Source organism: Scyliorhinus canicula, chromosome 5 (genome assembly GCF_902713615.1).
Source record: "Scyliorhinus canicula chromosome 5, sScyCan1.1, whole genome shotgun sequence".
Taxonomy (NCBI): Eukaryota; Metazoa; Chordata; class Chondrichthyes; order Carcharhiniformes; family Scyliorhinidae; genus Scyliorhinus; species Scyliorhinus canicula.
This window is the reverse complement of record NC_052150.1, coordinates 59,437,128-59,581,306: the sequence shown is the minus strand read 5'-3', so window position 1 is coordinate 59,581,306 and position 144,179 is coordinate 59,437,128. Positions and strand designations below refer to the sequence as shown.

At 48.9% G+C, this 144,179-nt stretch overlaps 1 protein-coding gene and 1 long non-coding RNA gene across 11 annotated transcripts; both read right to left on the bottom strand.

The window, feature by feature from the left end:
* Nucleotides 1-13,674: 13,674 nt before the first annotated feature.
* Nucleotides 13,675-27,905, bottom strand: LOC119965612. The gene is made up of 3 exons (XR_005460567.1): nucleotides 27,794-27,905; nucleotides 13,943-14,035; nucleotides 13,675-13,805 (listed from the first exon to the last, which is right to left on the bottom strand). It is a non-coding gene; the product is annotated as an uncharacterized LOC119965612 (long non-coding RNA).
* Nucleotides 27,906-71,259: 43,354 nt separating this feature from the next.
* On the bottom strand, nucleotides 71,260-141,013 carry tbc1d7 (TBC1 domain family, member 7). 10 transcript variants are annotated; one of them, XM_038797141.1, is made up of 9 exons: nucleotides 140,877-141,013; nucleotides 133,111-133,160; nucleotides 129,358-129,552; nucleotides 115,564-115,644; nucleotides 113,978-114,165; nucleotides 112,956-113,093; nucleotides 107,177-107,325; nucleotides 94,861-94,990; nucleotides 71,260-71,420 (listed from the first exon to the last, which is right to left on the bottom strand). In XM_038797141.1, the coding sequence occupies exons 3-9, from the start codon at nucleotides 129,467-129,469 to the stop codon at nucleotides 71,334-71,336; spliced, it is 885 nt and encodes a 294-aa protein (XP_038653069.1). In that variant the 5' UTR covers nucleotides 129,470-129,552; nucleotides 133,111-133,160; nucleotides 140,877-141,013; the 3' UTR covers nucleotides 71,260-71,333. The 10 variants fall into 10 exon arrangements, with proteins under 10 accessions (XP_038653069.1, XP_038653071.1, XP_038653066.1 ...); XM_038797143.1 differs by having other exon boundaries at nucleotides 129,358-129,549; XM_038797138.1 differs by having other exon boundaries at nucleotides 133,111-133,191; nucleotides 140,877-141,012.
* Nucleotides 141,014-144,179: the final 3,166 nt, after the last annotated feature.

The following is a 144,179-nucleotide window of genomic DNA, read 5'->3' as shown; positions in this document are numbered from 1 at the left end:
TAAATTGCCCGTAGTGTAAGGTTAATGGGGGGATTGTTGGGTTACGTGGGTTTAAGTGGGGTGATCATTGTTCGGCACAACATCGAGGGCCGAAGGGCCTGTTCTGTGCTGTACTGTTCTATCTATCTAACAGTTTCTTCCCTGCCGCCATCAGACTTTTAGAACATAGAACATAGAAAAATACAGCACAGAACAGGCCCTTCGGCCCACGATGTTGTGCCGAACCTTTGTCCTAGATTAATCATAGATTATCATAGAATTTACAGTGCAGAATGAGGCCATTCAGCCCATCGAATCTGCGCCGGCTCTTGGAAAGGGCAGCCTACCTAAGGTCAACACCTCCACCCTATCCCCATAACCCAGTAACCCCACCCAACACTAAGGGTAATTTTGGACACTAAGGGAAATTTATCATGGCCAATCCACCTAACCTGCACATCTTTGGACTGTGGGAGGAAACCGGAGCACCCGAAGGAAACCCACGCACACACGGGGAAGATGTGCAGACTCCGCACAGAGAGTGACCCAAGTCGGAATCGAACTTGGGACCCTGGAGCTGTGAAGCAATTGTGCTATCCACAATGCTACCATGCTGCGCTGAAGAACACATTAATCTACACTCCATCATTCTACCGTAATCCATGTACCTATCCAATAGACACTTGAAGGTCCATAATGTTTCTGACTCAACTACTTCCACAGGCAGTGCATTCCAATGCCACTACTCTCTGGGTAAAGAACCTACCTCTGACATCCCCCCTATATCTTCCACCATTCACCTTAAATTTATGTCCCCTTGTAATGGTTTGTCCCACCCGGGGAAAAAAGTCTCTGACTGTCTATCTATTCCCCTGATCATCTTACAAACGTCTCTCAAGTCGCCCCTCATCCTTCTCCGTTCTTTTTTTTTTACTAAATTTAGATTACCCAATTATTTTTTCCAATTAAGGGGCAATTTAGCGTGGCCAATCCACCTACTCTGCACATTTTTGGGTTGTGGGGGCGAAACCCACGCAGACACGGGGAGAATGTGCAAACTCCACACAGACAGTGACCCAGAGCCGGGATCGAACCTGGGACCTCAGCGCCGTGAGGCGGTTGTGCTAACCACTAGGCCACCGTGCTGCCCTATCCTTCTCCGTTCTAATGAGAAAAGGCCTAGCACCCTCAACCTTTCCTCGTAAGACCTACTCTCCATTCCAGGCAACATCCAGGTAAATCTCCTTTGCACCTTTTCCAAAGCTTCCACATCCTTCCTAAAATGAGGTGACCAGAACTGCACACAGTACTCCAAAGGTGGCCTAACCAAGGTTTTGTACAGCTGCATCAATCCCTCTGCTAATGAACGCTAGCACACCATAGACCTTCTTCACAGCTCTATCCACTTGAGTGGCATCTTTCAAAGATCTATGACATAGACACCAAGATCTCTCTGCTCCTCCACACTGCCAAGAACACTACCGTTGACCCTGTATTCCGCATTCATATTTGTCCTTCCAAAATGGACAACCTCACACTTGTCAGGGTTAAACTCCATCTGCCACTTCTCAGCCCAGCTCTGCATCCTATCTATGTCTCTTTGTAGCCGACAACAGCTCTCCTCACTATCCACAACTCCACAAAACTTCGTATCATCTTCAAATTTACTGACCCACCCTTCAACTACCTCATCCAAATCATTAATGAAAATCACAAACAGCAGAGGACCCAGAACTGATCCCTGCGGTACGCCACTGGTAACTGGGCTCCAGGCTGAATATTTGCCATCCACCACCACGCTCTGACTTCTATCGGTTAGCCAGTTCGTTATCCAACTGGCCAAATTTCCCACTATCTCATGCCTCCTTACTTTCTGCATAAGCTTACCATGGGGAATCTTATCAAATGCCTTACTAAAATCAATGTACACTACATCCACTGATTTACCTTCATCCACATGCTTGGTCACCTCCTCAAAGAATTCAATAAGACTTTGTAAGGCAAGACCTACCCCTCACAAATCCGTGCTGACTATCCCTAATCAAGCAGTGTCTTTCCAGATGCTCAGAAATCCTATTCCTCAGTACCCTTTCCATTACTTTGCCTACCACTGAAGTAAGACTAACTGACCTGCAATTCCCAGGGTTATCCCTATTCCCTTTTTTGAACAGGGGCACGACATTTGCCACTCTCCAATCCCCTGGTACCACCCCTGTTGACAGTGAGGACAAAAAGTTCATTACCAATGGCTCTGCAATTTCATCTCTTGCTTCCTATAGAATCCTTGGATATATCCCATCAGGCCCGGGGGACTTGTCTATCCTCAAGTTTTTCAAAATGCCCAACACATCTTCCTTCCTAACAAGTATCTCCTCGAGCTTATCAGTCTGTTTCACACTGTCCTCTCCAACAGTATGGCCCCTCTCATTTGTAAATACTGAAGAAAAGTACTCGTTCAAGATCTCTCCTATCTATTCAGACTCAATACACTATCTCCCGCTACTGTCCTTGATCGGACCTACCCTCGCTCTAGTCATTCTCATATTTCTCACATATGTGTAAAAGGCCTTGGGGTTTTCCTTGATCCTACCCGCCAAAGACTTTTCATGCCCTTTCTTAGCTCTCCTAATCCCTTTCTTCAGTTCCCTCCTGGCTATCTTGTATCCCTCCAGCGCCCTGTCTGAACCTTGTTTCCTCAGCCTTACATAAGTCTCCTTCTTCCTCTTAACAAGACATTCAATCTCTCTTGTCAACCATGGTTACCTCACTCGACCATCTCTTCCCTGCCTGACAGGGACATACATATCAAGGACACGTAGCACCTGTTCCTTGAACAAGTTCCACATTTCACTTGTGTCCTTCCCTGACAGCCTATGTTCCCTACTTATGCACTTCAATTCTTGTCTGACAGCATCATATTTACCCTTCCCCCAATTGTAAACCTTGCCCTGTTGCACACACCTATCCCTCTCTATTACTAAAGTAAAAGTCACAGAATTGTGGTCACTATCTCCAAAATGCTCCCTCACGAACAAATCTATCACTTGTCCTGGTTCATTACCAAGTACCAAATCAAATATGGCCTCCCCTCTGGTCGGACAATCTACATACTGTGTTAGAAAAGCTTCCTGGACACACTGCACAAACACCACCCCATCCAAACTATTTGATCGAAAGAGTTTCCACTCAATGTTTGAGAAATTGAAGTCACTCATGACTACTACCCTGTGACTTCTGCACCTTTCCAAAATCTGTTTCCCAATCTGTTCCTCCACATCTCTGCTGCTATTGGGGGGCCTATAGAAAACTCAGTGCCAGAGACCTGGCCGCTAGGAACAACATAGAACATAGAACATAGAACAGTACAGCACAGAACAGGCCCTTCGGCCCTCAATGTTGTGCCGAGCCATGATCACCCTACTCAAACCCACGTATCCACACTATACCCGTAACCCAACAACCCCCCACCTTAACCTTACTTTTATTAGGACACTACGGGCAATTAATCATGGCCAATCCACCTAACCTATTGAGGTGAATGAGAGCTTTGAATGGTACATTTTCCAGCAGAGGCTTCAGGGTAAGGATGAAACTTTTCAATCCTTTTTGACCCATCTCCGCATCCTTGCGCAGTCATGTAACTGTGACTCCACAACTGATTCCATGATCCGGGATCAGATCGTTTTCAGGGTCCACTCCGATTCCATTTCCCCAGCAGCTCCTGAAAGTCAAGCAGCTCACCCTCACCATTGCCATCGAAACGTGCGTTCTCCACGAATATGCGAACAATCGGTACTCCCACATCAGGGCGGCAGAAAATGCAAAGCAAACCTCCCACGAGGCGGAACGGGTACAGGCCATCGCACAAATGCAGGGCCTACAGATTGGTGAGAGTGGCCATTTTGCACGCTTTTTCCGGGCCCCTGCGCATGTGCGCCACGACTGAGGGGACGGCGAGGCAGAAGATCAGGCTACGCAGGCGCGTATGTCGTTCAACCGCACTGCGCCTGCGCATTGGCGCACGGAACACACTGATGATGGCGTCATGACGTGTCCGAATTGTGGCTCCGCCCATTTAAAGCGGCAATGTCCGGCAAAATCATGACAGTGTCTACAGTGTGGCAAGCTTGGCCACTATGCAGCCCTTTGCAGATCTGCTCCAATGCCCAGCATCCAGCGATCCCAGCCACGGCGCAGAAGCGTCCGTTCCATACAGCAGGCCCTGCCGGACTCCGACCCCGACAGCCCAACGGATCCTGAGGCGAGTGCCTCAAATCCCCATACCGGGTGGGCATCATTACGAAGCATGCGCTGCCTCTCTCCAAGATAGTGAAGCACCTCCTGATCCTCAGCGTGGGTCCCGACGATGAGCGGTGTGCTGTCCTCACAGTCAACAAGGCTCGCATCCGGTTCAAACTGGACACCGGCACATCGGCGAACCTCATCTCGTAATCTGATCTCGACACCATCCGCATCAAACCTAGCATTCTTCCACCATGTCTGCCAGCTCCTTGACCACAATGGCAATGCCATAGCTGCCAGTGGCTCATGCCAACTTGGAGTTTCCAATAAATCATTTAAAGCAACACTGCGATTTGAGATTGTAGGTCCTGACAGAGCTTCCCTGCTCGGTGCTCGGGCCTGCAAACTCCTGAACCTGGTTCAGCGAGTCAACACCATGTCATCCTCACAGGCGACATCCTCATTGATTACATCATAACGCAATACCACAGCGTGTTCAGCGGAATGGGCACATTCCCATGCCATTACAACATCCTGCTCAAACCAAACGCTACCCCTGTGGTTCACGCACCACGTCAGGTGCTGTCACCCCTCAAGGACCGCCTCAAGCAGCAGCTGCAGGACCTCCAGGACCAGGGCATCATATCGAAGGTCACAGAACCCACCGACTGGGTCAGCTCCATGGTCTGCGTCAAGAAACTGTCAGGGGAGCTTCGAATCTGCATTGACCCCAAAGATCTAAATCGCAACATCATGAGGGAACATTACCCGATATCAAAATGAGAAGAGTTGACCAACGAGATGACTCATGCCAAATTCTTTACGAAGCTGGACGCCTCCAACGGGTTCTGGCAAATACAGCTGGACGCATCCAGTCGCAAGCTGTGTACATTCAACACCCAGTTCGGTCGCTACCGCTACAACCGAATGCCTTTTGACATCATCTCTGCCTCAGAGGTATTTCACCGCATCATGTAACAGATGATGGAGGGTATCGAGGGGGTGCGAGTGTATGTTGATGATGTCATAATCTGGTCCACAACTCCTCAAGAACACATCCATCGCCTCAAGCAGGTGTTCCACAGAATCTACAAGCATGGCCTCCGACTCAACAGGGCCAAGTGCTTGTTCGGTCAATCAGAAATCAAATTCCTTCGTGACCACATCTCGCAGCAAGGCGTGCGGCCAGATGCTGACAAGATTTTGCCGATCAACGCCATGAAGACCCCAGAGGAGAAGAAGGCGGTCCTCCGCTTTCTAAGGATGGTCTACTTCCTCGGGAAGTTCAATCCAAACATGGCTTCTCACACCACAGCCCTCCGCCATCTCGTCAGAAAGTCGACGGAATTCCAATGGCTGCCCGCTCATGAGAAAGAGTGGCGTGAGCTGAGGGCAAAACTCACCACAGCCCCAGTTCTGGCATTTTTCAATCCTACCAAGGAGACCAAAATATCCACAGATGCGAGCTAGGATGGTATTGGGACGGTGCTCCTCCAATGGGATGACTCCTCCTCCTGTGCTCCAGTTGCGTATGCCTCCAGAGCCATGACGTCCACTGAGCAATGGTACGCTCAAATTGAGAAGGAATGCCTGGGCCTCCTAACGGGAATCGACAAGTTTCACGACTATGTGTATTGCCTCCCAAAATTCATGGTTGAGACGGACCACAGGCCATTAGTCCACATAATCTAGAAGGACTTAAACGACGTGACACCCCAGTTACAACAAATCCTTCTCAAGCTACACCGCTACGATTTTGAACTTGTCTACACGCCAGGCAAAGAACACATTGTTGCAGATGCCCTTTCCAGGTTTATCACCACACCGTGTGAGCAAACTGACTTTGTCTGCCAAATCGATGCGCAGGTGCAACTGTGTGCCTCCAACCTACCGGCCTCTGATGAGAGGGTCGTTCAAATTCGTGAGGAGACAGCCAAGGATCCTCTGCTACAGCGGGTGATACAGCACCTCACGAATGGACAACAAACGGACAGTGTCCCCAGTTTTACAACGTAAAGGACGACCTGACAATGGTGGACGGCATCCTTATGAGGCTTGATAGAATCGTGACTCCGCAGAGCATGCGAGCTATGGTGCTCAGCCAAATCCATGAGGGTCACCTGGGGGTCGAGAAATGTCGCCGCAGAGCTCGGGAGGCAGTTTACTGGCCGGGCATCAGCCAGGACGTTGCCAACACGGTCCTCAACTCCCCGACGTCAACATTTCAGCCAGCTCAACCCAAAGAAACTCTGCAGTAACATGAGATAGTAACGTCCCCATGGTCCAAAGTTGGTGTTGACCTTTTCCACACCAAGGGGCGTGACTATGTCCTCCTGGTCAACTACTTCTCCAATTACCCCGAAGTGGTGAAACTGTCCGAACTTGCGTCGAAGGTGGTGATTAAAGCATGCAAAGAAACATTAGCCAGACATGGGATACAGCTCAAGGTGATGAGTGACAACGATCCCTGTTTTTACAGCCAGGAGTGGTCTGAGATTGCCCGGCTATACAACTTTTGTCACGTCACCTCCAGCCCCCACTACCCGCAGTCAAACGGAAGGACAAGAAAGGGGTCCATATCGTCAAGAGATTACTATACAAGGCTGCAGACTCAGGCTCCGACTTCAACCTGGCACTGCTGGCATACAGGGCAACCCCACTGTCCACTGGGTTGTCTCCAGCGCAGATGCTCATGAATCGCACTCTGCGAACCACGGTTCCAGCCATCCATGTTCCAGACCTTGACCACCTCACGATCATACAAAAGATGCAGCAGTCTCGGGCCCAACAGAAATTAGCATACCACGCTCATGCCACGGATTTCCCCGAGCTGGTCCTGACTGATCATGTTCGTATACAGTTGCCTGACGGTGGCTGGTCAGACACAGCTGTGGTGGTCAAGCAAGTGGCCCTGAGATCATTCCTCATCCGCATGGCTGATGGCTCCTTCCTACGATGCAACTGACGGGCGCTGCGCAGAGTTCCACACCCGCCACCCAACCGTGATGTCCCGCCTCCCACAGTGCTTCCTCCGGACGTGCCCTACCACGAGGCCACCAATCCACCAGCAATCCTGCCGACCTCTGCGACCACCGCATTGGCGGCAATCCCGCCTATCCAAGTGCAGGTGGCCCCTGATCCACCCTTGAGGCGATCAACCGGAATTTGTCGCCCGCCACAAAGACTAAACTTATAGACTGAACTTTTGCACAATTTTGTTACCTCATCGTTTTGACCTCTGTAAATATAATTTCTACCGTTTCATCTGCCCTATATCTGCACTAGCGACACCTTCCTATGTATATAAGATCATTTTAACACATTCTGTATGTAGTCACACACACATACACGTACACACGCACATGCACCTTAATATTTATTATCTGAACACAAACACTGTAAACAAAAAGGGGGAGGAGATTTCATAATATACATCTATGTACATAATGGAGTGCAGACAGGTAGTGATTGACACAGAGGATGACCAGTAAGCACACAGAATAGAGCAGCCAATCACCAGACAGGACACGACCACTATAAAGCCATAAGGCACGAGTTTTCCCGTTCTCTCGGGACCAAGCCTCTGAGACAGTCAGAGTTCATGAGCTAGCCAGTGCAAACACCATGCCGTAGCTAGTAAGTCTGGTCAGGCTAGTGTCAGGTATCCATTCAAGTCAGTATAGTGTCAACCCACAGTTGAACATGTATTATAGCTTAGATGTTAAATAAAATCTCATTTTATTTAAATGTTTCATCTCATCAAGTGTTGGAAGTCTGTCTCTCGCTACACTGCATCAAGTGCAGTCCACATCAACCCAGCCTGCCCAACACATCAACCCCTATCTCTGGATCTGTAAAGACTTAATTGCCTGCAAATGCTCGCATTCTAAGTATTGTCTGGCATCTTTGAATTTGTCTATATATATGTTTCTGGAACATACCTCTTCATTCACCTGAGGAAGGTACTTTCCCAGAGCGGAGAAATTACGACATCTTCTTTGCAGCCTTCAACATGTCATCGATGAAGATGAACATCTTGCCAAGGTCATCCCCACACCCCCACTACTGGCCTTCAAACAACCGCGCAACCTCAAACAAACCATTGTTTGCAGCAAACTACCCAGCCTTCAGAACAGCGACCACGACACCACACAACCCTGCCATGACAACCTCTGCAAGACGTGCCAGATCATTGACATGGATACCACCATCACACGTGAGAACACAACACACGAGGTACGCGGTACATACTCATGCGACTCGGCCAACGTTGTCTACCACATACGTAGCAGGAAAGGATGTCCTGAAGCGTGGTACATTGGCGAGACCATGCAGACGTTGCGACAACGAATGAACGGACATCGCGCGACAATCACCAGGCAGGAATGTTCCCTTCCAGTCGGGGAACACTTCAGCAGTCAAGGCCATTCAGCCTCTGATCTCCGGGTAAGCGTTCTCCAAGGCGGCCTTCAGGACCCGGGACAACGCAGAATCGCAGAGCAGAAACTTATAGCCAAGTTCTGCACACATGAGTATGGCCTGAACCGGGACCTGGGATTCATGTCCCATTACATTCATCCCCCACCATCTGGCCTGGGCTTGCAAAATCCTACCAACTGTCCTGGTTTGAGACAATTCACATCACTTTAACCTGGGGTTACCCCTATCTCTGGATCTGTAAAGACTGAATTACCTGCAAATGCTCGCAATCTAAGCATTGTCTGGCATCTTTGAATTTGTCTATATATATGTTTCTGGAACATACCTCTTCATTCACCTGAGGAAGGAGCAGTGCTCCGAAAGCTAGTGTTTGAAACAAACATGTTGGATTTTAACCTGGTGTTGTAAGATGTCTTACTGTGCTCACCCCAGTCCAACGCCGGCATCTCCACATTATAACAGGTAAGGCAGATGAGCTTAGAGCTTGGATTAGTACTTGGAACTATGATGTTGTTGCCATTACAGAGACCTGGTTGAGGGAAGGACAGGATTGGCAGCTAAACATTCCAGGATTTATATGTTTCAGGTGGGATAGAGGGGGATATAAAAGGGGTGGCGGAGCTGCGCTACTGCTTAGGGAGACTATCACAGCTGTACTACGGGAGGACGCCTCAGAGGGCAGCGAGGCTATATGGGTAGAGATCAGGAATAAGAAGGGTGCAGTCACAATGTTGGGGGTTTACTACAGACCTCCCAACAGCTAGCGGGAGATAGAGGAGCAGATAGGTCGACGGATTTTGGAAACGAGTAAAAACAACAGGGTTGTTGTGATGGGAGACTTCAACTTCCCCAATATTGACTGGGACTCACTTAGTTCTAGGGGCTTGGACAGGGCAGAGTTTGTAAGGAGCACCCAGGAGGGCTTCTTAAAACAATATGTAGATAGTCCAACTAGGGAAGGGGCTGTACAGGACCTGGTATTGGGGAATGAGCCTGGCCAGGTGGTAGAAGTTTCAATAGGGGAGCATTTCGGGAACAGTGACCACAATTCAGTAAGTTTTGAAGTGCTGGTGGACAAGGATAAGAGTGGTCCTCGGGTGAATGTGCTAAATTGCGGGAAGGCTAATTATAACAATATTAGGCGGGAACTGAAGAACCTAGATTGGGGGCGGATGTTTGAGGGTAAATCAACATCTGACATGTGGGAGGCTTTCAAGTGTCGGTTGAAAGGAATTCAGGACCGGCATGTTCCTGTGAGGAAGGATAAATATGGCAAATTTTGCTCTCCTTGGATAACGAGAAAAGAAAAAGGAGGCATTTGTCAGGGCCAGAAGGCTGGAAACAGACAAAGCCTGTGTGGAATATAAGGAAAGTAGGAAGGAACTTAAGCAAGGAGTCAGGAGAGCTAAAAGAAGTCACGGAAAGTCATTGGCAAATAGGGTTAAGGAAAATCCCAAGGCTTTTTACACATACATAAAAAGCAAGAGGGTTGTCCCACTAAAGGATCGGCAAGGGAATCTATGTGTGGAGCCAAAGGAAATAGGCGAGGTACTAAATGAATACTTTGCATCAGTATTCACCTAAGAGAAGGAATTAGTGGATGTTGAGTCTGGAGAAGGGTGTGTAAATAGCCTGGATCACATTGAGATCCAAAAAGAAAAGGTGTTGGGTGTCTTGAAAAATATTAAGGTGGATAAGTCCCCAGGGCCTGATGGGATCTACCCCAGAATACTGAAAGAGTTAAGAGAGGAAATTGCTGAGGCCTTGACAGAAATCTTTGGATCCTCACTGTCTTCAGGTGATGTCCCAGAGGATTGGAGAATAGCCAATGTTGTTCCTTTGTTTAAGAAGGGTAGCAAGGATAATACAGGGAACTACAGGCCGGTGAGCCTTATGTCAGTGCTATGGAAATTACTGGAGAGAATTCATCGAGACAGGATCTACTCCCATTTGGAAGCAAGTGGATGTATTAGCGAGAGGCAACACGGTTTTGTGAAGGGGTGGTCATGTCTCACTAACTTGATAGAGTTTTTCAAGGAGGTCACAAAGATGATTGATGCAGGTAGGGCAGTGGATGTTGTCTATATGGACTTCAGTAAGGCCCTTGACAAGGTCCCTCATGGCAGACTGGTACAAAAGGTGAAGTCACATGGGATCAGAGGTGAGCTGGCAAGATGGATACAGAACTGGCTAGGTCATAGAAGGCAGAGAGTAGCAATGGAAGGGTGCTTTTCTGATCGGAGGGCTGTGACTAGTGGTGTTCCGCAGGGATCAGTGCTGGGGCCTTTGCTGGTTGTAGTACAGTAGTCCCCCTTTATAACACGGGTGTTGGGGTCCAAGACAGCCACCCGCGTTGCATCCGAGCCGCGGATATCCACGATGGGGGTTTTAAATTTATTTTAAAATCTATGCTAGCGCTTCCCCTTGTGAGTCTACGGGGGGCGGGGGAGAGGTCAGACCCCCATAGACTCACAATGGGAAGCGGTAGCATAGCTTTTTAAATAAATTTAAAACCCCCATCGTAGATCTAATTAAAACAGTGTCAATTTCAGCGGCCGGAGAGGGAAGCTGCTCTCTCACTGAAACAATCAGCCGGCCGCTGAAATTGACACTGCCGGCTGCTCTCTCCCTCCAATCAGTACCCCAGCAGCCACGGCCTGTACCCCAGCAGCCACAGCCTGAAGCCCAGCAGCCACAGCCTGTACCCCAGCAGCCACAGTACCCCAGCAGCCACAGCCTGAAGCCCAGCAGCCACAGCCTGTACCCCAGCAGCCACAGCCTGAACCCCAGCTACAGAGGGGAGGGGCGATGTGAGACCATGCTGGTCTTGCAGAGGCCCGTATGACCTCCTCCTGTGTTCTCTGCTCTCTCCCTCCAATCAGCCGGCAGTGTCAATTTCAGCGGCCGGCTCACTTTGATCCGGAGAGGGAAGCTGCTCTCTCACTGAAACAATCAGCCGGCCGCTGAAATTGACACTGCCGGCTGCTCTCTCCCTCCAATCAGAAACATTAAAACTTAAAAGTTGGATTGGAGGGAGAGAGCAGCGGGCAGTGTCAATTTCAGCGGCCGGCTGATTGTTTCAGTGAGAGAGCAGCTTCCCGCTCCGGATCAAAGTGAGCCGGCCGCTGAAATTGACACATTTGACAGTTGGGGTCCATAAGCCCCCATATATCGCGTGTATAACGGGGGACTACTGTATATATAAATGATTTGGAGGAAAATGTAACTGGTCTGATTAGTATGTTTGCGGACAACACAAATGTTGGTAGAATTGAGGATGGCGATGAGGATTTAGATCGTTTGGAGACTTGGGCGGCGAGATGGCAGATGGAGTTTAATCCGGTCAAATGTGAGGTAATGCATTTTGGAAGGTCTCATACAGGTAGAGAATATACAGTGAATGGTAGAACCCTCAAGAGCATTGACAGTCAGAGAGAGCTACGTGTACAGGTCCACAGGCTACTGAAAGGAGCGACACAGGTGTAGAAGGTCGTCAAGAAGGCATGCTTGCCTTCACACTACCAGAAGGGTGTGGAGGCTTTAGAGGGTGCAGAAGAGATTTATCAGGATGTTACCTGGTATGAAGGGCATTAGCTATGAGGAGAGGTTGAATAAACTTTGTTTGTTCTCACTGGAATGAAGAAGGTTGAGGGGCGACCTGATGGAGGTCTACAAAATTATGAGGGGCATAGACAGAGTGGATAGTCAGAGACTTTTTCCCAGGGTAGAGAGGTCAATTACTAGGTTTAAGGTGCAAGGGGCAAGCTTTAGAGGAGATGTACGAGGTAAGTTTTTACAAGGAGGGTAGTGGATGCCTGGAACTTGCTGCTGGAGGAGGCGGTGTAAGCAGGGATGATAGTGACGTTTAAGGGGCATCTTGACAAATACATGAATAGGATGGGAGTAGAGGGATACGGACCACGGAAGTGTGGAAGATTTTAGTTCAGATGGGCAGCATGGTCGGCGCAGGCTTGGAGGGCTTAAGGGCTTGTTCCTGTGTTGTACTTTTCTTTGTTCTTTGTTCTCCACCCAATCCCACTACCCGATTATAGCATTGGCCAACGGAGAATCCCGCCTACAATGTTTTGGCCTCAAACTGCTTTCTGTGGTCATGAATTCCACAGGCTCATCACTCTCTGGGTGAAGAAATTTCTCCTCATCTCAGTCCTAAATGGCCTACTCCATATCCTCAGCCTGTCAGCCCTGATTCTGAACTTCCCCACCATCAGGAACATCCTTCTTGCATCTACCCTGTCTAATCCTGTTAGAATTTGATAGGTTTCTATGAGATCCCCCCTCATTCTTCTGAACTGCAGAGAATATAATCATAACCAACTCGATCTCTCCTCATACATGTGTCCTGCCATTCCATGAATCAATCTGGTAAACCTTTGCAGCACTTCCTCCATAGCAAGAACACCCTTCCTCAGATTAGAAGGCCAATATTATTCCATGTGTGGTTTCACCAAGGCCCTGTATAATTGCAGCATGACAGTCCCCTGCTCCTGTTCTCAAATTGACTCCCTATGAAAGACAACATACTATTTGCCTTCTTCATCACCTACTGCACCTGCATGTTTAAATAGACATCCAGGTCTCATTTGTATATTCCGCTCTCCCAATCTATAGCCACTCAGATAATCCATAGAACCCCTACAGTGCAGAATGAGGCCATTCGGTCATCAAGACTGCACCGACCCTCCGAAAGAGCACCCGTGCCATAACCACGCCTAATCTACACATCGTTGGACTGTGGGAGGAAACTGGAGTACCCAGATAAAACCCAGGCAGACACGGGGAGAATGTGTTAACTCCACACAGCCATCCAAGGCTAGAATCAAACCTGGGCCCCTGGCACTGTGAGGCAGCAGAGCTAACCACCATCTACTTCATAGTGCCCATTGGGCAAGATGGGCTGAGAATTATCTGAGGATCACATTATCTTAGGATTTCACATCAAGAAAATAAAAGTGCAGCATGGATACAGAAAAAACAGCACAACTTCACCTGTCCTCCCCTCAGGGTGTGCACTTTCCTGCTCGGCTGGTTGTTACTCTCCTTCCACTTCTGGATGAATTGCTATCTCGCTTTCCATTGTGACCCATAGTTCAGTGCATTCTCAAATCACCTTTGTACACCACCACCTTCAACCGATATTTCCAAAGAGCGGTGGAGATGTAAGAAGAAAAGATTTAGAATGATGAAGCATGTTTGTTTGTTACATCATAGAAGCTCATACCCTCAACATGATTTAAACATTCAGCTGGTTGGTGACACTCACCTTTCCTCACTCCAATGTCTGCTTGGCCACCAGTCACGGAGGGATTAACGCTTCGCACCAGTCCCTGGCCCTCTCTTCATACTCATTAAAATCCTTCAGAAAGACCACAATGCACCCGGTGAATGAACAGTCCGGGCATTTCAAGCCATCTTAATCTAAACAGACTTGCAAAATAAATATAACTTTGTTGTTCTTTCTTGGCTTGGGTAAGACTTGAGGTTTGGAGACTAAAATAAATTTCTGGCAGAATTCTCCAGTCTCCGAAATCGCGTTTGGCGATCGGCCAGAGAATCCCCATTTGCGCCAGAATTGGAAGTGACGCTACATTTGCGATGCTCCACCCCTTCACTGCACGCCGAATGGATGGCCTCAGGACGTCACCTGAGACCCTCCCCCAATGCTCCACCCCGATGGGCCAAGTTTCCGAAGGCGTGGGTCACTCATGCTATTTATTTTCGTGACCCCGGCGTTGCGGCTGGGAACTGGGTCCAGCGCCGCCATAGTTGGGTCGGAGCCGTGCTGCGGGCAGGAGGGGCTTTGGTGGGGGTTGGGGGCATGGTGGGAGGTAGTCCGGGGGTGGCGAGCCTGGCCACAGAGGGGCATTATTTGGCATGCCGGGTCCAGGCGCGGCCGGCGCCATGTTGCACGTAGCTGCCGCTGCAGGCCGCCACATGTGCATGCACGGCCACAGACTCGGCAATTCACCGGCTTTATCCACAGCTAAAACTGGGGGCTTTACACTGCATGCCTGCTAGCCCTCCACCAGACAGAGGATTGGTGCAGCTTTTGCGCCATTCATTCGAGCGTAAAACGCCACTGTTCCTATGACGGCACCAGCACTTAGACTTCAAATCTCATGTCTCCACTCAGTGAGGTGTAAATGAGAGAACTTGATAATAATAATAAGCTTACATTAACACCACAATGAAGTTACTGTAAAAAGCCCCTAGTCGTCACATTCCGGCGCCTGTTCGGGTACACAGAGAGAGAATTCAGAATGTCCAAATTACCTAACAGCGCGTCTTTCGGTACTTGTGGGAGAAAACCGGAGCGCCCAGAGGAAACCCAAGCAGACATGGGGAGGACATGCAGACTCCGCACAGACTGTGACCCAAGCCGAATCAAACCTGGGACCCTGGAGCTGTGAAGCAACAGTGCTAACTACTGTGCTGCCATGCACTTAGTGAGCCCTGTTTCAAAGGCAACCGAATTTTGCAAACACTTGACTTCATATAATCCTGAACAACATTTCCAACAGTTCATATGCACCTAAGATGGATTTTTTCACCTCCTCATATTCCCAGGTATCTCCTCTGATAGTGATGCAAATACTTCACTAGCTCTACCTTAGAACTTTGTTTGAATCAGTAATACCCACATGTCCTGCAGTCATTTCATTTGTTTAGCTGCCTTCTCAAATGAAATGAAAAAGGCTTCTACATCCTTCTCATCAAACCTTGGCAATGCTTGGACATATTTATATCGATTCCCACCAAGTCTTCGACTATGGTAAGCTGAGCTTTTGATTTTTAACTTACTTTTTCGGAGCATGAAACCGGAAGTCGGCCGTGGGGAGACCTGGGAAGGTTTATATTTTCTTTAAAAAGGCACTTACCTCCGAGGTTTTGGCCTCATTCTTCCAGCGGAGCGGGAAGAGAGGGGAGCGATTTTTGGAGGGGAGATCTGGAAGGTAAGCTGAGTTTTTGATTTTTAACTTACTTTTTCAGAGCAGGGAACCAGCAGTCGGCCGTGGGGAGACCTGGGAAGATTGTATTACACAATAAATTTGAACGGTGAGGAAACCCGAGACACTACACATGTAGTGTCACCCACCCTCCCTCCTCCTCTAAACTAAAAAAAGACTCAGTGCTGTGAGCAGGTAAGCTATTTACCTTTTTTTCCCACTGGGAGACTAAGTAGAGGTGATGGCAGCTAGGGCAGTGGAATGTTCCTCCTGCAGAACATTTGAGGTAAGGGAGGCCACCGGTGTCCTTGCTGACTTCACCTGTGGGAAGTGCAGCCATCTCCAGCTCCCCATAGACCGTGTTAGGGAACTGGGGCTGGAGCTGGATGAACTGAGGATCATTCGGAAAGCTGAGGGGGTGATAGACAGAAGCTACAGGGAGATAGTTACAACTGAGAACAAAGGTAGCTGGGTAAAGTTCGAGGTGGGAAGAGGAGGAAGCAGTCAGTGCAGAGATCCGCTGTGCTCATTTCTCTCAACAATAAGACTACTGCTTTGGATACTGTTGGGGAGGATTACCCAGCAGGGGTAGGCTGCAGTGACTAGGTCTCTGGCACGAGGTCCGGCCCTGGGGCTCAGAAAGAAAGGGGGGAGATTAGGAGAGCTCTAGTTATATGGGACTCAATAGTTAGAGGTACAGACAGGCGGTTCTGTGGGCACGGGCGAGACTCTTGGATGGTTTGTTGCCTCCCGAGTGCCAGGGTCCATGACGTCTTGGATCGTGTCTTCAGGATCCTTAAGGGGGAGGGTGAGCAGACAGAAGTCGTAGTGCACATTGGTACTGACGACGTAGGCAGGAATGTAATAAACGGGTTTCGGGAGTTAGGCTGGAAGGTAAAAGCCAGCACAGACAGAGTTGTCATCTCTGGTTTGTTGCCGATGCCACATGATAGCGAGGCTAGGAATAGGGAGAGAGTGCAGTTGAACACGTGGCTGCAGGAATGGTGTAGGAGAGAGGGCTTCAGGTATTTGGATAATTGGGGCGCATTCTGGGGAAGGTGGGACCTGTACAGCAGATGGGTTGCATCCGAACCAGAGAGGCACCAAGATCCTGGGAGGGAGATTTTCTAGTACTCTTCAGGAGGGTTTAAACTAATTTGGCAGGGGAATGGGAACAGGACTTGTAGTCCAGCAACTAAGGTAGCCGATGTTCAGGACGCCAAAGCGTGTAGTGATGCAGTGGGGAAGGTAACACTGACAAAGGAGAGTACTTGCAGGCACGGAGATGGGTTCAAACGTGTATACTTCAACGCTAGAAGCATCAGGCATAAGATGGGTGAACTTAAGACATAGATCGGTACTTCGGACTATGATATGGTGGCCATCACGGAAACTTGGATAGAAGGGCGGCAGAAATGGTTGTTGGAGGTTCCTAGTTATAGATGTTTCAATACGATTAGGGAGGGTGGTAAAAGAGGAGGGGGTGGCATTGTTAATTAGAGATAGTATAACAGCTGCAGAAAGACAGTTCGAGGGGAATCTGCTTACTAAGGTAGTATGGGTTGAAGTCAGAAATAGGAAAGGAGCAGTCACCTTGTTGGGAGTTTTCTATAGGCCCCCCAATAGCAGCAGAGATGTGGAGGAACAGATTGGGAAACAGATTTTGGAAAGGTGCAGAAGTCACAGGGTAGTCGTCATGGGTGACTTCAACTTCCCAAATATTGAGTGGAAACTCTTTAGATCAAATAATGGGGTGGTGTTTGTGCAGTGTGTCCAGAAAGCTTTTCAAACACAGTATGTAGATTGTCCGACCAGAGGGGAGGCCATATTGGATTTGGTACTTGGTAATGAACCAGGGCAAGTGATAGATTTGTTAGTGGGAGAGCATTTTGGAGATAGTGATCACAATTCTGTGACTTTCATTTTAGTAATGGAGAGGGCTAGGTGCATCCAACAGGGCAAGGTTTACAATTGGGGGAAGGGTAAATACGATGCTGTCAGACAAGAACTGAAGTGCATAAGTTGGGAACATAGGCTGTCAGGGAAGGACACAATTGAAATGTGGAACTTGTTCAAGGAACAGATACTACGTGTCCTTGATATGTATGTCCCTGTCAGGCAGGGAAGGGATGGTCAAGTGAGGGAACCATGGTTGACAAGAGAGGTTGAATGTTTTCTAAAGAGGAAGAAGGTTACTTATGTAAGGCTGAGGAAACAAGGTTCAGACAGGGTGCTGGAGGGATACAAGATAGCCAGGAGGGAATTGAAGAAAGAACATAGAACATAGATCATTACAGCGCAGTACAGGCCCTTCGGCCCTCGATGTTGCGCCGAAGTGTGAAACCATCTGAAGCCTATCTGACCTACACTATTCCATTTTCATCCATATGTCTATCCAGTGACCACTTAAATGCCCTTAAAGTTGGCGAGTCTACTACTGTTGCAGGCAGGGCGTTCCACACCCCTACTACTCTCTGAGTAAAGAAACTGCCTCTGACATTTGTCCTATATCTCTCACCCCTCAATTTAAAGCTATGTCCCCTCGTGTTGGTCATCACCCTCTGAGGAAAGAGACTCTCACGGTCCACCCCATCTAACCCTCTGACTATCTTATATGTCTCTATTAAGTCACCTCTCAGCCTTCTCTCTAACGAAAACAACCTCAAGTCCCTGAGCCTTTCCTCGTAAGACCTTCCCTCCATACCAGGCAACATCCTAGTAAATCTCCTCTGAACCCTTTCTAAAGCTTCCACATCCTTCCTATAATGTGGTGACCAGAACTGCACGCAGTACTCCAGGAGCGGCCGCACCAGAGTTATGTACAGCTGTAGCATGACCTTGTGCCTCAATCCCCCTACTGATAAAGGCTAGCACACCATATGCCTTCTTAACAGCCCTATTAACCTGGGTGGCAACTTTCAGGGATTTATGTACCTGGATGTCGAGATCTCTCTGTTCATCTACACTACCAAGAATCTTGCCATTAGCCCAGTACTCTGCATTCCTATTACTCCTTCCAAAGTGAACCACCTCACACTTTTCCGCATTAAACTCCATCTGCCACCTCTCAGCCCAGCTCTGCAGCTTAGCTATGTCCCGCTGTATCCTATAACATCCTTCAGCACTATCCACAACTCCACCGACCTTCGTGTCATCTGCAAATTTACTAACCCATCCTTCTACACCCTCTTCCAGGTCATTTATAAAAATTACAAACAGCAGTGGCCCCAAAACAGATCCTTGCGGTACACCACTAGTAGCTGAACTCCAGGATGAACATTTGCCATCAACCACCACCCTCTGTCTTCTTTCAGTTAGCCAATTACTGATCCAAACCGCTAAATTACCTTCAATCCCATACTTCCTTATTTTCTGCAATAGCCTACCGTGTGGAACCTTATCAAACGCCTTACTGAAATCCATATACACCACATCAACCGCTTTACCCTCATCTACCTGTTTGGTCACCTTCTCAAAAAACTCAATAAGGTTTGTGAGGCATGACCTACCCTTCACTAAACCGTGTTGACTATCGCTAATCAACTTGTTCTTTTCAAGATGATTATAAACCCTATCTCTTATAACCTTTTCCAACATTTTACCCACAACCAAAGTAAGGCTCACAGGTCTATAATTACCAGGGCTGTCTCTACTCCCCTTCTTCAACAAGGGGACAACATTTGCTATCCTCCAGTCTTCCGGCACTATTCCTGTCGACAAAGACGACATAAAGATCAAGGACAAAGGTTCTGCAATCTCCTCCCTGGCTTCCCAGAGGATCCTAGGGTAAATCCCATCTGGCCCAGGGGACTTATCTATTACTACACTTTCCAAAATTGCTAACACCTCCTCCTTGTGAACCTCAATTCCATCTAGCCTGGTCGACTGAACCTGAGTATTCTCCTCGACAACATTGTCTTCCTCCAGTGTAAACACTGACGAAAAATATCCATTTAACGCTTCCCCTATCCCCTCTGATTCCTCACACAACTTTCCACTACTATCCTTGATTGGCCCTAATCTTACTCTAGTCATTCTTTTGTTCCTGATATACCTACAGAAAGCCTCAGGGTTTTCTTTGATCCTAGAGGGCAGCAGAGCAGAGCTACTGATCAGCTGTTCTGGGGAAATTTGCATACGTGCAGTGTGGTCAGCCTAATTTGAAGGGCCTGTCGTGAAGGTGAGTGAGTGCCTTTAAATTTGCTTACCTTTCAGCGGGAGCAGGGTTTGAGGGAATATCAGGTAAACTCTTCCTTTATTTTTATTTTTCTTGTTTTTTTTAAATCTAGAGGTGATGTCAGGGAAGGCAGTACAATGCTCCTCCTGCAGAATGTTTGAGGTGTGGGACGCCGTCAGTGTCCCTGCTGATTTCATCTGTGGGAAGGGCACCCAACTCCAGCTCCTCAAAAACCGTGTTAGGGACCTGGAGCTTGAGCTGGATGAACTTCGGATCATTCGGGAGGCAGAGGGGGTCATAGATAGGAGCTTCAGGGAAGTAGTTACACCAAAGACTGGAGATAGATGGGTAACTGTAAGAGGGACTGGGAAGAAGCAGTCAGTGCAGGGACCCCCTGCGGTCGTTCCCCTGAGTAACAAGTATACCGTTTTGGATACTTGTGGGGGGGACGACTTACCAGGGGTAAGCCATGGGGTACGGGCCTCTGGCACGGAGTCTGTCCCTGTTGCTCAGAAGGGAAGGGGGGAAAGGAGTAGAACATTAGTAATTGGGGACTCAATAGTCAGGGGCACAGATAGGAGATTTTGTGGGAGCGAGAGAGACTCACGTTTGGTATGTTGCCTCCCAGGTGCAAGGGTACATGATGTCTCGGATCGTGTTTTCCGGGTCCTTAAGGGGGAGGGGGAGCAGCCCCAAGTCGTAGTCCACATTGGCACTAACGACATAGGTAGGAAAGGGGACAAGGATGTCAGGCAGGCCTTTAGGGAGCTAGGATGGAAGCTCAGAGTGAGAACAAACAGAGTTGTTATCTCTGGGTTGTTGCCCGTGCCACGTGATAGTGAGATGAGGACTAGGGAGAGAGAGCAATTAAACACGTGGCTACAGGGATGGTGCAGGCGGGAGGGATTCAGATTTCTGGATAACTGGGGCTCTTTCTGGGGAAGGTGGGACCTCTATAGACAGGATGGTCTACATCTGAACCTGAGGGGCACCAATATCCTGGGGGGGAGATTTGTTAGTGCTCTTTGGGGGGGGGGGGTTTAAACTAATTCAGCAGGGGCATGGGAACATGGATTGTAGTTTTGGGGTACGGGAGATTGAGCGTATAGAGGTCAGGAGCATAGATTTGACTTCGCAGGAGGGTGCCAGTGTTCAGGTAGGTGGTTTGAAGTGTGTCTACTTCAATGCCAGGAGTATACGAAATAAGGTAGGGGAACTGGCAGCATGGGTTGGTACCTGGGACTTCGATGTTGTGGCCATTTCAGAGACATGGATAGAGCAGGGACAGGAATGGTTGTTGCAGGTTCCAGGGTTTAGGTGTTTTAGTAAGCTCAGAGAAGGGGGCAAAAGAGGGGGAGGTGTGGCGCTGCTAGTCAAGGACAGTATTACGGTGGTGGAAAGGATGCTAGATGGGGACTCTTCTTCCGAGGTAGTATGGGCTGAGGTTAGAAACAGGAAAGGAGAGGTCACCCTGTTGGGAGTTTTCTATAGGCCACCTAATAGTTCAAGGGATGTAGAGGAAAGGATGGCGAAGATGATTCTGGAAAAGAGCGAAAGTAACAGGGTAGTTGTTATGGGAGACTTTAACTTTCCAAATATTGACTGGAAAAGATATAGTTCGAGTACATTAGATGGGTCATTCTTTGTACAATGTGTGCAGGAGGGTTTCCTGACACAATATGTTGACAGGCCAACAAGAGGCGAGGCCACATTGGATTTGGTTTTGGGTAATGAACCAGGTCAGGTGTTAGATCTGGAGGTAGGTGAGCACTTTGGAAACAGTGACCACAATTCGGTGACCTTTACGTTAGTGATGGAAAGGGATCAGTATACCCCGCAGGGCAAGAGTTATAGCTGGGGGAAGGGCAATTATGATGCCATTAGACATGACTTAGGATGTGTAGGTTGGGGAAGTAGGCTGCAAGGGTTGGGCACACTGGATATGTGGAGCTTGTTCAAGGAACAGCTATTGCATGTTCTTGATAAGTACGTACCAGTCAGGCAGGGAGGAAGGGGTCGAGCGAGGGAACCGTGGTTTACCAAAGAAGTGGAATCTCTTGTTAAGAGGAAAAAGGAGGCCTATGTGAAGATGAGGCGTGAAGTTTCAGTTGGGGCGCTTGATAGTTACAAGGAAGCGAGGAAGGATCTAAAGAGAGAGCTAAGACGAGCAAGGAGGGGACATGAGAAGTCTTTGGCAGGTAGGATCAAGGAAAACCCAAAAGCTTTCTATAGGTATGTCAGGAATAAAAGAATGACTAGGGTAAGAGTAGGGCCAGTCAAGGACAGTTGTGGGAAGTTGTGTGTGGAGGCTGAGGAGATAAGCGAGATACTAAATGAATACTTTTCGTCAGTATTCACTCAGGAAAAAGATAATGATGTGGAGGAGAATGCTGAGACCCAGGCTATTAGAATAGATGGCATTGAGGTGCGTAGGGAAGAAGTCCCTGGGTCACTGTCTGTGTGGAGTCTGCACGTCCTCCCCCTGTGTGCGTGGGTTTCCTCCGGGTGCTCCGGTTTCCTCCCACAGTCCAAAGATGTGCGGGTTAGGTGGATTGGCCATGCTAAATTGCCCGTAGTGTCCTAATAAAAGTAAGGTTAAAGGGGGGGTTGTTGGGTTACAGGTATAGGGTGGATACGTGGGTTTGAGTAGGGTGATCATGGCTCGGCACAACATTGAGGGCTGAAGGGCCTGTTCTGTGCTGTACTGTTCTATGTTCTATGTTCTATGTTCTAAGTGTTGGCAATTCTGGACAAGGTGAAAATAGATAAGTCCCCGGGGCCTGATGAGATTTATCCTAGGATTCTCTGGGAAGCCAGGGAAGAGATTGCTGAGCCTTTGGCTTTGATTTTTATGTCATCATTGGCTACAGGAATAGTGCCAGAGGACTGGAGGATAGCAAATGTGGTCCCTTTGTTCAAGAAGGGGAGTAGAGATAACCCCGGTAACTATAGGCCGGTGAGCCTTACGTCTGTTGTGGGTAAAGTCTTGGAGAGGATTATAAGAGATACGATTTATAATCATCTAGATAGGAATAATATGATTAGGGATAGTCAGCATGGTTTTGTGAAGGGTAGGTCATGCCTCACAAACCTTATCGAGTTCTTTGAGAAGGTGACTGAACAGGTAGACGAGGGTAGAGCAGTTGATGTGGTGTATATGGATTTCAGTAAAGCGTTTGATAAGGTTCCCCACGGTCGGCTATTGCAGAAAATATGGAGGCTGGGGATTGAGGGTGATTTAGAGATGTGGATCAGAAATTGGCTAGTTGAAAGAAGACAGAGGGTGGTGGTTGATGGCAAACGTTCAGAATGGAGTTCAGTTACGCGTGGCATACCACAAGGATCTGTTCTGGGGCCGTTGCTGTTTGTCATTTTTATAAATGACCTAGAGGAGGGCACAGAAGGATGGGTGAGTAAATTTGCAGACGACACTAAAGTCGGTGGAGTTGTAGACAGTGTGGAAGGATGTTGCAGGTTACAGAGGGACATAGATAAGCTGCAGAGCTGGGCTGAGAGGTGGCAAATGGAGTTTAATGTAGAGAAGTGTGAGGTGATTCACTTTGGAAAGAATAACAGGAATGCGGAATATTTGGCTAATGGTAAAATTCTTAGCAGTGTGGATGAGCAGAGGGATCTCGGTGTCCATGTACATAGATCCCTAAAAGTTGCCACCCAGGTTGATAGGGTTGTGAAGAAGGCTTATGGTGTGTTGGCCTTTATTGATAGAGGGATTGAGTTCCGGAACCATGAGGCCATGTTGCAGCTGTACAAAACTCTGGTACGGCCGCATTTGGAGTATTGCGTACAGTTCTGGTCGCCTCATTATAGGAAGGACGTGGAAGCTTTGGAACGGATGCAGAGGAGATTTACCAGCATGTTGCCTGGTATGGAGGGAAAATCTTATGAGGAAAAGCTGATGGACTTGAGGTTGTTTTCGTTAGAGAGAAGAAGTTTAAGAGGTGACTTAATAGAGGCATACAAAATGATCAGAGGGTTAGATAGGGTGGACAGTGAGAGCCTTCTCCCGCGGATGGAGGTGGCTAGCACGAGGGGACATAGCCTTAAATTGAGGGGTAATAGATATAGGACAGAGGTCAGAGGTGGGTTTTTTACGCAAAGAGTGGTGAGGCAGTGGAATGCCCTACCTGCAACAGTAGTGAACTCGCCAACATTGAGGGCATTTAAAAGTTTATTGGATAAGCATATGGATGATAATGGGATAGTGTAGGTTAGATGGCCTTTAGTATTTGGACTTCCCATGTCGGTGCAACATCGAGGGCCGAAGGGCCTGTACTGCGCTGTATCGTTCTATGTTCTATGTTCAATGTTGCCTGGAATGGAGTGTAGGTCTTACAAGGAAAGTTTGTGTGTGCTGGGACTTTTCTCATTAGAACGGAGAAGGATGAGGGACGACTTGATAGAGGTTCATAAGATGATCAGAGGAATGGATAGAGTAGACAGTCAGAGACTTTTTCCTTGGAGGGAACAAACCATTACAAGGGGACATAAATTTAAGGTGAATGGTGGAAGATATGGGGGGGATGTCAGAGGAAGGTTTTTTATCCAGAGAGTAGTGGGGGCATGGAATGCACTGCCTGTGGAAGTAGTTGAGTGGGAAACGTTAGGGACCTTCAAGCGGCTATTGGTTAGGTACATGGATTACGGTAGAATGCTGCGGTGTAGATTGATTTGTTCTTAATCTAGGACAAAGGTTCGGCACAACATCATGGGCTGAAGGGCCTGTTCTGTGCATTATTTTCTATGTTCTATGTTCTATGACGCTCTTTCTCACCATCCTCATCACTATCCTTAGACTGTAGGTTTCTCTTAACTTCTGCCAATTTTAAGGAACTTTCACATTTCATGGCCAGTTTCTGAAATTCAAAGTCTCTCTCTTTTTCTTTTTCCTCTCTCTCTTGTTCTTTTTGTTATGCTGGGGCTATTCATTCTTTATCCCTTTCCTCTCTCTCCTTTTCTTTTTGTTCTGCTCGGGCTATTCTTTCTTTCTCCCTCATTTTGTATTCAAGCTGCTTTAATTCTTTTTCATGTTCAAGCTGCTTGATCTGTAATTGAATCCCTGCCATTTCCAATGATTCTGATTGTGTCTCAGACAATTTTAAACACTCAGCTCCGCTGCAATTACCTCATGCTTGAGTAGGTCTTACGAGGAAAGGCTCAGGGAATTGAGATTGTTTTCGTTAGAGAGGAGAAGGCTGAGAGGTGACTTAATAGAGACATATAGGATAGTCAGAGGGTTAGATAGGGTGGACAGTGAGAGTCTTTTTCCTCGGATGGTGATGACCAACACGAGGGGACATAGCTTTAAATTGAGGGGTGATAGATATAGGACAGATGTCAGAGGCAGTTTCTTTACTCAGAGAGTAGTAGGGGTGTGGAACGCCCTGCCTGCAACAGTAGTAGACTCGCCAACTTTAAGGGCATTTAAGTGGTCACTGGATAGACATATGGATGAAAATGGAATAGTGTAGGTCAGATAGGCTTCAGATGGTTTCACAGGTCGGCGCAACATCGAGGGCCGAAGGGCCCGTACTGCGCTGTAGTGTTCTATGTTCTATAGATGATTTGGAGTTGGGGACAAAGTGCAATGTGTCCAAGTTTGCAGACGATACTAAGATGAGTGGTAAAGCAAAAAGTACAGAGGATACCGGAAGTCTGCAGAGGGATTTGGATAGGTTAAGTGAACGGGCTAGGGTCTGGCAGATGGAATACAATGTTAAAAAATGTGAGGTTATCCATTTTGGTAGGAATAACAGCAAAAGGGATTATTACTTAAATGATGAAATATCTGCTGTGCAGAGAGACCTGGCTGTGCTAATGCATGAGTTGCAAAAAGTTGATTTACAGGTGCAACGGTGATTAAGAAGGCAAATGGAGTTTTGGGCTTCATTGCTGGAGGAATGGAGTTTGAGACTAGGGAGGTTATGCTGCAATTGTATAAGGTGTTAGTGAGACCCCACCTGGAGTATTGTGTTCAGTTTTATCCTCCTTACCTGAGAAAGGACGTACTGGCGCTGGAGGGTGTGCAGAGGAGATTCACGAGGTTAATCCCAGAGCTGAAGGGGTTGGATTCCGAGGAGAGGTTGAGTAGACTGGGACTGTACTTGTTGGAATGTAGAAGGATGCGGGGGGAGGATCTTATAGAAACATATAAAATTATGTAGGGAATAGATAGGATAGATGTGGACAGGTTTTTTCCACTGGCGGGTGAAAGCAGAACTAGGGGGCATAGCCTCAAAATAAGGGGAAGTCGATTTAGGACTGAGTTTAGGAGGAACTTCTTCACCCAAAGGGTTGTGAGTCTATGGAATTCCTTGCCCAGTGAAGCAGTTGAGGCTCCTTCATTAAATGTTTTTAAGATAAAGATAGATAGTTTTTTGAAGAATAAAGGGATTAAGGGTTATGGTGTTCGGGCCAGAAAGTGGAGCTGAGTCCACAAAAGATTAACCATGATCTCATTGAATGGCAGAGCAGGCTTGAGGGACCAAATGGTCGACTCCTGCTCCTAGTTCTTATGTTCTTAATGTTAACTGCAATGTTTTTGCCAAATCTAAAAGCCTTTTTTGAGTCTCTGTTTGTAAGGTAAGGTGACCGTCTCCACCCCGCAAAAACCTCTGAGCCTCAGTTGTGCACAACACACTCCCTATTTTTGTCCTCCTTACCTGAGAAAGGACATACTAAACTTGAAGACAACACCTGAAAAGCAAACACAAATATGCTCACACCTCATTGTCTTTAAGTTCACTAAGACAAAACAATCACGAAAGATAGACTTTTATCCCACGAGCCCCCAATTGTTATACATAGAACATACAGTGCAGAAGGGGGCCATTCGGCCCATTGAGTCTGCACCAACCCACTTAAACCCTCACTTCCACCCTATCCCCGTAACCCAATAACCCCTCTTAAGCTTTTTTGGGCACTTAGGGCAATTTATCATGACCAATCCACCTAACCTGCATATCTTTGGAGTGTGAGAGGAAAATGGAGCACCCGGAGGAATCCCACGCAGATACAGGGAGGACGTGCAGACTCCGCACAGACAGTGACCCAGCAGGGAATCGTACCTGAGACCCTGGAGCTGTGAAGCCACAGTGCTAATCACTTGTGCTACCGTGTTACCATGGGCCAGGGTTTAGAATACCCCAAAGTATCTCATGGAATTCACCTGGCCTACAACTGTTTATTGATTTTGGTTATGATGAGCACAAGAGCCTGCCTTTCAGGTGTTATTAAACAGAGTTCTTGGGCGCTTTTAATCAAAAAATAAGCTTTTTCTATGAATTTAGTTAACATCTGCATAAACACACACCTAAAAATTATTATCAACTACAAACATAAAGACTCCACACAGCTACAGTAATCTATGTATAACCCTCAATAAATTCCCCCTTTAACTGTTCCAATTCAATAACAAGATCCCATAAACCAAAAACTCCTTTTTACCAAAACAGTAGGTAACTATTATAATTTGGTTTCTTCCTTGGAATAACTCTTTGAAATTGAAAATAGTGAGGCAGGCCAAGATACTGCTCTGTCTGCGTACAGCAGCTAAATGTGAAAACGAAAGTAAAAACACAGAACCACAGCCCAGTTCCACCCACACAATGACATCACTGAAGCCATGTGATAAGACAAAAACATTTCTTAGAGGGGCACTCACATGACACTAGAAAAAGACGGAAGTACAAATAGTGTAAGTGAGAGCAGATTATAGTTTATATCAGTATTAAGATTAGCTGTAGATGAATGTAGTTTAAATGTTAATAATCAACTGTGTATTATTAAGGAGTACGTGTGAAATCCAAATTAATACATTTATAGTTTTGTTTAAGTTCAAGCTATTTTTTGGTATTTGTGAACACTACGCCAACCATCCTGAATTAAACAACACAAAGAACACCACAAACTTCAAATTCTTGTCTGCCCCTCACTGCCTTTGTCTCCCTTGCCGATCACAAATCTGTCTTACCTCTGGCTTTAGTAAACTCCATGACCCAGTCTCCAGTACTTTCTGGGGAAGAGAATTCCACACACCAACAATCCTCAGAGTAAAATAATTTTTCCTCCTCTATCTTAAAAGGGCTGGATTTTCTGTTGGCTGACACTGAAATAGAGAAAAGTAATTAGGTTGAGAATAGGTTAAAAATCACAGCAGGTGCCGATGTGATGCCAAATCACAATTCTCTGTCACTTAGACAGCGGTGTCAATGCGGCCCGGAACGCACGTACAGTAAACACAGTTGGCATATCATTAGGGGGCCTCACTCAATATTCTCCGGGGCTTTCACGAACTCCGCCTCTGCTGGGCCGAGTTCCCGATGGCACGATTCACTTGGGCTTTTAAAAATTGTGAAACCGGTGTTTTGGCTGATGAGGGAGAGAGAGAGGAGGTAGGACACAGAGACGTGCTACTGTAGGCTGCCGGGACGGACACTGGCTGGGTTGGTTGGGGCGTGGGGGGCCCAGCCAGGACTGCGGAAGGGGAGTGACGGCAGAGCAGGCTGAGTGGCCAGGGTGACTCCCCATGGGACTGGGACATTGTCTAGTCATTGACACCCATTATCACGGCCTGCAAGACAGCCATCTCACGCACCCCACTGTACACCTACCTTGGTGCCTGGTTCTGCAAAGTGACACCGGCCATATGTGTGCTCCCGCCCCCTCATCTAACCCTTCATCATACCCTCCCCCTCCCAACCTGGCGCCACGCACCGGCGGCCCGCAGGGAAACTCCCACTGCAGCCCCTACGGGGATGTAGGGCAGGGACCGTGGAGCGTACTGCTGGCAAGGGCAGTGCCATCCGACAGTACCCCTGCCATCAGGCACAGGCGCCAGTGTTCTTGGCATTTTGTGGTGCCTGGCACTGACAGGGCCAGGGCTGCGGAGATGGGGGGGTGGAGGGGGGGTGACATGCGGGAGCAGAGCCCGCAGTGCCAACCAGGGCCACCATGTAGCCCACTGGAGCTGGTTGGGCACGGTGGTATGCACCATGCTAACGGGTTTGCCTTTCACCCCCTGCAGACAATGGATATTGGAATTCAGCCAGCAATGGTGGCCTCATCCTAGTCACTGCAGCCCTGGGGGATGCCCTGCAGCTATACGAATTGGCGCTGCTCGAGGAGGAGGAAGCTGCAGCTGGGGAGCGTGCCGCAGTGGAACGTGCCGCAGTGGAACGTGCCGCAGAAGAACATCAGGCCTCGTATGTACCGGCAGTGCCTATCATTCGCAGACCTGCCGGTCATGGCATGCCATTGAAGAGTCCGGCTGAGCAGAGACATTGCAACATGTCTGCCAGTTCATGGTGCACCTGGCACTGCGAGAATATACGCGGGCGGCATGGTAACACAGTGGATAGCACTGTTGCTTCACAGCGCCTGGGCCCCAGGTTCAATTCCCCGCTGGGTCACTGTCTGTGCGGAGTCTGCACGTTCTCCCCGTTTCTGCGTGGGTTTCCTCCGGGTGCTCCGGTTACCTCCCACAGTCCAAAGACGTGCAGGTTAGGTGGATTGGCCGTGATAAATTGCCCCTCAGTGATCAAAAAGGATAGGTGGGGTTACGGAGATAAAGGGGATGGGGGGAGGAGTGGGGCATAGGTAAGGTGCTCTTTCCAAGGGCCGGTGCAGACTCGATGGGCTGAATGGCCTCCTTCTACACTGTAAATTCTATGATTCTATGAAACCCACACAGACACGGGGAGAACGTGCAGACTCCGCACAGACAGTGACCCAAGCCGGGTTATTGGGTTACGGGGATGGGGTGGAAGTGAGGGCTTAAGTAGGTTGGTGCAGACTCGATGGGCTGAATGGCCTCCTTCTGCACTGTAGGTTCTATGTTCTATGTTCATAGGGGAGGACACCCATTCCCGGTGACTGTCAAGGTTACGGTCACCCTCAACCTTTACACCCTGCTCGTATGCAAGGGTCACCCAGGTGGATGGTGGAAAGTGCTACCGGCGGCAGGAGTCAGACATTGGCATACGATGAAGAGAGCCAGAGCTCATTGCAGAGTGGGTTGTCGTCATCCTCCAACCCAAATTCAACATAAAGGTTGTAGGTCAGGTGGACTTCATCATATACTTTGGGGTTTCTAAACCCTGACCCATAACACCACACATGACGACTGCCGATTTCACCCCCCCCCCCATGTCGGCCCATGAACCCCCACTTCTCTGGCCAGCCCAGACCAGTCCACCCCTCACACCCATCTGACAGAACACTGAGACAGGTTGTAACAGTGTGAACAGGTGTAAAAGTGACAACATATATACAGATTTGTGCCCAAGCCCCTATAACTAAATGTACCATGCACCTATGCCAACCTAACCAGTGTCTAACATTTTGGCCTATCGCTATGTCTTGGTGATTCTCCAGACGGTACATCAGGAGTGGATGCGGCCTGCTGTGATTCACGCCTTGTGACCTGGATCCTCAATTGATGTCATCTTCTGGGGCGCCCGCGACGGCTGCTCGGGCGTCCCAGGCCCCAAGTGGCATGGTGCCGCCCTGTGCTGCCTGCTCCCCACCAGATGCATCAGGGACAGGAGCAGACTCCCGCTGTGGGAGTCACCAGCAAGGGCCCCATCACCTCCTCCTCCCTTGGAGGAGAGAATAACCCCTGGGCTACTCCATGAGATGGGGGTGCGAGCAGAGCTAACCCCTGAAGCTCCCCCGCCACTTGGCGCTGCCAGTCTGGAGGCCCGCTCTGAACTCGACCAGGGTCTGTATGCTCATGGCCATGGAGGACAGGGAGTGGAACACCTCCGTCTGGGACTGCCCCACATCACGCTGTGGATGTGCCACCACCTTTTCGGTTTGTGTCACAGCAGCCAGTGACTGTGCCATCTCCCTCTGGGACTGGGCCATCTCCCTCTGTGTCTGTGCCACATCGGCCAGCGCCTATGCAATACTGGCGACGTTCCCATGGCCTACTGTGACTGGGCCATGATCAGGTGACCGTGGCGATATCAGGTGGCTCTGGCACACTACTCCTGCTCCTGCTCCTAGTTCTTATGTTCTTATGTTCTTATGACAGCATTTACTTACTTGTATATATTTGAAACTACAACCCCGTTATCAAGTTATCTACAGACAAGTGGTTTAGATATGTTTACTGCATGGAGTTTGGTAGATTCAGCTACAACAAAGTTGAAGGAACAGACAAGAACATTTGATAACGTTCACAGCAAGGCTTTGGAATTTGTAAATAAATGTAATGACAGGATTTCACAGATGAATATGGATGAAAATCAAACATTTGAAATTGATGCGTTGGAAACAGCATTGCCAGTTAAGAGGCAGAGGAAGAAGAAAAGAATGGCAGATGAGCTTATTGATGATGAAAGAAATTCCTCAGATTCTCTAGCTGATTTTCGAGTAAATGTGTCTAACCTAATAATGGATCGCATTGTCCAGTCACTAGAATCACGCTTTGTACAACACAAACAGTTGTATAAAGATTTGTCCTGCTTGGACCCAGCAAAGTTTAAAAGTATTGCAGAGAAGGGCCTTGAAGATGAAGCATTGGAAGGTATTATTATGCTGTTTCCACAAATCAGCAAAGATCAAGTAATATTGGAATTTTTTCTTTTGCTTCAAACTTTGATGTATTAAAGCTATTGCTTAATGATGGTGAGAATATGGATTCCAGTTGCAACAATTGTAAAATTTGCAGCACTTGCCCATCGTGTGTACTAAAAATTCTGGCATCCAACAGACTTCATGACAAGGCATATGATAACCTTTATGAACTTTATAAAGTCATCTGCACACTATCAGTTACTCAAGACCAATGTGAGAGGACATTTTCAAAGCTAAAGATCATAAAGACAAGGTTAAGAAATTCGCTGTCTGAGGAGAATTTGGAATCATACATGTTGCTATCCATTGAAAAGGAATTGTTAGATGAATTGGATGCAGAAGCAATTATTGGCAGATTCGCACAATCATCTGGCGAACACAAACGATTGCTCTTAATATAGTGGACTGCATGCAATGCTCTATTGTGCTTTTGAACTATCTGTTAATGTGTAAATTGTGCAGTAAACTATTTAAAAATATCAACCAATTACTTAAAATTAAACATTATTTACATTTAGTATCTACTGCCAGTAATATGTACAGTACATGTACACTGTAATTACTAAGAAATACACATTTTTTCCACAAAAATTTTAATTGTACCCTTTTTTCCATATGTATTTTTTGAAAATTTTATTTATTCGTTATGAAAATTAAATGATAGCATTGTAGTTGTGGGTGGGCCCCCTTTGTCTCCTGGCAACCAATATTTTTAGACCCAGTCCGCCACTGGTTGTAGGCTGCAAAGAGACATTGATAGGATGCAGAGCCTGGCCGAAAAATGGCAGATGGAGTTTAACCCTGAAAAGTGCGAGGTGATTCATTTTGGTAGAAAAAATTTGAATGCGGATTACAGGGTCAACAGCAGGGTTCTGAGGAATGTGGAGGAACAGAGAGATCTTGGGGTTCATGTCCACAGATCTCTGAAGGTTGCCACTCAAGTGGATAGAGCCGTGAAGAAGGCCTATTGTGTGTTAGCGCTTATTAACAGGGGGTTTGAGTTTAAGAGCCAAGGGGTTATGCTGCAACTATACAGGACCCTGGTGAGACCACATTTGGAGTATTGTGTGCAGTTCTGTTCACCTCATTATAGGAAGGATATGGAAGCATTGGAAAGGGTACAAAGGAGATTTACCAGGATGCTGCCTGGTTTGCAGGATTGGTCTTATGAGGAAAGGTTGAGGGAGCTAGGGCTTTTCTCTTTGGAGCGGAGGAGGATGAGAGGCAACTTAATAGAGGTTTATAAGATGATGAGTGGGATAGATAGAGTGTACATTCAGAGACTATTTCCTCGGGTGGATGTAGCTGTTACAAGGGGCCATAACTATAAGGTTCAGGGTGGGAGATATAGGAGGGATGTCCGAGGTAGGTTCTTTACTCAGAAAGTGGTTAGGGTGTGGAATGGACTGCCTGCTGTGATAGTGGAGACGGACACTTTAGGGACTTTCAAGCGGTTATTGGATAGGCACATGGAGCACACCAGAATGACAGGGAGTGGGATAGCTTGATCTTGGTTTCGGATAATGCTCGGCACAACATCGAGGACCGAAGGGCCTGTTCTGTGCTGTACTGTTCTATGTTCTAAACAAGCGCTTTATGTGCGAATATATGGCAAGTAGAGATGAACGTTGTGTGAGGATTGTGAGTTCACTGGAAAGATATGAGAGGGAGAACAAAATAACTTATGAAATAGGAGAAGGGTGGCCTGGGTGACCACCCCCCTCCCCCAGGTGCCGATAGGCCTAGCCCACATTTGAGGAAACCAGCACTAAACGGTGCACTGGCGAGGTCTCCCAGATGCGGCTGTTAGGTCCTTAGCCTGGGGAACCTGTGAACGTATATTTAAATCAGCCTCATGGCTCATTATATGTGCTGATCTGGATCAAGGCCAGTGAGGGTGAGATCCAGTCTGTGACGTCTCGCGAGGTTTGGTAGAATCTTGCGAGGTGACTCGAGTGTCATGAATCTCACGAGAGGCCTCTCGTGAGATTCAATGAACTCGCCACAACACCAAGCCATGCACAGCAAGGCTATTAAATAGCACCCAAAATATTTAGCTTCCTGCATACAAACATTACACTCTACTCCCCTGCCTCACTGCTACTTCATTGCTGCCTTTAGTTCCAGAATGCATATCATAAATCCATTCGAACCTTTTCTATTGCCAGCACCTACATGGTCGCCTGGCTAAACCTTAAAGGCATAGTACCATTTTCAGCTAAGGAATCAAGAATTATGATTATACTCTTGGTTGAGAAAACTACACGAATAAAGGTGAGGAGCAGAAGAATCCCAGCCACATTTCTGCCTCTGAGAGTGTCAGAGAAACATCTCTGCAATTTAGAGCGTTGTCTGTGACTATGACTCAACCATTGATTGGCAGAACAGGTTCATGGAGCTAAATTGCCTCTTCTGCACCTACACTTTAATGAAGAGGCAAAAGATGGGGAAATAGGAGAAATGGGGCTGGATTCTCCAATTTTCAGACTAAGCCGGCGTGGGAACTGCACTGATACAGCTACTTTAAATGGGCTAGCACCATCGCCACGTGGAACGCAATCAATTCCATGGAAAACTATGCCGGATTCGCCGGGCCTGTGATTGGCGCATGAGGCTCACACGCACAGCCGCACTTAAATGGTCCATTACCCACACACACACACCGTCCCAGTCAACAAGGTGGCTGCTTCAGGGACACTGAGCTGAACACCCTCCTGGACGCCGTGGAGGAGAGGCGGATAACCCTGTACTGCGGGAGGAAGGCTGTCAGGCGCCACCGTTCGCTGTATCTGGGCACAGGTGGGAGAGGCGGTCAGCGCTGTGGGCAACACCGCCCGGACTGCCATGCAGGGCAGGAAGAAACTCTGCAATCTCCTCAGGGCGGCCAGGGTGAGTTGGTTGCTCCGTGCCCCTGGTACTAACCCCGCTCCCCTCCAACACCTGTAACCTGACCCCTCCCCCGGGTGATGGCCCAGCCCCCCACCCTGCCCCACATACCAGCACCCATGCCAGCCACAATGGCCGGGTGCCCTAGCCACTGAGGCCACCATCTACCTATCCCCTAGGTTGCATGCGTCGGACCGTCTAACGGTATTGTTGTATGTGTTTCCACCCCTCCCAGGGGAAGGCCGTGAACACTCCGTGAACACTCGCCGGGAGCAGGAGAAGACAGGAGGGGGACCATCAGACCCGCCTCACCGTGCCTAAGCAGAGGTTACTGGACGTGGCTGGCGGCCTGGAGGAAAGGGAGGTCACCGAGGTGAAGTTTGGCAGCGGGCAACTGCTTAGTTGTGGATCCCCATAACACCCCCCATCACACCCCGCTCACCCCCTGCAACCTGCACCCCCTCAGCCCTCATCCCCTTCCCCCCTCAATCCCGCTTCAATGTTCATTGAGTGGAACCCCTTCGGTTAGTGCAGCGCAGCTTGTTATCCGCAGTTGCCGTAGGGCGACATGCATTCCGTCTATTGCCCCCTGGACCCGGGGCTTCCCGGCAATGGCAGTGACTCTTGCTGCCCGAGCATCTTGGTGGGCTCGGTCCACATGCAAATGGATGTAATGATCCACCTGGACATACAAGGCCTCCGTGACGGCGTAGTTGCACATGTGCACCTAGGTCTGTGAGATCCGGACAGGTCCCCACTTGGCAACAGGAAGGACACCATCGCATCGTTCAGGGCGACCGTCACCTTGACGGTCACCAAAGCGGGTGTCCTCCCCCATACTCCTGTAGTGCCAGGTGTTCCATCATCTGGCAGATATGTCGCACTGTCTCTCTGCGCAGCCTGAGTCTGCGGCGACATGCCCGGTCTGGCAGGTCTTCGAATGACAGGTGGAGCCAGTGCACACAGGGCCTCATGCGGCGCCTCCTTGGCAGCTCCTCCTCCATGCCTGCGGCCGCCACCTACCCCTCTGCAGCCCAGTCCTCTGCAGCCTGGTCCTCTGCTGGCCGCTCTGCTGTTGCCCACTCCGCATCTGCAGCTTCCCCCTCCTTTCTGAGTGGCCCCGCTCATGCGGCAGCAGGGCACCTCGTAGGGCTGCGACCATCACCATGGCGATCAGCATTGCTGGTTGAATGTCAAACTCCATTATCTGCAGGAGGTTAGCATGGCACATCCTCCCATGACAGGTTCCATGGGCTACATGGTGGCCTCAGTTGGCGCTGCGGGCTCTGCCCACACATATCCCCCTCCCCCACCCTTGCACCCCTGCCCCGTCGGTATCCGACGCCGTCGGTACCCCCGGTCCTGGCACCCGTCCCTGCTGCCAGGGGACCGTTGACCCTTACTTGGGGCTGCCTTGGGTGTGGCCCTGGGTGGTCCCCTGGTGGGTGGCGGCCGGTTGGGCGGAGTGTTTGGGGGTGGGGGCGGCGCGCTGTGGCAGGGGTTGGGGTGCAGGAGTGGGCAAACCCATACGGCCGGTGTCACTGTGTAGAACCAGGGGCCGAGGTGGGTGGTCAGTGGGTGCACAGCCCAGTCCTGTCGGGGGGGGGGGGGGGGGTCATCCCGGCTGTTCGGCCTTTCCCCCCACCTCCCAGCTCTGGCAGGGAACCCCTGCTGCAGCCAGCATGGCCAGTGTCAGGGCCAGCAGCCCGCAGTCACTCCATGCCATTCCCTAATTCCTTATCTCCTCTCTATCGCTCAGCAGCCACAACGCCAGGTTCACGATTTTTGAAACCACAAGTGAACGACACCGTAGGGAACTCAGCCCATTGGAGGCGGTGAATTGCAGAGGCCCCGGAGCATAGGGTGAAAGGCCTGCTGATGATATGCCTGTACTTTCACCCCACACGGCGAGCGACACATTTACGCCACTTTTGGGGTGCCGGAGCATCACGATTTGGCATCAAACCAGCGGTGACACGATTTTGCCGTTGGAGGCTATTCTCCGCCTAATCGCGTTCCGCAATTTCGACGTCGGCCAATGGGGAATCCCGCCCATGGTTTCAGTTCTAGTTTCATGGAAGAATTCATAAGCTTTTTCTATAGGTGCTTATTGTAACTTAATATTAATTAACTGCACAAGACCAGCATTTTGGTGAATATTTGAGTTCAAATGCAGATAAACAATGAGGGTAAATTTCAGTTCAGCTGCTCACTGAATCCTGGTTTGACAAATAGCAGCCCAAAAACATTCAATTAAATGGATTTCACCTCTAAAACGCATAAATTATGAATATGACAACTTTCTCTCTCAAAATTTTGAATGGAGATAAATGAAAGCGTTTGAGCAACTGGTAAAGCAAACAGTGTAGATGCTGAGGGAGCAGTTATTTGAAGGTGCATATTGACAGCACCATGCCCATCCCCCTCCCAAAGGTTGATGAGTGCAGCAGAGATTCTGACCTCCAGGGAATAACCTTTAGAAATCAAGTACTTCAGGAGCATGATAGATTAGTCTCCTAACAACTCAAATAATCTAAGAGGTTTTACCACATGATGGCGAGTGTGGAGCCAGCCATTATCCAAATGTGTTGATTTCTGATGCTTAGCATTAAATCTGTGCAGCTGTCTCAAATGCAAGGTATGTGCTACTCAGCCAGCACAATTGGAAAGGCTAATGCAGTCCTTTCATATTTCATGAATGCTCAAATTGTTCTGTTCAGCTCCACCAAATAGGAGCTTTTCATTGGGTGTAATGAAAGTTTAGCTGTTTTGAGTGCCGCGAAACATTTTGTAAAAATGTGTTCTTGGGATGTGGGCAAGGCCAGCATTTGTTGGCCACCCCTAATGGCCCCTGAGAAGGTAGTGGTGAGCCATATTTTTGATTCTTTGCAGTTAATGTGGTGTAGGCACACCCAGAGGGCTGTTAGGGTGGGAGTTTCAGTGTTTTGACCCAGCAACAGTAAAGGAAGGCAATATAGTTTCAAGTCAGGTGATGTGCCACTTGGAGGGGAACGTGTAAGGTTCCTAGCCGTCAGCTGTCTTTGTCCTTCTGCATAGAACCATGAACTCTCATTGAATCCCTACAGTGCAGAAGGACACCATTCGGCCCATTGCGTCTGACCGACCCTCTAAAAGAGCATCCCACCAGGCCCACACCCCCACCCTATCCCCATAACCCAACCTAATGTGCACATTTTTGGGTGCTAAGGGGACAATTTAGCACAGCCAAACCACCTAACTTGTGCATCTTTGGACAAAGTGGCAGAGGTTATGGGTTTGAAAGAGAGCCAAGAAGAAGGAGAAAGTTTGAAATACTGACAATTTTTTCTCACAGTGACACATACCTACGGTATCTTTAGTAGATCAGCAAAAACTTAAGAAATTATGTAACTAGTTGTTTTCACAATTTCTCTCAACATTCCACCAACAGTAATTCCAGTTATAGACCCTAGAAATTAAAATACTAATAACTAATAACTAAATAGCAGTTTCAAATTCCTAGGGATACATATCTCCAAAAATCTGTCCTGGTCCACCCATGTCGACGCTACCACCAAGAACATAGAACATAGAACATTACAGCGCAGTACAGGCCCTTCGGCCCACGATGTTGCGCCGTCCTGTGAAACCCCTCGAAAGTCCCTCTACACTATTCCCTTCTCGTCCATATGCCTATCCAATGAGCATTTGATTGCGTTTAGTGTTGACGAGTCCACTACTGTTGCAGGCAGGGGCATTCCACGCCCTTATTACTCTCTGAGTAAAGAACCTACCTCTGACATCTGTCCTGTAACTATCTCCCCTCAATTTAAAGCTATGTCCCCTCGTGCTGGACATCACCATCCGAGGAAAGAGACTCTCACTGTCCACCCTATCTAATCCTCTGATCATAGAACATAGAACATAGAACAGTACAGCACAGAACAGGCCCTTCAGCCCTCAATGTTGTGCCGAGCCATGATCACCCTACTCAAACCCACGTATCCACCCTATAACCGTAACCCAACAACCCCCCCTTAACCTTACTTTTATTAGGACACTACGGGCAATTTAGCATGGCCAATCCACCTAACCCGCACATCTTTGGACTGTGGGAGGAAACCGGAGCACCCGGAGGAAACCCACGCACACAGGGGGAGGACGTGCAGACTCCACACAGACAGTGACCCAGCCGGGAATCGAACCTGGGACCCTGGAGCTGTGAAGCATTTATGCTAACCACCATGCTACCCTGCTGCCCTGATCTTGTATGCCTCTTGTATGCATCTTGTATGCCTCAATTAAGTCACCTCTTAACCTTCTTCTCTCTAACGAAAACAGCCTCAAGTCCTTCAGCCTTTCCTCATATGATCTTCCCTCCATACCAGGCAACATTCTTGTAACTCTCCTCTGTACCCTTTCCAATGCTTCCACATCCTTCCTATAATGTGGCGACCAGAACTGCACACAATACTCCAAATGCGGCCGCACCAGAGTTTTGTACAACTGCAACATGACCTCATGGCTCCGAAACTCAATTCCTCTAGCAATAAAAGCTAACACACCGTACGCCTTCTTAACAACCCTCTCAACCTGGGTGGCAACTTTCAGGGATCTATGGACATGGACACCGAGATCTCTCTGCTCGTCCACACTACCAAGAATCTTACCATTAGCCCAGTACTCTGCCTTTCTGTTATTCCTTCCAAAATGAATCACCTCACACTTTTCTGCATTAAACTCCATTTGCCACCTATCAGCCCAGCTCTGCAGCTTATCTATGTCCCTCTGTAACTTGTAACATCCTTCTGCACTGTCCACAACTCCACCGACTTTAGTGTCATCTGCAAATTTACTCACCCATCCTTCTACGCCCTCCTCCAGGTCATTTATAAAAATGACAAACAGCAACGGCCCCAAAACAGATCCTTGTGGCACACCACTAGTAACTGGACACCAGTCAGAGCATTTCCCATCAACCACCACTCTTTGTCGTCTATCAGCTAGCCAACTTCTGATCCAAACTGCTAAATCACCCTGAATCCCATGCCTCTGCAATAGCCTACCGTGGGGAACCTTATCAAACGCTTTACTGAAATCCATATACACCACATCAACTGTTTTACCCTCATCCACCTGTTTGGTCACCTTCTCGAAGAACTCAATGAGGTTTGTGAGGCATGACCTACCCTTCACAAAACCATGTTGACTATCTCTAATCAAATTATTCCTTTCCAGATGATGATACATCCTATCTCTTATAAACCTTTCCAAGATTTTCCCCACAACAGAAGTAAGGCTCACTCGCTTATAGTTACCGGGGTTATCTCTACTCTCCTTCTTGTGCAAGGGGACAACATTTGCTATTCTCCAGTCCTCTGGCACTATTCCTGTAGACAAAGATGACTTAAAGATCAAAGCCAAAGGCTCAGCAATCTCCTCCCTAGCTTCCCAGAGAATCCTCGGATAAATCCCATCCGGCCCAGGGGACTTATCTATTTTCACACTTTCCAGAATCGCTAACACCTCCTCCTTATGAACTTCAAGCCCTTCTAGTCTAGTAGCCTGTATCTCAGTATTCTCCTCGACAACTTTGTCTTTTTCCTGTGTGAATACTGACAAAAAATACTCATTTAGCACCTCTCCTATCTCCTCGGACTCTACACACAACTTCCCACTACTGTCCTTGACTGGCCCTACTCTTACCTTAGTCATTCTTTTATTCCTGACATACCTATAGAAAGCTTTAGGGTTATCCTTGATCCTACCTGCCAAAAACTTCTCATGTCCTCGCTTGGCTCTTCTTAGCTCTCTCTTTAGAGCCTTCCTAGCTAACTTGTAACTCTCAAGCGACCCAACAGAACCATCACGTCTCATCTTCACATAAGCCTCCTTCTTCCTCTTGACAAGTGATTCAACTGCTTTAGTAACCCATGGTTCCCTCACTCGACCATTTCCTCCCTGCCTAACAGGTACATACTTATCAAGGACACGCAGTAGCTGTTCCTTGAACAAGCTCCACATTTCCATTGTGTCCATCCCCTGCAGTTTTCCTCTCCAGGCGATGCATCCTAAGTCTTGCCTCATCGCATCATAATTGCCTTTCCCCCAGCAATAACTCTTGCCCTGCGGTTTATACCTATCCCTTTCCATCGCTAAAGTAAACGTAATCGAATTGTGGTCACTGTCACCAAAATGCTCACCTACCTCCAAATCTAACACCTGTCCTGGTACAACAGCGCCTATATTTCCACAGGAAACTAAGGAAATTCAGCATGTCCACATTAACCCTTTGTTAGCGGAAGAAATTACTATATGTGTCAGGATTGGTATCATAAAGTATTGTAATAGCACAGGTCAAGGGCAAACCAGCAGGCAAGAGGTTAAACATCTACCAAGGGAAAACCAGCAAGCAAGGAGTTAAAGTCACCCACATTGGAAATGATTTAATCATCTCACAGAGCATTTGAATATGAAAAGGGAAACACAGGAAGCCCCAGTAAATCTAAGGGATCCATTGTTCAACACATTCGCACCTCTTCGAGAAATTAAATATGTTGAGCACAAACCCATGAGATTGTAAGGAAACATTGTATTCTTTAATCGTTTTCCCATTACGGGTACCAGAAAATATGCATACTGATCACTTTGTATTGTTCCGAATGATTCAGTGACGTCAATACCTGCTTGTGACTCCGAAGGACTTTAAATATATATGCATGTAATTCTGAGGACAGGTAGAGCTGACTTTTGCAAGCTAAAGCTAGCAGCAGAACTTGCCTCTCCTGTGTGCACACAGTTTTTCCGAATTAAACAAAGTTTTACAAACACCACACGGTCGAGAACAGGCTTTGAGATTTTTCTTCCCTCCAACAGTTGACGTAGTCAGGGCAGGAGATCAACACAGGACAACCGGTGACTATGTGGCTTCAAATCGGGTGTCTTTTAATCTACCACCCATAGTTGGGGAGCAATACCACGTTAGTCGCTGACCGGCCGTAAGTTGCGATCTTAAAGAACAAAATGGAGGAAGAGTCTGACGGCATGAGGTGAAGTAAAAATTGTTGGGGGAAACCGGGGTGTGGGTTTGGGTTATTAAGTTAAGGAAAACTTGCTAAGGAACTTGCTTTGGAGATTGAAGTGCCTGGTCAAAAGTAAAAACCTGTCGGACGAAATACCACGGGAGAAAGAGTTAGAAGGACCTCACCTAGTGTGAGAAAGGAATAGCCGCAAAAGAGTAGAGCCGCGGAGGAGGAACCCCGCAGGAGTGTGTGTGTGTGTGTGGGAGTGAACGGCAGAGATGGCCGGATCAGATGAAACAGGCAGCAAGAGCAAGGTAGAGCAAGATAGATGGGAGCCCGAGCGATCGATCGTGCAGATCATTGTAACCCACAATAGTAAATTAATTACAAAGGTGAGGGAGAAAGGATACAACCCAGATGCATCCGGTGCTGAACAGAAAGACTGGTGGGAAGGCCAAACTAAAAATAAGTATGAGAAGGGGGTAATAATTGCAACTGCAATTTTAAGGAACATAGGGAGCAAAGAATTGCAGGAGGCAAGAGTAGCAGCTGTAAGACGCGCGCAGGAAACGGACAGGAGAAAACCGCAGGGCAGATTTGTGGGGACTGTGACCCCGACCGCACCACGTGTCATGGAGGACAGTGACTACTGGGATGACTGGGACAGTGACAATGAGGGAATGCACGGGATTATTGCCTGTAGCCCCAGTGCGTGTAGTGAGTAAAACGGTGGAGGGGCAAACCACTGAGCAGCATATTCAATCGTCCTTCACAGCTGGGGAAAAACAAATGATCTTGAACAAATTGCCCTCTCTAAAACGACAGGATGATAATGACCTTCTTTGGGATAAACTGGACGAATTATGGGAGGCTCATGGGATAACCAATGATGATATCCATTTATTGTTAAAGGCAAAGATTCCCGCACCGGTATGGGCAAGCCTGCCACAACCATATAGGGATCGCACGTGGGTCACGCAGAGGGGTGGGGGAAACAAAGACGCCCGCTTTGCAACCTTTTGAATGGCGGTGCAAACTGCCCGAGGGAGAGGTAAACCAAATTGGACATTGATCACCTTACTTAAACAGGGACCAAAGAAAAGGGTCGAGGATTATGCAGAGAAGAAATTTGAGGCATTTAAGCATCATTCCGGGACAGTAGCCCCCAGTAGAGATGACAAAATCGTTTTTTAAATGTTAACGGATGGAATGGGTCCACACATAACTAGGATCGTAGATATGGGACTTCCGGTAAGGAACAACTTTAATCAGGTCTTATTGAAGACAGTGGCAAACATAGGAAAAAACATAGAACATAGAAAAATACAGCACAGAACAGGCCCTTCAGCCCACGATGTTGTGGCAAACTTTTGTCCCAGATTAAGAACAAATTAATCTACACCCGATCATTCTACCGTAATCCATGTACCTATTCAATAGCCGCTTGAAGGTCCTTAATGTTTCTGACTCAACTACTTCCACAGGCAGTGCATTCAATGCCCCCACTACTCTCTGGGTAAAGAACCTACCTCTGATATCCCCCTTATATCTTCCACCATTCACCTTAAATCTATGTCCCCTTGTAATAGAACAAAGAACAAAGAACAAAGAAAATTACAGCACAGGAACAGGCCCTTCGGCCCTCCCAGCCTGCGCCGATCCAGATCCTATGTCTAAACCTGTCTCCTATTTTCCAAGGTCTACTTCCCTCTGTTCCCGCCCATTCATATACCTGTCTAGATGCTTCTTAAATGATGCTATCGTGCCCGCCTCTACCACCTCCGCTGGTAAAGCGTTCCAGGCACCCACCACCCTCTGCGTGAAAAACTTTCCACGCACATCTCCCTTAAACTTTTCCCCTCTCACCTTGAAATCGTGACCCCTTGTAATTGACACCCCCACTCTTTGGAAAAGCTTGTTGCTATCCACCCTGTCCATACCTCTCATAATTTTGTAGACCTCAATCAGGTCCCCCCTCAACCTCCGTCTTTCCAACGAAAACAATCCTAATCTACTCAATCTTTCTTTATAGCTAGCACCCTCCATACCAGGCAACATCCTGGTGAACCTCCTCTGCACCCTCTCCAAGGCATCTACAGCCTTCTGGTAATGTGGCGACCAGAACTGCACGCAGTATTCCAAATGTGGCCGAACCAAAGTCCTATACAACTGTAACATGACCTGCCAACTCTTGTACTCAATACCCCGTCCGATGAAGGCAAGCATGCTGTATGCCTTCTTGACCACTCTATCAACCTGCGTTGCTACCTTCAGGGTACAATGGACCTGAACTCCCAGATCTCTCTGCACATCAATTTTCCCCAAGACCCTTCCATTGCCCATATAGTCCGCTCTTGAATTTGAAACAAATGGTTTGTTCCACCCGGGGAAAAAGTCTCTGACTGTCTACTCTATCTATTCCCCTGATCATCTTATAAACCTCTATCAAGTCACCCCTCATCCTTCTCCGTTCTAATGAGAAAAGGCCTAGCACCCTCAACCTTTCCTTGTAAGATCTACTCTCCATTCCAGGCAACATCCTGGTAAATCTCCTTTGCACCTTTTCCAAAGCTTCCACATCCTTCCTAAAATGAGGTGACGAGAACTGCACACAGTACTCCAAATGTGCCTTGACCAAGGTTTTGTACAGCTGCATCATCACCTCACGGCTCTGAAATTCAATCCCTTTGATAATGAACGCTAGCACACCATAGGCCTTCTTCACTGCTCTATGTACTTGAGTGGCAACTATCAAAGATCTATGAACACAGACCCCAAGATCCCTCTGCTCCTCCACATTGCCAAGAACCCTACCGTTAACCCTGTATTCCGCATTCATATTTGTCCTTCCAAAATTGACAACCTCACACTTTTCAGGGTTAAACTCCATCTGCCACTTCTCAGCCCAGCTCTGCATTCTATCTATGTTTCTTTGCAGCCGACAACAGCCCTCCTCACTATCCACAACACCACCAATCTTCGTATCGTCTGCAAATTTACTGACCCACCCTTCAACTCCCTCATCCAAGTCATTAATGAAAATCACAAACAGCAGAGGACCCAGAACTGATCCCTGCAGTATGCCACTGGTAACTGGGCTCCAGGCTGAATATGTGCCATCCACCACCACTCTGACTTCCATCGGTTAGCCAGTTCGTTATCCAACTGGCCAAATTTCCCACTATCCCATGCCTCCTTACTTTCTGCATAAGCCTACCATGGGGAACCTTATCAAATGCCTTATTAAAATCCATGTACACTACATCCACTGCTTTACCTTCATCCACGTGCTTGGTCCCCTCCTCAAAGAATTCAATAAGACTTGTGAGGCAAGACCTACCCCTCACAAATCCGTGCTGACTATCCCTAATCAAGCAATGTCTTTCCAGATGCTCAGAAATCCTATCCGTCAGTACCCTTTCCATTACTTTGCCTACCACTGAAGTAAGACTAACTGGCCTGTAATTCCCAGGGTTATCCCAATTCCCTTTTTTGATCAGGGGCACGACATTCGCCACTCTCCAATCCCCTGGTACCACCCCTGTTGACAGTGAGGACAAAAAGATCATTGCCAACGGCTCTGCAATTTCATTTCTTGCTTCCCACAGAATCCTTGGATATATCCCGTCAGGCCCGGGGGACTTGTCTATCCTTAAGTTTTTCAAAATGCCCAACACATCTTCCTTCCGAACAAGTATCTCCTCGAGCTTACCAGTCTGCTTCACACTGTCCTCTCTAACAATATGGCCCTTTTCATTCGTAAATACTGAAGAAAAGTACTCGTTCAAGACCTCTCCTGTCTCTTCAGACTCAATGCACAATCTCTCGCTACTGTCCTTGATCGGACCTACCCTCGCTCTAGTCATTCTCATATTTCTCACATGTGTAAAAGGCCTTGGGTTTTTCCTTGAGCCTACCAGCCAAAGATTTTTCATGCCCTCTCTTAACTCACCTAATCCCTTTCTTCAGTTCCCCCCTGGCTATCTTGTATCCCTCCAGCGCCCTGTCTGAACCTTGTTTCCTCAGCCTTACATAAGTCTCCTTCTTCCTCTTAACAAGACATTCAACCTCTCTTGTCAACCATGGTTCCCTCACTCGACCATCTCTTCCCTGCCTGACAGGGACATACATATCAAGGACACGTAGTATCTGTTCCTTGAACAAGTTCCACATTTCAATTGTGTCCTTCCCTGACAGCTTATGTTCCCAACTTATGCACTTCAGTTCTTGTCTGACAGCATCGTATTTACCCTTCCCCCAATTGTACACCTAGCCCTGTTGCATGCACCTATCTCTCTCCATTAATAAAGTGAAAGTCACAAAATTGTGGTCACTATCTCCAAAATGCTACCCCATGAACAAATCTATCACTTGCCCTGGTTCATTACCAAGTACCAAATCTAATATGGTCTCCCCTCTGGTCGGACAATCTACATACTGTCTTAGAAAAGCTTCCTGGACACACTGCACAAACACCACCCCATCCAAACTATTTGATCTAAAGAGTTTCCACTCAATATTTGGGAAGTTGAAGTCATCCATGACTACTACCCTGTGACTTCTGCACCTTTCCAAAATCTGTTTCCCAATCTGTTCCTCCACATCTCTGCTGCTATTTGGAGGCCTATAGAAAACTCCCAACAAGTTGACTGCTCCTTTCCTATTTCTGACTTCAACCCATACTACCTCAGTTGGCAGATCCTCCTCAAACTACCTTTCTACAGCTGTTATACTATCTCTAACTAACAATCCATGTCTTTTACCACTTTCCCTAATTTTATTGAAACATCTATAACCAGAAACCTCCAACAACCATTTCTGCCCCTCTTCTATCCAAGTTTCCGTGATGGCCACCACATCGTAGTCTCAAGTACCGATCCATGACTTAAGTTCACCCACCTTATTCCTGATGCTTCTAGCGTTGAAGTATGCAAACTTCAACCCATCTCCGTGCCTGCAAGTACTCTCCTTTGTCAGTGTTACCTTCCCCACTGCCTCACTACATGCTTTGGCATTCTGAATATTGGCTACCTTAGTTGCTGGACTACAAACCCGGTTCCCATTCATCTCCCAAATAGTTTAAACCCTCCCGAAGAGTACTAGAAAACCTCCCTCCCAGGATATTGGTGCCCCTCTGGTTCAGATGTAATCCGTCCTGCTTGTACAGGTCCCACCTTCCCCAGAATGCTCTCCAATTATCCAAATACCTGAAGCCCTCCCTCCTACACCATTCCTGCAGCCACGTGTTGAATTGCACTCTCTCGCTATTCCTAGCCTCGCTATCATGTGGCACCGGCAACAAACTAGAGATGACAACTCTGTCAAATAGAGATGACAACTCTGAATATAGCTGCCCTGTGGACCAACTGGAACTCCGCCCTCCGACTCTGCTCCTAGTCAGTTGCAATCTCTGTAAACTCCTGGCTCCCTTCACGCTCTTTGAGGAAATGTAGGAAATGAAATGAAAGGAGTACCTTACTCCCTCCTCACCTAACTCCCTCAGTCACCAAACTCTCACTATTGCACTCAAATGCACCCAAATTCAGCACTCCCTCAGTCACCAAACTCTCACTATAGCACTCAAATGCACCCAAATTCAGCACTCCGTCAGTCACCAAACTCTCACTGTAGCACTCAAATTCACCACTCCCTCAGTCACCAAACTCTCACTTTTGCACTCAAATACACCCAAATTCAGCACTCAGTGCAAATAAAGTCAACACTGTAGCTGGATCACTTTTATACTGGCAACCTAGCCTCTGAAAACTGGCCTGATCCAATGAACTAATTAACAAGCTCCAGCTGCAAGTAGCTACAAGTAGAACCTTTATTTAAAGCTGATTGAAACTTCACCTTCTTCTGAACCAAACAGCTTGGAGGTGAATGCTCCACAGTCCCCTTTCCCAATCCCCGACCTTTACCTACCCCACCTTCTGTCCTCCCAGCCCTGTGTCTGTAGTGGGAGTGGGACTACCTGAGGCCTGGTGCTCTAGGCCCCCTCCTGAGGTGAAGGCTCTGCTGCCTGCCTCTGTCCTCCCACCACTCTGCCTGAGGTGGGAGTGGGACTACCTGGGTCCCAGTGCTGCAGGCCCCCTCCTGGGGTGAAGGCCCTTCTACCTGCATCTGTCCTCTCACCCCTCTGCCCGAGGTGGGAGTGGGACCACCTGGGGTCTGGTGCTCTAGGCCCCCTCCTGGGGTGAAGACACTGCTGCCTGCCTCTGTCCTCTCACCTCTCTAGCTGGGTGGGAGTGGACCATCTAGGGCTGCAGGCCCAGCCTTCTGTCCTCCCACCCCTCTTCCTGAGGTGGGAGTGGGACCATCCAGGGCTGCAGGCCCAGCCTTCTGTCCTCCCACCGCTCTGCCTGAGGTGGGAGTAGAACCATCCAGGGCTGCAGGCCCAGCCTTCTGTCCTCCCACCCCTCTGCCTGAGGTGGGAGTGGGACCACCTGGGGCTGTGGCAAAGGACTTTGTTTTGGGCCCCTGCAGGGCTGAAGAGCCCACCTTTCTACCACCTGTGGCGGGAGTGGGGCAGCTTTGGACATTACCTTGGGCCCCTCCAGGGCTGAAGAACGCTGCCCCACTGGTCTGCAGCGCCTTCCCTTGTGGCATCTGTGCCTAAGGTGTCACGTCCCTACCTCCTTCCCCTTTCATTGTTTTACGCACGGCCAGGTCGCACCAGGGGTGGACATGGCCAGCATCTCTGCGGCATCCTCCACTCTGCCAGGGGCAGGGCGGCCAAGCACTTGTGTGGGGGCGGCAGCCTCTCTACCTTCCGCTGCCTCCGCAACCCCCACGCCCTTCCGCCTACTAACGCGACAGCTGGGGGTGAAGTGCCATGCCCACCCCACCATGACCATCGAGGCATGCACCCGTACGATGGCCGGCATTGTCGGCCCCTCGGCCATCGTAGCCGCCTCCCGGATGTACGGTAAGGCAGTGTTTTTCCTGTAGGCCGAGCAGGTGGTCCACCGGGCCCTGGACAGGGGGCTCACGGTAGGCGGGACACACATGGCGGTGGACCCGCTGGAGGCCACCGCTGAGCGTGTCGTCCTCTCCAACGACCCGCCCTACCTCCCCACCGAGCTCATCCTCACCCATCTCAACCCAATGGGGGATCCCGGAGCTGTTCCCAGGGGTTTTCCCGGGTCTCTCCGAGGGCCCAGCATCGATGGTGGAGGTGGGGCTGGTGTTATGGGAGTGGTGTTGGATCATGGAGTTCAACCAACCTCATCCTTTAATGGATTGTTAGCTTTTGAAGCACACGGCTTGGTCTCCAGGTGTGGTATTACAATTATGGACACGTGGGTTTTTAAACACAAAACAATGTTTATTCCATGAATTCAACTTAACCTTTTAAATAAACATTGGATCACTCAACACCCCTTACTTCAAAGATAACACCAAAAATAATACAACACTAAACAATCCCTCAAAATGTTCCTTCAAACTTCCAAAAGACTTCACCTTTAAAAACAGAAACACATCAGGTTAAAGACATTACTATTGTGAGTTTAAATCACAATAGTGTTTCATGGCAGAGATCACAGCAGATACAGCTCACTGCAAACACAGACACACCCAAGCTCTTTTCCTCAAAACCAGCTTTCTCCTTTCAATCAGCTCACAGCAAACCAGCCAGGCACTTTTCAGCTGCTCTCTCAAACTGAAACTAAAAGCAGAAGTAAACTCAGCTCCCCCCACCCTCTGACATTACTTCAGTAATATGAGCTGCCTCATTTCTTAAAGGTACATTGCTTAAACATCTATTTCTTAAAGGTACTCTCACATGGCAGTCGGTGCCCACGGACCCTGAATCACGGGGGGAGCCTGCGAAGGACCCGCCTGAGGACGATCCTGGGAGTGGGATCGACTTGGGCCTAGGGCTAGCCGGTGGGCCTGTGTTGCCTGCCACACTCCATGTGGCAGGGGACTCGGGCTCAGGTGGTGACCGCTTGGAGGAGGAAGGCTGCTCGGTGACTGGTGAGGAGGAGGACTTAGACGCCCTCTGCAGTGAGGCAGAGGGCGCCCTCACACCCGGCACCGAGTCTCTCCTCATCTCCTCGGGAGAACTCCGAGCATTTTTGAATAAACATCATGATCACCAGGACCATGTGCGGCTGGCCCTGGACAGCTGGGGAAATCTGGGGCTGCTCCTCGGGTCCGCCCGTGTCTATGCCAGAGAGGCGTGGGATTTCGATCAGGACCAGGGGGTGCAACACCGAGCTGTTCTGTTACTTGCGGGGCTCCTGAGGGAGTGGAGGGGGCATTGAACCTCCACTCCCGAGGTGATTGGTGACGGATATACACTACTACTGACATGGAGGTAACCACAGCCAGCCTCAACATCAACGGCAGCAAGGACGCACATCGCCGTTTCCAGTTCTTCTCTATCCTTCAGGACGGAAAGTATGGGGTGTACTTCCTGCAGGAAACCCACGCCATTCCGGGTGACGAAGCTCAGTAGACACTTGAGTGGCAAGGAGGAGTCTTCATGAGTCACTTGGCCCCACAATTGGGCGGGGTGGCTATCGTGTTGGCTCCACATTTTCAGCCGGAGATCTTGGGGGGTCAAGGAGCCAGTGCCAGGCTGTCTGTTGCACTTAACAGTCCGCAACGGGGATGTGGTGCTTCACTTTGTGAATGCCTACGCACTTCTGGTCAGGCCGCAGCAGGCAACGTTCTCTGATAAAGTGTCCACTCTTCTAGGCACCATCCCGGTGCATCGTCCTGGGAGGGGATTTTAATTTCACCCTCCAGGACAAGGACCGTCGTGGAGTCCAGCGCAGCTCGGCGGCGGTGGTGAAGTTGAGGGACCTGGTTAGGTCCTTTGACTTGGTGACGTCTAGCGGACTCGCCATCCTGAATCGCGGGTGTACACCTTTGTGCGCCCTCCGTTCAGAGCGTCCAGAATCGACCGTCTTTATATTTCCAAGATGTACTTGCCGAGCGTTCCGACATCCTCTGTGGAGCAGGTGCCATGCTTGGCTCACCACCTGGTGTGGGCGGGGCTCGCCCCGTCCCATGCTCAGACACGGTCCGCGTACTGACACTTTAACAACCTGCTACTGGAGATGGGCGGTTCCTGGACTCGTTTCGCCATTTCTGGGCCGGCTGGAGAAGAAAGCGGGGTGGCTTCCCCTCCTTGAGGCTATGGTGGGATGTGGGCAAGACTCACGTCCACGCCTTCGTCCACGAAGGGGTCTATGGCAGGGCGGAACTGCACGATCGCCAAATTGGCTGAGGAACTCTTCAATCTGGAGTCACGTCTTGCTCAGTCTGTTATGGGAGAGGCATTTTCAGAACTCCAAAATGTATCATGGAGTTCAACCAACCCTTTAATGTATGCTTTTGAAGCACACGGCTTGTTCTCCAGGTGTGGTATTATAATTATGGACACGTGGGTTTTTAAACACAAAACAATATTTATTCCATGAACTCAACTTAACCTTTTAAATAAACATTGGATCTCTTAACACCCCTTACTTCAAAGATAACCCCGAAAATAATACAACACTAAATAATCCCTCAAAATGTTCCTTCAAACCTCCAAAAGATTTAACACCTTTAAACAGAAAGACATCAGGTTAAAGACATTACTATTATGAGTTTAAATCACCCAAATAATTCAGAGATAGTCTTTCATGGCAGAGATCACAGCAGATCCAGCTCACTGCAAACACAGACACACCCAAGCTCTTTTTCTCAAAACTGAAAACAAAAGCAGAAGTAAGCTCAACTCAATTCCCCCCACCCTCTGACATCACTTCAGTAATATGAGCTGCTCTATTTCTTAAAGGTACATTGCTTAAACATCCAATTCTCAAAGGTTCTCTCACATGACAAGCCCATGAGGACGCGGCCCTGGGGCGGGTGTACAGAGGGAAGAAGGGCGCGCTGCGGGACCTGTAACTTGCCGGGTCCCACGGCGCGTACGTGTGGTCGCATATCCATCTCCTGACGGACATTGACCGAGCTCCCCCTTCTTCTACTCGCTGGAAAGAGGGCGCGGGGCCCGTCGGCAGATTTCCACACTGCTGGCCGACGACAGGTCCCTCGTCTCAGATCCGGAGGGGGTCAGGTCCCTGATTAGGGACTTTTATACCGTCCTCTTCTCTCGGATCCGTCCAGCGAGGATGCTTGCAGTGTTTTGTGGGAGGACCTGCCGCAGGTTGGCCGAAGGGCGCCGGGAGGCCTGATCAAATCATCAACCTGCAAGAGCTGACCGGCGCGGGGCAAAACCCCAGGGCTGGACGGACTGACCGTGGAGTTCTTCAGGGCGTTCTGGGACTTCCTGGGGAGCGACTATGCGGGGGTCCTTGGGGAATGTATTGTGACCGGGGAGATGCCCCTTTCGTGGTGCAGGGCTGTCATTGCCCTGCTGCCCAAGAAGGGGGATCTCCACCTGCTTAAAAACTGGTGACCGGTCTCGCTCCTCAGCACGGACTACAAAATCTTTGCCAAGGTGATGTCCTTATGCCTTGGCCCTGTGCTGGACCACATGATTCACCCTGACCAGTCCCGGACCCAACCATTTATGATAACGTGCATTTGGTCCGGGACATTATTCATTTTACCCAGAGGACAGGTATGTCGACGCCTTCCTGTCTCTGGACCAGGCGAACGCGTTTGACAGGGTGGGGCACGAGTATTTACTCAGGACTCTGCGAGCTTTCGGGTTCGGGACGCACTTCGTCGCCCGGATCCGATTATTGTACGCTGCCTCAGACTGTCTGATTAAGGTTAACGGGTCCCTGACGGCGCCCCTTCGCTTTGGGAGAGGGGTGCGTCAGGGCTGCCCCTTGTCCGGCCAACTTTATTCTGTATGCGTGGAGCCTTTCCTGCACCTCCTGCGGAGGAGGTTGTCGAGGCTGGTTCTGCGCGAGCCGGATGTGGGGGTGGTCCCCTCTGCTTACGCTGGTGACGTGCTCCTCATGTTCACTGACCCCGGTGCCATGCGGAGGATGCGCGAGTGGCAGGCTGTGTACTCTGCCGTGTCCTCTGCTAGGATCAACTGGGCTAAATGTTCCAGACTCCTGGTCGGTCAGTGGCAGATGGACCCCCTCCCGGAGGAACTCAGGCCCTTTAGCTGGAGTCAGACCAACATCCTCTACTTGGGAGTCTATCTTTGCCTGGGGGAGGAAGCCTGGCCGGCGAACTGGCAGGAGCTGGAGACCAAGGTCACCACTCGCCTGTGACGCTGGACAGGACTGCTCCGAGTGCGGTCCCACAGGGGTTGAGTTCTCGTCATAAACCAGCTGATTGCCTCTATGCTGTGGTACCGGCTGGTCACTTCACTCCTCCCCCTGACTTTGTCACAGACATCCAGAGAACCCTGCTTCGGTTCTTCTGGGACAAAGGATTGCACTGGATCGCTGCGGAGGTCTTGAGTCTCCCGATTGCGGAGGGTGGTTTGACACTGGTGTGCCTTCGCACCCAGATTGCGACTTTCCGCTTCAGACTCTGCAGCGATACCTGTACGTTGAGCCTCCTCCAAGATGGAGTGCCCTGGCGACATATTTCTTCCGCCAGGTGCATGGCCTGAACTATGACGTGCAGCACTTGTTCGTTGACCGGAATGGTCTTCGGAACTCTTTGTTGGCGCTGCCCGTCTTGTACCAGGAGCTTCTCAAAGTCTGGAACACGGTCGCCACGGGCCGCAGCTCTCCCCCGTCAGGAGTAGTGGCTGTCGTAAGGGAGCCGCTGCTCAGGAATCCACACCTCCGCCAATATCCATTCAGATGGCTGGCGGAGCGGAGGGCTGTGGATGCCGGGGTGACCAGGATTGGGAACGAGCTGGGTGGCGGAGGGGCAGGCTGGATGACGCCCTATGAGCTTGCCAGGCACGGTGCGGTGTCTGTCCGGTGCTATCTAAGGCCTCAAAACAGTTGTGCTCAGCCCCGTGGGCATACTTGGACTCGAGACGGCGCGGTTGTGCGGCGGCATCCCGTGTGAGTGGACCCCTGCTCGGACAGAATTCCACATTTGGTCCCAAACCCTGGAACCATCCACGGGTACTTGTGCCCCACAGTCCCAGCCGCCTCGCGGAAATACTCTTCATGGCCTTTCACATTGCGCGGAGGGGTTTCCTGTACGACCTTCTGTTGCACACTTTCCATCTCCTTGCCCTCGCCCGCCGCCCGGACACGCCTTGGCATGCCTCGTTGCCGTCCGACAGCAGAGGTCCCCACTGGAGGTCCCTCTATGGAGGTGTCCTTCCCATAAAAGTAGGGGACCTGGGGTGGAGGGTGCTGTGCATGGCCATACCGTGCAACTATCGTTTGAATCACTTCATGGCTCTGCCAGCGACCTGCCACTTTTACAGCCTAGTGGAGACCGTGGAGCATGTTTATGTTGTCTGTCCGAGGCTGCACCCACTTTTTGGTTTCTTGACAACGTTGTTGTTGAGGTTTTCTTTGCACTTCAGCCCCACGCTCCTGATCTACGGACATCCGGGGGAGGGGGGGGGGCGGGGAAGGCGGAGGACCTCCTCGTGAACCTGGGCCTGGCCAAACTTGCCATTTATAGGTCCAGGCTGCGGGCGACCGAGGGGGTCGTCCAGCCTGACTGTCTACCCATCTTTCGCAGCTGGGTGTCCCTGGAAAGGGAGCATGCGGTGTCCACGGGCACACTCAAGGCTTTCCGTGCTCGGTGGGCACCGCAGGGGTTGGATTTCCGTATCGACCCCGATTCTCACACTTTAATTTGACGGGTTTGTGATAAGTTTTTGTTTCCTTTCTCATTCCTTTTGGGCTGTGCTCCACTCGTTGTTTTGGGGCACTCCCCTCTTTTTTGTCTTATCCATCAGTTACTTTATGTTCTTTTGCTTGGTTTTCACACCCAGCATCACGTCAGTGTCAGTGACGGATGCTGGCCTAATCCTGCACGTGTAGATAAACGTGCAGGTCACAGATTCAAAAAACAAAAAAAAAAACACAAACAAAAATTCGAGTTGTGAGACCCTATAAAAGGTCTAAACCAAATAACTTGTTAGTCTCCTGCCTAATCCCCGACCTTACCTGCCCCACCTTTTGTCCTCCCAGCCCTGATCAGGGTCCTGACCCCCTCCGGATCCGAGACGAGGCACCCGTCGGCGGTCGGCGGCCAGCAGCGTAGAAATCTGCCGACGGGCCCTGCATCCTCTTTCCTGCGAGTAGAAGAAGGGGGAGCCGCGGTCCATGTCCGTCAGGAGACGTATCCGTGACCTCACGTATGTGCCGTGGGACCCGGCAAGTTGCAGGTCCCGTAGCTCGCCCTTCTTCTCTCTGTACACCCACCCTAGGGCCGGGTCCTCATCGGGCTGAGCAGGACGTAACTCCAGATCGAAGAGTTCCTTAGCCAATTTGGCGATCCTGGAGTTCCGCCCCGCCGTAGACCCCTTCGTGTACCCCTGACAGAAGGCGCGGACGTGAGTCTTGTCCACATCCCACCATTGCCTCAAGGAGGGGAAGCCACCCCGCTTCCTTCTCCAGCTGGCCCAGAAACGGCGAAACGAGTCCAGGAACCATTTGTCCTCCAGCAGCAGGTTGTTAAAGTGCCAGTACGCAGACCGTGTCTGAGCGCAGGACGGAGCGAGCCCCACCCACTGTGGTAGGCTATATTAGGGGTATCGCGATACCTAGGGGCTTGTTTAGCACAGGGCTAAAGAGCTGGCTTTTAAAGCAGACCAAGGCAGGCCAACAGCACGGTTCAATTCCCATACCAGCCTCCCCGAACAGGCGCCGGAATGTGGTGACTAGGGGCTTTTCACAGTAACTTCATTTGAAGCCTACTTGTGACAATAAGCGATTTTTATTTCATTCCCCTGCATCTGTGGGACGGTACCACAGACCACCGAGCTGTGGCCATGAGACCCTATAAAAGGTCTAAACTAAACAACAACTTTTAAGTTAATTAACTAAATAAAAGAAAGACTAGACTTCAGATAAAAATGAACCCTTATTATCCCTCAGTCACCAAACTCTCACTATAGCACTCAAATGCACCCGAATTCAGCACTCGATGCAAACAAAAGGTGTTCAATGCTAGCTCCGCAGGAACATTAGAAGGAGGAAGGCAGTGCTATACCTGCGGGAAAGATGGGCATTTCGCAATGGAGTGTAAAAGCAAGAAACAACCCAAACAGGGACTCCTGAGGTGTCTGAATTGCAGGAGACCCGGACACGAGCAGGAAAATTATTGGGCAAAGGGAGGGGGCAAGGAAGGTCAGGGTCCCACAGCCCTAAACGGCAGTGGGAGGTCGGGTGCCCCAGGATCAGTAATACAGCTTTCAGCGAAGGATTTAGCGAAGATGTTCAGTGCCCTAAAGAAATGACATGTTTCAGCCCTCACTGGTAAAGGAAGGGGCTCCCGGATATTTGTTGATGCGCTGTTCGGCAGCCAGCCATGCACATTGTTAATAGATACCAGGGCCGCAATATCCATCACTGATATCGATTTACCCTTAACTGGTCACACAACCCAGATCAGGGGGTTGGGGGATGGGGTTTGTGTAGCCACATTAAGCGAACCCAGCCTTTTAGAAATCAGGGATTTTACGGTTAGAATCCCAATCTGGGTATGCAAGACTGCTGAGGGGACTATATTAGAAATAGACTGGCTGGAGCGATTGGGAGCTGTAATAAACACTAAAACACAGGCCATTGAGTGGAAAGGGCCATACAATGTAGGTCGGTGGGGAAGGAAGGCCTGACATCGCATCCACAGCATGGCTTCAGTCACCACTGACTGGGGGCAGCAGGGGATGTGGGGAATAATATCACAAGCATATCCAGCAGTATGGGCCAGAAACAAGCAAGATTGTGGGAGCCTGCAGGTGACTCCAGTCACCATCACCGGAGAGCCATACCCACCACATAAGCAATATCAAATAAAGCGGGAAGTGACCGAGGCAGGGAGGGAGATAGTAAAAGAATTAGAAGCTCAGGGGATAGTAAAAGAGACCCAATCATCCACTAACTCCCTAATTTGGCGATGGAGGAAGCCAGATGGCTCGTACCGACTGACGGTAGATTACACACAAACAGAATGTGTTCTCAGTCTTAGATACAGCCAACGGCTTCTGGTCTATTCCAGTGGGGGGGAAGCATCAGGACAAATTAGCTTTTACCGTCGGGGAAAAACATTATACGAGGACTAGATTACCCCAAGGCTTTCACAATAGTCCAGCCATTTTTTATAGACACATGGCCAAGGTGGTTGCCCAAGAGAAGCTTAGCGGGACACAGAGTACCATACTCCAGTATGTAGGTGACATCCTAATAGCTTCAGTAGGGGATCAAGACCACATCATCGCCCTCACCTGGACCTTAGCAACCAGACAGCGAGTTGGCCTCAGATCAACCCCAGGAATGTGCAGTTAGGGTGGGGAGAGGTGATGTACTTGGGATACCACATTAAACAAGGGGAAAGAAAGATTCCAGGGGATCGGAAGAAAGCTATTTTAGAAATGCAAAAATCGCAGACCATAAGAGGAGTTAGGCAGCCATTGGGGCTATTCAACTACTGTAGGAACTTTATCGAGAATTACTCCAAACTTGTGGAGCCATTGCAAGGATTGACCAGGGAGGGAGACAGTCCCGGGAGCGAGTCGAGTGGGGCCCAGAACAAGACAGCCTTTAACAAATTAAAGCAGACTCTCACTTTAGCCCCAGCCCTAGGTTTGCCAGATTCAACTAAACCTTTTCACCTCTACTATGACAATCAGGGGGGACATTATACAGCGGTGGTAGGTCAGAAACACGGGGACAAGATGCGGCCAGTAGCCTATTACTCATGTAGATGGGGTCCCGTGATGGCAGGCTTACATCGATGTGCGCAGGCCCTGGATTGTGCCACGTGGGCGATAGAGGCAGCAGAAGCAGTGACTCTCTTAGAATCTGTTATCCTTCACTACCCTCATAGAATATAGAACTGTACACACAGTACAGGCCCTTCGGCCCATGATGTTGTGCTGAACTAGTCTGAATCTAAGATCAAATCAACCTACCCCCAATCATTCTAGTGCACTCCATATGCCTATCCAATAACCGCTTGAAAGTTCCTAAATTGTTCAACTCCACTACCATAGCTGGGAGTGCGTGCCACGCCCCAACCACTCTCTGAGTAAAGAACCTACCTCTGACATCCCTCATATATCTTTCACCATGAACCTTATAGTTATGCCCCCTTGTAACAGCTACATCCACCCGAGGAAAAAAATCGCTGAACGTCCACTCTATCTATCCCTCTCATCATCTTATACACCTCAATTAAGTCGCCTCTCATCCTCCTCCACTCCAAAGAGAACAGCCCTAGCTCCATCAACCTTTCCTCATAAGACCTACTCTCCAATCCAGGCAGCATCCTGATAAATCTCCTTTGCACCCTTTCCAATGCTTCCACATCCTTCCTATAATGAGGTGACCAGAACTGCACACAATACTCCAAATGTGATCTAACCAAGGTCTTGTACAGTTGCAGCATAACCTCACGGCTCTTAAACTCAATCCCCCTGTTAACACACTATAGGCTTTTATAGACCCAGCACTGATCCCTGTGGTACACCGCTAGTGACTGGGCTCCAGGATGAAAATTTACCATCTACACCACCCTCTGTCTTCTATGTGATAGCCAGTTACTGATCCAATCAGCCAAATTTCCCTCTATGCCATGCCTCCTTACTTTCTGCATGAGCCGACCATGGGGCACCTTATCAAACGCCTTACTAAAATCCATGTATACAATATCAACTGCTCTATCTTCATCTATGTACTTAGTTACCTCCTCAAAGAATGCAATCAAACTTGTGAGGCAAGACTTACCCCTCACAAATCTGTGCTGACTATCCTGGATTAAGCTGTATCTTTCCAAATGATCATAAGTCCTATCCCTCAGGACCCTTTCCAATAATTTATCTATGACCCAAGTGAGACTAACCGGCCTATAACTCCCAGGGTTATACCTAGTCCCTTTCTTGAACAAGGGGACAACATTCACCTCTATCCAGTCTTCTGGCACTATTCCTGTAGACAGTGAGGACATGATCAAAGCCAAAGGCTCTGCAATCTCATCCCTCGCCTCCCAAAGAATGCTAGGATATATCCCATCAGGCCCAGGGGACTTATCTATCCTCAGGCTTCTCAAAATTTCTAACACATCTTCCTTCCGAATATCTACCTCCTCAGCCTACCAGCCTGTATCGCACTATCCTCCTCAACAACATGGCCCCTCATTCCATAGTACAGCTATTAGAAGCAGGGAAATTAAGGGCAGTTTCAGATCATCGCCGAGCTAAATGGAAAAGCATTTCACTCCCGGCAGACAAAAGAATCCAGATAGTTAAAGATTCAACCCTTAACCCTGCGTTCATGATGGTTAAAGAAGGTACGGAGCATAATTGTGTGGAGGAAGTCGATGAGAGCGAGGGTGACAGGATCCCTGGGAGGGGAAGATGTATGGGAATTATTTGTGGACGGGTCCCGGAAATATCATGAGGGGGGTGCCCCAAACCGCATGGGGCAGTAGTGAATAAAACAGGCATGGTACTAAGGGGAAGCCAGATTCCGGGGACATGGTCAGCTCAGGTAGCAGAATTAATTGCCCTCACAGAAGCCATAAGATTAGAAGCAGGAAAGAGGGTGAACATATATACAGACAGCCGGTATGCTTTCGGAGTCATTCATGACTCCTAGCTTGGGCTAGGCGAGGTTACATAACTTCATCAGGGGGGCACGTGCAACATGAACAGCACAAACGTGACCTGGTAGAAACAGCCAGAGCTGTAGTGATATGCATCACTGTAGGGGTTAATGTAAGTACACATAGACTAGCTAGACACTGGAGGGAGCACCTGAGACATGACACACAGACACTCAACCAATAGGTCAGTAAAATAGCATACGACCAATGGGCATTCACGATACACACAGAGGTGACACTACCACAGGGGGGCATTACACCAAGCCATATATAAAGGACACAGCACACACGATCTTCCTCTTTTTCCAGTGGAGACACTCTGTGAGTACAGACACAGGGTTGATTCAACATCACACACACCACCTGGATTGTAGCAGACTGGTTTGTCAGTCTGAGTAGCTATAGAAGGATTAACAGTAGTGGCGAATCCAAGTAGGAAAATTATAAATAGTTTAATAAATGTGTTGAAGTTATCTCCACGTCTGAACCTTCCTTTGTCGGATTGACCATCAAGGAAGCAGCTTATGCTACGCCAAGAGCATAACAAGACATGGTACACAGGAGTGACTGTTAAATCCATATAGTTACAACTCAGCGAACAGTGACAACCAGCAACGGCACCCAGGCAAGACGATGTTCGGGATTCCGGTTCCGCAGCAGCTCAGGTACCAAGGCAATCTCAGTGAAAACTGGCGTTGGTTCCGGAAGAGATTCGAGATCTACTTGGTAGCATCCGACCTGGATGGCATGGCGGATGCAGAGAAAATAAAGCTTCTACTTACCATCGCGGGTCCAGATTCAGCTGGTTCAGCAAAGCCTCAACCTCCTTGGTTGCTAGTAAAGATGGAGAATGGTCGAAGAAAGCATCCGCCCACTCTAGCATCAACCTCACAAGCTGTGAGACACTTGAATACTTGAATGGAGTAGTACCTCTCCAAATTTTTTTTAAAAACAAAGTGGGTGAGTCACACATGGTTACAATCATAAAAGGAAATTGGAACTAAGAGAGAGAGATGAACACACAGATATTAACCAATGATACTGACATGATACTATGCTTGATTCCCTAGGATTACACGGAAACCAGACACCGCAGGATGAACCCAGAACCCATGATCTTCGTCTGGATAATTGCCGCACTTACTGGACTCCAATCACTAGATACCCAGGACTTTCCACAGCTCGGCGGTCTGTGGTACCGTCCCACAGATGCAGGGGAATGCAAGAGTGGCACCCTATGGGTGCGCAAGCTTCATATTTGGGTGCAATAATCAATGGGCAATTTACAGAAAGGCCAATGGGTCCACATCAGAATGTTACATTAGCACAACCGGAACAGAAGATTGGTGGGAATTTATTAATGAAGGATGCCCCTAAATTGGATGTTTAAATAAAATTGCAGGGAACACAATAAGAATCGGAAAAAATTGCCCCGGGACACCTGCTCAAGGTAATTTGGCAATAGGCACAATTAGAGTTGGACCTAAGCCATTCCCGAGCTCCAGCACCCCACAGACCGCCTCCAGTCAGGAAACCACACAACAGCTGTTACAGATACAGACTGAAACCCCCACCTGGTGGGAAGGCATTGCAAAATGGAACCCACTCTCATACATAGTAAAGACCCTCCTCCTGATTGCAGTAATCTATAGTGTAGTCCTCACATTCACACTCTGCAAACGGAAGGCAAAAGCCTCCCAGCCCCCTATATACACAGTTCGAGCCCCCCTCTTTGGAATCCAATAGAACTCTACTAAGAATGTACAATTTACAAAAACTGTGATAACAGCTGCTAAATGGACCCTTTATACCTCTGTACCAATGAAATGTGATAAGCCAAAAGAATGTGGTGCTGCTGTTTAAGTTTGTAGATTTTGTGTTATACACAAGTTCTTTAGGCAAAACCAGCAGCATGAGTGTAGTTTAGAAAGTTTAGTTAGAAACCAACTGTTTTATATTTAATTTAAGTTAAAATATTTTATATGGATCCGGTTTTTGGAATGAAATAGCTATTAGTAGTGAAGTGTTTAATGAATGTATATCATATTAATGAATTAGGTAAAATTGTACAATGAATTTAGGACAGAGTAGAATAGGACCTGAACTGACTGACCAGTGCCGGTTTGATAAGGTAGACTACAGGATCAAGACTGTGATCTACCACGCTTCGCGTTCAGGATCAAGAGGACGGAATGTAGCCATGTAAAATGGCACCTGCAAAGGACCTTGGGAATTGTGGTCAATTTGCGACACAGACAGGTACACAGCCTCTGTGTATTGCGCAAAGAAACCAGACTTGGCTGAAACTTGTATTCATTAGGAGTCGATCACCATTTCCCCCGGACAATAGTGTTTGAATCAAGGAGTTACAACAGTAGCAGACTAACCGACTCCAGCCCCCCACCCCCCGTTATTTGGAAAGGCCTACGTGCCTGGGACACTGATAGCTAGGACCCGCACAGCTATCGCGGTATCCACCCCCTAATTGGCTGAGATCAATGAGGGTGATCGAAAACCCTATCGATCCATTGGACCTGGAGTAAGAACCGCCCAAAAGGATGCGAAAGAGATGAAGGATAAGAAGCCCTGTGCACTAGAGATCGATCTCTTTTGGGACCCGCCTGTGTACGACCAATTGCAGCAGAACAACCGAGTTCAAGGACCCATGACCATTCCTGAAGGACGAGCTCAGCTGAGACGAACCCAACAGCTTCCAAACCGACCACGTGGACCCGGATAAAGGTCTTATCTCGCACAGTCCCGGTCACTCGAAGTTAAGTGAAGGTCATCTTAGTCAGTTAAGTATGGAGCTGCGTGTGTTATTGCATAGAGATACAAGTCTTGTGTTATTAATAAACTGTGTTTTTGAGCTAACATATTGGTTGTGTAGTCATTTGGTTGATATAAGAAACAGCTTGTGGTTCACCCCAAAGTAAAGAAGGTAACAGTGAGTAGCTAAAGGGGAAGTAAATTAGTTTACCATTATTCAATTACATTTACTGCATGTTTCATCTTTAATCTTGTTATCAATAAACAGTAACAGTGACTTTGATTATTGGGCAGCCAAAGGCCAAAGAGTTCAGGAATTTTATTTAGAATTATTGGTTAATTCACTGGTTGTGACTCCGGGGCATGTGGGGCTGGAATTGACTATGTACTTGCCCAGGGTGGCATAATAAGGTACCCTTTTCTTGCCTGTGACCAGCTCACACAGTGAAAGCTGCCTGCCTGGTCGTTTGGAACACTCCTGCCCCTGGTTAACACCTTGCGGCAGCAGGATGAAATCCTTAAGTGGCCATTAATTGACCACTTTTTAAAAAACATTATATTAAGGCATTTATGGTTTAATAACAATAAACGATACAAATACAAATCTTCACATAGTTCAGTGCGTAACCCATTCCTCCATCTCCCTCTGTCCCCACCTTCTCTAAACACAAAATAGCCTAACTCACCCCTACTCCCCCTTACCACCCCACCCCCCCCCCCCCTTACTGAATCTGCTGACAGCTTATTTTTCTCCAAAGTAGTTGATAAACGGCTGCCACCCCCGAACGAACCCTAACGTTGATCCTCTCAGGGCGAACTTGAATTTCTCAAGCCTAAGAAACCAGGCCATGTCGCTAACCCAAGCCCTTGATTTTGTAGGCTTTGATTCCCTCCACGCTAGCAAATCCATCTCCATACTACCAAGGAGGCAAAGGCCAAAACTTCAACCTCTCTCGCCCCCTATACTCCCGAATCTTCCGACATTCCAAAAATCGCCACCTCTGCACTCTCCGCCACCCTAGTTTTTAGCAGCGTGGACATGACATCCGCAAATTCCTGCCAGTATCTCCTAAGCTCCAACCCAAAGAACTTCCTCATCCAGGCCACCGTCATGTGTTCCCGGTGAACCACCTTAAATTGTATCAGGTTGAGTCTGGCACAAGATGAGGACGTGTTAGGGGCAGTACAGTGGCACTACAGCCTCACGGCGCTGAGGTCCCAGGTTCAATCCCGGCTCTGGATCACTGTCTGTGTGGAGTTTGCACATTCTCCCCGTGTTTGCGTGGGTTTCGCCCCATAACCCAAAGATCTACAGGGTAGGTGGATTGGCCATGCTAAATTGCCCCTTAATTGGGAAAATTAATTGGGTACTCTAAATTTAAAGAAAGATGAGGATGTGTTGATTCTACTCAGAGCATCCTCCCATAGACCCGACTCTTCCTCCCCTCCCAACTCATCTTCCCACTTACGCTTAAGCTCAGCTATCTGCCACTCCATAAGTTCTTTATAGACGTCCGATACCTTCCCCTCCCCCACTCCCATTCTAAAAACTACCTTGTCTTGTATCCCCTGTGGCGGTAGAAGCGGAAAGGTCGAAACCTGCCTTCATACAAAATCCCTTATCTGCAGATGTCGAAACCCATTTCTTCCCGGAAATTCAAACTCCTCCTCCAAATCCTCTAAACAGGGAAAGCTCCCATCAATAAATAGATCCCCCACCTCTCAATCCTTTCTCTCTGCTGCCTCCAAAACCCCCCATCCAGCCTTCCCGGGACAAACAGATGGTTGCTACAAATTGGAACCACCAATGCTCCCTCTACTGCCATATGCTCCCGCCACTACCCCCCAAACTCTCAATGCCACCACTACCACTGGGCTTGTGGAGTACCGGGCCAGCGAGAACGGCAGAGGAGCCATTACCAATGCCCCCAAACTTGTGCCCTTACATGAGGCCGCCTCAGCCCGCTCCTACACCGACCCCGACCCCCCACAACCCCACTATAATCATGGTTCACCATGACCCAATATAATCTTGGTTATATTTGCCGCCCAGTAATAGTTAATTAATTGACCACTTAAGGACCTCAATTGACCAACAAGTAGGCAGACAAGTAGATATCTCTTTAGCTGCTGGTAAATCTGTTGCGGGTTGGGGTGGTGGGGGTGTCCAACAGCAGCAGGCATGGCACACATGGCATTTTATGGACCCCCACCTGCCAATCCATCAGAGTTATAATGGCTACTTTGGATCTATGTGGAGGAACCATTTTGTCTCAAGTATTCTCAGAAAAGCCTTTGAACTTCTGGTGCAAGCAGGGAGGTTTCAATTATTCATGTAGGTTCCCTAGATTAAAGAAACTAAATGCAACTTTCAGACACTGATTTCTTTAAGGAACAAACCAGTAAGTGTAGGAGTAAAAGGCCCTCATCTCCATTAGCGATTTTGAAAATTCTTTTACAGGATGTGGGTTTTGCTGGCTTGGCCAGCATTTAGCACTAATTGCCCTTGAAAAGGTGGTGGTGAGCCATCTTCTTGAACTACTGCAGTCTATAAGATGAAGGTGTACTCACAGTATTGGTAGAAAGGGAGTTGCAGGATTTTGACCCAGTGACAGTGAAGGAACGGTGATAAATTTTCCATTCAGGACGGTGGGTGGTTTAGAATGATGACATCCCCGTTAATCTGCTGACCTTGTCCTTCTGATGGTAGAGGTGGTGAGTTTTAAAGGTGCTGTCGGAGGAGCCTTGGTGAATTGCTGCAATGCGTCTTGTAGATGGTACTCACTGCGCCACTGTGCATCGGTGGTGAAAGGAATATTTGTTGTGGTGCATGAGATGCCAGCCAAGTTGGCTGCTTTGTCCTGGATGGCATTGGGCTTCTTGAGTGTTGTTGGAACTGCACTCATCCAGACAAGTGGAGAGCATTCCATCACACTCCTGCCTTGTAGATGGTAGACAGGATTTGGGGAGTCAGGAGATGAGCTAAACACTGCAGGAATCCTAGCCTCTGACCTGCTCTTCTAGCCGCAGTATTTATATGGCTCATCAATGGTAATCTCCAGAATGCTGACAGCAGGGGGCATTCCAAGATGGTGGTGCCATTGTATGTCAAGGGGAGATGGTTGGATTCTTCTTTGCTAGAGATGGCCATTTACTGGCACTTAGTGGTATGAATGTAACATAGTACTCATCAGCTCAAGCCTGAATGTTGTCTAGGTCTTGCTGAGTATGGATATGGACTACTTAATATCTGAGGAGCCACAAATGGTGCTGAATATTATTCAATTATCAGTGAACATCCCTGCCTCTGACCTTTATAATAGAGGGAAGGAAGTTCATTTTTGATGTGAGAGTACCTTTAAGAAATGGATGTTTAAGCAATGTACCTTTAAGAAATGAGGCAGCTCATATTACTGAAGTGATGTCAGAGTGTGGGTGGAGCCATTTTGCAGTGTTTAGTTTCAGTTTTGAGAGAGAGCAGCTGAAAAGTGGTTCTCCATCGGAAGGCGGTGAAGTTCGGGATGCTGAAGCCAGCACGACTGTGGGTCACATTTCAGGATCAACACCACTACTTTGAAACGCATGTTGGGTCAGGTTCCGGATCTGGAGTTAGGAAGCTTGATAATGGGGGAGGGGGGGGGGCTTCAACACGGTGCCGAACCCAGCACAGGACCGTTCTAGGTCCAGGACTGGTAGGAGGCCGGCTGCGGCCAAGGTGTTTGGGGGGCTTATGGACCAGTTGGGGGGAGTGCTAGGCCGGTGGCCAGAGAATTTTCTTTTTTTTCCCACGTTCATAAAGCCTACTCCCGGATAGATTTTTTCATCATGAGTAGGGTGCGAATCCCGAAAGTGGAGGGAACGGAATATTCGGCCATAGCCATCTCGGATCATGCCCCGCATTGGGTGGAGCTGGAGCTGTGGGAGGAGAGGGACCAGCGGCCGTTGTGGCACCTCGATGTGGGACTGTTGGCGGATGAGGAGGTATGTGGGCGGATTCGGGGGTGTATCGAAAGATACTTAGAGGCCAATGACAATGGGGAGGTGCGGGTGGGGGTAGTCTGGGAGGCGTTGAAGGCGGTGGTTAGGGGAGAGTTAATTTCCATTAGGGCCCATAGGGAGAAGAGAGAGAGGAGGGAGAAGGAGAGACTGGTGGGGGAAATATTAAGGGTGGACAGGAGCTATGCAGAGGCCCCTGAGGGGGGGGCTACTTAGGGAGTGACGGAATCTCCAACCGGAATTCGACTTACTGACTACGGGGAAAGCAGAAGCGCAGTGGAGAAAAGCGCAAGGGGCAGCATATGAGTATGGGGAGAAGGTGAGTCAGATGCTGGCACATCAGCTTCGTAAGAGGGAGGCGGCGAGGGAGATTGGTGGAGTCAGGGATAAAGGGGGGAACACGGTGCGGAGTGCGGTGAAAATAAATGAGGTAGTTAGGGACTTCTATGGGGATCTGTATAGGTCTGAGGTGTGGGAGGAGGAGATGCAACGATTCCTAGATCAGCTGAGGTTCCCAAGGGTGGAGGAGGAGCATGTGGCTGGTTTGGGGGCACCGCTTGGGCTGGAGGAGCTGGTTAAGGGATTGGGGAGCATGCAGGCGGGGAAGGCCCCGGGGCCGGATGGGTTCCTGGTTGTATTTTACAGGAAGTACGTGGACCTGCTGGGCCCATTGCTAGTGAGAACTTTTAATGAGGCAAGGGAAGAGGGGACCTTGCCCCCGACAATGTCCAGGGCGCTGATTTCTTTGATTTTGAAGCGGGACAAGGACCCATTGCAATGTGGGTGGTATAGACCCATCTCGCTCCTCAAAAGAACATAGAACATAACAGCTAAGTTGCTGGCGGTTTTGGCCACGGGAATTGAGGACTCTGTCCCGAGGGTGATTCATGAGTACCAGACGGGATTTGTGAAGGGTAGGCAGCTGAATACTAATGTGCAGAGGCTTCTCAATGTGATCACGATGCCCTCGGTGGAGGGGGAAGCGGAGTTAGTGGCGGCTATGGACGTGGAGAAGGCCTTTGATCGGGTGGAGTGGGAGTATCTTTGGGAAGTGCTGCGGAGGTTTGGGTTCAGGGAAGGGTTCATAAGTTGGGTCAGGCTACTATACAAAGCCCCTGTGGCGAGTGTGGCTACGAACCGGTGGAGGTCGGAGTACTATCGGTTGTACCGGGGGACAGGGCAGGGGTGTCCCTTGTTTGCACTGGCAATTGAGGGAGGCCATGGCACTGAGGGAGTCCAGGAACTGGAGGGGATTGGTTCGGGGGGGGGGGGGGGGGGGGGGGGGGGGGGGGGAAGAGGAACATCGGGTGTCGTTGTATGCCGATGACCTGTTGTTATATGTTGCGGACCCAATGGAGGAGATGGCAGAGGTCATGCGGATCCTTAGGGAGTTTGGGGACTTGCGGGGTATAAACTCAACGTGGGGAAGAGTGAGCTCTTTGTGGTGCATCCAGGGGACCAGGAAAGGGGGATAGACGAGTGTCCGCTGAAGAGGGCGGAAAGGAGCTTTTGGTACCTGGGGATCCAGGTAGCTAGGAGTTGGGGGGTCCTGCATAAGCTTAATTTGATGCGGCTAGTGGAGCAGATGGAGGAGGATTTTAAAAGACGGGATATGCTGCCATTCTCACGGGCGGGTAGGGTGCAGTTGATTAAAATGACAGTCCTTCCGAGGTTTCTCTTTGTGTTCCAGTGCCTTCCCATTTTGATCCCCAAGGCCTTTTCCAAAAGGGCATCATGGGATTCGTGTGGGCGAATAAGACCCCGAATGTGTTTTTGGAGCGTAGCAGGGACGGAGGGGGGCTGACGTTGCCAAAGCTATGTGGCTATTATTGGGCAGCCAACGTGGCGATGATTCGTAAGTGGGTAATGGAGGGAGAGGGGGTGGCGTGGAAGAGGCTAGAGATGGGGTCCTGTCTGGGCACGAGTCTGAGGGCGCTGGTGACGGCACCGCAGCCACTCCCGCCGACAAGGTACACCACGAGTCCAGTGGTGGCGGCGACTCTGAAGATCTGGGGGAAGTGGAGGCGGCACAGGGGCGAGATGGGAGCCTCGATTTGGTCCCCGATTCGAGAGAACCATCGGTTCGTTCCGGGAAGGATGGATGGGGGGTTTCTGAGCTGGCATCGGGCAGGGATCAAAAGAATAGGGGACCTGTTCATTGATGGGGCGTTTGCGAGCCTAGGGGTGCTGGAGGAGAAATCTGGGCTACACCCGGGGAACGCTTTCAGGTATATGCAGGTAAGGGCGTTTGTGAAACGACAGGTGAGGGAATTACCGCACCATTTCAAAATCCTCCTGGTCTGCTTCAGTGATCCTGACCTGCTTCACACTCCTCCTGGTCAGGTTCAGTGATCCTGACCTGCTTCACACTCCTCCTGGTCAGCTTCAGTGATCCTGGCTTGCTTCACACTCCTCCTGGTCAGGTTTAGTGATCCTGGCTTGCTTCACACTCCTCCTGGTCAGCTTCAGTGATCCTGGCTTGCTTCACACTCCTCCTGGTCAGCCTCAGTGATCCTGGCTTGCTTCACACTCCTCCTGGTCAGCTTCAGTGATCCTGACCTGCTTCACACTCCTCCTGGTCAGCTTCAGTGATCCTGGCTTGCTTCACACTCCTCCTGGTCAGCTTCAGTGATCCTGACCTGCTTCACACTTCTCACCGTCTAAGAACAAAGAACAATACAGCACAGGACGAGGCCCTTCACCCCTCCAAGCCTGCACCGCCCATGGTGTACCTGCCTAAACCGTCTGCACTTACGGAGTCTGTATCCTTCCATTCCCACCTTATTCATATATTTATGAATTCACAGTGCATCACAAGCTTCTTCACACTCCTCCCGGTCAGCTTCACTAACCACTTTTTAAATAAATTTAGAGCACTCAATTCATTTTTCCAATTAAGGGGCAATTTTGCGTGGCCAATCCACCTACCCCTGCATCTTTGGGTTGCGGGGGTGAAACCCACGCAAACCCGGGGAGAATGTGCAAATTCCACACGGACAGCGACCCAAGGCCGTGATTGAACCGAAGACCTTGGCGCCGTGAGGCAGTAGTGCTAACCACTGTGCTGCCCAGCTTCAGTGATCCTGACCTGCTTCAAACTCCTCCCTGTCTGTTTTACTGTGATGGTCCACAGCATTCTATGGGTTCCAGTTTTGAGTTGGTAGAATAGGTTGAAATCAATCCCATTTAACACGGCAATCGTGCCACACAACACAAAGGCGGATGTCCTCAAATGTGTCCCCAAAAGGACACGTGTGATCATTCCAACCAATACTGTCATGGACAAATGCATCTGTGATAGGTAGATTGGTGAGGATGAGATCAGTAGGTTTTTTTACGTCTTGGTTCCCTCACCTGCTGCCGCAGAAGCTAACTAGCAGCTATATCCTTTAGGACTAGGCCAGTACATGCAGTTGTGGTGTAACCCAGCCATTCTTGGTGCTGTACATTGAAGTGCCCCACCCAGAGGACATTCTGTGACCTTGTCACCGGCAAGTGCTTCCTGCACGTGGTGTTCAACTTGGAGGAGTACTGATTCATTAGCTGAGAGGATGGTAGGTGGTAACCAGATTTCCATGCCAATGTTTGACCTGATACTGAGAGACTTCATAGGGTCCTGAGGGCTTCCAGGGGAACTCCCTCCTGACTGTATGCCACTGTGCCCCCAACTCTGCTGCATCTGTACCAAGGGATGATGATAGTGGTGGTGTCATTAGGCATGAATCATTATTGTTATTGATTATTTAAGTCAGACTATTAATTTTGTCCTCAATTATTGTTTCTGGACTTTTTTCTCCACCACCAACTTTAAACAGATCAACTTGCAGTCTTGAGCTTTTCTTTAAACTCTTGTTTGAACAGGGGTGCAATCCTTCAGCCTCTGGCACCATTTCTGAACTTCTGGAAGTCTGCAAAAAAATGCCATTCAACAAATACTTAGCAGAAACAGGGCAGCACAGTGGCACAGTAGTTAACATTGCTGCCTACGGCGCTGAGGACCCGGGTTCGAATCCCGGCCCTGGGTAACTGTCCGTGTGGAGTTTGCACATTCTCCCCGTGTCTGTGTGGGTTTCACCCCCATAACCCAAAGATGTGCAGGGTAGGTGGATTGGCAACACTAAATTACCCCTTAATTGGAAAAAATAATTGGGTACTCTAAAAATACTTAGCAGAATCAGACAGGTCAAATTGAACAGCTGCAGTTTCTGCTGCATGTTTCATCGAAGTGCAATTCTCTTTGCGAATTATGCATGGTTTTGAAAATAGGGTTGTGAGTTGAACCTGGTTAATCTGGTCTCAGCCACCATTGATAATGTATCTGCATAGGGGTGAAGGGGAAACCCTTCTGCAGGATTGATTTTGAGCACATTTGTAGACTTTCCATCCATGTGGCCTCATCTTTGGTCATTGAGTATCTGGTTCCAATAGCACCCTGCAATAGCATGCCAGGCTCAATATTTGACAAGGACCACTCCAGCAGTAAACTACCAAGGCCACTGTAAATTGGCCCCTAAGTGGCCAGCTGACCAGGTAATGCCCATTCTGGAGAGATTCTCCGATCCCCTGCCGGGTCAGAGAATCGCTGGAGGGGTGGTGTGAAACCCGCCCCGTTGCTCCGATGCCGGCTACCAAATTCTCCAACGGCGGTTTTTTGGCAGGGGCCGTTGTCAGTGAGCCCCCCCCGGCGATTCTCCGAGCCCTGATGAGCCGAAGAGCCACCCATTTTTGGCCTGTCCCACCGGTGTGAATTACACAAGGTCCTTACCGGCGGCCCTGGCTCTGAGGGTGGCCTGCGGAGCCCTCAGGAGGGGGCGCGGGGGGATCCGGCCCCGGGGGGAGGGGGGGGGGGGGCTGGCCCGCGATCGGAACCCACCAATCTGCTGGGGGGCCTGTACCGTGGGGGACACACTTTCCCTCCGCGCCGGCCTGTGTAAAGGCATTGGAGAACTTCCCTCACGCAGCTCACCCCTATTTTCCCCCACCATTATGTGGTCCACCACCTCAAATGTCACTTCCATGGAACAAAAATTCAGCCTTGTAACTCTGTTTCGATAGAACAGAATTCCTACAGTGCGGAACAGGGTGGTTTGCTGGAGGTGCTAAAAATCCATAGAATCCACACAGTGCAGGAGGCCATTCGGCCCATCGAGTCTGCATCGACCCTCTGAAAGAGCACCCTACCCTCATCCCTGTAACCCACCTAACCTGCACACCCCTGGAGACGAAGGGGCAATTTAGCATGGCCAATCTACCAACATGCACATCTTTGGACTGTGGGAGGAAACCTACGCAGACACAGGGAGAATGTGCAAACCTCACACAGCCAGTCACCCAAGGCTGAAATTGAACCCAGGTCCTTGGTGCTGTGAAGCAGCAATGTCACCGTGCTGCCATGTTTCACTCCCCACAGATGCTGTAAAACCTGCTTGGTATTTTAAGCAATTTGTGCTTTTATTTCAGATGTCCAACATCTGTAGTATTTTGCTTTTGCCAAAGCATTGCCCAGTTCACTGAAAATAAAATACGCAAATTTTGTGCAAAATTATTTAATAAATTATTAAATAGAAGACATTCATCAGTACATCAATTTCATTCAATATTTAATTACACAGAGTGCACAGGCGTTCCAACATGCTTGTGCCATAAGTCAATGGCTTTGCTGATTATGGCATCTGTATTTTCCTGTGGAATCTAAAGGAACAGACAAATAATGTAATGTCACAATGAGGCAACAAAACAATATTAATTAGCTTAGTAATTTGCAATTATTTCTTTGATATTACAACTTCAATGATTTTTTTTTAAAAAGCACACATTTTTCTAATTCATTCATGGATGATTGGGATTGCTAGTTAGGCCAGCATTTATTGCCCATCTCTAATTGCCTTCAAGGTAATGGTGAACTGCCTTTTTGTACCGCTGCAGTCTATATGGTACAGGTACACCCAAAGAGGGTTCCAAGATTTTGACCCAGTGACAGTAAGTGAATAGCAATGTATTTCCAATTCAGAATAGTGCATGCCTTGGAAGAGAACTCGCCAGTGGTGGTATTCCTATCCATCTGCTTCACTTGTCCTTCCAGATCGAAGGAGCCTTTGGTAGCACTGTACCTTACAGATGATATACACTACTGCCACTGTGTATCAATAGTGGAGGGAGTGAACGATTAAGGTGGTGGAGGATATCGATCAAGTGTGCTGCTTTGTCCTGGATGGTGTCAAGCGACTTGATGCGTTTCTGCAGCTGCACTCACCCAAGTGGGTAGAAGGTATTCCATCACACTCATTTGTGTCATGTAGATAGATGGTGGTCGGACTTCTGGGAGTCAGGAGGTGAGCTACTCATCGTAGAATTCCCAGGCTCCAACTTACCTTTGTAGCTATTGGATAGAAATTTCCCCAAAATAGGTAGAGTGGCACAGTGAGAAAAACAATGATGAAACCATCTGCCGCAAAGGAGGCTTTGCCCGGCATAGCATTCGGCTCAGAGCTGGAAAAAATAAAGGGGCGGGTCCCACATCACATCAGCAGGACGGGCTCTGACTGAACGCAAGCGACTTAAAAGATCAATTTTAAAAATACAAGAAATTAAATATATAATGCCCCCCCATCCAAAGAATAGTCCTCCCTTGGCGGTGCCAGGGGGCAGTGCCTGGGCATGGCCCTCTCCCGTGAATGATGCACTCGCCTAAACTATTCTGGCAGGTTCTGCTCACCAGGTGTACGCCCTGGGAGACCTATGACGGACAATAATTGGTCTGGGTGGGGGGGTAATTGTCAGATAAAAAGGCCCGACTATAACATTTAAATGAATTGAAATAGGGATCCTGCGTTGAATATCAGGATTCGTGTTACATCATTGGCAGGGGATGGGGACAATCGCAATAGGAAATCCACTGGCTTAACACACTTTGGTACTCCCATAAGATTTCCTGCTCCTACCGCTGATCCCGCCCCGTGAAAACAGGAGTGGAAAATCCTCCCCACTGTACGATATGGCTGATTAACGTTCTGTCAAGAGCAAGCCCAAGATGTTGATAGTAGAAACTTTAGCGATGGAATGCCTTTGAACGTCAAGACAACCATCCTTTTGACAATGGTCAGCGTTTGGCACTTAAGGGAGAGGGCAGCAGAGCAGAGCTTCTGATTGGCTGTTCCGGGGAGATTTGCATACGTGCAGTGCGGTCAGCGTAAGTTGAAGGTGCACCTGCATCAGTGACCCGAGGAGTTCGACGGAAGGTGAGCATCCAGCAGAGGGCAGCAGAGCAGAGCTTCTGATTGGCTGTTCCGGGGAGATTTGCATACGTGCAGTGCGGTCAGCGTAAGTTGAAGGTGCACCTGCATCAGTGACCCGAGGAGTTCGACGGAAGGTGAGCATCCAGCAGAGGGCAGCAGAGCAGAGCTTCTGATTGGCTGTTCCGGGGAGATTTGCATACGTGCAGTGCGGTCAGCGTAAGTTGAAGGTGGTTTGTGAAGGGGCTGTTCTCGAGTGACAGCTTTACCCGAAACACTACTTACGTAGTGTCTCCCACCCATCCTCCTCCTCTAACCAAAAAAAAAGCTCTGTCCGTTGGATTGCTAAACTAACAAGCTTTTTATTTTTCAGTTGTTGGGAAGTTAGTCCAGTGGGAATGGAGGCTAGGGCAGTTGAATGTTCCTCCTGCAGAATGTGGGAGGAAAGGGTCACCTCTAGTGTCCCTTCTGACTACATCTGCGGGAAGTGCACCCAACTCCAGCTCCTCGAGAGCCGCATTAGGGACCTGGAGCTGGAGCTGGATGAACTTCGGATCATTCGGGAGGCGGAGGAGGTTATTGAGAGGAGTTATAGGGAGGTAGTCACACCTCAGGTAAAAGAAGAAAGTAGATGGGTTACCGTCAGGGGAGGGAGAGGGAACCGGCAGGCAGTGCAGGGATCCCCTGTGGTCGTTCCCCTCTATAACAAGTATACCGTTTTGGATACTGTTGCGGGGGACGACTTACCAGGGGTAAGCAATAGGGCGCAGGTCTCTGGCACAGAGTCTGTCCCTGTTGCTCAGACGGGAAGGAAGAGGAACAGAGCACTTGTCATTGGGGACTCCATAGTTAGAGGAACAGACAGGAGGTTCTGTGGGAACGAAAGAGACTCACGGTTGGTATGTTGCCTCCCAGGTGCCAGGGTTCGTGATGTCTCTGATCGTGTTTTTGGGATCCTTAAGGGGGAGGGGGAGCAGCCCCAAGTCGTGGTCCACATAGGTACCAACGACATAGGTAGAAAGAGAGATGGGGATTTGAGACAGAAATTCAGGGAGCTAGGGTGGAAGCTGAGAGCTAGAACAAACAGAGTTGTTATCTCTGGGTTGTTACCCGTGCCACGTGCTAGCGAAGTGAGAAATAAGGAGAGAGAGGAGTTGAACACGTGGCTACAGGGATGGTGCAGGAGGGAGGGTTTTGGTTTCCTGGATAATTGGGGCTCATTCTGGGGTAGGTGGGACCTCTACAAACAGGATGGTCTTCACCTGAACCAGAGGGGTACCAATATCCTGGGGGGGAGATTTGCTAGTGCTCTTCGGGGGGGTTTAAACTAATTCAGCAGGGGGATGGGAACCTAAATTGTAGTCCCAGTGTACAGGATGTTGAGAGTAGTGAGGTCAGGGATAGGGTTAAAAGTTCGAAAGAGGGCACCGGCAAGCAGGACGCTGGTTTGAAGTGTGTCTACTTCAACGCCAGGAGCATCCGGAATAAGGTGGGTGAGCTTGCAGCATGGGTTGGTACCTGGGATCTCGATGTTGTGGCGATTTCGGAGACATGGGTAGAGCAGGGACAGGAATGGTTGTTGCAGGTTCCAGGATTTAGATGTTTCTGTAAGAACAGAGAAGATGGTAAAAGAGGGGGGGGGTGTGGCATTGTTAATCAAGGAAAGTATTACGGCGGTAGAAAGGACGCTTGAGGACTCGTCTACTGAGGCAGTATGGGCCGAGGTTAGGAACAGTAGAGGAGAGGTCACCCTGTTGGGAGTTGTCTATAGACCTCCGAATAGTCCCAGAGATGTCGAGGAAAGGATTGCAAAGATGATTCTTGACAGGAGCGAGAGTAACAGGGTAGTTGTTATGGGGGACTTTAACTTTCCAAATATTGACTGGAAATACTATAGTTCGAGTACTATAGATGGGTCAGTTTTTGTGCAGTGTGTGCAGGAGGGTTTTCTGACACAGTATGTAGACAGACCAACAAGGGGCGAGGCCACATTGGATTTGGTACTGGGTAATGAACCCGGCCAGGTGTTAGATTTAGATGTAGGTGAGCACTTTGGTGATAGTGATCACAACTCGGTTATGTTTACTTTAGCAATGGGCAGGGATAGGTATATACCGCAAGGCAAGAATTATAGCTGGGGGAAAGGCAATTATGATGCTATTCGGCAAGATTTAGGAGGTATAGGATGGGGGAGGAAACTGCAGGGGATGGGTACAATCGAAATGTGGAGCTTTTTCAAGGAACAGCTACTGCGTGTCCTTGATAAGTATGTACCTGTCAGGCAGGGAGGAAGTTGTCGAGCAAGGGAGCCGTGGTTTACTAAGGAAGTTGAAGCACTTGTCAAGAGGAAGAAGGCGGCTTATGTTAGGATGAGACATGAAGGCTCAGTTAGGGCACTTGAGAGTTACAAGTTAGCCAGGAAGGACCTAAAGGGAGAGTTAAGAAGAGCGAGGAGAGGACACGAAAAGACGTTGGCGGATAGGATCAAGGAAAACCCTAAGGCTTTCTATAGGTATATCAGGAACAAAAGAATGACTCGAGTAAGATTAGGGCCAATCAAGGATAGTAGTGGAAAGATGTGTGTGGAATCAGAGGAGATAGGGGAAGCATTAAATGGATATTTTTCGTCAGTGTTTACACTGGAGAAAGACAATGTTGTCGAGGAGAACACTCAGGTTCAGTCGACCAGGCTAGATGGAATTGAGGTTCAAAAGGAGGAGGTGTTAGCAATTTTGAAAATGTAAAAATAGATAAGTCCCCTGGGCCAGATGGGATTTATCCTAGGATTCTCTGGGACGCCAGGGAGGAGATTGCAGAGCCTTTGTCCTTGATATTTATGTCGTCTTTGTCGACGGGAATAGTGCCGGAAGACTGGAGGATAGCAAATGTTGTCCCCTTGTTCAAGAAGGGGAGTAGAGACAACCCTGGTAATTATAGACCTGTGAGCCTTACTTCGGTTGTGGGTAAAATGTTGGAAAAGGTTATAAGAGATAGGGTTTATAATCATCTTGAAAAGAACAAGTTGATTAGCGATACTCAACACGGTTTTGTGAAGGGTAGGTCATGTCTCACAAACCTTATTGAGTTTTTTGAGAAGGTGACCAAACAGGTGGATCAGGGTAAAGCTGTTGATGTGGTGTATATGGATTTCAGTAAGGCGTTTGATAAGGTTCCCCACGGTAGGCTATTGCAGAAAATAAGGAAGTATGGAATTGAAGGTGATTTAGCGGTTTGGATCAGTAATTGGCTAGCTGAAAGAAGACAGAGGGTGGTGGTTGATGGCAAATGTTCATCCTGGAGTTCAGTTACTAGTGGTGTACCGCAAGGATCTGTTTTGGGGCCACTGCTGTTTGTCATTTTTATAAATGACCTGGAAGAGGGTGTAGAAGGATGGGTTAGTAATTTGCAGATGACACGAAGGTCGGTGGAGTTGTGGATAGTGCTGAAGGATGTTATAGGATACAGAGGGACATAGATAAGCTGCAGAGCTGGGCTGAGAGGTGGCAGATGGAGTTTAATGCGGAAAAGTGTGAGGTGGTTCACTTTGGAAGGAGTAACAGGAATGCAGAGTACTGGGCTAATGGCAAGATTCTTGGTAGTGTAGATGAACAGAGAGATCTCGGCATCCAGATACATAAATCCTTGAAAGTTGCCACCCAGGTTAATAGGGCTGTTAAGAAGGCATATGGTGTGCTAGCCTTTATAAGCAGGGGGATTGAGTTTCGGAACCACAGGGTCATGCTGCAGCTGTACACAACTCTGGTGCGGCCACACCTGGAGTACTGCGTGCAGTTCTGGTCACCACATTATAGGAAGGATGTGGAAGCTTTGGAAAGGGTTCAGAGGAGATTTACTAGGATGTTGCCTGGTATGGAGGGAAGGTCTTACGAGGAAAGGCTCAGGGAATTGAGGTTGTTTTCGTTAGAGAGGAGAAGGCTGAGAGGTGACTTAATAGAGACATATAAGATAGTCAGAGGGTTAGATAGGGTGGACAGTGAGAGTCTTTTTCCTCGGATGGTGATGACCAACACGAGGGGACATAGCTTTAAATTGAGGGGTGAGAGATATAGGACAGATGTCAGAGGCAGTTTCTTTACTCAGAGAGTAGTAGGGGTGTGGAACGCCCTGCCTGCAACAGTAGTAGACTCGCCAACTTTAAGGGCATTTAAGTGGTCACTGGATAGACATATGGATGAAAATGGAATAGTGTAGGTCAGATAGGCTTCAGATGGTTTCACAGGTCGGCGCAACATCGAGGGCCGAAGGGCCCGTACTGCGCTGTAGTGTTCTATGTTCTAAGGGTGCTGAAGGGTATGCAGAGGAGATTAACTAGGTTAATCCCAGAGTTGAAGGGGTTGGATTATGAGGAGAGGTTGAGTAGACTGGGACTGTACTCGTTGGAATTTAAAAGGATGAGGGGGGAATCTTATAGAAACATATAAAATTATGAAGGGAATAGATAGGATAGATGCGGGCAGGTTGTTTCCACTGGCGGGTGAAAGCAGAACTAGGGGGCATAGCCTCAAAATAAGGGGAAGTAGATTTAGGACTGAGCTTAGGAGGAACTTCTTCATGCAAAGGGTTGTGAATCTATGGAATTCCTTGCCCAGTGAAGCAGTTGAGGCTCCTTCATTAAATGTTTTTAAGGTAAAGATAGATAGTTTTTTGAAGAATAAAGGGATTAAGGGTTATAGTGTTCGGGCCGGAAAGTGGAGCTGAGTCCACAAAAGATCAGCCATGATCTCATTGAATGGCGGAGCAGGCTCGAGGGGCCAGATGGCCTACTCCTGCTCCTAGTTCTTATGTTCTAAGTGACAAGCAACGTTCATACCACACATTAGCTCAAGCCTGAAGGTTGGCCATATTTTACTGCAGGCAGGCATGAATTGCCTCGAATTGAGAGTTGTGAATGGTACTGAACACTGTGCAATCATTAGTGTACATGCCCAATTCTGACCTTATGATAGCAAGAAGGTGATTAATAAAGCAGCTGAAGATGGTTGGGCCTATAATATTGCCTTGAGGAACCGCAGCAATATCCTGGGGCTGAAATAATGGATCCCCACAACAACAGACATTTTCCTTTTTGCTCGGCGTCACTCCTGCCATTAAAACCTATTCAGCGATTCGACTTCCGGGCACGCTAAAAGGGGCTCCCGCAGAGTGAAGAGGCCGGGGCCTTTATCTCAGCAGCGGGAAGAGCAGGGCAGAGAAGGGGACACCCCCTCAATGAAACGGCCGGCGGAGGATCCTCGGCGGCGGCAGGTCCACCCTCTCTCCCCCCCTCCCCCCCCTCCCCCCCAAGGGCACCAGAGCGTAGGCCAGGAGCGGAGCGGCAGCAGCCCGGTCGGAAGCGGGGCCTAGCCTGCGGCAAGGAGGAGCAGCGACCTAACCACCCCCACCGGGAGAGCGCGGGGTGCAACGAGCGGCGATCCGGACGGAGCAGCGGGGACCGACCCAATCCCCTCCCTCCAACCGGCAGCGACCACCACGAGGCAGGAACAAAGAGACTCCGAACCAGAAGCCTCTCTCTCTACCCTGAGTGAGGGGAAAGGATGAAAAAGAGAAGAACTTTTACAAGTACAAAGTATCGCCGCATCGAAAAGAGCTGGATCGACAGGTGCCCTCTCCCCTGGGGCCATGGGGGAGCGGGAACTGGAAGGCAGCCTTTACCGAGGTGCTGAGGGACCATTTGCAGGTACTCAAGGCAGAGGTGAAGGCAGAAATAGAGGCCACAGTGCAGGCAGCAGTGGCCAGGGCCATGTCAGGGGTGCAGCAGGCCCTGACCAGACTAAAGTAGAAATTGGATACCCAAGGGGAGAAACTGGAAGCCCAGGAGCCGACCATTAAGGAGCTGCAGAAAGCAGCGACTACCGTGAGCGACCGGGTCACGGCCCTGGAGAAGGAGGTGGCGAGACTGGGCGCAACACAGGGGAGCCTGAAGGGCAGAGTAGACGACCAGAAAAATCGCTCCAAGAAGGCAAAATGTCAGGATAGTGGGCCTGCCAGAGGGTAGAAACAGCATACGTGGCTGAGATGCTGGGCAACTTAATGGGGAGGAAAACCTTCCCCAACCCACCGGAAATGGACAGAGCACATCGGTCGCTGCGCCCGAAACCCAAGGCAGGGGAACAACCGAGAGCAGTCATAGCTAAACTGCACCGGTACCGGGATAGGGAGACAATCCTGCACTGGGCCAGGGAAAATAGAGCTTGCAAATGGGAAGGGCACGCCATTCGAATCTATGAGGATCTTGGGGCAGATATAACTAGGAGACAGGCTGAGTTCAACAGAGCGAAAGCAGCTCTCCACAGGAGCAGAGTGCATTTTGGTATGCTTTACAGAGCAAAACTCTGGGTCACATACCGAAACAGGGAATACTTGTTTACAGCCCCCACTGAGGCCAATAGGTTTGTCGAGGAGCACGGGCTGGAAAACAACCAGCGGGGGTTGCGACAAGGGGGGGGGGGGACACGAGGCAATGCCAGCCCCCCTCCCTCGGCAAGAACAAAGAACAAACCATTGCCCGAGGGACCGCTCCAGGTGGAGGCCAGGCCCCAGCACGAGGGAACAAGAGTAATGGAGAAGGGAGAGCAGGCGAGAGGGGTGCAGGGTAGGATGGGGGAAGAGCGGGCAGAAAACCGTAGAGGCCAGGCAGGGGAGAAGCGAAACATTAACCCCCGAGAGGGGGGCCACCGTACTAGCAGGAAAGCTAGCGCCGGGGGCATGCAACAAAGCAGGGCCGCAGCGAACCCCCAACAGGGGGGAAGGTGCCAGGCAGGGGATTGGGGGGGGGTGGGGGAGGGGGAAACACTCGTCAAAGTCGGGAGAGGAATAGGGGAGGAAGGGGGCAAAGGAGGGGTATACGGGGGAGGAGGGAAAAGGGAGAGACCGGGAGGGGGCGCACACACGAAGCGAGAGACCGGGGAGGGGAGTTGCAGGGAAGGAGGGACAAAAGAGGCCAGAAAAGGAACAGGGGTACAAAGTGTCACAACCAAGGGCTCGTAACAAGGAACCGCTGCAAGCACCCACCCAGTACGGTCTGTGGGAGAAGGGAGACCCCAGAGTGCAGGGGACTACCCGCGTGGCAGACACACAGTGGACGGCCATGGCGGGTACCCCCCCGGACAAGGGGAAACCACGGAGCGCAGAGACCCGACCGCATGGGGAGAGCAGTGTTAGCGGCCATCCTGGACGGCCCCCTAACAAAGGGAAACCCCGAAGGGCAGGAGCGCGTCCACCAGATAAGTATGGTTAATCCCACAGGAGCGAGGGGGCAGAAGTCCCCCACCAGGATAATCACCTGGAACATAAGGGGACTTAACGGCCCAGTGAAGAGATCCAGAGTCCTCACCCACCTCAGAAATATGAGGGCCGACATAGTCTTCTTCCAAGAGACGCACCTGAGGGAGCAGGACCGACTGCGGGTAAGAAAGGGTTGGGTGGGACAAACCTACCATACCTGCTATGGGACAAGGGCCAGGGGGGCGGTGATCCTGATCGGCAAGAGGACGATGTTTAGGGCGACAAAGACGGTTACAGCCCCAGGGGGGCGGTATGTCATGGTCAGCGGGGCCCTGGATGGGGCACCGCTAGTTCTAGTCAACGTGTACGCACCCAACTGGGACGACACGAGTTTCATCAAAAAGACAATGGTAGAAATCCCGCACATAGCGACGCATCGACTAATCATGGGGGGGGGGGACTTCAACTGTGTACAGGATCCAAAGACAGCCAGATCAAACCCCAAAACGGGGAAAACCTCAAGCATGGCAAGGGAAACTCAGTCACTTTATGGAGCAGATGGGAGCAGTGGACCCCTGGAGGTTCGCCCACCCGGGGGAGAAAGAATTCTCCTTCTTCTCCCCAGTACACAACATGTACACCAGAATTGACTTCTTTGTGGTGGGGAAAACGGTGCTTCCAGGGATAGACAAAGTGGAATACTCCGCAATTGTGATAGCAGACCACGCTCCACATTACATGGACGTGCGGTTAGAGACGGGAAGGGCCCAGCGCCCCACATGGAGGTTGGACGGTGCCTTACTAGCTGACAAGGCCTTCAGCGAAAGGATAGTGCGGGCCATAGCAGAGTACAAGGAGAACAACCAAAACGGGGAGGTCTCACCCTCCACGTTCTGGGAAGCGCTAAAGGCTGTACTGAGAGGGGAAATCATTGCCTTCAAAGCACAAAGAGATAGGGAGGACAGGGTGGCTAGGCAGAAGCTGGTCGACTCCATACTGGAGGTAGACCGTAAATACTCCGAGGCCGCGACCGTAGAGATCCTAACGGAGAGGAAAGAACTACAAAGGAACTTTGACCTGCTCTCCACCAGGAAAGCAGTGCACCAACTCAGCCAGGCGTGCCCTTTACGAACACGGAGACAAAGCCAGCCGCCTGTTGGCACACCAGCTGAGAAAGCAGGCAGCCACCAGAGAAATTGTGCAAATCAGGGGTACTGGAGGCACGTTGCAAACAGAACCAGAGAGGTTTAACAAAACCTTTAAGGCCTTCTACCAAGAGCTGTACACCCCAGAGCCACCAACGGGGAAGGCTGGGATGAACCGGTTCCTTGATGGACTGGACATACCACTCCTGGGAGAGGGCAGGAACCGGGACCTGGAAGCACCACTAGCACTGGGAGAGATCATGGACAGCATTAGCTCCATGCAGATGGGGAAGGCGCCGGGATTGGACGGATTCCCGGCGGACTTCTACAAAACATTTGCGACAGCGCTGGCCCAGCACCTGCGGGAGATGTTCACAGACTCGCTAGCTAGGGGCACACTGCCACCCATGTTAGCACAGGCCTCAATCTCGCTGATACCGAAGAAAGACAAAGACCCAACGGAATGTGGGTCATACAGACCCATCTCACTGCTGAACGCAGACGCCAAAATACTGGCCAAAATCCTAGCCAAAAGTACACGAGACTGTGTACCCAAGGTGGTCACAGAGGACCAGACGGGCTTCGTCAAAGGTAGACAGCTTACCTCGAATATCAGGCGCCTGCTGAACGTGATAATGGCCCCCTCCGGGGAGAGAACACAAGAGGTGATCGTCTCCCTGGACGCAGAAAAGGCCTTCGACAGAGTCAAATGGAAATACCTCAGAGGTACTGGAATAGTTCAAGCTTGGAACAGGGTTCACCGCTTGGGTAAAGCCCTTATACAACGCTCCCATGGCGAGCGTACGGACCAACAATACCAAATCCCAATACTTCCAGCTGCACAGGGGCACCAGACAAGGATGCCCACTGTCCCAGCTGCTGTTCGCACTAGCAATCGAACCGCTAGCAATCGCGCTCAGGGCAGCAAAAAATTGGAGGGTAGGCAGAGAGCACAGAGTCTCACTCTATGCAGATGACCTGCTCCTCTACATCTCGGACCCACAGAGCAGCATGGACAGAATCATTGCACTCCTGAAAGAGTTTGGAGTCTTCTCGGGCTACAAACTCAACATGAGCAAAAGCGAGATCTTCCCAATACACCCACAAGGGGGGGTGGCAGCACTAAAGAGGCTGCCGTTCAAACAAGCCCGACACAAATTCCGCTACCTGGGGATCCAAATAGCCCATGACTGGAAAGGGATCTACAAATGGAACCTCACCAGTCTGACGGAGGAAGTAAAATAGGACTTGCAAAGATGGAACACACTCCCGCTCTCCCTCGCGGGGAGAGTCCAGACGATCAAAATGAACGTACTGCCCAGGTTCCTCTTCCTGTTTAGATCCATTCCAATCTACATCCTCAAGGCCGTTTTCAAAGCATTGGACAAACTAATCATGGCGTTCGTATTGGGGGGGGTAAAAATGCTAGGTTCCCAAAGAAGGTCCTACAAAAAACAAAATCGGGGGGGGGGGGGGGGGGGGGTCCCCAAACCTACAATTCAACCACTGGGCGGCAACAGCCAAGCGAGTAAGGGGATGGATCCAGGAGCCAGAGGCCGAGTGGGTGCGCGCGGAGGGAGCCTCCTGAGTGGGGACCTCCCTCCGGGCCCTCGCCACGGCAGCACTCCCATCCCCACCCAAAAAACACTCCAGCAGCCCAGTGGTGACAGCCACCCTCCAATCCTGGAACCAACTGCGGCAGCAATTTGGCCTGACCAAAATGTCGGACAAGGCTCCCATCTGCAACAACCACAGGTTCACACCAGCACTGACTGACGCCACCTTCAAAAGGTGGAGGCAGGACGGAGGGACACTGACAGTCAGGGACCTATACACGGACGGTAGGATCGCTACACTGGACGAACTGACCGAGAAATTTCGGCTAGCCAGGGGGAACGAGCTACGGTCTCTGCAGCTCAAACACTTCTTACGAAAGGAGACAAGGACGTACCCACAACAGACACTACTGGAAGACCTACTGGACGCAAGCATCCTAGATAAAGGGAACTGTAGCGACATGCATGACCGACTGGTTGAAAGGGCCGACACCGTACTGGACGCAACAAGAAAGAAATGGGAGGACGACCTGGGGATTGAGATAGGGTGGGGACTCTGGAGCGAGGCACTGCATAGGGTCAACTCCACCGCCACGTGCGTAAGGCTCAGCCTGACGCAACTAAAAGCGGTACATAGAGCCCACTTAACCCGTATGAGTAGATTCTTACCGGAAGTGGAGGACAGATGTGAACGATGCCAAAGAGGCCCGGCCAACCACGCCCACATGTTCTGGTCTTGCCCCAGACTTGTGGAGGACTGGACAGCCTTCTTCGAGGCTATGTCCAAAGTGGTGGGGGTGAGGGTGGAACCATGCCCGATAGTGGCGGTCTTCGGGGTTTCAGACCAGCCAGATCTATTCCTGGGGAGGAGGGCGGACGCCTTTGCCTTTGCGTCCCTGATCGCCCGCCGTAGAATACTATTTGGCTGACGGTCAGCAGCACCACCCAGAGTTGCAGACTGGCTGTCCGACCTGTCGGAATCTCTCAAAATGGAGAAAATCAAATTCGCCATCCGAGGGTCAGACGACGGCTTCCACAGAACGTGGGCGCCATTCATGCAACTGTTTGTGGCCAACGAACAAGAGGAAGAATAGCCGGGTGGCCAAGAATCAGGGGAAAATGGTCGGGAGAAGGTAGCCGGGGCATTGAGGGAGAGATGGACTGGGAGGGAGGGAGGAGGGGGGAACGGCTAAACCCGAGGAGAGAGGGGCGAACCACGAGGGGGGGGGGGGGGGGGGAGGGCGCAGGGAAGTGGAGGAAGGACACGGGATGCCAAAACGTGCATGACATCTCCAGGAGCGGGGAACGAGGAAACTGGAGGTGGAGGACAGGAGGAGCGGCAGAAGCGGGGGCGAGCGTGGGACGGCAGAGATTTCCGTCCGGGAAGGGCGGGCGACAGCAACACACAGCACAGCCAAATATCGCACAGTGATGTTTCATCACCCAAAGGTGTGTTCCCCCCCAGTCCCCGCCCCCCCCCCCCCCCCCCCCCCCCCCCCGCAGGCAGTCGCCTACTTATGTTTAGGTCCAGGGCAACCATCTTCTTTGCACCACTGGAATTCAGCATTTTTGTCCATGTTTGGACCAAGGATGAAATAAAGGCTCAAGATGAATGCTTGTGGAGAAACCCAAACTGAACATCAGTGAGTAGGTTATTGCTGAGTAAGTGCCACTTGATCGCACTATCGAAGACACTTTTCTGATGGAAGTGGAGAGATGGGGCTGAATATGGAGGAGGAGGCTCCACAAATATCCTCATCCTTAATGATAGGGGAGCTCAGCACATCAGCGTCAAAAATAAGGATGAAGCATTTGTAACAATCTTTAGATAATACAACGCAGCTTCCTTCTGAGGTCCCAGCATCACAGATACCAGTCTTTAGCCAATTACATTTGTTCCACAAGATAGCAAGAAACAGCTGAAGGCACTAGATACTGCAAAGGCTTTGGGCTCAGATAATATTCCGGCAATAGCACTAAAGATTTGTGCCTCAGAGATCTCAGCCAAGCCGTTCTAAGCACAGCTATATCAGTGCCATCTGTCCGGCAATGTCGTATTGCCTGTTCACAGAAAGTAGGACAAATCCAACCTGGCCGAATACTATCCCATCAGTCTACTCCCCATCATCAGCAAAATAATGTAAGAGGTCATTAACAGTACTATCAAGCGGCAATTGCTCAGCAACACCCTGCTCACTGAAGCTCAGTTTGGGTTATGCAAGGGTCACTCAGCTCCTGACATCATTACAGCTTTGGCTCAAGCATGAACAGAAGAGCTGAACTCCAAAGGTGAGCTGAGAGTGACTGCCTTTGACATCAAGACAGCATTTGACTGAGCAAGGCGCCCTCGCAAAACTGGAGTCAGTGGGAATCGGGAGTTTGGGGGGGGGGGGGGGGGGGGGGGGGGGTACTACTCAGTAGAGAAGATGCATGGAGAAGATATCTCCACTGGTTGGAGTTATACCTAATACAAACAAAGAAAGATGGTTGTGGTTATTTGAGGTTATTTTAGCTTTTTTTAAAAAATATTTTATGAAGGTCTTTGAAAGTTTTTATAATAATAAGAACATGGTATAATAAACATTTCCACCCCATCCCAATCTTCACACAGTCTAACCATAAAACAACAATCCAGGCCTCTCTTCCCCCCCACCCCGCTTTGGAATTCTGCTTCTACTGACATTTTAATTTTCCCGAGAAAGTCGACGAACAGCTGCCACTCCGGTTGAACCCGACCACTGGCCCTCTTAAGGCAAACTCGTTCTTCTCGAGACTGAGATACCCAGCCATGTCACTAACCCAGGTCTCTTCACTCGGGGGCTTAGAGTCCCTCCAAATTAACAAGATCAGTCTCTGGGGTACAAGGAAGGCAAAGGCCAAGACGTCGGCCTCTTTCACCCCCCTGAACTCCCGGCTCTTCCACACTGGAAAGATCACTACCTCCGGACTCGGCACCATCCGTGTTTTTAGTACCATGGACACTGCCTTAGCGAAACCCTGCCAAAACGATCCAAGCTTCGGGCATGCCCAAAACATGTGGACATGATTTGCTGGGCTTCCCACGCACCTAGCACACCTGTCCTCTACCCCGAAAAACGTGCTCATCCTAGCCGCTGTCATGTGTGCCTGGTGGACGACCTTGAATTGTATCAGGCGAAGCCTGGCACATGATGATGATGTATTAACCCTGTTTCGGGCATCCGCTCATACCCTGCCTCTATCTCTCCTCCTAGCCCGTCCTCCCACTTGCCCTTAAGCTCCTCCACCGGAGTTTCCTCTGCCGCCAAAAGCTCCTGGTAAATGTCCGATACCTTCTCCTCTCCCACCCAGGTACTGGAGACTAATCTATCCTGTATCCCCTGTGGCGGCAGCAGCGGAAAGGCCGGCACCTGCTTTCTCAGGAAATCTCGCACCCATTCCCTGCTGGCAATTCAAATTTATCCTCCGAGGCTTTCAAGCTGGGGAAGCTCCCGTCTATAAATAGATTCCCAATCCTTCTAATTCCTGCCCTTTGCCATCTCCAGAACCCACCATCCAGCCTACCCAGGACAAACCGATGATTATTATAAATTGGGGTACAAACCGATGCTTCCTCCACTCTTATATCTCCTCCTCCATTGCCCCAGATCCTCAGAGCTGCCGCCGCCACCGGACTTGTGGAGTATCGGGCCGGCGAGAACGGAAGAGGTGCCGTTATCAATGCTCCCAAACTTGTGTCTTTGCATGACCCCGTCTCCATCCGCTCCCACACCGACCCCAACCCCCACCCCCCCCCCCCCCCCCCCCCTGCCCCCCCCAACACGACCCACTTACTAATCATGGCTATATTAGCCGCCCAGTAGTAATTGCAGAGGTTCGGCAGCGCCAACCCACTCTCCCCCCAACTGCGCTCCAGCAACACTTGCGAGGTTTTACCTGCCCACACAAAGCCTGAAATAACCTTATTCACCCGCTTGAAAAAGGTACATGTTCCATCTCTGAAAGTCCCCTTCCAGTTTTTCTACCAGCCGGGATAGGTTTAACTTGTGCAGTGCCTCCCACTCCCGGGCCACTGGATTCCCAGATACTGAAAGCTCTTTCCTACCATTCTAAGCGGCAGCTCTCCCAGTCTCTTCTCCTGTCCTCTTGCCTGGATCACGAACATCTCGCTTTTGCCCATGTTCAATTTATACCCCGAAAACTTGCCAAATTCCCCCAGGATTCGCATTACTTCCCCCATCCCCTCCAACGGGTCTGAAATATAGAAGAGCAGGTCATCTGTGTAAAGCGAGACCCAGTGCTCCACCCCCCCCGGAACCAACCCTTTCCAGTTCCTAGAGGCTCTTAACGCCATGGCCAATGGTTCTGTGGCCAGAGCAAACAATAACAGGGAGAGGGGGCACCCGTGCCTCATCCCTCGGTGTAGTTTAAAGCACCTTGACCTCAGCCGGTTCGTAGGCACACTCGCTACTGGTGCCTGATAGAGCAACTGCACCCAGTCAATAAATCCCTCACCAAACCCAAACCTTCTCAGCGCCTCCCACAGGTACTGATAGAGCAACTGCACCGAGTCAATAAATCCCTCACCAAACCCAAACCTTCCCAGCGCCTCCCACAGGTAATCCACTCCACCCGATCAAAAGCTTTCTCTGCATCCATCGATACCACCGCCTCCGCCTCCACCTCCTCTCCCCCTGAGGGCATCATAATAACATTTAAAAGCCTTCGAACATTGGCCTTGAGTTGCCTGCCCTTTTACAAATCCCGTCTGGTCTTCCCCTATCACCCCCGGGACACAGTCCTCTATCCTTGTGTCCAGTATCTGAGCCAACAGTTTGGCGTCCATATTCAGTAAAGAAATTGGCATGTATGACCCGCATTGCTCCGGATCCTTCTCCCGTTTCAGGATCAATGAAATCGAGGCCTGCGACATTGTTGGGGGAGGAGTCCCTTCTCTCTTGCTTCATTAAATGTCCTCACCAGCAGTGGGCTCAATGACCAGGATTCTCCGGTATCCAGCTCCAAGGAGTGGCGTGAACCACTCCGGCATCAGGCCGTCCGGAAGGTGTGGAATCCTCCGCACCTTCGGGGGCTAGGCCAGCACTGGAGTGGTTGGCGCCACGCTAACCGGCGCCGGTGCGCGTTGGCACATGCGCGGGAGCACAGCGTGCTCTGGCACATGCACAGAACCACTGGCGTGATCCCTGCGCATGCACAGGGGGTTTCATCTCCGCGCCGGTCATGGCAGACCTTTACTCAGGCCGGCGCGGAGGGAAAGAGTGCCCCCACGGTACAGGCCGGCGGGACAGGCCGGAAACGGGGGCCCCTCGGCCCATCGGGGCCCGGAGAATCGCCGGGGGGGGGGGGGGGGGCTCACAGACAACGGCCGCCGGCTGACGCGACGTGATCCCTGCCCTCGCCAAAAAAACGGCGTCAGAGAATTTGGCAGCCGACATCGGAGCAACGGGGTGGGATTCACCCGGCAGGGGGTCGGAGAATCCCTCCCAATATTTCTGAAAACGTCTCATAGAATTCCACCGGATAGCCGTCAGGCCCCGGGGCCTTGCCCGACTGTATGCCCTGCAGCCCCTCGATTATTTCCTCAATCTCAATTGGGGCTCCCAGCCCTTCCACCAGATCCTCATCTAACCTCGGAAACCTCAAGTGATCCAAAAACTGCCTCATCCCCTCCACCCCAGCCGGGGGTTCCGACTCTCATAATTTACTATTAAAGTCCTGAAACACCTCATCCACCCCCATTGGGCCCAGGACAGTATTCCCGCCTCTACTCTTTACTTTACCTATCTCCCTGGCCGCCTCCCTTTTCCTGAGCTGGTGCGCTAACATTCTGCTTACCTTTTCCCCGTACTCATAAATCGCCCCCCCTTGCCTTCCTTTTTTTTATATAAATGTTTTTATTCAGTTTTCATATTTTATATTGAACAAATTACAAATTGTTAGGAGAGAGAGAAAAAAAAAAACAAACACGCAAAAATTAACATACATATTTACAGGTAAGCATCTTCGTAGTAGTAACTGCGCCCTCCCCCCCCCCCCCCTCAACATGTTTATTTAGTTTGGTTTTGGGCCTTAGCTAGCCATCGAACCCCCGTAACGAACCTGTAGCCCTCCCGCTACCTTCCCCCGACTATTCTTCCTCTTGTACATTGGCCACAAATAGGTCCCGGAACAGTTGCATGAATGGCTCCCACGTTCTGTGGAAGCCGTCGTCCGACCCTCGGATGGCAAATTTGATTTTCTCCATTTGGAGAGATTCCGAGAGGTCGGACAGCCAGTCCGCAGCTCTGGGCGGTGCTGCTGACCGCCAGCCAAACAGGATTCTACGGCGGGCGATCAGGGAGGCAAAGGCAAGGGCGTCCGCCCTCCTCCCCAGGAATAGATCTGGCTGTTCTGAAACCCCGAAGACCGCCACTATCGGGCATGGCCCCCCTTGCCTTCCTCAACTGTTCACCGCTTTCCCTGTGGAGAACAGCCCAAACTCCACCTGTAACCTCCACCGCGTCCGGGGCCTCCGAGTACTTCCTGTCCACCTGGAGTATCTCCTCCACGAACCTATCCCTCTCAGCCCGTTCCACCTTTTCTTTGTGGGCCCGTATCGAGATTAATTCCCCTCTGACCACTGCTTTCAGAGCTTCCCAAACCGTCGCTACAGATACCTCCCCCGTATCATTTGTTTCCAGGTAGTTCTGGATGGACTTGTTAATCCGCCCACAGATCGCTTAGTCCGCTAGCAACCCCACATCCAGTCTCCACAGCAGGCGTTGCCCTCTCTCCACACCAACCCGTAGATCCACCCAATGTGGGGCATGATCTGAAATTGCGATTGCCGAGTACTCAGTATCCACCACCCCCGGTATTAACGCCCTGCTCAGAACAAAAAAGTCGATATGAGAGTTTACCTTGTGGACATGTGAGAAAAAAGAAAACTCGTTCGCCCTTGGCCGTGCAAACCTCCTAACTCACCCCATCTGTTCCATAAACCCCTTCAATTCCTTTGCCGCGGTCGGCCTCCTCCCTGTCCTGGATTTTGACCGGTCCAATTCCGGATCAATGACTGTATTGAAGTCCCCTCCCATGATCAGGTTATAGAACATAGAACAGTACAGCACAGAACAGGCCCTTCGGCCCTCAATGTTGTGCTGAGCCATGATCACCCTACTCAAACCCACGTATCCACCCTATACCCGTAACCCAACAACCCCCCCCCTTAACCTTACTTTTATTAGGACACTATGGGCAATTTAGCATGGCCAATCCACCTAACCCGCACATCTTTGGACTGTGGGAGGAAACCGGAGCACCCGGAGGAAACCCACGCACACAGGGGGAGGACGTGCAGACTCCACACAGACAGTGACCCAGCCGGGAATCGAACCTGGGACCCTGGAGCTGTGAAGCATTTATGCTAACCACCATGCTACCCTGCTGCCCCGAATCCAGCTCCAGGTTATGTGACTGCAAGTCTGGGATCTTACCTCACACCCGCCTCATAAATTCCACATCGTCCCAATTTGGAGCATATATGTTCACGAGTACCACCCGCACCCCCTCCAGCTTCCCACTCACCATTAGGTACCTCCCCCCCTTGTCTGACACAATTCTCCCTGCCTCGAATGCCACTCATTTATTGATGAAGATCACTACCCCCCTCGGTCTTTAAGTCCAGCCCCGAGTGGAATACTTGGCCAACCCACCCCTTTCTCAATTTCATCTCAATCTCAATCACACCTTTAGGTGTGTCTCTTGTAGCATTGCCACGTCTGCCTTCAGCCCCCTCAAATGCACAAACACTCAAGCCCTCTTGACCGGCCCATTCAACCCTCTGATGTTCCATGTAATCTGCCTGGTCGGGGGGGCTTAACCCCCCCAACCTGCCGAATAGCCATCACCCTCTTTATGCCAGCCTCTAGCTCGCGCCTTCTGCATCCTCGAGCCTTTGCCATTCCTGACCTCCCCTTTGTCCTCTAGTAACAGTTCCTCCCCTGTCAGCAAAGCACTCTCTCCCCTCCCTCCCTAGCAACAGCACTAGAAACCCAATCTCCCAAGTCAATCCCCCGCTTAACACCTGCTCGCCGCCCCCCCCCCCCCCCCACTATGCTTCCGTGGGTCAGCTGAGCCCTGCTGACTTGATAATGCCCGCCCATGGCACCAAGCAGTTCCTCTCCCCATTGTTCTCTCCCCTCTCCCCCCACTTGGACAAACATGTTGAGAGCATCACATTCCCCAGTAAACAAACATCAGAAAAAACAGTGAAGAAACAGCCACTTGATAGAAAAAAACCCCACACAAAATCAGAACCAGCCCCAAAGACCATCCCCCCTCTAACCAGCTCCATGCAAGATAAAGTTAACTTTAGCCATCAAAACAGGCCCTTATTACACATAACACTACATGACAGCCTAGCACAACAAATCGCCACCACAGTATTCTCCAAGGCTTCAGTGTCTTTTAGTTCACCTTTAGCCTTTTTTCTTGAATAAAATTCCATACTTGGTCTGGTGTCTCAAAGTAGAAGTCCCGTTCCTCATGGGTGACCCACAGACTGGATACAACATCCCGAGCTTCACCCCCTTCTTAAAGAGGGCCGTTTTTGCCCGATTAAACCCAGCTCGCCTCTTGGCCAAATCTGTGCCCAGGTCCTGATAAATGCGCAGCTCTCCATTCTCCCACTTGCTACTCTGTTCCACACAATTGCAGAAAACCTGATAAATCCTTGCACCAAAGATATTGTAACCTGCATGCTGGATGAGGCTGCAGATAGTAAAACGGAGGTATTACAGTTCGCCAACAATACGCTGAATTCATGACCTTGCTGCTGATGTCGAGAGTCAGCAAGTTTCTTGTCTTAGATTTTGTGGAGTCTATTCATTGCAGTTAGACAAGTCCACTGACGTGTCAAGGCTTGCAACCCTGCTTGTATTTGCACGGTGTGTCTTTGATGACGTTACCAAAAAAGAGTTTCTACTATATGACGCTCTGCAGAGCAACACTACTGGGGAAGTTTCTCACTGAAGTTATTTCCATATCTAAAGAAGATATTTTCAGTGAGATTACAGAGCACCTACGTGGCTTGCACTTTTTTGGGAAATTTTCTTCTTTCAGATGAGCACAATATGTGGATTCACAACCCATTTGCACTAACAGCCATGACTGGTGACTTATCAGTGCAAGATTATGAGAGCTTGATTCACAGGACTTCAGACTCGAACGGTGCTACACTTCCACTGTTGAGCAGCTTAATGCACGAGTATCCTAATGTGTCAAAGAGAGCAGTTTTTGTGTGCAAGTGGCTTCTCCTGATACACAGCCGCAAAACTTGAAAACAGCAGCAGACTGAATGCCACCTCTGAAATTAGAGTCCAGCTTTCCAATATCACCCCTGATATAAAGCAGATTTGTGCACAAAGGCAGCATTATTCCCCACATGGAAGATGATAAGGTCAGCCTTCAGTTATGAGTTGAATAAAATGCTCATATTTTGTTGGTAATATATGCATTGATATAGAAAAACTGGTTTATATTTGATTGCTGTGTTCGCGCTTATTTTGCGGCAAAAAGGGCATCAACATCTCGAGAATGGTTGACATTCACCGATGCTCTTGAGAGGTCACTCGGGGTTCTGTGGCTCAAAGTTTAGGCAACTCTGATTTACAAAAACAGAAAGGTGCAGTCTTCAGGATTAAGTCAATTGTGTCAGATCTTATCGCAATCCTGATGGGCGGTCACTAATGAAACAGCATGTGATTGTTCAAATCAGAAACTCAACTGGACTAGCCATATTAATACTGTGGCTACCAGGGCAGGTCAAAGCCAAGGAATCCTAGCGAATAACTCACCTCTTGACCCTAACCAAAGCCTGTCCACCATCTACAAGACACAATAGGAAGTCTTACAACACCAGGTTAAAGTAAAACAGGTTTGTTTCTAATCACTAGCTTTCGGAGCACTGCTCCTTCCTCAGGTGAATGGAAGGAGGAAGGAGCAGTGCTCCGAAAGCTAGTGATTCGAAACAAACCTGCTGGACTTTAACCTGGTGTTGTAAGACTTCTTACTGTGCTCACCCCAGTCCAACGCCGGAATCTCCTCTACAAGACACAAGTCAGGAGTGCAGTGGAAGACTTGCCTGGATAAGTGGAGCTCCAACAACTCAAGAAGCTCAACACCATCCAGGACAAAGCAGCCCTTTTGAATGCTCTCCCTTCCACAAACATGCAAACCCTCCGCCACCGACAAACAGTGGCAGCCGTGTGTACCATCTACAAGATTCACTGTAGTAACTCATCAAGGTTCCTTAGACAGCACCTTCGAAACCCAAGACCACTACCATTCAGAAGGACAAGACCAGCAGATACCTGGGAACCCCACCAGTTGGAGGTTCCCCTCCAAATCACTAACCACCCTGACTTGGAAATATATCGCCATTCATTCACTGTTGCTGGGGCAGCAGCCTGAAACTCCTTCCCTAACAGCACAGTGGGTGTACTTACACCTCAAAGACTACAGCAGTTCAAGGAGGCAATTTACCACCACCTTCTGAAGGGCAATTAGGGTTGGGCAATATATGCTGGCCTAACCAGTGACGCCCACATCCCAGAAATTCATGTTCTTTTAAAGGTAATTTACTTGCATATTTTCTTCTCTGTACTGCTGTGTAAAGCAGCTTTCTTGACTGAGAAGACAAGCTAAATACCTATGCTGAATCTCCATTAATGTCGCTTAATGGATCAGCTGCTGGTTTGTATACTTTACAGAAATTTGTATACTTTATAAAAATTTATTTATAAAAATCCATTCATGGGATGTGGCTGGGCCGGCATTTATTTCCCCTACCGGAGGGCATTTAATAGTCAACCACATTGCTGTGGATCAGGAGTTACATATAGGTCAGGCAAGGACAACAAATGTCCTTCCCTGAAGGACATTAGTGAACCAGATGCGCTTTTACGACAATCGACAATGGTTTCATGGTCATTATTAGACTTTTAATTCCAGATTTGTATTGAATTCAAATTTCACCATCTCCAGTAGCAGGATTTGAACCTGGGTCCCCAAAGCATTACTCTGGGTCTCTGGTTTACTAGTCCAGTGACAGTGATGCAATTCCTCCTGCAACTGTTAACTGAGTAAAGGAGAAGTAAAAATAGAAGGCATGGGTAAAAAGAAAGTGCTCAAATAAAATAACGGTCCTTCTTTGATCCCCTCCAACCAAAAAAGGAAAGGGTAGAAGATTGGACAACGACAATCACAAGGCCATCATCTACTCTGTATTTACAATACATCAATTTGAACAAAAGTGAAGAATCTTATATTCAAATGAATTCAGTATCTAAAGCAAACAAAGACCTGCAATTACGATAGAAAGTAAAATAAAAAATTGGAAATAGAATAGATTCAGACAATTATCAGATCACCAGTGTCCAGGAGAGAAATGGAGGTAAAGATCACAAAGGAATTGCATTTTAAAACTGGAATTGCATTTATATAGCACTTTCACAATCTGAACACATCTCAAAGCACTTTTTGGATGTACGTTTGATCTGCACTAATAGAGACAAACAAGGCAAATTGCTTAATGCAACTATACCATGACGAATAACATTAATGAGTGCAAACTAATAAGTGAATACCACAGTTAATATTTACTTTAACCCAAGAAGTCTTTCTTGCATGAAATGGAAAGACAATTAGGATATGATCAGTATAGCTTATGATAAGTACTCAAAAATCAGTTGCAGTAATCGATAGCAAAACTCATTTTGAAAATCTACATTGCACAATCTGAAACATCACCAGAAATGCAGTAGAACAGCTCACCTTTATGCAAAGCACTTTGCAACATTCAAACTCGATGAGGTATTGTGTCTTATTATTCAACCTCTGGTGACTACGGAGGCAATTTACTTGGGAAATTTTACCAACACAGCAGTGCAGCATTGTGATGAGTGACACTTACATTTTGCAGGAACTGGGCAATGTTCTCTGCTTTATTCATCGCCATCAATTTCATTTTAAAAGTTAATAAAATCTCCAACGCTACAAAGACCAGGATTTTGCAGGATCCACTTATGATTTTGTCCCAAACTCTGAAAATCAGAAATCATCATGAAGTGTGGTTTCAAAGACAAAATAAACCATATTTGAATTGATAGTGCCTTCTCGAATAAAATGCCTTATAGCATGCTTACAAATGATTACCTTTCAAGTATGATTATTATGCAAGGTAGCACTGTATACAATGACTCACAAATAGCAATTGACCTGTTAATCTATCTTTGGTATTGTTGATTGTGGCAGGAAAGCAGGCCAGGATACTGGAAAGGTTTTATGCTCATCTTCAGATTGTAAAAAAGGAATTCATAATGCCCATTTCTGAAGCAGAACAGATACAAAGAATGGTAAGGATTGAGAAAGAAACAAAGGAAGGACTGAGCAGAAGGATGATTGAGTGGATGAATTCAATGTCAAATCAGAAAGAGAGAGGGAAGGATAGATTGAATTCAGAGTGAGGGAATTAAAAGAGACAGAAGACATATTTTTCTTTCACATTTTAAAATTTGATTTTTATATTGACAGCAACAACTCACTGGTTGAAGAAATGAGGCGTCACACTTTTTCATTTTCTGGTCAAGAGAGGTTAGAGTCATAGAGATCTACAGCACAGCCCCTCAGCCTATCCCGTCTGCATCAGTTAAAAACAACCATCTAGCCATTTTAATCTGGCTTGGTTATAGAATTGGCTTGGTTATAGAAGACAGAGAGTAGGGGTGGAAGGGCGTTTTTAGAATGCAGATCTGTAGCTAGTGATTTTCCGCTGGGATCAGTGCTAGGACCTCTGTTGTTTGTAGTATATACAATGGTCTGGAGGAAAATGTGGATGGTCTGATTAATAAGTTTGCAGATGACAAGATTTATGAAGTTGCTGATAGTGACGAGGATTGTCCGAGGATTCAACAGGATTTGATACTCGGGCACAGAAACGGCAGATGGCGTTTAATCCCAACAATTGCAAGGTAATGTATTTTGAAGGATCAAATCTAGGTATGAATTATTCTGTAAATGGAAGGACCCTTAGGAACATTAATATACAGAGGGTTCTGGGCGTGCAGGTCCACAGTTCCCTAAAGGTGGCAACACAGGTGGCCAAGTTGCTTAAAAAGGCATATGGCATGCTTGCCTTCATCAACTGGGGCATTGAATACAGGAATTGGGAAACCATGTTGCAGCTATATAAAACCTTGGTTAGGTCGCATATGGAGCACTGCATGTAGTTCTGATCACCACATTATCAGAAGGACGTGGAAGGTTTGAAGAGAGTGCAAAGAAGATTCACCAGGATGTTGCTTGGTCTCGAGGTGTTGGCTATGAGGAGAGGTTGAATAAACTAGGATTGTTTTCACTGGAAAGACAGAGACTGAGGGGAGACCTGATAGAAGTCTGCAAAGTTCTAAGAGGCATAGATAGGGTGGACAGTCAGAGGCTTTTTCCAAGGGTGGAAGTGTCAATTATAAGAGGGCACAGGTTCAAGGCGAGAGGAGGAAAGTTTAAGGGAGATGCGCGGGATAAGGTTTTCACGAGGAGAGTGGTGGGTATCTGGAACCTGATGCCGGAGGATGTGGTACAAGCAGACACATTAACAGCATTTAAGAGGCATACGGATGGATACATGAACAAGCAGCACATAGAGGTACATGGACCGAGTAAGGGCAGAACGGTTTTTTAAAGTTAGGGCATCATGGTCGGCACAGGCTTGGAGGGCTGAAGGGCCTGTTCCTGTGCTGTACCTTTCTCTGTTCTTTGTTCTATCCCATTTTCTAGCACTTGGCCCACAGCCTCGTTTGCCTTGGCATTGCAAGTACATATTTAAATATTATAATGGTTTCTGCCTCTACCACCTTCTCAGGCAGAGTTCCAAACTCCCACCATCTTCTGGGTGAAAAGGTTTTCCCTCACACCCCCTCTAAACCTCCAGCTCCTTACCTTAAATCTACAGCCCCTGGTCATTGATCCTTCCACCAAGGGGAAAAGTTTCTTCCTGTCTATCCTAACTATGTTCCTCATAATTTTATACATCTCAATCACGTACCCCCTCAGTCTCCTCTGCTCCAAGAAAAATAACCCATCTATCCAAACTCTCTTCATAGCTGAAACTCCCCAGCCCAGGCAACATCCTGGTAAATCATGGAATTTATAGTGCAGAAGGAGGCCATTCAGTCCATCGAGTCTGCACCGGCTCTTGGAAAGAGCACCCCACCCAAAACCACACCTTCACCCTACCCTCAACGGCTGGGGCTGGTTTAGCACACTGGGCTAAATCGCTGGCTTTTAAAGCAGACCAAGCAGGCCAGCAGCACGGTTCAATTCCCGTACCAGCCTCCCCGAACAGGCGCCGAAATGTGGCGACTAGGGGCTTTTCACAGTAACTTCACTGAAGCCTACTTGTGACAATAAGCGCATTTCATTTCATTTTTGGACCTAAGGGCAATTTAGCATGGCCAATCCACCTAACCTGTGCGTCTTTGGACCGTGGGAGGAAACTGGAGCACCCGGAGGAAACCCACGTACACACGGGGAGAACATGCAGACTCCGCACAGACAGTGACCCAAGCCGGGAATCAAACCTGGGACCCAGGAGCTGTGAAGCAATTGTGCTACCCACTATGCTACCGTGCTGCCCTAAATCTCCTCTGCATGCTTTCAAGTCCATATCCCTCCTATAAAGTGGGTGTCAGAATCGCACGCAATACTCTGAGCTGTGGCGTAACCAGCGTTTTACACTGCTCTTGAACTCTATGCCTCAGCTAATAAGGCAAGCATACTATATGCCTTCTTAACCACTGTATTCGCCTGCTCTGCTACCTTAAGAGACTGGTGTTCATGCACACCAAAGTCCCTCTGATCCTCAGTGCACCCCAGGATTCTGCCTTTCATCATGTTCCCTTGCTTTGTTTGTCCTGCCCAAGTTCATCATCTCACATTTATCTGGACTGAATTCCATTTGCCACTGATGAGCCTGTCTGACCAGCCCATCTGTATCCTCCTGTACTCGAAGGCTATCCTACTCACTCTTTACCACACCACCAATTTTCATATCATTCACAAAATTACGGATCAACCGTCTTAAAATCATGTCTAAATCATTTATATAAACAACAAATGGGTGGGGGGGGGGGGGGACTGGAACTTGGTGTAGGAGCTAAGATTGGACAGGTCACGGCTGGTACCATCGGGGGGGGGGGGGGGGGGGTGAAGGCGTTGGCTGGGCTAATGGTGGAAATGGGAGGGGTGGACCCTTGGAGGTTTCCGAGGCAGCTGGAGTAGCAGTCCATAAGGTATACTTGCAGATCGATTTTTTCGTGGTGGGGAAGGCTTTGCTGGCTGGGGTTAAGGGGTCGGAATACTCGGCAATTGCAGTAACAGATCACGCTCTGCATTGGGTGGATATGGTACTGGAGAAGGGGGTAGCAGAGGCCGGGGTGGAAATTAGATGTAGGATTGTTGGGGGACTGAGGGTTCTGTGACAAAATTGAAAAGGTAATTGGTAATATGTAGGTTTCAACTGTACGGGTGAGGTGTCAAAGGCAGTTGACTGGGAGGATCTAAAGGCAGCGGTGAGGTGTGAGGTGATCTCGTTTAAACCAGGGTGCACAAAGAGGAGAGGTTGGAGCGGGAGAGGGTAATAGATGAGATGTTGGAGGTAGATAGGAGTTATACAGAAGATGGGGACCCAGCGAAGTTGGAAAAGAGGAAGGAACTACAGGCGAGCTTTGACCGACTATCTACTTGGAAGGCGGTGCGTCAACTAAGGGGAGCAAGGGGTCCAGTTTATGAGCATGGAGATAAGGTATGTTAGCAGGTCAGCTTCAGAGGGAGGCAGCGGTAAGGGAAATTGTTTACGTGAGGGATAGGGCAGAGAAGTTGATGGTGGCTCCGGATCTGATTAACAAGGTTTTTGAGGAATTTTATGAGAGGTTGTACAGGTCACAGCCACCCGGGGGAGATCGGGAGACACAGGAATTTCTAGATAAGTTGGAGTACTCGAGGTTAGGGGAGGGGAACAGGGCTACATTAGAAGGAGCAATAGTGGAGCAGGAAATAAAAGATGCGATTGGGAGGATACAGTTGGGGAAGGTGGCAGGGCCGGATGGGTTTCCGGTGGAATATTATTAAAAATTCTAGGGTAAGCTGCCACTCCTGATGGTGGGAATGTTTGAGAAGGTGATAGGGAAGGGGGTTTTGCCACAAACTTTGGGGCAGACATCGATTTCCCTGTTGCTTAAAAAAGATAAGGACCCGACAGAGTGTGGGTCGTATAGGCCCATATCACTTTCAAAAGTAGATGTCGGGTAGGCTGGAGGAGTGGCTCCCGGAGGTTACAGGTGAAGATCAGACGGGGTTCCTGAGAGGGAGGCAGCTCTTTTCAAACATTAGAAGGGTATGGAACGTGGTTAAGGCGGAGGGGAAGGACACAGGTGGTTGTGGCATTGGATGCTGTGAAGGCGTTTGACCGGGTAGAATGGGGGTACTTGATGGCAGTTCTGGAGTGGTTTGGGATTGGACCAAGATTTGCGGACTGGTTAAAGCTACTGTATAAGGAGCCGAGGGCGAGTGTCCACACAAATAACATCAGCTCGAGATTCTTTTCTGTCTACCGTGGGACGAGGCAAGGATGTCCTATGTCCCCCCTGCTGTTTTTCTCGGGGTACAAACAAAATCTAGACAAGAGTGAGTATTTTGTCGTGTCTCGGCCTCAGGTAGGGACAGGGGTGGGGGGACTGCCATTCCATAGGACAGGGACTCACTTTAGATACCTGGTGGTTCAGGTTGCCCGGGAGTGGGGGGGGGGGGGGGGTTCCGCAGGTACAACATTTCTAGTTTGGTGGGGAAGAGTGAAAGCCCATCTGGCAAGGTGGGATGGTCTGCCTCTGTCACTGGCGGGTCGGGTAGAGGCGGTTAAAATGAACGTGTTTTCTGTTTATTTTCCAATGCCTGCCGATTTTCCGGCAAAAGGCCGGAAGTGAGATTGAAGGAATGATTACCTCGTTCATATGGGATGGGAAGGTGTCCAGAGTTAGAAAGGTGCTTCTACAGAGGGGAAGGCAGGCAGGGGGTTTGGTCTTCCGAACCAGATGTATTATTACTGGGCAGCGAATGTGGAGAAGGTGCGGAGCTGGGTTGATTCCCCGGGTCAGAATGGAGGAACGTTTGTGACAGGGGTTGGGATGAAGGCACTAGCAACAGCACCGCTCCTGATGGTCCCGGGGAAATACTCGGAGTCCGGTAAGAATAGCTTCATTGAGAATTTGCAGGCAGTTTCGCCAACACTTCGGGTTTGGGGCAGGGTCAAGGGAAATGCCAATTCGGGGGAACCACAGATCTGAGCCAGGGAAGTGGGATGGAAATTTTCGGAATTTGGAGAAGGAGATTAAGACGCTAAAAGATTGATACTTAGGGGTTGGTTTGGAGGATTGAAGGAGCTGGAAGCGAAGTATGGGCTGGAGCAGGGGTAAGTGTTTAGATACATGCAGGTTTGAGATTTTGCCAGAAAGGAAATACGAAATACAGAGCTTCCAGGTGGAGCCGGCCTCTACATTGCTGGAGGAGGTGCTGACGACAAGGGGATTGGAGAAGGGGTAGTGTCAGCGGTTGACGGAGCTATTTTGGAAGAGAAGGCACCACTGGAAGGGATCAAAGCAAAGTGGGAGGAAGAGTTAGGAGAGGATATGGAGAAGGGGTTCTGGTGTGAGGTGCTCCGGAGAGTGAACGCCTCCACCTCGAGCGCGAGGTTGGGGCTGATACAGCTGAAGGTTGTATACAGAGCACACCTCACGAGGGCGAGGATGAGCTGGCTCTTTGGGGGGGGGTGGAAGATGTGTGTGAACATTGTGGGAGGGGCCCCGCTAATCACGTTCATATGTTTTGGTTCTGTCCAAAGTTAGAGGATTACTGTAAGGAGGTTTTTAGGGTAATTTCTAAAGTGGTGCACATGAAACTGGACCCGGGCCCCCGGGAGGCCATATTCGGGGTGTCAGACGAACCAGGGTTGGAAACGGGAGCGGAGGCAGATGTTCTAGCCTGCGCCTCGTTGATCGCCCTGATCGCCCAAGGCAGATCCTGATAGGTTGGAGAGCAACCTCTCCACCCTGTGCCCTGGCGTGGCGGGGTTGGAATTCTTGACTCTTGAGAAGGTTAAGTTTGAACTGAGGGGAAGGATGTAGGGATTCTACAATTCATGGGCATTATTCATTACGCACTTTCAAGAACTGGATAACATTGAACATTAGTCGGGGCGGGTAGGTGGGAGGATTGGGGGGGGGGGGGGGGGGGACTGTGTGTGTTAATGGTGACTCCTGATTCCTTTTTGTCATTTGTTTATGTAAACATGCGGGCTAATGTTTGGGATTTGGTGGGAGGATGGGTTCATTGTTATTGGTATGGGGATTGACATATTTGTTACTGATTATTGTTGGTGGGTGTAAATGTGGGAGAAAATGAGAAAAAGGAGAATAAAAATATTTTTTTTTAAATGATGGAAGGAAGGTCATTGATGAAAGAACTAAGATGGGTAGATCGAGTAAACTATCCTGAAGAACTCCGATAATCATGTCTTGGAGCGGAGATGAATGACCTCCAATAACTACAATCATACTCCTTTGTGTTAGGTGTGACTCCAACCAGCGGAGAGTTTCCATTGATTCCCATTGACTCTAGCTTTGTTAGGATTGCTTGATGCAACACCCATTCCAATGCTGTCTTAATGTCAAGGGCAGTCACTCTCACCTCACCAGTCCAGATCTTTTCTCCATGTTTGAACCAAGCTGCAATAAGGTCAGGAGCTGAGTGACCCTGGCGGAACCCAGATTGAGCGTCAGAGAGCTGGTTATTGCTAATTAAGTGCCACTGATAGCACTATTGATAAACCCTTCATTACTTTAATTGGTCAGCTTTGATTTGTCCTGCTTTTGTGGACAGGACACATCTGAGCAATTTTCCACATTGCCAGATAAATGCCAATGTTGAAGCTGTACTCGAAGAGCTTGGCTAGGGGCATGGCAAATTCTGGAACGCAAGTCTTCAGTACAATTGCTGGGACATGGTCAGGGCCCATGGCCTTTTCAGTATCCAGTGGCTTCAACCGTTTCTTGATATTACGTGGAGCGAGTCAAATTGGCTGAAGACTGGCATCTGTGATGCTGGGAACCACAAGGAGGCCAAGATTAATCATCCACTAAACATTTCTGGCTGAAGATTCCGGAATGTTTCTCAGAGCCACGAGGCTGCATTTTAGTTTCACTTTTGGTTCTGCATGCTGGATGGAGGATTTCAACCAGCTTTCTCCCAAAGTATCCAGCTCCACTCTCTCCAACAACACTCAAGAAGCTTGACACCATCCAGGACAAAACAGCCCGCTTGATTGGCATCCCCGGCACAAACATTCAATTCCTTCACCACCAATGCAGTGGTAGCCGTGTCTATGATCTACAAGATGGACTGCAGGAACTCACCAAGGCTCCTGAGGCAGAACTTGCCAAACCCACGACTGCTACCATCTAGAAGGGCAAGGGCAGCAGACACATGGGGACACCACTATCTGGAAGCTCCCCTCCAAGCTACTCACCATCCTTCCTTCACTGTTGCTCGGCCAAAATTCTGGAGCTCCCCCCTCCTCCCCCTCAACAGCACTGAGTGTATATACACCCCATGGACTGTAACAGTTCAACCACCATCTTCTCATGGGCAAGTAGACATGGACAATAAATGCTGGCCTCACTAGGGAAGCTCACATCACATGAATACATTTTTATAAAGTATCATGGAAAGACAAAGAACAAAAACAAAGACCAAAGAAAAGTACAGCACAGGAACAGGCCCTTTGCCCTCCAAGCCCGTGCCGACCATGCTGCCCGACTAAGCTACAATCTTCTACACTTCCTGTGTCCGTATCCCTCTATTCCCATTCATGTATTTGTCAAGATGCCCCTTAAATGTCACTATCGTCCCTGCTTCCACCACCTCCTTCGGCAGCGAGTTCCAGGCACCCACTACCCTCGGTGTAAAAAAAACCTAGTCTCGTAAATCTACTCTATACCTTGCCCCTCTCATCTTAAACCTATGCCCCCTAGTAATTGACCCCTCTCCCCTGGGGAAAAGCCTCACTATCCACTCTGTCTATGCCCCTCATAATTTTGTAGACCTCTATCAGGTTGCCCCTCAACCTCCGTCGTTCCAGTGAGAATAAACAGAGTTTATTCAACCGCTCTTCATAACTAATGCCCTCCATACCAGGTAACAGCCTGGTAAATCTCTTCTGCACCCTCTCTAAAGCCTCCACATCCTTCTGGTAGTGTGGCAACCAGAATCCGTGTGGCCTAACTAAGACCATGTTAGTGGGGGAGCATTTTGGAGATAGTGACCACAATTCTGTCACTTTCACTTCAGTAGTGGAGAGGGATAGATGCGTGCAAAAGGGCAAGGTTTACAATTGGGGGAAGGGTAAATACGATTCTGTCAGACAAGAACTGAAGTGCATAAGTTGGGAACATAGGCTGTCAGGGAAGGACATAATTTAAATGTGGAACTTGTTCAAGGAACAGATACTACGTGTCCTTCATACGTATGTCCCTGTCAAGCAGGGAAAAGATGGTCGAGTGAGGGAACCATGGTTGACAAGAGAGGTTGAATGGCTTGTTAAGAGAAAGAAGGAGACTTATGCAAGGCTGCGGAAACAAGGTTCAGACAGGGTGCTTGAGGGATACAAGATAGCCGGGAGTGAACTGAAGAAAGGGAGTAGGAGAGCCAAGAGAGGGTATGAAAAGCTTTGGTGGGGAGGATCAAGGGAAACCCCAAGGCCTTTTACACATATGTGAGAAATATGAGAATGACTAGAGCGAGGGTAGGTCCGATCAAGGACAGTAGCGGGAAATTGTGCATTGAGTCTGAAGAGATAGGACGTCTTGGACGAGTACTTTTCTTCAGTATTTACAAATGAGTGGGACCATATTGTTGGAGAGGACAGTGTGATACTGTGTGATACTGCTCGAGGAGATACTTGTTAGGAAGGAAGATGTGTTGGGCATTTTGAAAAACTTGAGGATAGGCAAGTCCCCCAGGCCTGACGGGATATATCCAAGGATTCTATGGGAAGCAAGCGATGAAATTGCAGAGCCGTTGGCAATGATCTTTTCGTCCTCCCTGTCAACAGGGGTGGTACCAGGGGATTGGAGAGTTGTGAATGTCGTGCCCCTGTTCACAAAAGGGAATAGGGATAACCCTGGGAATTACAGGCCAGTTAGTCTTACTTCAGTGGTAGGCAAAGTAATGGAAAGGGTACTGAGGGATAGGATTTCTGAGCATCTGGAAAGACACTGCTTGATTAGGGATAGTCGGCACGGATTTGTGAGGATTAGGTCTTGCCTCACAATTCTTTGAGGAGGTGACCAAGCACGTGGATGAAGGTAAAGCAGTGGATGTCGTGTACATGGATTTTAATAAGGCATTTGATAAGGTTCTTCATGGTAGGCTTATGCAGAAAGTAAGGAGGCATGGGATAGTGGGAAATTTGGCCAGTTGGATAACGAACTGGCTAACCGATAGAAGTCAGAGAGTGGTGGTGGATGGCAAATATTCAGCCTGGAGCCCAGTTACCAGTGGCGTACCACAGGGATCAGTTCTGGGTCCTCTTCTGTTTGTGATTTTCATTAACGTCTTGGATGAGGGAGTTGAAGAGTGGGTCAGTAAATTTGCAGACAATACAAAGATCGGTGGAGTTGTGGATAGTGAGGAGGGCTGTTGTCGGCTGCAAAGAGACTAGATAGGATGCAGAGCTGGACTGAGAAGTGGCAGATGGAGTTTAACCCTGAAAGAAGTGTGAGGTTGTCCATTTTGGAAGAACAAATATGAATGCAGAATACAGGGTTAAAGGTAGGGTTCTTGGCAATGTGGAAGAACAGAGAGATCTTGGGGTCTATGCTCATAGATCTTTGAAAGTTGCCACTCAAGTGGATAGAGCTGTAAAGAAGGCCTATGGTGTGCTAGCGTTCATTAGCAGAGAGATTGAATTTAAGAGCCGTGAGGTGATGATGCAGCTATATAAAACCACATTTGGAGTAGTGTGTGCAGTTCTGGTCGCCTCATTTTAGGAAGGATGTGGAAGCTTTGGAAAAGGTGCAAAGAAGATTTACCAGGATGTTCCCTGGAATGGAGAGTAAGTCATACGAGGAAAGGTTGAGGGTGCTAGGCCTTTTCTCATTAGAATGGAGAAGGATGAGGGGCGACTTGATAGAGGTTTATAAGATGATCAGGGGAATAGATAGAGTAGGCAGTCAGAGTTTTTTTCCCCAGGTAGAACAAACCATTACAAGGGGACATAAATTTAAGGTAAATGGTGGAAGATATAGGGGGGGGATGTCAGAGATAGGTTCTTTACCCAGAGGTTAGTGGGGGCATGGAATGCACTGCCTGCGGAAGTAGTTGAGTCGGAAACATTCGGGACCTTCAAGCGGCTATTGGATAGGTACATGGATTACGGTAGAATGATGGGTGTAGATTAATTTGTTCTTAATCTATGACAAAAGTTTGGCACAGCATCATGGGCCGAAGGACCTGTTCTGTGCTGTATTTTCTATGTTTCTATGTTTATGTTTTATGACCATCAACTATCCAGTCTCCTCTAAATCACACACTATCTTAACTTGGAAATAACAATGGCACTCCTTCAGTGTTCTCAGAATCAAAATTCTGGAACACCCCTGAAGAGGTCATAGGGGCAGCACGGTGGCTCAGTGGTTAGCACTGCTGCCTCACAGCACCGAGGTCCCAGGTTCGATCCCGGCTGTGGGTCACTGTCCATGTGGAGTTTGCACATTCTCCCCATGTTTGTGTGGGTTTCGCCCCACAACCCAAAGATGTGCAGGCTAGGTGGATTGGCCACGCTAAATTGCCCCTTAATTGGAAACAATGAATTGGGTACTCTAAATTTATTTTTAAAAAGAAGTCATACAGACTCAAAACGTTAACTCTGTTTCTCTCTCCACAGATGCTGCCAGACCTGCCATGTTTTTCTAGCATCTGCTGTTTCAATTTTGGGTTTCCAGCATCAGAAGTATTTTGCTTTCATTATCCTGGAACACTTTATGAAAGCACCATCAGCTCCAGGATTGTAGTGATTCAGAAGGCAGTTCACCAAAATAGTCTTAGGACTCCCACATAAGGACTACATTCAGTGTTACCAGCACAGTCCATGTCATAAGAACAACAAAAGCAGCAACCCTTCCCTTTTCCAATATCAATTTTTTTTTTTTCTTTTACTCTTCATTTGTCAGCCCAGGTTCTGCCTGCCTGACTTTTCATTTCAGCCATCCCAGCAAGTTTTCACAAGACAATACAGTGGTTAGTATTGTGGCTTCACAGCGCCAGGGTCCTCGGTTCGATTCCCGGCTTGGGTCACTGTCTGTGCGAAGTCTGCATGTTCTCCCAGTGTGTGCGTGGGTTTCCTCCAGGTGCTCCGGTTTCCTCCCACAGTCTAAAGACGCACAGGTTAGGTGGATTGGCCATGTCAAATTGCCCTTAGTGTCCAAAAATGTTAGGAGGGGTAATTGGGTTACGGGCATAGGGTGGAAGTGAGGGCTGAAGTGAGCCGGTGCCGAATGGCCTTCTTCTGCACTGTATGTTCTATGTTCTAATAGCGAGTTTTATACCACATACTGATGGGTATGTAATTGAGTTCACTACCAAGGAAATATATCACCCAAAATTGACCCAGTTTATAGGAACATGCCACACTCCAAGACTTGACACCTAACCTCAACTTCAGTGTAGTTTATAAAAGACTGGTGGATTGTCAGAGATGCCCTCTTCCAACTTAGACATTAAATAGATCCCACTGTCAGTTCAGACAGGCATTAAAATATTGTACAAAACTTTTTAAAAAAGAGACCCTGATCAATAATGTTTCCTTAATTGTCACCAACAAGAACCAACTGGTCATCATATGGTTACTTACAGGATCTTGCTTTGTGAAAACTGGCTACTTCACTTGACAGCAATGGTTGCACGTCAAAAAGTAATTTCTTGGTTTATGAATACTATCTTTCAGGAATAGGATGACAACAGGCAACACATGGATTTTCTCATGTTATAGAAGGTGACCAGCATAAAGCATACATAATGACTGCAATGTCATTGACATACTTCACCATTCCAAAGAGAGACCCAGTTATTGACTGGAATATTCATTTTTATGATAAATTATGATACATTAACAGAATACCTACCTTTGAAGGCTGGTTTCAGGCAAACAGCCTGCAAAACAATGCATGAACCATAAGTCATAGGGGAGCTTACTCATGGCCAAGCATGTCTTGAGGTGAATGAGGAGTTTGCTGTCTTCCAGATTCAGGTAATGTTCAAGGCTCTTTGGCTGCTCCATTGATTAAAGACAAATACAAATTCTCAATTATTAATCATTTCATGATATGGTTAAAGGAGAATACACTCAGAACATTGTTCAATTTATTATTTCTCTTCAAAACACCATTTAAAATAAGAACAAAGTTTCCCCTCATATGTAAACCATTTCCTCCATGAAAGAGTGAAGTGAGCAAATTGCAGATAATCAAAAGAATCGCCAACGATCCATTGCTCAATATACTTGTGTTTAAAATGTTACTTTCATAGCAGTATGTAATGAATTCAGCTCATTCTAATATGCAAACAAGTTGTCAGCAAAGAGGGTAATAAAGTCAGAAATCACCACACGATGGAGCATTCAGAACCATCAATAAGGTACAGCACCTTGACCGTGCCGGCCAAAACAGAGAGAAAACACATACTAGCTGGTCATGTTAATCCCACTTTCCAGCACCGTGGTCCATAGCTTGCATGTCACAGCAATTCAGGTGCAGATCCAGGTGCCTTTAAAATGGGCATTTCAGCCTCAAACATCAATTTGGGCAGCGATTTCCAAACATCCATGACCTTTTGGGTGAAAACATTTTTCATGTTCCCTCTAATCCTTCTACCAATCATCGTAAATCTGGTAATTGACCAGTCAGCTCGGGGAAACGGACAACCCTATCTAGACCCTTCAATTTTGTACAACTCAATTAGCTCACCCCTTAGCCTCCTCTGTTCTAAGAAGGAAAACCCCTAGCCTATCCAATCATTCCTCATAGCTGCAATTTTCAAGCCCTGGCAACAGTCTCTGTACCCGCTCCGGAGCAAGTGTCCTTCCCTTCCTGTACGGTCAGAACTGTACACAAATATCCAGCTCTGGCCGAAACATCAAATTATACAGCTCCAGCATTACATCCCTTCTTTTGTATTCAGTACCTCGTCCAATAAAGGAAAACATTCCATGTGCTTTCTTCCACCAGCCACCCTGCCACCTTCAGATACATGTGGACAGACATCCAAAGGTCTCTCACTTCCTCTACCCCTCTCAATACCCTTCAGTTTATTGAGTAGTCCCTTGCTTTACTTGCCCTCCCCAAAAGCAAAACCTTGCATTTGCCTGAACAGAATTCCATTTGCCACTTTGCTGTCCAGAGCTAGACCATTGATATAATTCTAGAGTCGACATCTTTTCTCTTCACAGTCAATTTTTGTGACATCTGCGAAGTTCACAATCATGCTTCCCATGTTTAAGTTCTATTCATTAATATATATATAATATATATATATATATATATATGTATTACACAAGCTGACATTCATCTTGTATCATTGACTTTGTCTTTATATGCTGCGTTTGTGTAACCTATCTCTTCACTCACCTGACGAAGGAGCTGTGCTCCGAAAGCTAGGGATTCCAAATAAACCTGTTGGGACTTTAACCTGGTGTTGTAAGATTTCTTACTATTTAGTTTAACATTCTAGAATTTGATTAAGAGCTTTAAAAACTGTAAACTGCACACTACTCATTAACAGAAACTTCCTTTAAACAGCCATCAACTGAATAGGTGTTAATTGCAGAGTAGGATGCTGAATTAGCAGCTTTAACTTGGCTGCAAGTCATAAACTCTATATAAGTAAACAGCATTTGCTACTGCACAGTAGAATAGAGGCCATTGTTACCAAAGTGCAAAGCTCAAGAGTTTGCAAGTGAGAATTCAGTGCAAAGGGGGAAGGAAGACGGAGATTACCGATAAGGGAGGTGGTGGGCAAGGCCATGGGGAAATTTGAGAACAAGGATGGGGATTTTGAAAGTACAATGTTGCTTGATTAGGAACCAATGTAATTCAGCAAGCGCATGGATAATAGCTGAACAAGGCTTGCTGAGAGTTAAGACGTGGGCAGAAAATTTTTAGAGGGCAAGTTTAGAAGGTAGAATGTGGGGGACCAGTCAAGGCGTATTGGGAAAAGTCAAACCTTGAGGTTAGCAAGGTAAGAATAATGGTTTCAGCAGATGAGCTGAGGCAAGTGAAGTCAGGAAATGTTATGAAGGTGGAAAAATGCAGTCTAAATGACAGAACAAATTCTTGCTCAGGGGCTCATTGAGAGTAACATGACCACCAAGGTCGTGAACAGACCCATTTAGTCTCAGACTATTGCCAGGGAAAGGGCCGAATTCGATAGCCAGGGAACAAAGTATGAAACTAACCAAAAGCAATAACTTCATTTTTTGAATATTTAATTGAAAGAAATTTCTGTTCATCCAATATCAGATGTTGGATGAGCATTAATCGAATGAGATAAAAGTGAGTTAGAGCTTGGTCTCACCAGTATGCATGTGGAAACTAACACTGCACTTTGAGATGATGCCACCAAAGACTTGATGGGAAGTAAGAGGGATGAAGGACAGCTCTTTCGAGAACACAAGAAGTTACGGTTTTGGAGCAGCGAGATAAGCCATTGCAAGTGATACTCTGGCCATGACTAGACAGATAAGAATGGGATCAGAGACGAAAAGGAAAGGGAAAATGCTGGAAAATCTCAGCAAGTCTGGTAGCATCTGTAGGGAGAGAAAAGAGCTAAAGTTTCGAGTCCGATAACTCTTTTTCAAAGCTAACAGAGAAAGTGGGAAATATTTATACTAGGAGTGAGAATGAAAACGCAGGGCGTGGTCCTCCGCCAAAAATTTCTCACTCCTCGTATAAATATTTCCCACTTTCTCCGTCTGTTAGCTTTGACAAAGAGTCATAGAACATAGAACAGTACAGCACAGAACAGGCCCTTCGGCCCTCGGTGTTGTGCCGAGCAATGATCACCCTACTTAAACCCACGTAACCCGTATACCCGTAACCCAACAATCCCCCCATTAACCTTACACTACGGGCAATTTAGCATGGCCAATCCACCTAACCCGCACATCTTTGGACTGTGGGAGGAAACCGGAGCACCCGGAGGAAACCCACGCACACACGGGGAGGACGTGCAGACTCCACACAGTGACCCAGCCGGGAATCGAACCTGGGACCCTGGAGCTGTGAAGCATTGATGCTAACCACCATGCTACCGTGAGGCCTGACATCGAACTCGAAACGTTAGCTCTATTCTCTCCCTAGTCAGCTGCCAGACTTGCTGAGATTTTCCAGCATTTTCCCTTTCGTTTCAGATTCCAGCATCCGCAGTAATTTGCTTTTATCCAATGGGACCAGGGACCAGCACAACCACCCAGCTGGATGACAGTGCAAAGGCGCTGCAGTAGGATGGTGTGGCCATCTGTGACAAAGGCTGCAGACTATTTGAAAAGGACGAGGAGTGATAGTTTACTTTTGTCAGTCAGACTGAATGTAATTTGTGACTGAGAAGAGCTGTCTTGGTACTTTGGCAGAGGTCAAAATCTGATTGGAGGGATTCAAACATGAAGTTCTAGGAAAGTTGGGCAAAACATGGGAGAAAAAATATTGTCAATGACTTGAGAGATTAGAAATATTGAAGACAGGGGTGGCAATTTGGAAGGACGTTGGGGTCAGGAGTTAGTTTCTTGAGGAGGCAATCGATAAAGGATCACTCGACTGATTCCTGGGATGAGGTGGTTATCCTATGAGGAAACGTTGGAAGGACTGGGTCTGTATCCACTGGAGTTTAGGAGAATGGGCGACGATCTTGTTGAAACATTTAAAATCCCAAGAGGACTCAACAGGGTAGATTCTAAGAGTATGTTTTCCTTTGTGGGCGAGACCAGGACGAGAGGACATAGTTGATAAATAAGAAGTCGCCCATTTAAGATGGAGACAAGGCTAAATTATTTCTCTCAGGGGATTGCAAATTTGTGAAACTTTCTTCACAAGAGAGTAGTGGAGACAGGGTCATTGAATATTTTAAAGGCTGAGTTAGACAGATTCTTTGTTGACAAGGGAGTCAATGGGGAGAAGGGTAAGAACGATGAGGCCATAATCATATCAGCCATCTTATGGATTGGCAAAGCAGGCATGAGGAGCCGAATAGCCTAATCCTGCTCCTAATTATTAGTTTGTATGATTTTAAAGCAAGATTAGATGAATTAAGTAGAATACAACTACGACCAATTTGATAAATTTACAATCATTTTTTAATTAACAAGCCTATGGGAGTTGAAATGAAATAGGAAGGGGAGGAACATTAAAGGATTTTAAACTATTCCGAAAATAAAAAACTAAGGTTTTTAGATAATAGTACTATAGTTGAGTAATGCCAATTCAGTTAATCACTCTATAAAACAAAATGATCTCGGCACAAGAGTCATGATGCGGCTGCTCAGACATGTGGAGTATGTGGTTTGTTGTATGCAGAAAGTCCAGAACACTTCCCTGGATTTGCAGAATGTGTTGCCAGTTGCAGCAGCTTGAACTCTGGACTTCAAAGCAGGAATGGCAGCTTGAGTTACTGTGGTACATCTATGAAGTGGAGAGTTTTGTGGACAGCATGTTTATAAATGTAGTCATTCTGCAGCATAAGGATTTGCAGACAGAGACCAGGCAGTCAAAGACAACCATGCACATAGTGCAAGAGTTCCCAAAAGTTCATCTCACTCTGCAACTAGTATTCCGTTCTGAATAATGATTAAAGTGATGGTTCCTCTGGGGTAAGCAGCCAGAGCAAACACCTTGGCTTGGGGGGCAGGAGAAAGATTGGAAAAGCAAAAGTGGCAAGGAATTTGATAGTTCTATAGCAAGGTATTTTGCTCTCACAGTAGGATAGTTCAAAAAGATTAATAGTATTTAAAGCAGTGCAGACTTGTCCAAGGACAGAGTGGGAAGCTGAAACAAACCAGTTGAAACAGCATTTTGAAGATATCCAGCCAGAGTCTGCAGGGGTTCCAACAGGACCCAAATCTGTTCTGGAAAGCAAGTATTACTCTGTGCCATTGGAATGCTGGATGGATGGAGCGCTGTATTTCTTTTCCTTTCTTGTTGTGTAATTAGGAATAGAGATAGTAATTAAGGGTATTGTATTTACCGTATTTTGTAGTATTTTTTAAGGGGTAATTGTAAGCTATTTCCAGGTGAGTTTAAGTTAATAAGGTGTTCTTTTAAAAATACCAAATCCATATTTCTTCGTGCAAACACCACTAGATCTAAGTATTCTTTCTGCACAGTCTTACAAAATAAATTAAAATATTGGGGTTTCGGTATAGTATGCTAGCCACTGTAGGGGTCTGGTCTGGAATTGTAACAAGTTCCCACAGGATCTTCTATGTTTCAATAGTATCGTCTCTCATTCTTCTAAACTCTAAATAGCTGGCTTTTAAAGCAGACCAAGGCAGGCCAACAGCACGGTTCAATTCCCGTACCAGCCTCCCCGAACAGGCGCCGGAATGTGGAGACTAGGGGCTTTTCACAGTAATTTCATTTGAAGCCTACTTGTGACAATAAGCGATTTTCATTTCATTTTCATTTCATTTCTAAGCAGGTGCTCAGTTATTCAGACAACAAATCAGTGTTCACCAACAGACAATACCGTGACATTCTCCTTATAGGATTAGACTGCATTAGAAACAACGGTATGAGGATGCTCATAAGATAAAGTCTTAATCAATAATCATTCGTAATCACTGCTGCTCATTTTATTGCATTCTTGTCAATCCCTGCCAGACACCTCAGCAATTACATTGTTTTCCACGTCACTTACCAAGTGAGGCACGGAATCACCATATTTATTATTGAATTGGTTCACAAAGCATTTGACTAGCCAGTAGGCATCAACATCATTTTCCACCATCTCTTCCATTGCTTCTGCTATCGCAATAAATACTGCATCCTCTGGTTCCTGAAGTGAAGAAATTTACCAGTAACATTTTTAGCAATCTAGGATGACAGGAGAAGAATCATAGAATCTACAGTGCAGAAGGAGGCCATTTGGCCCATCGAGTCTGCGCCGACACCTCCACCCTATCCCTGTAACCCTACCTAACCTTTTTAGATACCAAGGGCAATTTAGCATGGCCAATCCATCTAACCTGCACATCTTTGGACTGTGGGAGGAAACCCACGCAGACACGGGAAAAATGTGCAGACTCCGCAGACAGTGACCCAAGGCGGGAATCGAACCTGGGACCCTGGAACTGTGAAGCAACTGTGCTAACCACTGAGCTACCGTGTCGCCCATAACATCAGGATATGACAATATTAGCCAGTTTATTTTGTTTATTTACTATCAAGATGTTGGTGAAGTTGGCAAAAGTACATGTATAACACCTTTCCCAGCTGGCCTCAGACGTTAACGGACTCAACTTTGTAGAAACCTCTTATATAATGTTTTTTGGGCCATTCACAGAGCACTAAGAAACGTAACAATCACATAAGGTAGACAAGGTAGTGATGACAACCTTCCTCCACTAAAGGGCATTAGTGAATAAGTTGGAGGTTTAAAAAATATCTGCAATTTTTGTATCATTTTTCTATTGCTGGTCCAAAAGTTAGCTGATTTTACTGAATCCAATTTTAATACTTGCAGAAGATGATATCTGAACTCTCAAATTCTGGGTTACTAATTCAGTGCCATTAACCATTATACTTGAACATCCTTCAATAACAAAGTAAAACAAATTGTGCCACTCTTCAAAACAAAGTGATCACAACCAAAAGTATTCGGTGTTTAGTAAAGCAAATGCCAAGGATCTAATAAAAACAGAGATGCTGAACATGACTGACCAATGATTGAGACGGACGACGTGGCAGTGTTCCAGACTCCAACTGGTACATTCGGAGGTAAACCCAAACCTGTGGGGTGGAATCTTGTACAAACCGAATAACTTGCAATGCTTGCAACAAATCCTGATACTGTTCCTTTCTGAATGTTGCCACAGTAGAGTGTGATTCATAGTGAGGAGGAAGAATACCTTTAAAGAAATTAGAGAATTACAGGAACTAATTTTTAAAAATCTCAATCACCAAGATCCACAGCTGAGTTCAACAGTTTGCCAGGCAACTTGCTAAACATTATCTTATTCAGATTTATTTTATCTCATATTTAAAACTCTATAGAGACTAGCATTATCATAATATAAATGCATGTACTGCACATTCATTTGCTCACCATCGAAGTGGGAGGTGTTGCTGAGCAATAAATGTTACTTGCTGGCTTTGGCTCAGTGGTAACATTTTCATCTCAGCCAGGAACATGTTATTTTGAGCCCTACTTCATGTAAGGACTACAGTTCTGAGGGACTGCAGTACTGGATGCAGCATTGCCTTGGATCATGTTATCTCCCCCCTCGGATGGATAGATCCTATGTCACTTATTGAAAAAGAATAGGGAAGTTTTCCCAGTGTTCCTGCCAGCATTTCTCCTATCTGACAGGCAGCCAGCAATAATCTGTTCACTGACACTGTTTGGGTTCCACCAAGGTCACTCAGCTCCTGATCTCATTACAGCCTTGATTTAAACAGGGACAGAAGTACTGAACTCAATAGGTGAGAGAGAAGAGTGATTATCTTTGACATTAAGGCAACTTGTGACTGAGTATGGCATGAAGCAGTACTAGAAAAACTGAAGTCTACAGAAATCAGTGAGAAAACCTCTGCTGTTTGGAGTCATACCCAGCACAAAGGAAGATGGTTGTGGTTGTTGGAGGTCAAACATCTCAGTCAGAGGCTATCACGACAGGAGTTCCTCAGGGTAGTGTCTGTCGTTGGACCAACCACCTTCAGCTGCTTCATCTCCATTATAAGGTCAGAAGTGTGGGGGGGGGGAATGTTCAACAAAGAACAAAACAGCACAGGAACAGGCCCTTCAGCCTTCCAAGCAGGCGCCGACCATGGTATCTGCCTAAACTAAAACTGTCTGCACTTACGGAGCTTGTATCCTTCCATTCCCACCCCATTCCGTGGATGATTGCACAATGTTCAGTGCTATTCACAACTCTGATACTAAAGCAGTCCAAGTTCATATACAGCAAGATCCAGACAATATCCAGGCTTGCAACATATTTGATATGTAGCAAATAACATTTGTGCCACTCAAATGCGAGGCAATGATCTGGTTTCATGTGCTGGTTTGCAAAAAAGCATGAATTAGCTTACAATTTTGCAGCAAGGTCATATTGTTACATTTTTGAAACTTTAAAACTTACTTTAATGAAACTAAACAAGAGGCAAGAAGGAATAATTACTGTTAGCTTATAAATAATAGAACTAGATTCAGTGTATATGCAAGAAGGGCCTTCCTTGTTTGGTTTCAATCCACAATAGATATGGTTTGCACTGAAAAGCTTAATTATAGGGTCATTTATACATACCAAGCAATACTTTCCACACAAGGAGACGATACATGGAGGGAAGAGGATAGCGTTGAGCAAATGTACAGAGCTTCTCAACGTCTGCAAAAAAGATTACTGATCATATTTTATCTTTAATAGAATTGATAGCGTTTAAAGCGGTTATTCATTCTCTCAACAAAAACACAGAATATCACCAGAATTGTGAAAAATTATTTTTTCCCCAAAAAGAATATGACTAGAAAATCTGTGCTACAGACTCCAAGTATATTATGAATTCAACAATTGTAACAAATAAGGCCATTTTACCACCAGTTTTAATTTGAGACTAGCACTACAGCAGTCATATTAAGACAAATAAGCCATGGATCACCATGACAAATTGTGAAACTCAAGTAACACTTTGAACTGGCCTGTATGCTAGTCTTGTTTCAATGTGGCTAATTGTTGGGTGTGAATTTCAGTGCGGTGGAATGCCAGGGTTCGGGTTTAATTCTGGCCTTGGGTGATGGTCTCTATGGATTTTGCACATTCTCCCAGTGTCAGCGTGGGTTTCCTCCCACAGTCCAAAGTGGTGCAGGTTAGGTGGGGTTATGGGCTTGCAGGGCTAAGTCTGGGTAGGATGCTCTTTCAGAGGTTTAGTGCCGACTCGATGGGACGGATGGCCTCCTTCTACACTGTAGGGATTCTATGATTCTATGTGTCAGGAAGATAGCCCATCCTGACTAGCTATCACAAAAAGCTAATCACTAAATTAGAGCTGTTTTCACTTTAATATCAGGATCCATATCCCCAGGTTCCTGAATCTTGCTGGTGAAAATACTCAGCAACGATCGAGAAGTCTCAAACAATTTCAGACAAAGATGCTAATAAATACTCAGCTGTTTCAATACCTGCTGGGGAATCAGGTTGGATTCTGCATATCTTGTCTTAGATTTGACCTCAAAGAAAGACCATAAGACATAGGAGCAGAATTAGGCCACTCGGTCCATCGAGCCTGCTCCGCCATTCAATCATGGCTGATATGTTTTTCATCCGCATTACCTCATATTCTCTTATTAATCAAGAACCTATCTATCTCTGCCTTAAAGACACTCAGTGACTTGGCCTCCTTGGGCAATGAGTTCCACATATTCACCACCCTTTGGCTGAAGAAATTCCCCCTCATCTCTGTTTTAAAGGATCGGCCCTTCAGTCTGAGGCTGTGCCCTCGGTTTCTAGTTTCTCCTACTAGTGAACACATCCTCTCCACGTTCACTCTATCTATGCCTCTCAGTATTCTGTCAGTTTCTGTTTTTTTAAATAAACATTTTATTGAGGTATTTTTTGGCATTGTAACAGCAGCAATATAAACAATGTACATGAAAATATAAACATAGTGCAAATACCACCTCCCTCCCCAACAGGTCCTACCATTAATTAACCCCCTAATCTACACTAACATAACCCCGGCTGATGATTAATTCTCTGCAAAGTCGATGAATGGTAGGGGGCATCCCTGTCTCGTCCCCCGGTGCAGTCTAAAATAGCCACAGGAGCCTGGTATAGCAACTTGACCCAGTCAATAAAGCCTCTCCCAAATCCAAACCGCCCCAGAACCTCCCATAAATAATTCCACTCAACCCGGTCAAAAGCTTTTTCCGCATCTATCGCGACCACTACCTCCACCTCCCTACTTTCCGGGGGCATCATGATCACGTTTAACATCCTTCTTACATTGGCCACCAGCTGCCTGCCCTTAACGAACCTCGTCTGATCCTCCACAATGAGGTTCGGTACACAATCCTCAATCCTGGAGGACAAAACTTTGGCCAACAGTTTGGCGTTTACGTTCAACAGTGATATCTGCCTGTAGGACCCACATAGGTCCGGGTTCTTGTCCCGTTTCAGGATAAGCAAAATCGTGGCCTGTGACATCGTCTGGGACAGAACCCCTCTTTCCCTTGCCTCATTAAACACCTTCATCAGCACCGGTCCCAATATTCCGGAGAACTTTTTATAGAACTCCACTGGGTACCCACCCGGTCCCGGGGCCTTACCCAATTGCATGGCCTTCAAGCCCTCCGCTATCTCTTCCAACCCGATCGGGGCCCCCAGTCCTCCTACCAGCTCCCCGTCCATCGTCGGGAAAGTCAGCCCCTCCAGGAGGTGCCTCATCCCCTCCGGCCCTGCAGGAGGTTCCGACCTGTACAGCCTGCTGCAGAAATGCCTGAACGCCTTACTCACCCCTGCAGAGTCCCCAACTAAGTTCCCATCCCCGTCAATAACTTTCCCAATTTCTCTAGCTGCCTCCCTCTTTCTGAGCTGCAGTGCAAGCATCCTGCTGCCCTTCTCACCATGCTCGTATATCGTCCCCCTCGCCTTTCTGAGCTGTCCCACTGTCCTCCCTGTGGTTAACAAGCCAAACTCCGCCTGTAGCCTCCAGTGTTCCCTTAAAAGCCCCATCTTTGGAGTCTCCGCGTACTTCCTGTCGAGTTGTAGAATCTCCTTTACCAGTCGGTCCGTTTCAGCCCTATCCGTCCTGTCCGTGAGCCCGGATCGAGATCAGCTCCTCTCACCACTGCCTTCGGCGCTTCCCAGACCACCGCTGCGGAGACCTCCCCCGTGTCATTTACCTGCAGGTAATTTTGTATGCATTTCCTCAGCCTCTCGCACACCGCTTCGTCAGCCAATAGCCCTACATCCAACCTCCATTGCGGGCGCTGATTGCTATCTGTACTAACCTGCAGGTCAACCCAGTGTGGAGCATGGTCCAAGATTGTGGTCACCGAGTACCCCGTGTCCACCACCCCTAACAGCAAGGCCCTACCCAAAACAAAGAAATCAATCCGAGAGTACACCTTATGTACGTGGGAGTAGAAGGAGAACTCCTTCAACCTCGGCTGCCTAAATCTCCATGGATCCACCCCCCCATCTGCTCCATGAATCCTTTCAGTTCCTTTGCCATTGCTGGCATCCTGCCCGTTTTCCAGCATGACCGATCCAGGCCAGGATCAATAACTGTGAAGTCCCCTCCCATGATAGCTTGTGCGAGTCCAGTCCGGTATCTTCCCCAACATCCTCTTTATAAGATCCACGTCATCCCAATTTGGCACATATACATTAACCAGCACTACCTTCATCCCAGCTTACCATTAACCATAATATATCCACCCCCCGCATCCGAAACTATTCTACCCACCTCACATATCACCCACTTATTAATCAAGACCGCAACCCCTCTAGTCTTTGTATCCAGCCCCAAGTGGAAGACCTGACTGTCCCAGCCTTTCCTCAACCTGACCTGGTCCACTACTCTAAGGTGCGTCTCCTGCAGCATTACCATGTCCGCTATCAGTCCCCTCAGGTGCACGAACACACACGCCCTCTTAAATCGGCCCATTCAACCCTTGAACATTCCAGGTGATCAGCCTAGTTGGGGGGCAAAGTGCCCCCTCCCCTCCCCCGCCGATCAGCCATCCCCTTTCTTGGGCCCGCCTCCAGCCTATGCGCTACGCCTCCTCCGGCCCGTCCCCCAGCAGCCCCCGCCACCGACCTCCTCTGTCCCTCAACCGAAGTCCCTCCCTGATCAGCAGAACAACTACCCCCCCCCTCCCCCCAGCAACACCACTGAAACCTAACCCATATAATAAACTAAACACATGCACAACCCCACTGCGCTTCAATGAGCTAGCTCACTCAGCTAGCTTGGTGGCCCCCGCCACCGGTGCAAAAAAGTCTCCCACCTATTGTTCCCTCACTTCCCTCCCCCCGCTCATACAAAAAAATTCCCTCATCTAACAATCCCCACACAAGCACCCAGTTGAAAAAAAACACCAAAACCCAAACAAGCACATTTCCATCCCACAATAGTGCACGTCAAATAAAAAGTCTTTGCCAACATCCACCAAAAAGAAAACACAAAAACGGGAAAACTTTTCCCCCCCCACCTTCTTAAACAGAACTCAAAAACAGCAGAAAAAAAATAAAAAAGAGACCCAATATAAACCAACAAGTTGCATCAAATTTTGAGAGTTCTCAGCCCCCTTTTCACGAAGTCCAGCACGTCTTCGGGCGACTCAAAATAACGATGCTGGCATTAGCTCCATGCAGGCGGGGAAGGCGCCGGGACCGGACGGATTCCCGGCGGACTTCTACAAAACATTTGCGACAGTGCTGGCCCCGCACCTGCGGGAGATGTTCACAGACTCGCTAGCTAGGGGCACGTTGCCACCCACGTTAGCACAGGCCTCAATCTCGCTGATACCTAAGAAAGACAAAGACCCAACGGAATGTGGGTCATACAGACCCATATCTCTGCTGAATGCAGACGCCAAAATACTGGCCAAAATCCTAGCCAAGAGGCTAGAAGACTGTGTACCTGAGGTGGTCACAGAGGACCAGACGGGCTTTGTCAAAGGTAGACAGCTTACCGCGAACATCAGGCGCCTGCTGAACGTGATAATGACCCCCTCCGGGGAGAGAACACAAGAGGTGATCGTCTCCCTGGACGCAGAAAAGGCCTTCGACAGAGTCGAGTGGAAATACCTCATAGAGGTACTGGAGCGGTTCGGGCTTGGAACAGGGTTCACCGCTTGGGTAAAGCTCCTGTACAACGCTCCCATGGCGAGTGTACAGACCAACAATACCAACTCCCAATACTTCCAGCTGCACAGGGGCACCAGACAAGGATGCCCACTGTCCCCGCTGCTGTTCGCACTAGCAATTGAACCGCTAGCAATCGCGCTCAGGGCAGCAAAAAATTGGAGGGGGACCCGAAGGGGAGGTAGAGAGCACAGAGTCTCACTCTATGCGGATGATCTGCTCCTCTATATCTCGGACCCACAAAGCAGCATGGACGGAATCATCGCGCTCCTGAAAGAGTTTGGAGCCTTCTCGGGCTACAAACTCAACATGAGCAAAAGTAAGATCTTCCCAGTACACCCGCAAGGGGGGGGGGGGGTAGCACTAAAGGGGCTGCCGTTCAAACAAGCCCGACATAAATTCCGCTACCTGGGGATCCAAATAGCCCATGACTGGAAAGGGATCCACAAATGGAACCTCACCAGCCTGACGGAGGAAGTTAAAAAGGACCTGCAAAGATGGAACACACTCCCGCTCTCCCTCACGGGGAGAGTTCAGACGATCAAAATGAACGTACTGCCCAGGTTCCTCTTCCTGTTTAGATCATTCCGATCTACATCCCCAAGGCCTTTTTCAAAGCGCTGGACAAACTCATCATGGCGTTCGTATGGGGGGGTAAAAATGCTAGGATCCCAAAGAAGGTCTTACAAAAAACAAAAACCAGGGGAGGGCTAGCCCTCCCGAATCTACAATTCTACCACTGGGCAGCAACAGCCGAGCGAGTAAGGGGATGGATCCAGGAGCCAGAAGCTGAGTGGGTGCGTGCGGAGGAGGCCTCCTGCATGGGAACCTCCCTCCGGGCCCTCGCCACGGCAGCACTCCCATCCCCACCCAAAAAACACTCCAGCAGCCCAGTGGTGACAGCCACCCTCCAATCCTGGAACCAACTGCGGCAGCAACTTGGCCTGACCAAAATGTCGAACAGGGCTCCCATCTGCAACAACCATAGGTTCACACCAGCACTGACTGACGCCACCTTCAAAAGGTGGAGGCAGGACGGGGGGACACTGACAGTCAGGGACCTATGCACGGACGACAGGATCGCAACACTGGACGAACTGACAGAGAAATTTCAGCTAGCTGGGGGGAACGAGCTACGGTACCTGCAGCTCAAAAACTTCCTACGAAAGGAGACAAGGACGTACCCACAACCGCCACGACAGACACTACTGGAAGACCTACTGGACGCAAGTATCCTAGAGAAAGGGAACTGTAGTGACATGTATGACCGACTGGTAGATAGGGACGACACCGTACTGGACGCAACAAGAAGGAAATGGGAGGACGACCTGGGGATGGAGATAGGGTGGGGACTCTGGAGCGAAGCACTGCATAGGGTCAACTCCACCTCCACGTGCGCAAGGCTCAGCCTGACCCAACTAAAAGTGGTACATAGAGCCCACTTAACAAGAACCCGTATGAGTAGGTTCTTCCCGGAGGTGGAAGACAGATGTGAGCGGTGCCAAAGAGGCCCGGCCAACCACGCCCACATGTTCTGGTCTTGCCCCAGACTCGTGGAGTACTGGACAGCCTTCTTCGAGGTTATGTCCAAAGTGGTGGGAGTGAGGGTGGAGCCATGCCCGATAGTGGCGGTCTTCGGGGTTTCAGAACAGCCAGATCTATTCCTGGGGAGGAGGGCGGACGCCCTTGCCTTTGCCTCCCTGATCGCCCGCCGTAGAATCCTGTTTGGCTGGCGGTCAGCAGCACCGCCCAGAGCTGCGGACTGGCTGTCCGACCTCTCGGAATCTCTCCAAATGGAGAAAATCAAATTTGCCATCCGAGGGTCGGACGACGGCTTCCACAGAACGTGGGAGCCATTCATGCAACTGTTCCGGGACCTATTTGTGGCCAATGTACAAGAGGAAGAATAGTCGGGGGAAGGTAGCGGGAGGGGGGGGGGGGGGGGGGGGCTACAGGTTCGGTACGGGGGTTCGATGGCTAGCTAAGGCCCAAAACCAAACTAAATAAGCATGTTGAGGGGGGGGGGGGGGGGGGGGCGCAGTTACTACTACGAAGATGCTTACCTGTAAATATGTATGTTAATTTTTGCGTGTTTGTTTTTTTTTTTCTCTCCTAACAATTTGTAATTTGTTCAATATAAAATATGAAAACTGAATAAAAACATTTATAAAAAAAAAATAACGATGCTGGTCCTCATATGTGCCCCAGAGACGAGCCGGATACAGCAGTCCAAACTTCACCTGTTTCTTGAAGAAGATTGACTTAACTTGGTTGAAGCCTGCCCTTTTCCTAGCCACCTTCACACTCGGGTCCTGGTACACCCGCAGGATACTGTTGTCCCATTTAAAGCTCCGCATTCACTTGGCCCACTGAAGAATACATTCCTTGTCCAGGAACCTGTGGAATCTCACCACCATTGCCCTCGGAGGGACCCCCATTTGCGGCTTCCTCGCAAGCGCTCTGTACAAAGGTTGGGAGAATGTCCCCTCCCCAGCAGCTTTCCAAACATACCGGCTACGTATGCCCCATCATCAGCTCCCTTAGACCACTCCGGGAGCCTGATAATTCTTAAATTCTGCCGACGGGCCCTATTCTCCAGGTCCTCCACCTTCTCCAGGAGCCTTTTCTGCTGGTCTCTCAGCATACACACCTCCAGCTTCACCGCTGTTTGATGCTCTTCCTGCTCAGCCAGTGCCTTCGCAACCTTCTGGATTGCCCGATCCTGGGCGTCCAATCTGTGCTCCACCCGATCAATCGATTCTTTAAATTGGGTCCAGGCAGTCCCATTTCTGCTTGGCAAAGCCGTCCTGGATGACCTGCATCAACTGCTCCGTTGATCGCTGGGCTAACACACCAGGAGTCCGGTCCTTAGCCATGCTGTCTCCAACTGCAGCTTCAGCACAGCTCTTACCTATCTTTCTATTTCTGCCTTTTCGTGCACTTCTGGTTCTTTTCTCCACACACCGATACGTGGAAACGGTGCCCATTTACCTCAGCCTTCGAATTTATCATTTAAAACCGGAAAAAAGTCCAGGGGAAAGGTCCAAAAGTCCGACCAGAGCGGGAGCCACCAAATGTCCGACTTATTCCTTCATAGCCACCACTAGAAGTCAGTATTCTGTCAGTTTCAATGAGATCCCCCCCTTATCCTTCTAAACCCAGAATCCTCAACCGCTCCTCGTTTGACAAATCCTTCATTCCTGGGATTATTCTTATCAACCTCATCAAGACCAGCACATCCTTCCTTAGTTACAGGGCCCAGAACTGCTCAAAATATGCCAAATGGGGTCTGACCAGAGTCTTGTACAGCCTCAACAGTACATCCCTACTCTTGGTTTCTAGCCCTCTCGTCATGAATGCTAACATTGCATTTGCTTTCCCAACTGCCATCTGAACCTGCATGTTAACCTTAAGACAATTGTGAATTAGGTACGGCTATTTGTGCTTCTGATTTGCAAAGCCTTTTCCCATTTAAAAAATAGTCTATGTCGCTATTCTTCTTACCAAAGTGCATAACCTCATACCATTCTACATAGTATTCCATCTGCCACGTCTTTGCCCACTCTCCTAGCCTATCCAGGTCCTTCTGCAGCATCTCTGCTTCTTGAAAACAACCTGCGCCTCTGCATCATCATCTGAAAAGTTAGAACAATGCCCTCAGTTCCTTCTTCCAGATCATTAATGTATATTGTGAAAAGTTGTGGTCCAAACACTTACCCATGCGGAACACCATTAGTCACCGGCTGCCATCCTGAAAAGGACCCCTTTATCCCCACTCTCTGCCTTCTGCCAGTCAGCCAATCCTCTACCTTGTCAGTACCTTGCCCCTAATGCTATGGGCTCTTATCTTATTTTGCAGCCTCCTGTAGGGCACCTTGTCAAAGGCATCTGAAAATCTAAATAGATTATCTTTATTATTGTTACAACTAGGCTCATATTAACACTGCAATTAAGTTACTGCGAAAATCCCCCAGTCACCACACTCCGGTGCCTGTTTGGGTACATTGAGGGAGAATTCAGAATGTCCAATTCACCTAACAGCACGTCTTTCGGGATTTGTGGGAGGAAACTGGAGCACCCGGAGGAAACCCACACAGACATGGGGAGAACGTGCAGGGAGTGACCGAAATCGGGAATCGAACCTGGCACCCTGAATCAACTGCGCTAACCACTGTTACTGTACCGCCTTGTCCTTTGTCGAACTTCCTCGTATTGAAGATCCCCATGAATATTGTAATATTGCCGTTTCTATTTCCTGATTTATTTTCTGGCCCACATCCTGACTACTGCTTGGGGGCCTGTACATAACTCCCATCAGGGTCTTTTTACCGTTGCAATTCTTCAACTCTACTCACACAAATTCTATGCCTTTCGACCCTCAATTACTTTTTGCTGTCGATTTCAGTTCATTTATTACGAACAATGCATCCCCCCCCCATCTGCTTGTCCGTTCGATAGGACACATATCCTTGTATATTTAGATCCCAGCTCTGATCCCCTTGCAGCCATGCCTCTGATGTCCACATTGTACTAGCCAATTTCAATGTGCGCAACAGCTCATTTACCTTGTTCTGTATACTGCGCACATTTAGGTACAATACCCTCAGTCCTGCATTGATTGCCCCCCCACCCCTTCTCATAGTTGTCCCCTTTTTTGCTGTGCCTAAAGTTGGAGCCCTGCTTTCTATACCCTACCCTCACCCTGCTCTATTACGTGTTCTAGAAACCTCTCCCGAGGTCTTAACTTGTTTAAAGTCCTCATCATTAAACTGCACTCTCACCTTTTCTCCCACACCAAGGTTCACCCTGTGCGAATTAGCTTGTGGCTCAGACGTTGGCATGTCAGCTACGACTCTCACCAACTTTTACAGATGCACCATAGAAAGCATTCTTTCTGGTTCTATCACAGCTTGGTATGGATCCTGCTCTGCCCAAGACCGCAGGAAACTAAAAATGATTCATTGACTCTGTCTACAATTCCCACTGCCTCGGAAAGGCAGCCAGCATAATTAAGGACCCTACGCACCCTAGACATACTCTCTGTCACCTTCTTCCGTCAGGAAAGATACAAAAGTTTGAGGTCACGTACCAACCGACTCAAGAACAGCTTCTTCCTTGCTGCCATCAGACTTTTGAATGGACCTACCTCGTATTAAGTTAATCTTTTCTCTGCACCTTAGCTATGACTGTAACATTATATTCTGCAGTCTCTCCTTCCTACCCTATGTACGCTATGTGTTGTCTGTATAGCATGCAAGAAACAATACTTTTTACTGTATACTAATACATTTGGCAATAATAACTCAAATCAAATTCTGCACTGTAGGGATTCTATATTCCTTCAGCAGAACCTCTATTCTTGTTTTACCTGTGTCGTTGGTACCTATGTGGACCACGGCAACTGGATCTTTATCTCCCCACTCCAATTTCCTCTACACAGATGATATCCTGAACATGAGCTCCAGGCAGGAAACACAACCTACAGGACTTTTGATCCTGGCCACAGAGAAGCGTGTCTATGCCCCTAACTATACTATCCACAATTACGATTACATTTCTTTTCTGTCCCGTCCCCCCACCACAACCGAATGACTCCCTGCACCACAGTACTGGGGTCAATTTGCTCATCCTAGGGCGGCACGGCGGTGCAGTGGTTAGCACTGCTGCCTCATGGCGCTGAGGGCCCAGGTTCAATCCCCGGGTCACTGTCCATGTGGAGTTTTACACAGTCTCCCCATGTCTGAGTAGGTATCATCCCCACAACCCAATTGTGCAGGTTAGGTGGATTGGCCAAGTTAAATTGCCCCTTAATTGGAATAAAAATAATTGGGTTACCTAAATGTATTTAAAAGAAAATTGCTCAGCCTCCCTGCAGTCCGTATCCACACAGGGAGAAAGAACCTCGAACCTGTTGGACAAGGTGAAGGGCTGAGTCTCCTACAACCTGATGGATCCCTCGACCTGTCTCAGCCGCAGCCATACCCTCCTGACCTTGACCACTGGTCGAATTCAAGTTAGTTAGTCTAAGGAGTTTGACTGCCTCCAGGAATACAGTATCCAGGTGTATCTCCCCCTCCCAGATGTCGCAGCGTCTGAAGCTCAGGATTCAACTTATCACCTCTGAGCCGAAGATCCTCAAGTACCAACACTTACTACAGATGTGGTCACTGGGAACCACAATGGATCCACCATCTCCCACATCATGCAGGAGCAACACATCATCTGGCCCTGCATCTCTATTTTATGTAAATAGATTTTTTTGATTTTTTTATTTCCAGCTACTTTAAAGTCTTTCAAATCTGTAAAATATTTCTGCTTTTACCTTTAATCTGAAAGCAATTTAGATTAGGTCATGCAAAATACCAGTTACTTACCATTTTCCTATGATGTCACTCCTGGATTGCTTTTCAAACTCAGCCCTCTGCTCAGAGGGTCCCATTCAGGCCCCGCTCTTTTTAAATCTCCTCTCTGATTCTCAGCTCCCGCTCTTTTTAAAGGTCCACTCTGATTCTCAGCTCCCGCTCTTTTTAAAGGTCCACTCTGATTCTCAGCTCCCGCTCTTTTTAAAGGTCCACTCTGATTCTCAGCTCCCGCTCTTTTTAAAGGTCCACTCTGATTCTCAGCTCCCGCTTTTTAAATCTCCTCTCTGATTCTCAGCACCTGCTCTTTTTAAATCTCCTCTCTGATTCTCAGCTCCTGCTCTTTTTACATCTCCACTGATTCTCAGCACCTGTTCTTTTTAAATCTCCGTTCTGACTCTCAGCCCCCGCTCTTTTTAAATCTCCGCACGGACTCTCAGCTCCCGTTCTTTTTAAAGGTCCACTCTGATTCTCAGCTCCCGCTCTTTTTAAATCTCCGCTCTCTCTCAGCTGCCGCTCTTTTTAAATCTCCGCTCTGACTCTCAGCTGCCGCTCTTTTTAAATCTCCGCTCTGTCTCTCAGCTCCTGCTCTTTTTAAATCTCTGCTGACTCTCAGCGCCCACTCTTTTTAAATCTCCACTGATTCTCAGCACCCGTTCTTTTTAAATCTCCGCTCTGACTCTCAGCTCCCGCTCTTTTTAAATCTCCACTCTCTCAGCTGCCGCTCTTTTTAAATCTCCGCTCTGACTCTCAGCTGCCGCTCTTTTTAAATCTCCACTGATTCTCAGCACCCGTTCTTTTTAAATCTCCGCTCTGACTTTCAGCTCCTGTTCTTTTTAAATTTCCGCTTTGATTCTCAGCTCCGGCTCTTTTTGAATCTCCACTCTGATTCTCAGCTCCGGCTCTTGTTAAATCTCCGCTTTGATTCTCAGCTCCCGCTCTTTTTAAATCTCTGCTCGGACTCTCAGCTCCCACTCTTTCTACATCTCCACTCTGATTCTCAGCTCCTGCTCTTTTTAAATCTCCGCTGACTCTCATCTCCCGCTCTATTTAAATCTCCGCTCTGACTCTCAGCTCCGGCTCATTTTAAATCTCCACTCTGACTCTCAGTTCCCGTTCTTTTTAAATCTCCTCTCCGACTCTCAGCTCCTGTTGTTTTTAAATCTCCGCTCGGTCTCTCAGCTCCTGCCCTTTTTAAATCTCCGTTCTGACTCTCAGCTCCCACTCTTTTTAAATCTCCACTCTCAGCTCTTGCTCTTTTTACATCTCCACTCTGATTCTCAGCACCAGTTCTTTTTAAATCTCCGCTCTCTCAGCTCCTGCTCTTTTTAAATCTCCGCTGACTCTCAGCTCCCACTCTTTTTAAATCTCCACTAATTCTCAGCACCCGTTCTTTTTAAATCTCCGCTGACGCTCAGCTCCGGCTCATTTTAAATCTCCGCTCTGACTCTCAGCTACTGTTCTTTTTAAATCTCCAATGATTCTCAGCTCCGGCTCACTTTAAATCTCCGCTCTGACTCTCAGCTACTGTTCTTTTTAAATCTCCACTGATTCTCGGCTCCCGCTCTATTTAAATCTCCACTCTGACTCTCGGCTCCCGCTCTATTTAAATCTCCACTCTGACTTTCAGCTCCTGTTCTTTTTAAATCTCCGTTCGGACTCTCAGCCCCCGCTCTTTTTAAATCTCCGCTCTGACTCTCAGCCCCCGCTCTTTTTAAATCTCCGCATGGACTCTCAGCTCCCGTTCTTTTTAAAGGTCCACTCTGTCTCTCAGCTCCTGCTCTTTTTAAATCTCCGTTCTGACTCTCAGCTCCCACTCTTTTTAAATCTCCACTCTGACTCAGCTCTTGCTCTTTTTACATCTCCACTCTGATTCTCAGCACCAGTTCTTTTTAAATCTCCGCTCCTCTCCACAAGTAGCAGGATTAGCAAATGCAGAAACCCGCTACTCACAGACCTGTAGTTGCACAGAAGAGAGGGGACCAACAGAGTGCTGCAGCATGCAAGCGACCCTAATCTCCTTGACATATCTCAAGATGTCATGTTAGGTGGTGACAGACATCTGCAGTTTTCTGGAAGAAACTCGGCTGGCCTTAGTGTTTACCCACCACGGTCAGTCACCGTCGCCATCAATATTTTAAACCACTGGGCTCCACCACAAATATTTGCAGGAACTTCTAGCTCCTGTCCACAAATATATAAAACATGTGACTGATAACTGCTTATGTCGACATTGCTGCAGATTATACTAGTCAAAATGAGGTGCTCAGCTAGCATGTTCTTGGTGCAAGGCATCATCGGCTGCATATGCAAGCATTCCAAAACAACCAGGAGTACTTTGTCAACTCCAAGGTTTCCACCCCTTTATTATGCAGCTGGTGTGTAATCACAGACACGTTTACACAAGTTTGTGCAAGATGCTGTCAACCTGAGGCAATCCAAATGACCTGATCTCTTTAGAATTGGAAGCAGACTTAGGATCTAGGGAGCACAAGGATTGGTCACCCAATAATGGATCAATTAAAATCAGGAATGCTCAACTTTCCCACATGCTGGCAGAATCCTCCCTCGGAACACTTCAGTGAAACTAAAATCTGCATCTTGATGTTCTATGGGGACCTAGTATTAATTTAATGTTAATTATTTAACAAATGAACAAGCCTTCATTAAAAAACTGTAATAATGTAAAATTATTTTAAATGTTTTTGTCGGTCAGGAAATAAAAAAAGTACATAAATTCTTTCCCCATTCTTCAGAAGTCAAATTTATGTTTGATCACTCATTGGACCAGGCTTTGGAGAAGCAACAATCTCAGATTAACTTTCTGTTTATTACCCAAATTAGCTGTATATTGAATATGTTTTAGGTTTACCTAATGGATCATCCTTCAGCAGAATCTCAAGGGACTTCTTCTCTTCAACACCACGAAATCCAACCTTTTCATAATAATGAGAACGGAAGTTTCTCTGTGGATCTTCAGCCATATTTCCTCTCAAAAAAGAAATTGCTGTCGCGGCCAATGCTTCTTATTGAAAGCTGCAGAAGCTTTGAAATATCATCCAGTCTACTGCAATACAATGGACTGTAAAACACTTGTGGGAAATTTAACATGCTAAAAGTATATAGAAATAGAACGAGATAAACATCCAAACAGATCTGCCATGCTTAGATCGGCTAACTCACCAATATCTACTAAACTGGGCAGCAGTGTTGAATAAATCATATTGGGGTTGGAAGATTTTATTAACCTCTCAGAACATCTAACTTTAATTAAAGAATGAAAATAAATAATGGAGATTGAAAGGCTATTCAGAACATGCTGTAAAGTGCTATTACATATGAATTATGCATAGTCAACACAGGCAAAAGAAGCCCTTTGAAAACACCTGAAATCAACCTCCAGAATTCCTTCAATGCAGGAGACCATTCGGCCCACCGAGCCCGCACCAATCCTCTGAAAGAGCACCCTACCAAAGCCCACACATCCGCCCAATCCCCGTAACCCCACCTAACCTGCACATCTTTGGACACTAAGGGGCAATTTAGCATGCAAATCTACGTAACCTGCACATATTTGGACTGTGGGAAGAAACCGGAGCATCCAGAGGAAACCCATACAGACACGGGAGAAAATGCAAACTCGACAAGGACACCCAAGGTCGGAATTGAACTCGGGTCCCTGGCACTGTGTGGCAGCAGTGCTAAACATTGTGTCACGTAAGTTTATAAAATTTTATGGATTGCAAAAGCTGTAATGGAGCTGTAAATACTCCCCGGAACAGTCTAGCTTCACGGCTTACATTCCATTAATTACTGAAGAGAATAAAGGAGGTTAAATGAGGAACACAAAAAAAAATCATAGAATATAAGGTTACTCAGCCAATTGTGTTGATGCTGGCTCTCTGAAGGAACAATTCACCGAGTGCTACTCCCCTGCCTTTTTCCTATAGCTCTGCAAATTTTATCTTTTTAGATTACGATTCAATTTTACTCAAAATTGGCTGCCTCCACCACACGTTCAGGCAGTGCATTCCAGATCCTAACCAATGTGTTTCCTCATGTCACCATTGTTCCTTTGCCAATTATATTAAATCTGCGCTCTGTTACCCGTTCCTTTCATGAGTGAGAACAGTTGCTCTCTTGTACAGTCAAATTGTGAAAGGAAAGTACATTTATTCATCTGTTGGACTGCTTTATAGTTATTTTTTCCTGTGGGTTTCAAAATTGACAATTGCTGAGCTGACAAAATGTCACCAGCTGGTCACCTGCCTTGCAGCAGGTTAAAAGTAACAATGGCCACATAGACAATAAATCTGCTGCAGCCTACTTTGAACAAAGGCAAGGTTTCGCAGGTCTTCAATCTCTCCTAATAGTACGAATGTCCGAAGCATTAGCAGTTCTAACACGATGGTTTTGACGCGACAGCTTGTTTACCAACCCAAAACCAGGCGTGTCCTGGAAGAGGAATTAAACACCTAGATTGGTCCCAGTTTTGCCTGTCTCTTTATGGGTATGTTGAACATTCCCTGTTCCAGTCCTACGCCTGCCCCACCCCACAACTCTATAAGTACATCAATGCCTATTTCAGTGACACTTCATATTCCCACCTGGAGCTGGAAAGATTTATTAATTTTACTTCCAATTTCCACTCCACTATCACCTTCACATGTTCCATACCCGACACTTCCCTTCACTTCCTTGACCTATCTCCATTTCTGGGGATATTCTGTCCATTATAAGCCCATCGACTCACACAGCACTTCATACACCACATCCTGCAAGGACTCCATCCCAGACCCCCAGTTTCTTCGCCTCCATTGTGTCTGTTCTGATGCCACTTTCCAAAACAGTACTGCTACCATGGTCTTCATTCTTCCTTAACCATGGTCTCCCACCGACTATGGTCAACAGGGCTCTCAACCATGTCTTTCCCATCTCAAACACCTCTGCTCTCAACCTTTCCCCTCCCTCCCGCAAAAAGGATAGAGTCTCACTTGTCCTCACTTTTCACCCCACCAACCTCCGCATTCAAAGAATCACCCTCCGCCAACTCCAGCATGATGCCATGACCAAACACAGCTTCCCCTCACTACCTAACAGCATTCTATAAGCACTGTTCCCCCCGGGATAATAATAATAATTGCTCGTCACAAATGAAATGAAAATCGCTTATTGTCACAAGTAGGCTTCAAATGAAGTTACTGTGACAAGCCCCTAGTAGACTTCAACGAAGTTACTGTGAAAAGCCCCTAGTCGCCACATTCCGGCACGGGAATTGAACCCGTGCTACTGGCCTTCTTCTGCATTTACAAGTCAGCTGTTTAGTCCACTGTGCTAAACCACGCATACCCATGTTCGCTCCTCCATCACACGTTCTTCCCAAGCAATCGCAGGTGTAACACCTGCCCCTTTACCTCCTCCCTACTCACCATCCAACGCCCTAAACATTCTTTTCAGGCGAGATCATGTTCATGTGCACGACCTATAATCTGGTCTATTGCATTTTCTACTCCAAATGCAGACCGGTGGCTGCTTTTGTCCATCCGCAAGCAAAACCCAAACCTTCCTGTCACTTGCCATTACAACTCACCATCCTGCTCCCATATCCACATGTCTGTCCTTGGCCTGCTGCAATGTTCCAGTGAAATCCATCGCAAACTAGAGGAACAGCACCTCATCTTCCGATTAGGCACATTACAGCCTTCCGGACTTGACATTGAGTTCAACAACATTAAACTGTGAACTCACCCCATTTTTATTTTAATCAATTCATTTTTTCCATCAATCTGTTTTCCCCTCACCATTGTCCCTCCTCCTTGTTTCAGATTCCAGCACCGCAGTAATTTGCTTTTACCTGGATTCCAGCTTTGAGAACAGACATCCAGTCTCCAACATTGAAGTGGTACATCCCATGATCTCCCCCAAGTTGCACTGTAACATTGTAAGGTGGAACCAGGTACCAGCAGTTCCTGTCTGACCTCCAATGTGAACAGAATTGCAGGCAACAGCCTGTGCTGTTTACCATCAAGTCGCAGGCAACAGAAATAACTTTGGCCCTCATCAAACGTGCCAACTGCTGAAACCTGAAAATCCATGCCTCCAGACTAACCTACTCTACATGCTTTCTCCTGATGTGGAAGTCTCGGCCTGGAAATATGGAGTCTTCTACAATCAGTCAACCTCCCTCAGAAGGGATATTCCAGTTGACTTCTGATGTCTGTTAGTGTGGCTTGTGCCCTGAACCCTCTTCTTTTCCCCTTATCTCCCATTTATTGAGAGAGTATAAAAGGACTCCAAAGTGTATATGTAAAAAGAAACAAACCCTATTTTTTTCATCTTACCTCAGGTTTGCTGTGCAATTCACTATTAGAGGATTGGAACATGCCAAATTTAAGGAAAATATGCCACCATTTATAAAGGGGAAATCAGAATTAAAAAACTCCTTTCTGTTTATGGACAGGCAGAAAGCAGGAAGATACAGTGCCAATTTACCCCCCACCCCCCCCCCCCCCCCCCCCCCCCCCCCCCCGGGAGAAGGAGTAGGAAATTCAGCCCCTCGAGCCTGCTCCACATGATTGAGAAGCCAACAAGATGCAACCGAGATCAGCCAATAAAGGAGATTTACCTGGTCTAAAGGATCTTTCCCTATCCCTCTGTTAAGGCAGCCCTCTGCATCTTCATCATCCAAGAAGAGGGAAAAGATTATCTGAGAGCAAATTCTGAAATAAGACCGCTGTCAACTGACTTAAATCTCATATAGAAATAGAGAAGCAACAGTTGCTCAGATTTTACTCATTATTTTCAAGCAAACCAAGGAATTTGTAAGAGGTAACAACTATGATAATGTACAAACTTACACAGGTGAAGAGTGGGAAATACTGGAAGGTAACATAGCTATCCAAGTCTGTGGTCATTAACACCCCAGTATGCTTCACCCGGTGTTATGTAGTTACATTGTGTACCTTGTGTTGCCCTATTATGTATTTTCTTTTAATCCCTTTTCTTTTCATGTACTTAATGATCTGTTGAGCTGCTTGCAGAAAAATATTTTTCACTGTACCTCAGTACATGTGACAATAAACAAAATCCAAATCCAATCCTAAAGATAGCATTGGTCCCGAAGAAAGACTAGACCATATGGCTCTTTTCCAATCATTAAAATTAAATAGACTTGACAGAATCAGTCATTTCAGAGGACATCAGGAGCTATTACATTGCTATCAGGAGCTATCCTCGTGATGGTGGCAGAGGGAGAAATATTGATTAGGACATTAGAAGATATCACTGTCTTTTTTAAATGCCACGCAATGTTTTAGTCCCTCCCGAGGAGGCTGCATTTGCTGTCAAGATCGGGTGATTCTGTTGCTCCCATACATCATAGTGAGCGACGGTATCGGCAGTGGTCAGGACCAAAAATGACGCCACTCAAATAATCAGTTGTGGTTTCTTCCATTTAGGCAACAATCAAAGCCAACCCCCTTTTTAAACTAGGCATATAATTCCATGGAAGTTCAATTTAAGCACAAAATTTAATAACAGGTTTTAAGTCCTATCAGTAAATAAAGGGTGTTTCACACAAAGTAGTTTAATGATTCTTGATCAGCTGGAATTTTCAAACCCCTCGGTGTCATTGTTGCTTGACTTGGGTTCTTGTGATTTAATGTAACATCTGTGTAAGCAGGGTCTCCTTTGGGCTGAGTTGTAACCATAGGAGACGAGACTTATCCTCTCTGACAGACTCAACAATTTGATACATGAGCCAGAGATGTGTACATTGTAGCAGGGCAATTCCCTTGTTACTGAATTCGACTGGCCCAACAATGGAATTTGGAAGCACGAAGGGAATAGAAAACTTTATTATTCTTCAGGCTAAACCTAAACTTCCAAACATATTCACTGTCAGCAGTGTGTCCATACAGATATAAAAGCTTTCCATGCATGAGCAGAGGTGTGCTGGCAGGCTGGGTGCAGCAGAACAATGTCATTGGCGTTCTGCTTATGTACAGACTGGCCAGCTTCCAATATCAGGAGTTACAGTGAGTGGGATAATATTTTAGTGTCTTATCTGAAAGATGGCGCTTCTAACAGTGCAGCACTCCCTCAATGTCTGCTCAAGCCTCTGGAGTGGGGTTTGAACACATCATGCGTCAAAGGCACGAGTGCTACTACTAAATCAAGGTTTGCATCAGAAATTCTGACCAGACTTGAGAATTTGCTTGACGGACTTCTGATGGCGACATGTAGGTGGAAGTCTTATGTTGGGTGACTCCTGCTCGAGTCTTTGATTTTCTGGATCTTTATGCCCCGTCTCAAGGGTACTTTTTGGATGAGCTGGTGAGACGTGAGGAAGGGGCCGAGCGAAAGTCCACCGGCAAGTGCTGTAGAGAGTCCAACAGGAGAGATGATGACATGTGCTGGTTCGTCGGGTGGGGCCGCTCCCATTATGGTTGAATTTCTGACCAAGGTAGTTTTGGGAGAGTTTGAAAGGGTGTTTGCCAAACATGTAGAGGTGCATCAGAAGGAGATGATGGCCTCGCTGAAAGAGTGGGTGGAGGAGACACCTGCATTGCCGAAGCTGAAGATGGAGGTGCAGGAGCATGGAGAGAAGATGAAATGGGTGGAGGAGACTTTATCGAAGCATAGCGATTTGTTCATCTCGATGGGTGAGGAGCTGCGGAGAGTGGCGGAGGTCAATAAAGGGCTAAGAGCCAAAGTGCAGGACCTGGAAAACAGGTCAAGGAGACAGAATTTGAGGATTGTAGGTTTGTTCGAGGGGGTGGAGAGCACTTCCTCTAGGGGTTGGACAGGGGCCATTGGTCGCTCTGGCCAAAGCCAAAAACAAATGAGCCGCAAAGGGCGGTCATAGTCTGCTTCCACAGTTACCAGGTGTAACTGTTCTCGGGTATGGGGCTTCGGGGTACTTTTTTAAAAATAAATTTAGAACACCCAATTATTTCTTTTCCAATTAAGGGGCAATTTAGCGTGGCCAATCCACCTAATCTGCACTACTTTGGATTGTAGAGGTGAAACCCACATAGTCACGGGGAGAATGTATAAACTCCACACAGGCAGTAACTCATGGCCGGGATTCGAACCCCGGTCCTCAACAGTAGTGCTAGCCATTGTGCCACGTGCTGCACCTGGTCTTCGGGTTATTAAGTGTGTGTTGGGGAGGAGGATGGGGCTCTGGTCGGGGACATCGTGCTAGCAAACGAAGGTCGGCTAGTGAATGGGAGTGTGGTGGGGGGATGAGCCATGGTCATTGTGCCTGTTTCGATGCACCTGGGAGGTGTGAATGGTGGGGGGTGGAGGAGATCGATACTGGGTGAGGTGTTTGCAAGAGGAAGTGGTTGGGAGATGGGGGTTGACAGTGATTAAAGGATGGGGCGGTCCTGCCGGGTGGGTGAGGCCTGAGATAATTGTGATGGCGGATAGAAGGGCTGGGGAGGGTGAGAGGCCCCTGGCCAGAATGATAACATGCAAGGGTTGGGAGGACCGGCGAAGAGGGCGAGAGTTTTCCCGCACTTGAAGAGTTCAAAAACTGGCGCGATGATGCTGCAAGTGACCCATCTGAGGGTGAAGGACCAGACGAGGCTGAGGAAGGCATGGGTGAGCCAAGTGTTTCATTCAGGATTTGACAGTAGGGCTCATGGGTGGCGATTCTGGTGGGCAAGCGGGTGAGGTTTCAGATGGAGAACGCAGTGGCAAATCAGGGGGGTAGGTACGTGATTGTAACGGGTGTGCAAGAGGGAGGTTGATGGTGTTGGTTAGCGTATAAGACCCCAATTTGGGGTGATGCGGGGTTCATAAAGAAAACACAGGCTGCCATTCAGAAGCTGGATACCCATGAGTTGATTTGGGGATGGGAGGGGGTTGGAATACAGTGCTGGAACTGAGGGTGGATAGGTCCCAGTCGTGCTCGATGACCCCTCGCTCAATGACCCCGCTTTGGGGGGCTGCAAAGGCGTCAGTTGGGTTTATGAGGGAGTTGGGGGTTGACCCGTGGAGATTTTTGCAACCGAGGAGTACTCATTTTTTTCACCCATGCACAGGTGCTCTCGAGGATTGATTTTTTTAATGATGTGAAAGGCACTGTCTTCAAATCTGCTGACAAGGGTTGCACTTTTGTCTGGAGCACCAACCTAGAGGTCAAACTCTGTCATTTCTCGTACATTCCCTCAAACCACACCAAACATCAAGCCATTCCTTCCAGGAGTATCACTGCCCTCATCTCTGGAGATCTGCCCCCCACAATCTCCAACCTCAGTCTCCCAGTCCAAAACAACTTGCTTTTACCTCCTTCCCAAAATCTACCAACAGTGCTGCAGTTTCAGACTGTTCCTGAACTGATTTCTTCCCATCTCTAGTTCTACACTTCTCTTCCTGCCTACAGCTATGACTCTTCCAACACCTTTAACAGTTTCCAATTTCCTGACTTTCAGCATTCCGAAGGGACAATACCCTCTACAACAGCCTTGCACACTCCTCAGTCTCCTTTTCACCATGGACCTCCAAACCGTCTGCATCTCCATCCCACACCAGCACACTGATCTCTCTTGCTTCTTCTTTGAATGGAGAATGGAGATCCAACCAGTTCTCATCCACACCACACTCCCTCCTCTGCCAGTTGAGCTTGTCATCACTGAACAACTTCTTCCATTCCACTCACTTCCACCAAATACGATGAATACTACAGACTACAGAATACTACAGAATACTACTATGAGCACATTACACATGCCTTTTCGTAGAATGTGTAAAATTCTTTCTTCCAGTCCTACTCAGGCAGCTCCCTCACCTCTACATGGATAATTGTTTCAGCGGTGTTTTATGATTTCACCCTGAACTTCCAAATTCTACCCTCATCACTGAATTGGGAGACAAACTTGGGTGCTCAGAGCAATAATCACAAAACATAATAAATAAAAGCCATTTGGCCCTTCGAGCCAGCTCCGCCATTCATTATGATTATGATCATGGTTGATCATCCAACTCAGTAACTAGTTCCCACTTTCCCCCCCATACCCTTTTGATCCTTTAGCCCATGAGCTACATCTAACTCCTCCTTGAAAACGTACAGGACGGGATTCTCCGTCCCGCCGCATCCATTTTCTGGTGCAGCACACCGCCACTGGCAGCGGGATTCCCGTCCTGGCAGCCGGCCAATGGGGTTTCCCATTGTGGGCACACCCACTCTGTCGGGAAATCCGTGGACGTGGGTGTGTTGCCGGCAAAACGGAGGATCCCGCTGGTGGAGAATCCAGCCCACAATGTTTTGGCCACGACTACTTTCTGTGACTGTGAATTCCACAGGATCAGCACTCACTGGGTGTGCCCCCCTCCTCCCCGCGGGTGCCGCCCCCTCCCCCCCTCACTTTTAAGCTCCAACGAATATAATCCTAACTGACTCAATCTATCCTCATACGTCGGTCCCACCACCCCAGGAATCAGTCTGGTAAACCTTTGCTGACCTTGGTTGGATGTGGAACGATAAGTGGCCAATTAGGAGACTGCCTAAATTGCTGAGCAGCTGGTGAGTGCAAGCTCAGAACTTGCTTTTTACCCCAAGGTCAGGGTCCTGACCCGCCTTGTAACATTCAGCCCTTGAGTCACAACTAAACCAATCTTTCATTAGGCCAAATTCAACCTTCTTTATTAGCAGCCAGAATTTACTGTGGTATACTATGTTGCTGTTTTGGGGTGGGGGCCTGTCTGGACGAGGGGTGTGAATACGTGACAGGTCTTATCTGGGGGGAGGGAAGAGAGAGTGGCTGTCTGGGGGAGGAGGGGAAGACACTGGGCCTCTCTGGGGGAGGGGGGAAGACGCTGGGCCTCTCTGGGGGAGGGGGGAAGACACTGGGCCTCTCTGGGGGAGGGGGGAAGACGCTGGGCCTCTCTGGGGGAGGAGGGGAAGACACTGGGCCTCTCTGGGGGAGGGGGGAAGACGCTGGGCCTCTCTGGGGGAGGGGGGAAGACGCTGGGCCTCTCTGGGGGAGGGGGGAAGACGCTGGGCCTCTCTGGGGGAGGGGGAAGACGCTGGGCCTCTCTGGGGGAGGGGGGAAGACACTGGGCCTCTCTGGGGGAGGGGGGAAGACGCTGGGCCTCTCTGGGGGAGGGGGGAAGACACTGGGCCTCTCTGGGGGAGGGGGGAAGACACTGGGCCTGTCTGGGGGAAGAGGGAGACACTGGGCCTGTCTGGGGGAGGGGGGAGACACTGGGCCTGTCTGGGGGAAGAGGGAGACACTGGGCCTGTCTGGGGGAGGGGGGAAGACACGGGGCCTCTCTGGGGGAGGGGGGAAGACACTGGGCCTGTCTGGGGGAGGGGGGAGACACTGGGCCTGTCGGGGGGAGGCGGGAGACACTGGGCCTGTCTGGGGGAGGCGGGAGGCACTGGGCCTGTCTGGGGGAGGCGGGAGGCACTGGGCCTGTCTGGGGGAGGCGGGAGGCACTGGGCCTGTCTGGGGGAGGGGGGAGGCACTGGGCCTGTCTGGGGGAGGGGGGAGACACTGGGCCTGTCTGGGGGAGGGGGGAGACACTGGGCCTGTCTGGGGGAGGGGGGAGACACTGGACCTGTCTGGGGGAGGATGGAGACACTGGGCCTGTCTAGGGGAGGATGGAGACACTGGGCCTGTCTAGGGGAGGAGGGAGACACTGGGCCTGTCTGGGGGAGGGGGGAGACACTGGGCCTGTCTGGGGGAGGGGGGAGACACTGGGCCTGTCTGGGGGAGGGGGGAGACACTGGGCCTGTCTGGGGGAGGGGGGGGACACTGGGCCTGTCTGGGGGAGGGGGGAGACACTGGGCCTGTCTGGGGGAGGGGGGAGACACTGGGCCTGTCTGGGGGAGGGGGGAGACACTGGGCCTGTCTGGGGGGGGGGGGGGGGGCACTGGGCCTGTCTGGGGGGGGGGGGGGGGGGGCACTGGGCCTGTCTGGGGGGGGGGCACTGGGCCTGTCTGGGGGAGGGGGGGGGGCACTGGGCCTGTCTGGGGGAAGGGGGGGGGGCACTGGGCCTGTCTGGGGAGGAACACTGGGTCTGTCTGGGGGAGGGGGGAGACACTGGGCCTGTCTGGGGGAAGGGGGGGGGGGGCACTGGGCCTGTCTGGGGGAGGATGGAGACACTGGGTCTGTCTGGGGGAGGGGAGACACTGGGCCTGTCTGGGGGAGGAGGGAGACACTGGGCCTGTCTGGGGGAGGATGGAGACACTGGGTCTGTCTGGGGGAGGGGGGAGACACTGGGCCTGTCTGGGGGAGGGGGGAGACACTGGGCCTGTCTGGGGGAGGGGGGAGACACTGGGCCTGTCTGGGGGAGGGGGGAGACACTGGGCCTGTCTGGGGGGGGGGGGAGACACTGGACCTGTCTGGGGGAGGATGGAGACACTGGGCCTGTCTAGGGGAGGATGGAGACACTGGGCCTGTCTAGGGGAGGATGGAGACACTGGGCCTGTCTGGGGGAGGGGGGAGACACTGGGCCTGTCTGGGGGAGGGGGGAGACACTGGGCCTGTCTGGGGGAGGGGGGAGACACTGGGCCTGTCTGGGGGAGGGGGGAGACACTGGGCCTGTCTGGGGGAGGGGGGAGACACTGGGCCTGTCTGGGGGAGGGGGGAGACACTGGGCCTGTCTGGGGGAGGGGGGAGACACTGGGCCTGTCTGGGGGAGGGGGGGGGGCACTGGGCCTGTCTGGGGGGGGCACTGGGCCTGTCTGGGGGAGGGGGGGGGGGGCACTGGGCCTGTCTGGGGGAAGGGGGGGGGCCACTGGGCCTGTCTGGGGGAGGCGGGAGACACTGGGTCTGTCTGGGGGAGGGGGGAGACACTGGGCCTGTCTGGGGGAAGGGGGGGGGGGGCACTGGGCCTGTCTGGGGGAGGATGGAGACACTGGGTCTGTCTGGGGGAGGGGGAGACACTGGGCCTGTCTGGGGGAGGAGGGAGACACTGGGCCTGTCTGGGGGAGGATGGAGACACTGGGTCTGTCTGGGGGAGGGGGGAGACACTGGGCCTGTCTGGGGGAGGGGGGAGACACTGGGCCTGTCTGGGGGGGGGGGGAGACACTGGGCCTGTCTGGGGGAGGGGGGAGACACTGGGCCTGTCTGGGGGAGGGGGGAGACACTGGGCCTGTCTGGGGGAGGGGGGAAGACACTGGGCCTGTCTGGGGGAGGGGGGAGACACTGGGCCTGTCTGGGGGAGACACTGGGCCTGTCTGGGGGAGGGGGGAGACACTGGGCCTGTCTGGGGGAGGATGGAGACACTGGGCCTGTCTGGGAGAGGGGGGAAGACACTGGGCCTGTCTTGGGGGGGGGGGGGGGGGGGGGCGGAGACGAGACACTGGGCCTGTCTGGGTGGGGGGGAAGAGACGAGACACCGGGCCTGTATGGGGGGGGGGGGGGGGAGCCTTACCTTGGCTTCTGTTCGGTCTCTCCCCTGTCAGCACATTCCGGAGCGGCAGTCCGGCCGCGATACCAGGCGTCCGCCCGCGACCCACTCACACAAACAAGCTCCACGTACGGGCACGACAACCGGAAACTGCCCATGTCCCGGAACTGAGGTCACAACACTACGACCGGAAACAAGTGTGCAGACTCGGAAGGTTTATGTTTCAGTATCAAAACAGCATCTCATCCAGCTCCCCGCCAACAACTCATCCAGCTCCCCACCAACAACTCAGCCAGCACCCCATCAACACCTCATCCAGCTCCCCATCAACATATCATCCAACTCCCCATCAACATCTCATCCAGCTCCCCATCAGCATCTCATCCAGCTCCCCATCAACATCTCATCCAGCTCCCCACCAACATCTCATCCAGCTCCCCATCAGCATCTCATCCAGCTCCCCATCAACACCTCATCCAGCTCCCCATCAACATATCATCCAACTCCCCATCAACATCTCATCCAGCTCCCCATCAGCATCTCATCCAGCTCCCCATCAACATCTCATCCAGCTCCCCATCAACATCTCATCCAGCTCCCCATCAGCATCTCATCCAGCTCCCCATCAGCATCTCATCCAGCTCCCCATCAGCATCTCATCCAGCTCCCCATCAACACCTCATCCAGCTCCCATCAACATCTCATCCAGCTCCCCATCAGCATCTCATCCAGCTCCCCATCAACATCTCATCCAGCTCCCCATCAGCATCTCATCCAGCTCCCCATCAGCATCTCATCCAGTTCCCCATCAACAACTCAACCAGCTCCCCACCAACTCAGCCAGCTCCCCACCAACAACTCAGCCAGCTCCCCACCAACAACTCATCCAGCTCCCCACCAACAACTCAGCCAGCTCCCCATCAACAACTCATCCAGCTCCCCACCAACAACTCAGCCAGCTCCCCATCAACAACTCATCCAGCTCCCCATCAACAACTCATCCAGCTCCCCATCAACAACTCATCCAGCACCCGTCAAGACATCGTTCAGCTTCCCATGAGTTCTCACCCAGCTCCCCATCAGCACCAAATCCAGGTCGCCATCAGCATCACATCCAGCTCCCCATTAACATCACATTCAGCTCCCCATAAGCTCCTCATCTAGCTCACCATCAGCATCTCATCCAGATCACCATCGGCATCTCATCAAGATCATCATCAGCATCTCATCCAGATCACCTTCAGCAACTCATCCAGCTCCCCATCAACATTTCATTCCCCTCCACATCAGCAACTCATTCAGCTCCAAGTCAACTTCTCATCCAGCTCCCCATCACCACCCAATCCAGGTCACCATCAGCACCTCATCCAAGCTCCCCATTAGCACCTCATCCAGGCTACCCATCAGCATCTCATCCAGCTCCTCATCAACACCACATCCAGCTCCGTCAACATTTCGTCCAGCTCCCCTTCAGCATCTCATCCAGCTGCCCATCAACATCTCATCCAACTGCGCAACAACACCTGATCCAGCTCAACGTCAACATCTCATCCAGCTCCCGATCAGCACCTAATCCAGGTCGCCATCAGCACCTCATCCGAGCTCCCCATCAGCACGTCATCCAAGCTCCCCATCAGCATCACATCCAGCTCCCAATTAACTTCACATTCAGCTCCCCATGAGCTCCTCATCCTGCTCCCCATCAGCATCTCATCCAGCTCCCCATCAACACCTCATCCAGCTCCCCATCAGCACCTCATGCAGCTCCTCATCAACACGACATCCAGCTCCCTGTCAACATTTTGTTCAGCTCCCCATCAACAACTCATCCAGCTGCCCATCATCATCTCATCCAGCTCGCCATCACCATCTCATCCAGCTCCCCATCAGCATCTCATGCTGCTCCCCACCAGCGTCTGATCCAATTCCCCATCAGCATCTCATCCAGCTCCCCATCAGCATCTCATCCAGCTCCACATCAACACCTCATCCAGCTCCTCATCAACACCTCATGCATCCCCCCATTAACACACCTCATCCAGCTCACCATCAACACCTCATCCAGCTCCCCATCAACACCTCATCCAGCTCCCCATTAGCACCACATCCAGCTCCCCATCAACACCCCATTCAGCTTCCCATTAACACGTCATCCAGCTCCCCATCAACACCTCATCCAGCTCCACATCAACACATGAACCAGCTCCGCATCGACATCTAATCCAGTTCCCCGTCAACACCTCATCAAGCTCCCCATCAGAACCACACCCAGCTCGCAATAAGCGCCACATCCAGCTCCATGTCAGCACCTTGTCCAACTCCCCATGAGCACCTCCTCCAGCTCCCCATGAGCACCTCATCCAGCTCCCCATCAGCAACTCATCCAGTTCCCCATCAGCACCAAATCCAGGTCGCCATCAGCATCACATCCAGCTCCCCATTAACATCACATTCAGCTCCCCATAAGCTCCTCATCTAGCTCACCATTAGCATTTCATCCAGCTCCCCATCAACATGTCATTCAGCTCCCCATCAGCATCTCATCCAGATCACCATCGGCATCTCATCAAGATCCTCATCAGCATCTCATCCAGATCACCGTCAGCAACTCATCCAGCTCCCCATCAACATTTCATTCCCCTCCACATCAGCAACTCATTCAGCTCCCCATCAGCATCTCATCCAGCTCCCCATCAACATCTCATTCAGCTCCCCATCAGCATCTCATCCAGCTCACCCATCAGCATCTCATCCAGCTCCACATCAGCATCTCATCCAGCTCCCCATCAGCATCTCATCCAGCTCCCCATCAACACCTCATCCAGCTCCCCATCAACACCTCATCCAGCTCCCCATCAGCATCTCATCCAGCTCCCCATCAACACCTCATCCAGCTCCCCATCAACACCTCATCCAGCTCCCCATCAGCATCTCATCCAGCTCCCCATCAACACTTCATCCAGCTCCCCATCAGCATCCCATCCAGCTCCCCATCAGCATCTCATCCAGCTCCCCATCAACATCTCATCCAGCTCCCATCAGCATCTCATCCAGCTCCCCATCAGCACTTCATCCAGCTCCCATCAGCATCTCATCCAGATCCCCATCAGCATCTCATCCAGCTCCCCATCAGCACCTCATCCAGCTCCTCATCAACACCTCATGCACCCCCCATTAACACCCTCATCCAGCTCACCTTCAACACCTCGTCCAGCTCCCCATCAACACCTCATCCAGCTCCCCATTAGCACCACATCCAGCTCCCCATCAACACCCCATTCAGCTTCCCAACAACACGTCATCCAGCTCCCCATCAACACCTCATCC

Coding starts and splice junctions, on each gene's coding strand:
- tbc1d7 (XM_038797141.1), bottom strand. CDS start 129,469: ATGGCTGAAGATCCACAGAGAAACTTCCGTTCTCATTATTATGAAAAG. Junction 115,645..129,357: donor GCTGAAGGATGATCCATTAG/GTAAACCTAAAA, acceptor TCTTTTTTGCAG/ACGTTGAGAAGCTCTGTACA. Junction 71,421..94,860: donor TTGCCCAGTTCCTGCAAAAT/GTAAGTGTCACT, acceptor CTGTTCCTTTAG/ATTCCACAGGAAAATACAGA.